Here is a 113,675-nt window from a genome sequence, read left to right on the forward strand (position 1 = left end):
GCCAAAAGGGGTTGCAAGAAATTTCAAAAATGCCATTGACGTTGGCACTTATAGGCTTCGGTTGGGTAAAAGCTGGTGCCAAAAGGGGTTTTAGGCCTCGGGTGTTAGGGAACCGGGGCCAAAAGGGGTTATATGCCTCGGTTCTAAATTGAACCGAGGCCATATAGTTTAATTAGGGCACAAAAACGCAAACCCCTCTACTTCTTCCTCGCGCGCCGCTGCAATTCTTCTTCACCGCACCTCTGCCTTTCTCTCTTCTTCACCGCACCTCTGCCTTTCTCTCTTCTCTCTCTTCTCTCTTCTTCACTCGACAGATCTGCCGCCACCATGGCCTCCTCTTCGACGCCGTCCCATCGCACCAGGGCCACCGTCTCCACAAGCCGTCGCCGGTGGCTCTTCTTGCAAGGTCGTGACAAGCTCTCGCCGGTGGCTCTTCTTCGCTCGACAGATCTGCCGCCACCACGGCCTCTTCGACGCCGTCCCATCGCACCAGGCACCATCGATGCTTCCTTCTCAAGACGGCCTCGACGCCGACGCGATGAAGCTCCTACCGTTCATCCTGCACCAGCGCGCGACGGCGGAAGAGTCAGAGTGTTGGATCTGCCTCGGCGCGTTCGTCGACGGCGTGAAGCTGAAGGTTCTCCCTGGATGCGAATACAACTTCCAAAAAGCGAGTGCGTTGAGCGTGAAGGTAGTCGTGAGACGCCGGCCACAACGGCAGCGGCGGTTGTGGATGGGTACTGAATTGGTTTTGCTGTTCAGAATGTGAGAACATTAATACTACCTAAGTGAATTTGGTGGCTCGTGGAGAAGAGAATCTTCCAAATCCTCTCTTGAGTTTGATAAAAAAGAAATACAATAACAAAGGCTTAGAATTTGGGTCTGATATTCGTATAAAATGGAGGCTTCTGAACTGGAAAGTGGGTGAATCTGAAGAGAATGGGTTTGTTGATGATGGATGGTTGCTGATGGGTACTGACGGGGTATATGGCCTCGGTTCTTACCATAACCGAGGCCAAAGGCTCTGCGAAAGTTGAACCTATGGCTCCGGTCCCTCTGCAACCGAGGCAGAAAAGTGTTTTTACGCCTCGGGTGATAACCGAGGCCAAAAGGCACCCCCTTTTGGCCTCGCCCTAATATGCCTCGGTTCTAAAACCGAGGCAGAATGACAAAAATAACCGGGGCCAAAAGCCCTTATTACACTGGTGACCCTATGTTACTGATAACTTTTAGTGACATTTTTATATATCAATTGAGACATTTATAAAATTGTTACTAAATAGCTTTAGTAACATTTAATTAATGAAAATGTAACATTTTTTTATGAAAAAGTAACATTATAAAAATGTTACTACATATCTTTAGTAATTTTTTTTTTTAAATAGAGACATTTTTAAATTGTTACTAAACAATTTTAGTGATTTTTTTTATAAAGGCAACATTATAAAAATGTTATTAATAACTATTTTGTAACATTAACCGTAAAACTCATAATTAATATTAAAATATTGCACACCAACATTTACATTGCATGCTTCTTTATTGTAATGTTGTCATAAAAAAGAAACCCACAAAATCAACTATTTTATTTTAATAACACAACAACAAAATCAACTATAGTTATGCAATATTTAAGATGACACAACCTAGTTGGTAATGACTTCAAAAATGCTCCATGCATGGGTCTCAAGGGAATCCATGAGGTTGACACAAGAGTCTTAACAAAGGAAGTTCTTGGCCAAAAAGAAAATTCAAAATAGGCTTATAATATCAATGTAACATAGAAATCAAGAAAAAATGAATAGGCTTATAATATCAATGTAATAGAGAAATAAAAAAAATGAACAGAGTTCCTCTAAGGAGTTCCTCTGAGGCACATAAAGTTTGGTTCCTCTAGTTTTCTTTCCTATAAGATTAGAGAAACAAAGAAAAAGTTAGACAGAATTTTGCAAAGTAAAGCTAATTCAAATAACAGAAAAAGACAAATAAATAGCACCATACATACCCTTTTAGTCAAATCTTCCGATTCTGAACCACCACAACCACTCCCACACCCCTTCCATAAACCTGAAAAGACTACCATCATATTAGTACCCTAAGAAGCTTAATTTAAACACCCTTCCTTTGTTCTTAAGTATCCTCACTTCACAAACACATAAATATATACACAGAACCAATCATTAAAGATGTAACGCTTTTAGAGAAAAAAAATAGCATATTTGCATAAAAAACTACCCAAAGGTAATGAATGTGTCAAGTTTTAAAATGCATTAATTGGATGAGAGTGAAGATTGCCGTGGGAGTGAAATGTAGAAATGGAATGCAGAGATTGAGAATTGGAATCCATCATATGACAGCAGCTAACCAACACATGGTAGCAAAAGAATACTCAGTCAAATTCTCACCAAGTGGATTCAACGCAAAGATTATATCAGTGGAATGCAGAATGCAAGGTAGATGCAGAATGCTAAGCCTTTTCTTCCACTCCTCGGGTGGAGGCAAGTCCCCGGTAAAGGGAGTTGCTGGCTCTCCCCCTCAAAAATGTTACAATATTATTGTTAATATTAAATATAACGTTTGTAAGAAAATGTTAATATAGAATGTATTTAGTAACATTTTTAGTAAATGTAACTGAACAAATATTACTAAAACTACTAAACCTGTAGTGTATTATAATTGTGAGATCCATTGTCATTATTAAAGGTGCTTTGGAATTTACCAGAATCTGTGATAAATTTTTGAATTTTCACTACAGTCAACATAAATTTTAAATTCATGAAATATTATTGGAGGCCAATATTTAAGGTTTTTTTTTTTTTTTTTTCATTTTCATATCACATACTCTGTAAATGATGCTTATGGAAATCATATGTTATATGATTTCCCCCTTGATCATTTAATGATATTTTTCATGAATTTTTTTTTTCTCTCGATCATCAATGTATTGGCTCATAGATATTCATGATAAAGAAATTCTAACTTTTTCCGCAATGCTAATATCACCAACGTTGGATATATATATATATATATATATATATATATATATATATATATATATATATATATATATATATATATATATATGTATATATATATACATATATATATATATATATATGTATATATATATATATATATATATATATATATATATTGTAGGGGTCAAGTCATAATTAGGAATATCAAAAAAATCTGTATCCGCGGGTATCCGCGGATAAAACCCGTAACGGGTAGGAAACAAATATTAAAAATGGATACCCGCTACCTGCGGGTACGGGTATTTTTGACACCCGCATGTTAACGGGGCGGGTACGGGTATCATAGTATCCGTACCCGTGGATACCCGTACCCGCTAAACTTTAATTCACAAAAGTACCCTAATATATATATATATATATATATATATATATATATATATATATATATATATATATATATATATATATATATATATAAGTAAAAAAACATTCTGGCCTAATTTTTTCTAAGTTGCACATCTTGTCTTCTGTCTTCATTCTTCAAACTTCAAGTATTGGTACGCTGTCTTCTTCCAAGTACACCCCTTGACATTCTTCTCTTTCCAGTATTTGAAATTGGACATATACATCAAATCTTATATAGACAATGACGTTTATGGTATGTTTATTGTCAAATGATGGAATTAAAATAAGAATACTTGGCATATGGCAATTGAGGTTTATTACTTGTTTATTTTTTAGGAATCAATTGGAGAAAGTAGACTTTTTGATCAAAACACTAATTAAAGAATTTTCATTGTGTTGAACGTCATTTTATATCTACTTTTATAGTTTTTTGGATTTGTATGAACTTGAGTTTATTTGAACTTTATTTAAAATTTATGACAGTGATGTATTTTATTTTATTTTATTTGAATTTATGATTAAATATTTGTTTTTTAAATAATTTTGTAAATACCCGCGGATACCCGTGAATACTTGCGGATATGAAAAAAATAAGCGGATACCCGCATAACAGATACCCAATGGATATGGGTATGGGGCGGATATTTATCCAGCGGGTAAGGTACGGGGGAGCTACTACCCGTACCCTACCCGCCCCGTTCACATCCCTAGTCATAATATAGCTTAGGTTTTAAGGCTTTAGGAACATCTAAATTAATGATATAATACACAAATAAATATTGTTTGTTTAAGAGAAAACAAATGTTTTAGAGTTAAAATGAATTATTGAGAATGCAGATCAAAGCATGGCTGATCTACCTTGTCTCTTAGGATTTTATTAATGACAAAATCCACACTCCAAAAGGCAGCTATAGTACCTTAATCTCTTATAGGAAGCTAATACCATTCATATTCTTATTGTGCAAAAGATAATAACGAGCATACTCTTAACTCTTAGGGTCAGTCACTTAGATGGCACTTCAAACTTTTGAAAATATAAAAATTGCATTAACATTTATATATGTTTTTGTTGCTTAGCACTATCTCGAACATGCCTGAATGAAATTATTTGTTTCAATTAACATTGGTCTTGATTCTTTTCAAAGACACAATTGATCTCCCGAGTTTAACTGTGGGACTTCACCAATGAGATTTGATTTCTTATCTTGATTCAGTCATTTGTCTATGGTAATTCACTTCATAGTTATTTTTTTCTTGACAATTTCTAAATTTCTAAGTGTATATTAGTTATTAAACTTCTTTTATTTAAGTTCCAATTTCTCCATTTTTAGCTCGTGCTTTGGTACTGAGGCCATAAGCTATTGAATGTGATGACAAGGCAGAAATAAAGATGGTAGATGAAGCAAGTATGTCATGAAGCTCATTTCTAGAAGAGTTAGTGATGACAAGGCTAACAGAAGTGAAGGAAGGGTATGGTTTTTCCTTTTCACCCTTTATCCCTCTCTTTTGATGACATCAAATATTCTATAAACATTCTACATGTACTTTATTTTAGTTTCTTGTACTATGTTACTATTTTAGTTTGAGTTTGATTCTTTTAGTTTAATGTTTGGATTAGTTCCAGTATATATTTTGCTTCTTCAATCAATTTATCTCACCAACAATAATAATTTTAGCTAACCTGAAAAACAATTCCAATGACATTTCTAAGGTAATATTTCATATCTAAATTCTCCTGAGTTATGATAAAGTAAAATGTTGTGTAGGATTTACCTGAATCCAGATTAGCAATAACTATATCTTCTCCAAATTTTCGTTTCCACCAAGCGGATTCTGCAAGAATTCCTCCATATTTTTCACAAGCAAAAGAGAGTCCCATGATTTGGTAGTGTGCAATTTATCACTCTATTATCTATTGCCAGCTTTTTTATGTATATGTCCTGTATTATCTTCATTCCAATTATTTTATGTGGCCTTTGTATTTCTCAACTCAAATGCATGCTCAAGGTCTTGAATCTCCCTTTGTCATCCTCTATGGTTCTTCTTGCGTAATATTTATGTTATGTGGTGTTGTGTTTCTTTCGAATTCAAGGCCAGTTATTTCATCAAATTGTCCACCTGTTATGCGAGCTTTTGTTGAGCAATGTTGGGAGGATATGTGGCAAACAGAAGGTATCATTTTTTTTATCATTGATATAATCTTTTTTTATTTCTAAATTGATTTTGGATCAAGATTGAAAATTAAATTCCAACGTATTAGTGTTAAGAGTTGCACAACTCACATCTATACTAAGAACCTATTTTCAAACTGTTTAAAATATTGATTTTGTTCAATATTGGGTACTGGGAAGGTGGTTTTGATCATGTAACACCAAAATATTAGTGATTATTGAGCATTCTATGAATTCTAACTTTAAATAAATATATATATATATATATATATATATATATATATATATATATATGGAAGAACTCAAACAGAGTTGTCTATAAATTAGGGATTGAATTGATAATATTTATAAAACACATATATTAGTGAGATGAGGGGGTTGGAATTAAAATTGGTGTAAGCATGGCTGAATGAAGTGGTCCAATGCAATGAGGTTATTTTATAAGGATGTGGAAGTGGAACGAGAGAAAAGTACAGAGTTGGGAAGACATCATATCCCTGCCACTCCAATCTTAGCAATACATGTTTCTTTTTCTTTTCTCCTCCTCAAATTTTAGAAAACATTTTGTAACAATTTTAAAATGTTATTAAAAAGACATTTTTAAACATTTTTTAATTGTTATAAAATAAGATAATTAGTAACATTTTTTTAAATGTTAATAAATATATAGGTAAAAATTTTAAAGTATTACAAAACATTAAATTCGAAATATTTTTCTAATGTCAGTAAAGATAGTAATTGGTGACATTTTTAAAAATTATGTTAATAATACATAAAAATGTTGTTAAAACTTTTTGGTAAAATTTAATATACACAACATGTGTATAAATGTTGCCTTTGCAAAGAGTAACATTTTTTTAGGTTTTAACAACATTTTTTAATTTTTATTAAAACTAATATATCTAGTAGTAGTGATATTAAGATTTCAGTGGCTTTTATAGTAGGTATTGAACATGTTTAGTAGGGAGCAATTTATCTTTCCAGCTTCCTCATTTGAAACTATCAACATGCATATTCAAGACTATGGATAAATAATGACAAAGTTATACCTTAAACACTGTGTCGTCCACTTCCACATAAATATCTTCAAACTTCTGGAACATGTTACCTAAAATATAACTAGAGTTGTCCCTATATGTCCAATATAAGAGAGGAGACAAAATTGAACCTGAAGGCGGTTCTACTTTATTATCTACAAACAAATAACAGAAGAAACCAAAAAATAACTAAACAGTTAACCAAGTGGTGAAACTACATAAAAACATAATTAACCATAAGCTAGTTCAGTTACCCTTTCTATTCAAATATGTTAGCATAAATGAGGTCACTAAAATTTAACTATCTTATACATATTTAGGATGAATCCCAAACCACAACTTAAAATAAAGTTCTTTCCTTTTGTAACAGTGTGTGAAATTGAAAAGTTAGGGACTCTAGGACTAACTCAACTTATTTTAGTATACAACAAAGAACTATATTCACCATTGTGTTGAAAATCACGAACAATTGCTCCTGATCCTCATAAACCATTAACAATTGAGTTGTGGTTCAACGAATCAATAATAATCAGACTTCCCTGTGAAAGAAAATTATTACAACTAAGTGTTTTAAGGAATTCTTGAAAATAAGCTTTTGAATTTTGATGCTTTAGGATATGAATGATCTTTGTTGTTCTTAAAAGTGTGCAACCATTAATTATATATAGAGATAAAAGGCTATGAGAGAAACCAATTGATAAAGATAATGATATGTGAATTGTTTTATTTTCCATGTTTTTCATCCTTGTATAATCTTAGAAAAGCTGGAAATTCTGATATATTAACAAAGGATGATATTAGAAACTACAACATATAAACATATATACTACAGTAAGTTAAATTTTACAGAAAACTAAATCAAAGGAAGAGAATTATGCAACATAAGTAGAAATTATGCCGCAATAATGGCAGAATTCGCTTACATCCAACCCGAGAGATTTGGTTTCTCCGTCCAAGCCCAAATACTGAGAGCACGTGTCCCACTCTCCACAACTGTCATTGAAAACACTCCTTCGAAACACACAAAAAGAAAAAATCTTTAGAAGAAACATTCAATTTGGCAAAGGAAAATCACAAAGACAACATTTGCAACACTAGGTAACCTTTGCAACAGAAATCTTGAGCAATTGTTCAATAACCATGTTATCAAAGAGGTTGTCATCAACGACAAGAATTAATGTGAAGCATTGAGAAGTTCATATATTAGGGAAACAGACATAAATTTTCAAAAAGACAAATTAAATAAAGCATGTACCGAGAATTAGATTCACAATGATGATGTTTGATCGAGACTAAGAGTAAAATCTTCACACAAAGAGGCAGATGTTAGATGGAGCAAGGGGGCCATTTTCTTTTGTTATTGAAGAAAAAAAGTTAGACAAAAACTCATTATTTTTCACAGGTCTTCAATAAACAATCTAATATATGATGTAGCTTGATTCACCCCTGGCCCTTAATTGTATCATATATTATGTAGCTTGATGCTTGTGGTTGGCATGTATAGACTATTATTAGATTCCCTTAGTGAATGAAAGAAACTACAAAAGAAAAGAGGTTGTGAATTATGTAGGAAAAATAACAGAGTAGTATGACTTATCCGAACTGTTTCTTCCGAACTATTTCTTCCAAAAGATTATTATATCTTCTATTAGCAGTAATGCTTATCCGAACTGTTTCTTCCAAAAGGTTTAAGTACTTACATTTGGAAAGTAGTAGCATCCCCTATACATGATACTATGACTTTGCAGAGATTGTCTATTTTAATAAGATAGTGAACCTAAGGTTATAAATGAGTTGGTGATTGCTGTAATTTCAGGCAAACAGAAAAATATCTTGGCCCCCAAACTTTAAATGAAAAAGTAGAATAACAATCAACATGAGTATGGGATGCAAATATGGTTAATACAATTTATTTAGTTTGATTTACATTAAGCTTCAACCAGGATACTTCATCAAGTATGGTCTTTTTCACTTCATCAGTGATATCACTTTTTTGGTCACTGATTCTTTGACTTCTTTTAGTTTTGTTTAGGCTAATCTTTTGTAGATTTGATGATATTCCTTCTTAGGAAAAATCCTCTATCATATTAGGAGTATCATAGGTAATCTACTTTACATATGATAAGTTAACATCATCATATCATCATTATATCAATTAGTGTTTATTCCAAACTTTAAAATGATATTAGTAGAGAAGTAGAATTTAAGTATCTCACAAAACTATTTAGAGAAAATAGTTTTCATGGAGTTGGTTTCTATAAATGAATTATAAGCTTAAATCCAAATTTTCAAAATCATTTGTCAGACTTATATGGAATTTAAAAGCGAATATAAAAGTGTCACAATTCCAATAGATGTAAGTTATCTTAATTGTATGTATTATTCATTTGTAGTAGGATTTTGTTGACTAATTTTATTTTATTTTTCTTTGTTGTAGTATTTTCCTAGTTGCAGATGTCAACAATATTCTGACAATCAAATCATTGAAGTCAGGGAAGATTGGTGTTTTTATCTCATTAGTAAATGTTTATAGGTTAGTTGTATAATTCCTTATATAACAAAATAGGGAAGGTTAGGAACAATGTTTTGTCTAAAGTGTTTTGGCTCCACAGTCTAGCAAAAATGGAACATGATGGATGAGTACTACAAATATTAGTTTTTTTTGCTGATTTCTTTCATGTAATATTATACTTTTTTAAAAATATATAAACATCATTAAGTTTTTTGTGTAACTGTGTAAGAATTTCAATGCCCTTTCATTTCAGTTTTGCTTGATTTCAAGTTCAAAGTTTTTATACAGGCATGTGAGTCGAAGAATAGAATGAACAAAAAATTAAATAAATTATAATAAAAAATAATCAAACCAATACACATCGCTTGTTTTAAAAAATGTTATCTATTGATGAATTGAAAAAGTGTTGTCCATTAATGAAAAATAGACAATGTTTGTTTGAACAAGCGCTATCTGTTAATGAATTGAAAAAGCGCTACCTATTGATGAAAAACTACTCTCATATATCGCCCTTATTCAGTCAAGTGTTGTCTATGAGAGCTTTGATAGACAGCATTTTGTAAAGAAAGTGCTATCTATTAAAAAATATATAGATAACGCTTGTTTAGACAAGCGTTATCTATCAAGTGTCATTAGACAACACTTTTTTACAAGCGCTGTCTATTAATAGATACAGCTCCAATAGATAGCGCCTAAAAAGCGCTATCTATTAAGAAAAAAAATGCTGTCTATTGCCAAATTTGGCGTAGTGTCATCCTTGTATAATCTTAGAAAAGCTGGAAATTCTGATATATTAACAAAGGATGATAGTAGAAACTACAACATATAAACATATATACTACAGTAAGTTAAATTTTACAGAAAACTAAATCAAAGGAAGAGAATTATGCAACATAAGTAGAAATTATGCCGCAATAATGGCAGAATTCGCTTACATCCAACCCGAGAGATTTGGTTTCTCCGTCCAAGCCCAAATACTGAGAGCACGTGTCCCACTCTCCACAACTGTCATTGAAAACACTCCTTTGAAACACACAAAAAGAAAAAATCTTTAGAAGAAACATTCAATTTGGCAAAGGAAAATCACAAAGACAACATTTGCAACACTAGGTAACCTTTGCAACAGAAATCTTGAGCAATTATTCAATAACCATGTTATCAAAGAGGTTGTCATCAACGACAAGAATTAATGTGAAGCATTGAGAAGTTCATATATTAGGGAAACAGACATAAATTTTCAAAAAGACAAATTAAATAAAGCATGTACCGAGAATTAGATTCACAATGATGATGTTTGATCGAGACTAAGAGTAAAATCTTCACACAAAGAGGCAGATGTTAGATGGAGCAAGGGGGTCATTTTCTTTTGTTATTGAAGAAAAAAAGTTAGACAAAAACTCATTATTTTTCTCCTTTATTTTTCATATCTTCTCTTCTATTTTTAAAGAAAAATAAAAGGTAATTATCTTCTACTGATAGTGAAATATTTGTTTAATATTTAGCACTATTTTTATCTCATGACCATTTTGTATATTCACTTTTTATGAGTATAGAAGAAAAAGTAATGTATTATCTTATTTTTCATAGTCGGTTTTTAATTACGATTTGATTATCATAATTTTTTTAGTTATTTTGTCTCTAAATTTTTGAATAGATTATGATAAAGTATTTTTTTTAGTCTTAAACTTCTCTTTTGAATAGGTATATTGATGAAAAATAAAAGAATAAATTCATTTTTTAAAATTGATAAAACAAAAACTACAAGGGGTGAAGATGAAAACAGGATAATATAGTTGTTTATCACATAAAAACGAAATGAAAACTTGTGAGGACTTTTGAATCAATATATGCACGTTAATAATAAGAAAGATGAATATTTTACTGATAATATAGTTATTTACATCATAGCTGAAAAACTTAATTAAGATTTAGTTATTATGAGTTAAAAAAAATATGAAAAAACGATCGATGGTCATGTTGGCGCGACGCCTCTCTTACTCCTGGTGTGCATAGTGGAGGTTGAATATGATGGAAGAAACCCTTGTATATAGAGAGGACGGTGCTCGGTCTCGCTTCAACGTGACACTGAAGGGAAGAAATTTTTTGTGAAATTGAAATTCGGATTTATGAATATAGAGCTTGAGGTGTTTTGGCAAGGAGAAGGAACAGAAAATTTTCTTTCTTAAATGAAACGACACTGCAAAAGAAAAACGAAGTAAACAACTAACAAAACAAAAAAGAAAACAAAAGGTTAAATTAATTTTAAGATTTAGTAACATTTATATTTATATGAAAAATGTTAAGATAGTAGGAAGAAATTTATCTATTGTAACATTTTAAACAAACGTAATTAAGAAAATGTTGGTGAAAGCGGGTGTACTGAATTGAATGAACATATTTAAATATCATCTTAATTACATTATTTCCGCTCGTCCTCTTTGTCTTGGTAATAATAAAATTATTATTGTATAATCCATTTAAAGGGACAACTTCTTCTACTTATGTATTAAACAAGATTATCTACTAATTCCACGTATAAGTTAGAGTTTGTAATTAAAAAGAATATTCCTTATTTAGTTTGTTTTAGAAGATATAAAGTGTTCATGATTGTAATTACAAGAAATACAATGTTTTAAGTTAAATTGTCATTTCTTCTATTTTAGAAATCTTGGACCTCCATACACTTCGCTATGTTAAGTCACACTCCAATAAGGAAAACCTGAAATACCCTCTCTTTGATTGTATATTTGTTTAGTTTTATTCATAATATAACTTATATTTTTTTAATTTTATATTTATGATAGTCCATACATTATTTTTGAATGTTAAGATTTGTATTATTAATAATTGTTTATGCAATTGTACATTGTTCGTATTCATCTTTCCTGAATGATAACATTAGTGGATATTGGAAAAATTTCGTCTGAGGATTGATATGTAGAGAGAGATTGAAAAGATTGAATAACAAGTTAAATATTTCAAATAAGATTTTGTGCCACATTGGTTTAAGGTAATAACTAACTAATATAGAAACTAGACAAGGAGAAAGCGATAATGAAATTATTTTAAACCTTTTTTATGATGGTTCTGTTCTAACTGAGACTGTGAAAGAATTTTCTTATGTTGATTATTTCAGAAAAAGTTATTAAGTTGTCATAATGTATAAAAATTCTATACAAGACAAAGTCTAAACTAATTACCAGCTAAAAATATTATACGCATTTTGTAATCTATTACAGTTGTACTTGCCTAAATGTTTTTCTTCTGGATTTGTAAAACATTATAATTGGACGTATATATCAAATGAATATTCATTTATAAGAGTTAATTTTAAAATAATTAAAGAAAATTAAAATAATTAATGCTGTAAGATCATGACTATATTGTACAAATATAGTTGAAAAGGGAAAATTAAAAAAATTACGTGCTTCGTACATAACTGAAAACTGTAATCAATCTTATAAAAATAAATGAAAATAATGATATATTTAAAATGTACATAGAACAAATAGAATAAACGTAAATAACAAAAAAATAAAATTAAACTTTGTTTCATTTTTTAGTCTTAAACAAAGGGATGAGGCTACGGTGCTTATTAAATTGAAACAAAAACAGAGACTTTCTAGCAGATAACAAAGCAAAACACATAACAGAATATCGAATCGCGGCAATCTTTATTTCATAATGCAGTATTTCTTTTCGAGGACTTAATTATTATTATTATTATTATATGCTGCTAAAAGGTAAAAGAATTGACAAAAGCAACCACCAGAAAGCAAATACAATAAATAGATCAAATAAAACCAAGGAAACACGATGCAAGGAGCGAGAAACAGGATAACAAACATGGATTTCTTAACTGTAAGCTATACAAATGAATTCCACTCACGGACATAAGGATTAATTCCATAACTCAAGGGATCGTGCAGTTCTGAAAGAGGATAAATCACTTACAAGTTTTTTATAAATCTAATTGGGGAATTTTTCTTTGACGGAGACTCCTTTTCTAAGTCATTTGATTCACCACATATAAGATACACAATTGTTCTCCTCACTACCAATCCATCACCAAAAATCACGAAAATCTCAACCTTGTCTCCTGATCCTAAATTTGATATTATACCCTCCCAATCTTTGTCGTTAAAGGAAATTATCGTGGCATGGTTGTGTATATGCAATGTGCACTTTGTATAATTAACAATTAAGACACTTGTAAGACCTTCGGTTGCCACAATTTCAGGGGTTGATAAATAAACTATGCACAAAGCCATTCCCTTTATGTCACCATTCCGAGGCACAGTGAAAGAAACAGAATATCCCTCACCCATATGGGCCAAACAATTAGGATCATTGTCACCAGGAAGAGAAACATCACAAGATTCACTTCCTGCAATTACCTGTATCATGAGATAAATAAGGACATGTTTAGTTAAACAAAAACAAATACATGATTAAACAAATCTGGTTAATAGTTTTGTTCAGTTAATATCACCATTTCTATATGGATTTAGAATGCGGTTCTGTTTTTGAGTCTCTTAGTGTATATTTCTACAATCACTAGGAATAAAACAATCATAAAGCTAGTAAAGCAAGAAAGTGGAAATTAACAATTTGTTAGTGCTTAGCACAAGCATAATTTTAGAAGACGTTGTGTTGGTGTAGAGGTGCAGGATGCTAGAAGTTTAGAAATGTAGCTTCTATTACATACTTCATTAGGATTTTTGTGTTCTCTTAATTAATAGCTACAATGGTGGTGATAATGAACAGAGGGAAAGTTAGAGAAGAACCTCGGAAATGCTATCGCTGAAAGCATCCAAGAATTCTTTGCATCTTCCAACACCGATCAAAGAAGACCTGAAGTGTTGCTTTGAAGTGTCTGATTCTGTAATATATACACCATATTCGACCAAAATATCTTGTACTTGCTTAGATAGTTGAAACTCGGTCTCACATTGCAACAAAACACTTCGAAGATTGACAAAGATCCTACGTAATGGCGCAATATCATCCCAACTATTAAGTTCCATATCCATGCAAAAGGAATGATTATAAGATAGGGGGGTCATTGATGGCAACTTCCAAGACCGAATGATAAAATGAAAAAGATTATGTGATAATCCCTCAAATCCTCGTAGAGATAAATATCCAATACTTTTTGAGCTTTCAATTGAAAAAGGAACTTGTTTCACAACTGTATTTTCAGTAATTAGAGTTATCAAGGATTCCATTTGCACTATATCTTTTTCCATTAGGTGAATCCCGGAACAACCAGAAAGAATGAGTGTTTTTAAAGATTTCAACATATATATCTCTCTGGGAAGATTGTTTATCTTTGTACAGTCCTTCAAATTTAGAAGTGTAAGATTGCAGAGACCTCCAATAGATGGGTGCACTTCGCACAATCTTGGGCAATCTTTGAGAATGAGGTGTTCAAGACCTGGTAGTCTCGAAAAGTCAGGGGTTTCTGTCAAGTACTTGGAGTGACTAAGATTAAGGACTTTTAGTGATGCCAAAACCTTCAAGAAGATAGTTTTTTGGAAAATGTTAGAAAAGAAAGTGACGGAATAAAATAGTTGTAAGTGGAAACAAATACTATATTTATTTTGGGCAGAGGTTCAAAATAAAATGTCAAGTTATAAAACCTGGGGTTTTTTCCAGACGAGTCGAGGAAGACTGTGTTTTAAATCAATGGCTATTGCATCATGTAGAAATCCAATAGGTAGGTCTTTTGAAGAAAACTTTGCCAACCTAATCCATCCCAGTTCCTTAGAGCGGTACTCACAATGTCCACCGAGTTTCCTCCTTCCTATTGCGTCTCTTACCTCTAAATAATCACGTTCGAAGAAATCTCTTATAGTTAGAGACCATTTCGGAGGGAATCTCTGAATGACTTTTTTTTCCTGTGATGAAAATAGCTAAAAAACAAATATATTGCACATGAGAAAGCAAACACTTTTAGACAGAAGTTTAAAAACAATAGATAAAGAATGTTCTTACAATATGCTCTAACAGTACATAATCTTCATCCTTATCAAACCATAGTCGACTGGTCTTCTTAGGTTCCTTTCCTGAAGTAATTTCGCCAATAATTTCTCTTCCCATTTCTCTTAGCAAAGGATGCAATCCAAACTTGTTGTTCTTTTTAACTATTATGAGTCTACGTTCTATGAGAATTCTTATTCCACTTTCAGCGTTTACTCCACAACCATTTAGGATCTTTGTAACATAGACTCTATCTTTACCGACAAAGAAACAACATATATCAAGGAATAAATTTCTTTCAATTTCATTAGGTAAACCGTCGAAACTCAGTTTCAATATCTGTAGAACTTCGTGCTGGGGAACACGTTCTAATCTTGACAATACGTTATTCCATTCTTCTTTAGTCTTTTCATATAAAAAAGATCCAATGACTTCAAGAGATAGTGGTAGGCCTCCACAATAATCAACAACCATTTTTGCGAGGAAATGACATTCCTCTTTTGGTTTTGGTTCTCTAAATGCGTGCCAACTAAGAAGCTCAAGGGACTCGTTTGGGTTCATTAAGTTTATCTGAAAAATAGAATAAGGATATCTTATGAGCGGTGGGTTTTGATTTGTTGTTGTAATGATTATTACAGTTCCTTCACGGAGATGTGACCTTACAATCATTTCTAAATAATAAGAAAACCTCACATCGTCGAGTACAATGAGCACCCTTTTCCCGTAAATTATTTTCGGAATCAAACTTCTTCCCATCTCATTGTTACAAAGTTGTTTTTGTTCAATATCTTCAATGAAAAATTTCTGTGTGAATGTATCATGAATTTGATTATAAATGGCTTTAGCAAGTGTGGTTTTACCTGACCCTCCCTTTCCACATATCGCTATCGTACAAACTTTCGTGGATTCTTTTTTTATAATTTGAATCACTTCTTCCATACGGGATTGTAATCCAACTGGAAATTTAGTAGCAGACAAGACCGCTAAATTAAGAACGCTCTTAACAATTTTGTCCGCTACTTCAGCATCACTCCTTCAAGTTCAATAGAAATTATAAAAGAAGTCATGTACAACAAAAATTAAAATAGAAGCTTAAAATATGGTTTTTGAGTGAGCGGGTGATTTACCTGTAATTACTCTCATCCCATCCAAAAAAATCTGCAGTTTTGCTGAGAGCGTGTTTCCACCTGGACATGCCATGCTTCAGTTGTTGTGCTGAAAATGATTGTTGTGCAGTTGCTTTGAGGGTTTTTCCAAAATCACCCTTTTGAAGACGAACATCAGATGGCTGAAGTTCGTAATATACGGGCAAAACATGTCGGGAATAAGTTTGGTGCCACTCAATGATTTGATGAAGCTGATGAAGACACCAAGCAGATTGAGAATAGGTTTTGGTGAAAACAACAATTGCTACCCGACAAAGATTGAGAATAGGCTGTTGGATGTCCATGTCGTTGACTGCATTCTGGTGGTGAAGGAAGGTGGTGAGTCCAGCAGCAGAGAGAACAGAATCGAGATGAGAAACAAATTTCCTGTGGATGTCTTCTCCATTGAAGTTAATCAGCACATCATACATCTGTGGGATTTTGGAAGTTGAAGAGGTGAATTCCATGGGAGAAACTGGTGACGTTATGAAGTGTTTGCAGAGAAAGCAATAATGCAACACAGTGAGAGATGATCTCTTTACAGACACAAAACCATTCAAAGTAGCAAAAGATTAATATTTGTTTATAGCCGTGGAAGCGCGTTAAGACCATTACAGAACACTTTTTACTTTGGCCATTTAAGAAATTAGACCTACACACACTTTGTCCACACAAAAGAAACATTACACTGATTAACTATGAAAACTTTTCTAGTTAGGTTCCGTTTTTTGAAAATTACATATTAACTTTACTTTTTATTTTAAAATCAATATATGATTTCTCTTTTTATCCTAGCCACGTATCTATTTAAATTTTAAAGAATAACAAATACATATTCTTTTCACATTAACGCATATCTAATGAAGACTTTCTAATAATGAAAAAAATAGAAAGTATAAATGTATAATTTAGAGAATCGTCATTATAACTGAATTTGATTTGTGTGTAAAATAAATAAAATAAAAGAATTAGATATCGCTTTATTAAAAGTTTAGTATCATTTATTAAAAATACAAAAGAGATGACTGTCATCCTTTTATTAAAAAAGCAAAGTAATTTTAGTTTCCCCTTTTATGGAAATACAAAACTAGATCACACGAATTTATGTAACATTATTTAATATCATTTTGTAGTTATTATTACAGAAACATTTCCTTTTTCCATTATATTTATTTTGAAACCTAGCTTGCTGGTCTATGTCTACATTTAATAATTTTATCAACTTTTTATTTAATAATGTAACTTTTGCGAAAGTTTTTTTCCTTAGGATTAAACCAAAGCAATTATAGTGAAAATTTTAGGCTACATCTCAGATGCATCTTGTACACGTAACGATTGACTTACTCCTTACCCTTTCTCTGGCTACCTATTTTGATATGTAGACATATAATACAAAACACTTGAATATTAGCATATTAGGACAAAAGTTGAATATACTACTACAGGTATTTTTGTATTCTTAACCAGTCAAAATTAGAATATCACACATATGATATATATTGGCATTCAATTCAATGGAACAATTATTAGCTAATGAAATATCAAAATCCAACCCGCAAACGTCGAACTCGCGGTTTAAAATATGCATATTTTGACATCAAAATTCAAGAAGATGATTCATTTATTTGGAGAATTTGAAATTCTTTGTAATGAAATATTTTGTTTGGATAGACCAATTAAAAATAATTTAAAATACATGCATTTTTTTGAAGTATTTCAATTAGATAAATTATAAGAAATTCAAATACAATAAAAAAAGGTGGAATTTGAAATTCTCCTCACTCAACCTCACACTTTGACCTCAACCCCAAACGGACTCGGCAAACCCGACAATCATGACAGGCTGGGCTAGCCAGACACTCCAGACAGATCAAATCGACCTGATAAAACAAACTGGTCGAGCAGGCCCGACGACTCAGAAGGGTCGAGCGGACCCAATGACCCAGACGGACCGGGGTGACCTGATGACACATACGGGTCGAGCGGGCTTGACAACTCAAACAGGTCAGCGTGTCCGATGGATCAAGACGGACGGGTGAGCCTGGTTACCCACACGGGTTTGGCGGGCCAGACGACCTAGAGGTGTTGGGCGAGCCTGACGACCTCGACGTGTCAGGCGGGCCTAACGACCCAGACGTGTCGGGTAGGCCCAACAACCCCACTGACCCGTTGACCTGACAAGCTTGACCAACCCGATGACCTAGTCGAACCTAACCAACCCGACAACCTAGATGGGCTCGATCGGTCTAATGACCCGGGCGATACCGACCGGCACAACGGCGGGCTCGATGATCTAGTGGGTCCAAGCCAGGCCAACGACCTAGACAGGTTCGATCGTGCTGGGTCAACAAACTTGACAGGCATGATAGGCCTGTATAGGCCATCAAGCTGATCATGCTTATCTAGATTGTCAAGCCGAACCAACCTAGCCTGTCTGGGTTTCTCGACCCGGCTGAGTTGTCTGAACTAACAATTCACATCTAATACTATATACAATTCTGAACTAACAAATGACAACTTCTTCAATATTTTAATATTTCTGAACTACTTCCATTCAAATTTTACTTTCTAAAAGAAGAAAATATGGTTATGTGTCAATCTATCAGAATTTTGAAGATTAAAAATTAATTCAAAAAAATCACTCTCACACAATTTTTTTCTGACCTCTTCACCTTCTTCTCTCTCTTTCTCACTCACACACATTCAAACCTCTTCAGCTTCTTCTCTCTCTTTCTCACTAACACATAACACCATGGCCTTCGACAATTCTTTCGGTTATTCTCTCTCATTCTCAGTCGCACACAACTAGGGATGGCAACGGGGCGGGGCGGGGACGGGTTTCGCTATCCCATACCCATCCCCGCATAAAAAATTCATCCCCATCCCCATACCCAAACCCAACGGGTATCAAACTTTTTTTCCATCCCCATCCCCACCGGGTAATGGGTATAATCTCGTACCCATACCCGTACCCGTGTTCTAACTACTTCAATATTAATTTTTATAAATGAAAAAAAATTACGGTAAAGAAAACATAATATTATGAAATATTCAATATTAGGAGGATTTTCTTCGATTCCAAATACCTTAAAATAAATTATAATTGTTTACATTTTATATTAGAATACCAAATAAAATTTCATGTGAACCAAAACATTTATTAAATTTGCAAACTACAACATTGATGAACTTAGTTGATAAAATTAAAAAATATTTCAAAAAAATATAAAAGGAAAACAAATATTCAAATTAAAATATATTTTAAATGTTTGTTTACTTCAATTTTTTAAATTCTAATGAATCTCTTTTTTATACACTAATAAAAGTTATAATATATCACTTGATCAAAATGACACAAAAAACAAATAATAAAAGGAAAACAAATATTCAAATTAAAATATATTTTAAATATTTGTTTACTTCAATTTTTTAAATTATAATGAATCTCTTTTTTATACACTAATAAAAAGTTATAATACATCACTTGATCAAAATGACACAAAGAACAAATAATAAACATAATAATAAAATTTTGACATAGATTTTGTATCTTTTGAACTTCAATATATGTTGGATAGTGACAAAAAAATATTCATAGAAATTACATTAAATTTTTATATTGTAGTAAATAAAAGTTATTTATACAATTAAAGTGAAAAAAATTACAGTATGATTAATAGTGAGTTATAAAATAACAAATAATTAGATAAAATATATCGAAATATTATTCTACATGATGAAAATAAACAATAAATAAAAATATTAAAAAACTAACAAATGTGTGTTTTAGAAATAATTTGAGAGACTATCGAAAGAAATCGCACAAAGGAAATCAAATGTATAATTAAGGTATGATAAAATGAAAAAGAACTTAGAGAACTAATTATTAAATTATGTTTGAAGTGGTTAAAAATAAATAGAAATATCATTAGTGACCAAAAAATTTGTCATTAAATTACAAATAAATTAGTAATTAAATTGGTCACTAAATCAAGTACCGATTCGATCATTGAATCAGTCACTAATTTAGACAATAAATCAACTACTACCACCAAAATAGTGACTGATATGGGTTACTGACTAAATCAGTCACCATTTCATATTTTTCTTGTAGTGAATTATCATATACTATTCCTAAATATCATTATATATATATATATATGTATATATATATATATATATATATATATATATATATATATATATATATATATATATATAATTTTAACCACTTCAAACAGAATTTAAAGTGAAAAAATTACATTATGATTAATAATGAGTTATAAAATAAAAAATAATTAGATAGAATATATCGAAATATTATTCTACATGATGAAAATAAAAACAATAAATAAAAATATTAAAAAACTAACAAATGTGTGTTTTAGAAATAATTTGAGAGACTATCGAAAAAAAATCACAAAGGAAATCAAATGTATAACTAAGGTATGATAAGAAGAAAGATATCTTAGAGAACTAAGAAAACTTTTCAAATATCAACATATATACTTAATGGTTGAAAAATAGCGAAAATTATTTTAATGAAACAAAAGAGTTCTTCAAATTAAACAAAAATTAATAATAATAATAAGTAAAGAATTTTTTTTACATTACCTTAAATTGAGAGTATAAACATTCTCATGTGAAAGGAAAATTTATAATAAATAAAAATATTAAAAAATAATATAAATATTCAAATGTGAGGCATAATTTTTTTTTATTAACATACATCATTTTAACATAATTACATAAAGGTTATGATAAGATAAAAAATATATTGGAGATGAGAATGAGTTTAATGACAAATGAAATAATTAAAAGAAATAAAAAATAGAGAAAAAAAATATATATATATATATAGGGGTTACTTGATTAATTGTGAATATTTTAATAATTTAAACGAGAATGAAGATATGGCGGGGACGGGTATTATGGCGGGTATATGTACATCCCCATACCCATCCCCATACCCAACTGAAAAAGTTGAGGATTCCCCACACCCATACCCATACCCAGTCAATGCGGGGATTCCCCGTCAAAACGGGGACGGGTTCGGGCAATACCCACGGAGACGGGTTTATTTGCCATCTCTACACACAACACCATGGCATCTAGAAAATCTTCAGCTTCATCTCCCTCTTTCTCACTTACAGATTTCACCATGGCGAACACAATCTCTTCAGCTTCATCTTTCTCTTTCCCACTCAAACATTTAGATCTTTTAATATTTTTTTCTTTTTTCCAATTCTTCTTCTCAATATTTTTCACTAACATCTTCACATCTCTACTTATTTTTGTTTTCAATTTTTTTCAGATGAATGAAATGATTAGAAGATGGGTCACGACAAAGATTTGATTTTTTTTGGTTGCAGAATGAATGTGGTATGTGAAGTTCATCTTTTAACAAGCTTTCGGTAATTTTCAGGTTTGTTAAGCAAACAGTTCATCTTCTTCCTTTATTTTCTTTTATCTAAGTGCTTTTTGCATTGATGCTAACCTTTTTTTGTTTAAATGCCTGAAATGAAGAGGTCAAAGACATGCAGGAGTCTTAAAGAGCAAAAAACTCAAACTCTTTTTGGTTGCAAAATTAAGTGGTATGTAAAGTTCATACTTTTACCCAGATTTCGGTTTTTTTCAGCTTCCTCAAGCAAACAGTTAATCTTCTTCTTTTATTATTTTTTAGCTAAGTGTTTTTTGCGTTGATGCTAACCTTTTTTTGTTTAAATGCTTGAAAGAAAGAGGTCGGACATAAAAGAGTCTTAAAGAGCAAAAAACTTGAACTATTTTTGGTTGCATAATTTAAGTGGAATGTAAAGTTCATATTTTTACCCAGATTTCGGTTTTTTTCATACTTCTCAAGCAAATAGTCATCTTTTGCTTATATTTTCTTTTATCGAAGTGTTTTTTGTGTTGATGCTAACTTTTTTTTGTTTAAATGCTTGAAATGAAGAGGTCAAAGACATGAAAGAGTCTTAAAGAGCAAAAAACTTGAACTCTTTTTGGTTGCAAAATTTACGTGTTATGTAAAGTTCATATTTTTACCCAAATTTCAGTTTTTTTTAGACATGTCAAAGTGAGCTAACCCGGCTCACACGGGTTGGCTCACCACGAGCCGGGTTCAAAATGAGTGAACCCAACCCGGCTCACTTTCTGGTGAGCCAGAAATTTTGTAACCCGGCTCAACCCACCACGGGTTGGTGGGTTAAGTGGGTTGGCTCACCAACCCACCTAAAAAAATTATTATTATTTTTTTTATTATTCAAATATTTAAATAAATTTTTAAGTAACCCATGAGATGACAATCATAGTAAAATCAAGAACCAATGTTTTGATCATGCTCACCACCAATATATGAAGAATTATTTCCAAGAAAGTATCCATTAGTCTAAGAAAGCATGACTAATATTACAAATTTTCTGTCATGCTATTCAACAAAATATAAATAAAAATAACTATACATTTTTTTCATGCTAATTTAGAAAAAATTGTTTATAAGACGGTTACTTGAGCAATTTTACTATAAAAATTATAGTTAAAGATTAAAGTATCAACATATATATAACTTGACAATCAAATTAATTAAACATTCAAATAATTCAAATATAATTAAGCAACATTCTAGCATTTAAAAATATGAAATTGTGAACAAATATAATTGGAGTAGTAAATAATTTTAAAAAAAATTAAAAGTATATTTAAAAAAAAAAAAAAAATTGTAAAAAAATGTTGGTGGGTTAAGGTGCCAACCCACCTTCAACCCGGCTCGAACCCGTTTAACCCGTGGGTTAAGTGAGCCGGGTTGAGTTCAACCCACTTTTGAAAAAGTTAAATTTTTCTCAACCCAACCCGGCTCGAACCCGTGGTGAGCCGGGTTGGCTCACAGGTTGAAACCCATTTTGACATCTCTAGTTTTTTTCAGCTTTCTCAAGCAAACAGTTCATTTTATTCTTTTATTTTCTTTTATCTAAGTGTTTTTTGCGTTGATGCTAACTTTTTTTTATTTAAATGCTTGAAATGAAGAGATCAAAGACATGCAAGAGTCTTAAAGAGCAAAAAACATGAATTCTTTTTGGTTGCAGAATTTACGTGTTATGTAAAGTTCATATTTTTACCCAAATTTCAGTTTTTTTTAGACATGTCAAAGTGAGCCAACCCGGCTCACACGGGTTGGCTCACCACGAGCCGGGTTGCAAAATTTAACTGGTATGTAAAGTTCATATTTTTATCTAGATTTTGTATTTTTCATATTTCTCAAGCAAATAGTCATTTTATTCTTTTATTTTCTTTTATCGAAGTGTTTTCTGCGTTGATACTAACTTTTTTTTTTTGTTTAAATGCTTGAAATGAAGAGGTGAAAGACATGCAAGAGTCTGAAAGAGCTAAAAACATGAACTCTTTTTGGTTGCAGAATGAAAGTGGTATGTGAAGTTCATCTTTTAACAAGCTTTCGGTTATTTTCAGCTTTCTTAAGCAACCATTTCATCTTCTTCTTATATTTTCTTTTATTTAAGTGTTTTTTGCGGATGCTAACTTTTTTTTTTAAATGCTTAAAATGAAGAGGTCAAAGACATACAGGTGTCTTAAAGAGCAAAAAACTCGAACTCTTTTTGGTTGCAGTATTAAGTGAATGTAAATTTCATATATTTACCTAGCTTTCGGAATTTTACAGCTTTCTCAAGCAAACAGTTCATCTTCTTCTTTTATTTTCTTTTATCTAAGTCTTTTTTGAGTTGATGCTAACTTTTTTTTTGTTTAAATGCTTGAAATAAAGAGATCAAAGACATGAAGGAGTCTTAAAGAACAAAAAACATGAACTCTTTTTGGTTGCAGAATTTAACTGGTATGTAAAGTTCATATTTTTATCTAGATTTTGTTTTTTTCATATTTCTCAAGCAAATAGTCATCTTCTTCGTATATTTTCTTTTATCGAAGTGTTTTTTGTGTTGATGCTAACTTTCTTTTTGTTTAAATGCTTGAAATGAAGAGGTTAAAGACATGCAAGAGTCTTAAAGAGCAAAAAACTTGAACTCTTTTTGGTTGCAGAATTTAAGTGGTGTGTAAAGTTCATAATTTTACCCAGAATTCAGTTTTTTTCAGCTTTCTCAAGCAAACAGTTCATTTTATTCTTTTATTTTCCTTTATCTAAGTGTTTTTTGCGTTGATGCTAACCTTCTTTTTGTTTAAATGCTTGAAATGAATAGATCAAAAACATGCAAGAGTCTTAAAGAGCAAAAAACTTGAACTCTTTTTGGTTGCAGAATTTAAGTGGTATGTAAGGTTAGTATTTTTATCTAGATTTCGTTTTTTTCATCTTTCTCAAGCAAACAGTCATCTTCTTCTTATATTTTCTTTTATCGAAGTGTTTTCTGTGTTGATGCTAACTTTTTTTTAAATGCCTTAAATGAAGAGGTGAAAGACATGCAAGAGTCTTAAAGAGAAAAAAACTTGCACTCTTTGTGGTTGCAAAATTTAAGTGGTATGTAAAGTTCATATATTTACCCAGATTTCGGTTTTTTTCAGCTTTTTCAAGCAAACAGTTCATTTTATTCTTTTATTTTCTTTTTTCTAAGTGTTTTTTGCGTTGATGTTAGCCTTTTTTTGTTTAAATGCTTGAAATGAATAGATCAAAGACATGCAAGAGTCTTAAAGAGCAAAAAACTTGAACTTTTTTTGGTTGCAGAATTTAAGTGGTATGTAAGGTTAATATTTTTATCTAGATTTCATTTTTTCATCTTTCTCAAGCAAACAATCATCTTCTTCTTATATTTTCTTTTATCGAAGTGTTTTTGTGTTGATGCTAACTTTTTTTTGTTTAAATGCCTGAAATGAAGAGGTTAAAGACATGCAAGAGTCTTAAAGAGCAAAAAACTTGAACTCTTTTTGGTTGCAAAATTTAAGTGGTATGTAAAGTTCATATTTTTACCCAGATTTCGGTTTTTTTTGACTTTTTCAAGCAAACAGTTCGTTTTATTCTTTTACTTTCTTTTGTGTAAGTGTTTTTTGCATTGATGCTAACTGTTTTTTTGTTGAAATGTTTGAAATGAAGAGATCAAAGACATGCAAGAGTCTTAAAGAGCAAAAAACTTGAACTCTTTTTGGCTGCAGAATTTAGGTGGTATGTAATGTTCATATTTTTATCTAGGTTTTGTTTTTTTCATCTTTCTCAAGCAAACAGTAATCTTCTTCTTATATTTTCTTTTATCGAAGTGTTTTTTGTGTTGATGCTAACTTTTGTTGTTTAAATGCCTGAAATGAAGAGGTTAAAGACATGCAAGAGTCTTAAAGATGAAAAAACTTGAACTCTTTTTGGTTGCAAAATTTAAGTGGTATGTAAAGTTCATATTTTTACCCAGATTTCGGTTTTTTTCAGCTCTTTCAAGCAAATGGTTCATCTTTTTAACTAGATTTCGGTTTTTTTCAGCTTTCCTAAGCAAATAGCTCATTTTATTCTTTTATTTTCCTTTATCTAAGTGTTTTTTGCATTCATGCTAACTTTTTTTTGTTTAAATGGTTGAAATGAAGAGATGAAAGACATGCAAGAGTCTTAATGAACAAAAAACTTGAACTCTTTTTCATTGCAAAATTTAGCCGATATGTAAAGTTCATCTTTTTATCTAGATTTTGTTTTTTTCATCTTTCTCAAGCAAATAATCATCTTCTTCTTATATTTTCTTTTATCGAAGTGTTTTTTGTATTGATGCTAACTTTTTTTTGTTTAAATGCTTGAAATGAAGAGGCGAAAGACATGCAAGAGTCTTAAAGAGCAAAAGACTTGAAGTCTTTTTGGTTGCAGAATTTAAGTGGTATATAAAGTTTATATTTTTACCCAGATTTCGATTTTTTTTAGCTTTCTCAAGCAAACAGTTCATTTTATTCTTTTATTTTCTTTTATCTCTGTGTTTTTTTTTGTTGATGCTAACCTTCTATTGTTTAAATGATTGAAATGAAGAGACCAAAGACATGCAAGAGTCTTAAAGACCAAATACTTGAACTCTTTTTGGTTGCAGAATTTAAGTGGTATGTAAAGTTCATATTTTTATCTAGATTTCGGTTTTTTTCAGTTTTTTCAAGCAAACAGTTCATTTTATTTTTTTATTTTCTTTTATCTAAGTGTTTTTTGCGTTGATGCTATTGTTTTTTTATTTAAATGCCTTAAATGAAGAGATCAAAGACATGCAAGAGTATTAAAGAGCAAAAAACTTGAACTCTTTTTGGTTGCAGAATTTAAGTGGTATGTAAAGTTCATTTTTATATAGATTTCGTTTTTTTCATCATTCTCAAGCAAACAATCATCTTCTTCTTGTATTTTCTTTTATCGAAGTGTTTTTTGTGTTGATGCCAACTTTTTTTTGTTTAAATGCTTGAAATGAAGAGGTTAAAGACATGCAAGAGTCTTAATGAGCAAAAAACTTGAACTCTTTTTGGTTTCAAAATTTAAGTGGTACGTAAAGTTCATATTTTTACCCAGATTTCGATTTTTTTCAGCTTTCTCAAGAAAACAGTTCATTTTTTTTTTATTTTCTTTTATCTAAGTGTTTTTTGCGTTCATGCTAACTTTTTTTTTTTGTTTAAATGCTTAAAATGAAGAGGCCAAAGACATGCATGAGTCTTAAAGAGCAAAAAAACTCGAACACTTTTTGGTTGCAAAATTAAGTGGTATGTAAAGTTCATTTATTTACCCAGTTTTCGTATTTTTTCAGCTTTCTCAAGCAAACAGTTCTTCTTCTTCTTTTATTTTCTTTTATCTAAGTGCTTTTTGCGTTGATGCTAACCTTTTGTTGTTTAAATGCTTGAAATGAAGAGGTCAAAGACATGCAGGAGTCTTAAAGAGCAAAAACCTCGAACACTTTTTGGTTGCAAAATTAAGTGGTATGTAAAGTTCATATTTTTACCCACATTTCGGTTTTTTTCACCTTTCTCAAGCAAACAATTAATCTTCTTCTTTTATTTTCCTTTATCTAAGTGTTTTTTGCGTTGATGGTAACCTTTTTTTGTTCAAATGTTGAAAGAAAGAGGTCAAAGACATGAAAGACTCTTAAAGAGCAAAAAACTTGAACTATTTTTGGTTGCAGAATTTAAGTGGTATGGAAAGTTCATATCTTTACCCAAATTTCAGTTTTTTTTCAGCTTTCTCAAGCAAATAGTTCCTTTTATTCTTTTATTTTCTTTTATCTAAGTGGTTTTTGCGTTGATACTAACTTTTTTTTGTTTAAATGCTTGAAATGAAGAGATCAAAGACGTGCACGAGTCTTAAAAAGCAAAAAACATGAACCCTTTTTGGTTGCAGAATTTAACTGGCAAATAAAGTTCATATTTTTATCTAGATTTTGTTTTTTTCATCTTTCTCAAGCAAATAGTCATGTTCTTCTTGTGTTGATGCTACCTTTTTTGTTTAAATGCTTGAAATGAAGAGGTTGAAGACATGCAAGAGTCTTAAAGAGCAAAAAACTTGAAATCTTTTTTGTTGCAGAATTTATGTGATAAATAAAGTTCATATTTTTACACAGATTTCGGTGTTTTTCAGCTTTTTCAAGCAAACAGTTCATTTTATTCTTTTATTTTGTTTTATCTAAGTGTTTTTTGCGTTGATGCTAACCTTTTTTTTTGTTTAAATGCTTGAAATGAAGAGATCAAAGACATGCAAGAGTCTTAAAGAGCAAAAAACTTGAACTCTTTTTGGTTGCAGAATTTAACTTGTATGTAAAGTTCTTATTTTTATCTAGATTTCGTTTTTTTCATCTTTCTAAACCAAACAGTCATCTTCTTCTTATGTTTTCTTTTATCGAAGTGTTTTTTTTTGTTGATGCTAACTTTTTTGTGTGTAAATGCTTGAAATGAAGATGTGAAAGACATGCAAGAGTCTTAAATAGCAAAAAACTTGAACTCTTTTTGGTTGCAGAATTTAAATGGTGTGTAAAGTTCATATTTTTACCCAGATTTGGGTTTTTTCAGCTTTCTCAAGAAAACATTTCATTTTATTCTTTTATTTTCTTTTATCTCAGTGTTTTTTGCGTTAATGTAACCTTTTTTTGTTTAAATGCTTGAAATGAAGAGGTCAAAGAATTGCAAGAGTCTTAAAGAGCAAAAAAGTTGAACTCTTTTTGGTTACAGAATTTAAGTGGTATGTAAAGTTCATATTTTTATCTATATTTCGTTTTTTTCATCTTTCTTAAGCAAACAGTCATCTTCTTCTTATATTTTGTTTTATCGAAGTGTTTTTTTGTGTTGATGCTAACTTTTTTTTGTTTAAATGCTTGAAATGAAGAGGTTAAAGACATGCAAGAGTCTTAAAGAGCAAAAAACATGAACTCTTTTTGGTTGCAGAATTTAAGTGGTATGTAAAGTTCATATTTTTACCCAGATTTCGATTTTTTACAGCTTTCCTAAGCAAATAGTTCATATTATTCTTTTATTTTCTTTTATCTAAGTGTTTTTTGCGTTGACGCTAACCGTTGTTTTGTTTAAGTGCTTGAAATGAAGAGATCAAAGACATGCACGAGTCTTAAAAACCAAAAAACATGAACTCTTTTTGGTTGCAGAATTTAATTGGTAAGTAAAGTTCATATTTTTATCTAGATTTTGTTTTTTTCATCTTTCTCAAGCAAATAGTCATGTTCTTCTTATATTTTCTTTTATCGAAGTGTTTTTTGTGTTGATGCTACCTTTTTTGTTTAAATGCTTGAAATGAAGAGGTTGAAGACATGCAAGAGTCTTAAAGAGCAAAAAAACTTGAAATCTTTTTTCTTGCAAAATTTAAGTGATAAATAAAGTTCATATTTTTACACAGATTTCGGTGTTTTTCAGCTTTTTCAAGCAAACAGTTCATTTTATTCTTTTATTTTGTTTTATCTAAGTGTTTTTTGCGTTGATGCTAACCTTTTTTTTTTTTTGTTTAAATGCTTGAAATGAAGAGATCAAAGACATGCAAGAGTTTTAAAGAACAAAACACTTGAACTCTTTTTGGTTGCAGAATTTAAGTTGTATGTAAAGTTCTTATTTTTATCTAGATTTCGTTTTTTTCATCTTTCCAAACCAAACAGTCATCTCCTTCTTATGTTTTCTTTTATCGAAGTGTTTTTTTTGTTGATGCTAACTTTTTTTTGTGTAAATGCATGAAATGAAGATGTGAAAGACATGCAAGAGTCTTAAAGAGCAAAAAACTTGAACTCTTTTTGGTTGCAGAATTTAAGTGGTATGTAAACTTCATATTTTTACCCAGATTTGGGTTTTTTCAGCTTTCTCAAGCAAACATTTCATTTTATTCTTTTATTTTCTTTTATCTCAGTGTTTTTTGCGTTAATGTAACCTTTTTTTGTTTAAATGCTTGAAATGAAGAGGTCAAAGAATTGCAAGAGTCTTAAAGAGCAAAAAACTTGAACTCTTTTTGGTTGCAGAATTTAAGTGGTATGTAAAGTTCATATTTTTATCTATATTTCGTTTTTTTCATCTTTCTCAAGCAAACAGTCATCTTCTTCTTATAATTTGTTTTATCGAAGTGTTTTTTGTGTTGATGCTAACTTTTTTTGTTTAAATGCTTGAAATGAAGAGGTTAAAGACATGCAAGAGTCTTAAAGAGCAAAAAACATGAACTCTTTTTGGTTGCAGAATTTAAGTGGTATGTAAAGTTCATATTTTTACCCAGATTTCGATTTTTTACAACTTTCCTAAGCAAATAGTTCTTATATTTTGTTTTTTTACCCATAATTGACTTATTCTTAATTTCCAAGCAAATTTGTGCGGTTTGCTAAAGAAAAAGAATGGAAACCAAGGAAGAAAGGCTAGAAGATTGGTAGACTTACTTATATTCCTCCTGGCTCTAGAGACCTTTATTATTTGAGGATATTACTGGCCATTCAAAAAGGTTGTATTGATTATGACAACATAAAGACCATTGATGGTAAATTTTTTTAACCTACCAAGAAGCTTGCTATGCTTTGGGATTGTTGGCTAACGACAAAGAATATATTGATGCAATCAAAGAAGCAAGTGAATTTGCTTTTGGCTATCAACTTAGAAGATTATTTGTTACTTTGTTGTTGATGAATACAATTTCTAAACCTGATGTAGTTTGGAATTCTACTTGGAGTGTCTTATGTGATGGAATTTTGTACCAAAAAAGAAAGGAGATGAACTTACCAGGTATTGTATATTGTCATTTCTTTAAATGAATAGAAATATAATTTCTGATTGCATTAACTTTTTGATGCAATTATTCAAATTGAAGATGTTGAGTTACAGAAAATTTGTCTACTTCAAATATAAGAAATGCTAATGTCACACTAGTGCAGGGAAGGGAAATGACAGTGGTTATTTCTAGCTTTTGGCTTCGGGTCCGCAACCGAGGCATATACGGCCGAGGTAAAAAGGTAGTTCTTTATGCCTCGGTTACAAACCCGAGGCATATTTAATATTTACTACCTCGGGTCTATTTTAACCGCGGTAGAAAGGTACATTTACTGCCTCGGGTTTTTCTCAACCGAGGCATATAATTATTTAAAAAAAAAATTGAATTCTCTTCTGCCCCACTAGCCTGCATCTAAAAAAAAAAACACAAACAAAAGATCAATTCACCAAAAGTCCAAAACCACGTAGCACACCCTCAAACTCCAAAACACAAGAAATTAAGTTTCATTCTATGATTCCGCGTACCTGCCCTCTGTGTGCCTTCTCAGCTTCCTTCACAAAAGGCCTTGATGACAAACTCCTTGCAGAATCGTGTGTCTCAACTGTGCCCCCAGCAACAACTTTTTAGCGTAGGGCTTAAAATGAAACCCACCCTCCACGCAATTATCCTCTAAATTGAAGTTCAACTCATCCGTAAGCGCGGTAGACTAATCACCCGCATCTAAGTAATAATCCAAACAAGACCCCAACACATTCCTCACAAACCCATGAAACAACCCACTAGTCCCACCCCTAATACTTCTCACAGAGGTAGAACTAATGGAACCTTTGCTGCTACCACTACACGAAACAGGGCCATGAAAAACAGACACGAGACTATGATCCCTCTTCCACGAAGACCTACCAAAATTGATCGGAGAATACGAGAAGGAACTGCCCAATCTCGTTGCGGTGAAGTGGCAGCACAGTGGTGCTGGCGGAATGGCGCAAAAATGGTGTTGCCGAAACGGCGCAGCAGCGGTACTGGTAGAATGGCACAGCAGCAACGCTGGTGGAATGACGCAGCAGCGGTGGCCACGAAACCACCTCCTCCACGGTGCAGCGGTGGTGAAGCCGAAACAAACGGTTGGGGCGCAGTGGAAGAAGAAGAAATAATTTGGATACTGCGTGGGAATGCTCGGAGAAGAAGAATGGAAGAAGATGTTTTGTGCGACTGCGAAAGGATTTGGGTTTTTTTTAACCCTAGGAAGCCATACTGCCTCGGTTAATTCGAAACCGAGGCATATTCTGTCAGTGAATTAAAAAAAATACAACCAAGAAACTGCATCGGGTAATAAAAACCTGAAGCAAGAAAGGTATTAGGTCTCGGTTCTGTAGTAACCGAGGCATAAAAGTAGTAAAAAAATTTCAAATTTTCTGGACAGGAATTTGTAAAATTTTTTGAGCTATATGCCTCGGTTAGTATGACAATCGAGGCATAAAAGGTGCCTTTTATTACAAAAATGCCACCGCGTTTTTATATGCAGCGGGTGCGCAGGAACCGAGGCGTATACTACGATGTAGAAACTCTAAAATGCACTAGTGTCAAATGGTAGATGTTTGAAAGATTATCCTTCATTATCTCAACTTGATATTTCAGACCTACATACATTCTAGAATAGATTTATTGTTGATGAGCTGCAATGTAATAAAGAAGATGTGGCCAAAGAACATGACATTTTGTTTAAAGCACTTAATGATGAACAAGTTCATGTATACGAGGATATCATGACAGCAGTTCTTTCAAAAGAGGGAGGATTCTTCTTTTTATATGGCTATGGTGGTACACGAAAAACTTTTATGTGGAAGACATTATCAGCTGCTCTATGAAGCAAGGGCATGATTGTTTTGAACGTAGCATCAAGTGGAATTGCTTCTTTACTACTTCGTGATGGAAAAACAACACACTCTAGAGCAATCAACTATTCTGAGTTATGGAAGTGTTGTCAAGTGCTCAAACTCTCAAAGAACATGAGATTAAGTACTACAACAGATACTCAAACAACCAATGATATCAAAGAATTTGCTTATTAGATATTGAAGATTGGAGACGGAGACACGAATTTAAATGAGAATGGTGTGTGGATGGTTGAGATTCCAAAACAGCTGCTGATTGTTATAGTCATCGAGTATATATATGAAATTAATCTTACATATTTAAGGTATTTGATACCAATTTTAATCCAAAACCTTAAGACAATGGTGATATGAGTCTTTACTTTTGTATAATATTTAACTTGTCTATTTTATCCAATATGAGACTTTGACTCACACTTAAACTACTACTACCAATTACATGCTTAAAACTCGGTTTCACATTGCATCAAAATACTTTGAATATCTGCACAGCTGCTAAATGGCTCAAAATCGTCCCAACTATTATCTTCCATATCCATGCAAAACGAATGTTATGACAGGTTATTCATTGTGGTATTAAATTAACAATATTTGGATCGTTCTCAACAGACTTTTATAAACATGAGCTTAATAATGAATCTGTATCCTCTATAATCTTGGTTTAGTCGTCTCCTAATGCTATTACCGACTTTAAGTTTGTATTGATGCATAGTTGCTATGTTAATAATGTTAAATCTATATCAAGATGGTCCCAGTACTAATCGGAGACGGTCTTTAGATGTCGTAGCCAGCTATCCCTGAACTGAATCTAAGTTATACGTTTCGATATCTATTTTTTAGCCACATATTAGTAATAGGTAATCAGAAAAAGGAATCAAAAGCTTGAAAAAAATGCTAATAAAATATGATCCAATTGAACCCCTAAAATATAGAATCCAATTTTTTATCTGTTACAATTGACTAAATAAATAAAATACATTTTCACTTTAAATTATAAATTGTAAATATTAAAATATTTACCAACAGCTTGTTTAAATAATTATATCGTCTTCAGAAACTGTTCCTGTACACGGGATTTTATTACAAAACTAATGAGAAAAATAATAATAATTTTTAATATTATTATTATTATTATTATTATAATAAACCAAGAGAAAGAAAGTAACGAAACATTAAAATGTGTTAATTGAATTCAATAAAGGGATAAAACACATTTTATGTTGAACCAAACAGAAACTAATAGGCAACAAATCATAAACACTTAAGAAAAAGATACCAAAGAGCAACTGTGTTTACATGTTGATGTAGTACTAATCATACCAAAAAGGGAAAACAATTTACAAAAATAACAACGAGAAAGGAGATACAATAAACAACTCAATGACAATAAGGTATAATGTGAGTGTAATAAATAGTTTGTAAAGAAAAATTATACTCTACAGTTGTTAAGTAATTTTGGCTTAGGGAAACATATTGAATTGGAAGCTAGAATTATATATAGGCTTTGTTGTTTTAGAAATAATAAGAAGTGTTTTAGTTTATCCTCTACAATCTCTTTAGGGTTGTGGGTGAGTGTGTCTGAATATAAATCCATGAGAGGGATTGTTAGGTGCAAAGTTGGGTGAGAGAGAAACAGAGTAAAATAAATATTGAATTCTTAACTATAAACTACTACCTAAAAGACTCAAGAAGACGATGCAAAGAACTAAACAAGAACAATAAGAACAATAACTCACAGAATTTGTTCCATACACATTACCATTTACTTAATGAATTTATTCAAAGCATTTTCCTTTGGGTCAGTGCAAGGTCCCATTTCCAAGCCTTTGTTGGTTCACCATATATTAAGATAGATAGCTGTGTTCTTGACCACCAATCCATGACCAAAGCTCACAAAAAACTCCACCTTATCTCCTGATCCTAAATTTGATATTATACCCTCCCAATCTTTATCGTTAAAGGAAATTATTGTGCCATGATTGTGTATCTGCAATGTGCATTTTGTGTAATTAACAACCAAGACACTTTGAAGACATTCATTTGCCATGATTTCAGGGGCTGATAAATAAACAACACACAAAACCATTCCCTTTAAGTCATCATCTTCGGGCACAGTGAAAGAAACAGAATGTCCCTCACCCATATAGGCTAACCAGTTAGGATGGTTGTCATGTGGAAGACAAACATCACAAGACTCACTGCTTTCCAATCCCTGTATCAGCATATCAAAGACTTAGTCATGTATATAATTTTTCCAGTTAAATGATCACCTAAAATGATTATTTTATCATTCAAAATTACAAATATGGGCCTTTTTCTTCAAGTTTCAATGTATTCACGGAATCAGTCACCTCAATAGTCTTCGATGCTACGAGATGAATATTTATTATCCCAACCATTCTTTTTCGTCCCAATCTCGAAGCCATGGATACAGAAAATAGGCTTTTGAATCAAATTACAATAACAAATCAAATTTAAGCAAATTGTTGTTCAGCATTTCTGTTTAAGTATTATAGCTCTTTCAACTTTCTTTTGTAGTATACTTTTATGATCAAGGGGAATCTAACAAACATGATTAAAGTCTAGCATGATCATTTGGCTTAATGATCATTAAAGTTAGTTATTTTTAAATGAAGCATTGCTACTATAGAAACGACAGGTGCAAAATGGTGAGTTTTGTAGTTTCTTTTAGATACTGTATTAGGATCACTTCATATTTGTTGGAAAAAACTCACGCACACCAGAAGGATATGCAATGTAACTCACTGTGGTAGTTTTCATTGATGGAGAATGGGCTATTATATAGCCAATTACAAACCAAATATTAACAAACCAAACTAAATCTTAATTTAATCTAATCTTATCTAATATCCCATATTATCAAACTAAATCTTAGATACTCCAACTAACTAAAATAACAACTAACTTAAATCTAATTAACTAAATATAAAATACCCTATCACTTTGCTAAATAAAAATAACTCCATAATCTAAAACATAATCTAAATATTATCTAACAAAATTAAAAATTATCTAACAAAATTAAAGATTATCCAACAAAACTCCCCCATAATCTTAAATTTTTTCTTCTCTCATCCCGAACAATCTTCTATTTCCATAGCTGACTTTCTTTTCTCTTTAACCGACTTGATCTTCTCTTTGTCTGACTTGATCTTCTCTTTGGTCGACTTCATCTTAACCTTGATTGAATTACCCTTTGTTGGGTTCTTTATGGTCTTTGTGGCCGACTTGCCATTAACCGGGATCCTCTGAATAGGCCGAACTCTCCCTAAGAGATTAGACAATTCCCACGCCTTCTTGACACCAAACTCATCATCCATTCCAAGTCGCCACTTCTCATCTTGGTTCTCCTATACTACTCTACCATCTTTCTCGGCACGCAAGTGCTCTTGCAAACTTAACACTTCTTATTCGTCTTCTTTAAGATCCGAGCTATCCACACTCCACACCGAGCTATATGAGCTCTCTAGACGCTCTACCGAGCTATTAAGGCTTCCTACTAAGCTTTCTAAGATGTTCACTTGCTCCCTTGAACGATTTGTGCACTCCACTTGCTCCACTGACTTAATTAAGCAATTCAGACTTCCCACCAAGCTAACTAAGTTGGCTTGATGTTTCACCGAGCTCTCCACATACTCCGCCGAGCTCTCCAAGTCCCTTTTCAGGCTGTCTAAGATCTCCAGAGTCTTTGCTAAGCTTTCCGAGCTATTCGTATGTCTTGACGACCTCTCCATGCTAGTAGACTGATTTATGACACTCAACCTTCTTACTAACTTCTCCACTTGTTTGTGCTCGTCCCCCGAGCTACATCCCATCATCAATAACACTGCTTCTTCTTCAACTTCTTCAGCAAGATCGATTGTCTCTTCTCTTTCAGATCGTACTACTTTAATTTGCTTACTAGTCTTTTTCTTCACCATGCCGTTCTGAACAAATCCCACACCGTTCCTAACAGATCCTCACCAGTGCAGTAAGGGCTTTTTGCCCCGGTTATTTTCCGCATTTTGCCTCGGGTCTGGAACCGAGGCATATTGGGGTGAGGCCAAAAGGTAACCTTTTGGCCTCGGTTATCACCCGAAGCCATAGACCCAGTTTTATGCCTCGGTTGTTTTGAAACCGATGCCATATACACAGCTTTCTGCCTCGGGTCAGTTAGGACCGAGGCCATAGGTAATAAATATTTTTTTTTAATTCAAACTTTTGCAGGCCACCATGCCAGACTGAACCTCACCCTTTTACTCGCTCATGGCTGCTGCAGAGTTATCACAGCACATAACCAAAGAAGCAAGCACCCATATCACAGCTCAACGTGATGAAGCTTTGATTGCTTTAATGCACTTATATACGGTGCTTCCAAATGCACACTTTTCCAATCACAGAATAGTTATAAATAAACGGCATACGAGAAAGGGTTTTTGATTTTCAAAACAATTCCAATTGATAGGATAGGATACTCATTTGGGTCGCCTTAATCATTTTGGGCAACACCACAAAGTCATCTTATGTGAAACCAAAATTCTTCATTATGTCAAACGGATTCACAAGCGTAAAATAACCGAGAGACGAACTTAATTCTGTAGCTTGACTTGTTGATCCAGGAGTTCAAATCAACAAAGGAAGAAAAAAGCCCATCCTTAATCCATTATTGCAATAAGTGAGACCAATCATTGTGCCCTTGGGGTTTTTGATAGCACTAATGCGAACCCAAAACGCGAGCCTATCCTGCGACTGGCACCACGAGCCAACACAAACCAAATGCCACCGCAGCTTTCACTGGCGACGAACCAGCACCGCAAGGCTGTCGCGAACCAAATCTTCACCTAAATCGCGAGGCTATTGCAAACCAGGACGACGCTCGCGAAGCCACCCTCACGAGAGAGCAAGTCCTCCCCAGCAGTTCCACCGCCTTGACGCACCATCACCGGACCTGCAAAAAAAACCATAACCAGAACCACATATCTGCAAGCCACCCTAACACTGTTGGTATACGAAACGCAGGCCACCGCGATAAAGACCCAAAACCAGATCGGGCAACTGGCACCACCACCTTTGTGAGCACAGGGAAACGGCTGCAGCAGGCCACCACCTCCATCTCCGCCGGTGCCGCCATTCTAACCTGTGATGCTGTCGCCTGCCTCTCAGAAACGTTCCCGTTGGAGGTCTCCGCGACTTTTTCTCCCTTCATCTCCGTCGGTGCCGCCATTCCAACCTGCGATGCTGCCGCCTGCCTCTCCTTCGCCGCCAAGCACGGCCTCGGCATGTGCGCCATCGCGTTGGAAGTCATCGACACGGAAGTCGACGCGGCGGTGGGGCTCGGGCGCCGGTGACAGCGTGTGGAAGATTTTGGGGAAGGCTCGTGCTCGTAGAGAGAGAGAGGCGCTGGTGGTGCGGGGCGAAAGAAGGGTTCGCGAATTTTGAACCCTAAATAAAGAGTATGGCTTCGGTTGTTAGAGGAACCGAAGCCATTGACCCCCTTTTGGCACCGGGTCTCATTGGACTGAGGCCTATACCCCTGACTTCCAGCAATTTTTTGGCTTCGGGTCCTATTGGACCGAGGCCTATACCCCTCTTTGGCACCGGTTTTGAGCGAACCGGGGCCTATACCCCTATTTGGCTTCGGGTATTTGGAGAACCGAGGCCTAAAACTTGACTCTAATAACAAAAATGTCACCGCGCCATTATATGCTTCGGTTTTTGGTCAACCGAGGCATATAAGGCGAGGTAAAATGGGAATTCTGCACTAGTGCCTGCACCGCCTTCACTGTCCACACGTTTCAAACACCTTTTCTGCAGGATGCTCAACTCCAATTTGTACATCCAATTTTTCTTCTTTTGTACCCGGGCTGCTAGTCGACCGTGCTTGTCCTTCAAGTAGAGTACCTGGTTCTTTATCAAAATCGAGATTCCTTTCTCCACTATCTAACCTATGCTAAAAATATTACCTTCAGCTCAGGAACATAGTAGATATCCCTGATTTCTCCAACCCGTCCATCCTTCTGCATGTGTCAGATTGTTCCGCACCCTTTTATCACCTTCTTGGAATCATCTCCACATGACACTACTCCGACATCTGGATGAGTTCGCTGAAGAAACTCTCATCTCCACACATGTGATTGCTCGCTCCTATGTCCAGATACCATACCGAGTTTAAATAACCCAAACTAAGCTCGTCACCTGATCTCCTTTCCTTCACATGGCCTGAACGCCACTCAGCTTCCGATTTACCACTCTTGAGTTTGGTATCGAAATTTTGCATCATCATTAGAATCCTTATCTCCTCCTCGTCGTCTTCCTTTGTGAGAAGATATTTCTCCTTTCTTTTTTCGATTGACAATATTTTTCTATATGGCCGACCTTGCCATAGTTGTAGCAACTTGCCAATCTGCATTCTCTTGTGTAATGATCGTACTTGCCACACCTAAAACATTCCACTTTTGACTTGGACCAATCTCCTTGGTCCTTTTCTTGACCACGACCATGCCAATTCTGTTGCCTGGTTTGATCCGTGCTCCCTTCAACATCACCTCTTTCACGTCTACCTCGACCTCTGCCACCTCTTCCTATACCACCTCGTCCTCTACCACCAGGACCTCGACTCTAACTATTCCGAGTTTCATTCAAATCAAGTTGCGCTTGTAGTGCTTGATCACGCAGTTCGTGCTTCTTTCCTCTCCTTTATTCATGGACCTCTAATGACCTAGCAAGTTCTTCCATTGACAGAACTGACAGGTCCTTCGACTCCTCGATGGCACATACGATGCTCTCAAAATCATTTGTCAATGACCTCAAGATTTTCTCCACAACCCGGCTTGCTGACATTGGCTCTCCATTCCTGCCGAGTTGGTTGGCTACCTTCTCTACCCGAGTTATGTACTTGGTTACCTGCTCTTTATCTTCCATCTTCAGCCCTTCAAACTCTCCTCTAAGAGCTTGAAGCCAGACTTGTCTGACCTGGTCATTCCCTCTGTATGCAACCTCCAAAATATCCCATGCTTCCTTTGAGGATGCAACATTTGCAATCTTCTTGAAGCCTCACTCATCCACATCATTGTAGAAAAAATACAAAGCTGACTTGTCTTTCACTCGCGTCTTCTTTAATGCGATAATCTGGGCCACCGTCTGATTTGCGTCCTCCGCGGGTTCTTCGTATCCGCTCTCCACTATATCCCAAATGTCTTGGGATCCCAGAAGGGTTTTCATCTGCAGACACCAATTATCATAATTGGTTTTCTTCGTTAATTGTGGCACCGTCATACCATTCACAACTTTTGCCATCTCTCCTCTTTTTTTTTTCTTCCAAAGCACTCAAGCGCACACTTTTTTTTCTCACTGTTTCACTCTCTCTTCCTTTTTTTTTTCGCACTGTCTCTCCATTTTCTTTTCACTCGGTACTCAGAGCATAAAGCTCTGATACCACTTTGTTGGAAAAAACTCACGCATACTAGAAGAATATTCAATGTAACTCACTGTGGTAGTTTTCATTGATGGAGAATGGACTATTATATAGCCAATTACAAAACAAATATTAACAAACCAAACCAAATCTTAATTTAATCTAATCTTATCTAATATTCAATATTATCAAACTAAATCTTAGATATTCCACCTAACTAAAATAACAACTAACTTAAATTTAATTCACTAAATATACCCCATCACTTTGCTGAATAAAAACAACTTTATAATCTAAAACATAATCTAAATATTATCTAACAAAATTAAAGATTATCCAACAATATTGTCTTAACTAATACTTATAAGTGAATGTTGAAAGTATGGACACAAAGGTAAGAAGTAGAGAAGTAACCTCAGAAATGCTATCTCTAAGAGAGTTGAGAAATTGATTGTATCTTCGAACAGCAATCAAAGAAAACCTCAATTGATGATTTGAAATTCTTGGCTCTGTAAAATTTACACTGTATTCGACAACAATTTTTTTGACTTGCTCGGATAGTTGAAACATTGTGTCACATTGAAGCAAAACACTTCGAATATTTGCAAGGCTGCTACACAATGGTGCAAAGTCACGCCAATTATGCGTATCCATGCAAAACGGACTAAAATAAGATTGGTGATTCATTGTTGATGACATCCAAGATCGAATGATTGAGGGAAAAATATTAGGTGGAAATCCTTCAAATCCACGCAGGGATATATATCCAATGCTTTTTGAGTTTACAATTGAACAGGGCACTTGTTTCACAGTTATATTTTCAGTAACCAGAGTTATCAAGGATTCCATCTGCAGTATATCTTCTTCTAATATGTGAATCTTGAAACAACCAGAGAGGATGAAAGTTGTTAAAGATTTCAACTTATATATCTCTCTGGGGAGACTACTTAGACTTGTGCAGTCCTTCAAATTTATCAGTTGAATATTATAGAGATCTCCAATGGATGGATGAACCTTGCACAAACTTGGACAATCTTTAAGAATTAGCCGTTGAAGACTTGGTAGTGTTGAAAAGTCAGGTGTTTCTCTCAAGTATTTGGAGTGACTAAGATTAAGGAATTTTAACCACTTTAAAACCTACAAATATAGTTTTTTTCAGAAGGGAAGAAATTAAAAAATAAATGCAATAGTTATAAATTGAATAATTATACTATTTTTATTTTAATTAACCTATGAGTTTTTTATTAAAAAAAAGAAAAAAAAAAAAAAGAGCATGTAACAAATACCTTGGGTTGTTGCCAGACGGGTTGAAGATGACTATGTTTGAAATCAATTGCAATTACATTTTTCATGTAAAAGTTGTTTGGAATGTATTTAGAAGGAAACCCTTTCCAACAAATCCATCTCAGTTGTTTAGAAAGGTACCTATAATTTCCAGTAAGTCGTACATGATCCAGTTCTAATATCCTTAATCTCTTCATTTCCTTAAAAGCATGACATTCGAAGAAATCTTGGCTGATTGAAGGCAGTTTCAAGGACAATCCTTCGATAGCTTTTGTCCCCTTTGATGAAAGAGAAAAGAGATGCAATTAGGAAAGATCGCAATATCTATTGATTATTAGTACTAAATCCTGAGTCTAACAAATTAAGGACACATGCATTGCACTAACAAAGGAAAAACTTTCATTATAACGAATGTTCTTACAGTATTTTTTTCAAGTATATCTTTTAGATCTTCATGAAACCATAATCGACTCCTTCCCCCGAGTTCTGTTGGGCTTCTTTGACGAATGATTTCTCTTCCCATGTCTCGTATCAAAGGATGCATTTCAAGTTTGTTGTTCCGTTTAACTCTTATAAGAGCCCGCTCTATGAGAACTTTTATTCCCATATCAGCACGTAGTCCACAGGCATTTAGAATTTCTGTAACATAGCCTCTCTCTTTACCAATAAAGAAGCAACATACATCAAGAAATATATCCTTTTCCATTTCATTATATAAGCCGTCAAAACTTATTTTCAATTTCTCTTGAAATTGATCAATGGGAATTAGGTTTAGTTTTGACGGTATGCTTTCCCACTCTTTTTTTCTCCTACCACATAAAAAGGAACCAAGGACCTTAAGAGCTAGTGGAAGTCCTCCACAATAAGCTACTACGTTTCTTGCAAGTTCATTCAATTCTTTTCTTGGTTTTGCTGCTACAAAGGCATGCCAACTCAAAAGCTCAAGGGAATCATTTTCGTTCATACCTTCCATTTTGTAAATATAATTAACTTTAAGTCGATTCAGTAGGTGAACATCTCTGGTTGTGATGATTATCACAGTTCCTCGACCGAACCATTCACGATTCAGGCATAGGTTTTCTAATTGCCCAAACTCATTCACATCATCAACCACAATGAGCAACTTTTTTCGAGAAAGTCTATTCTGGATCATAGTTCTTCCCATCCCAACGCTTTCCACCTCCAACTTGGATTTTAGGACATCATAAAGAAGATTTTCTTGCAAATGAACGTAGCTTCTGTTTACTCTAGAACAAGCTTCTCTAATATTTTCACTAAAACTCTTGCCAATGAATGTACGATAAATTCGATTGTAGATGGCTTTGGCTAAGGTAGTTTTACCCGATCCTCCCATTCCCCATATCCCAATCATACACAATTTAGTGGAATGTTTTTCAATACATCCAATCACCTTTTCCACGTGTGACTCTAATCCAACAGGAAATAGGGTAGTAGACAACTCTGCATAGTCCAACAATGTCTTAACGCGTCTAACGGTTATTTCCACAAGTTGAGCATCATGCCTTCAAGATGAAAGATACATGTATTATGAATAACAAACCACAACCTTAACGTATGCTTCATTGAGCCTCAAAGAGAAAGTACAAAGGATTCATTTAGTTACCTGAAATCTCTGACATCCAAACCAGTGATACTAGCAACTGTTGTGAGCGAACGGGTCCAGCTGGACAAAGCATGTTCCACTTGTTCTCCTGAATAACTTTTGTGTGCAGTTTCTTCCAACGATTTTCCAAAATCATCCTTCTGATCACGTACATCCAATGGGTCAATCTCGTAAAATATGGGCAAAATAGTTTGGCCAAAAGTTTGGTGGCATGCAATGATTTTTTCAAGCTCAAGAAGACAGTTGGTCGATTCAGCGTACGTTTTGGAGAAAACAATTATTGCAATCTTACAGCCTGCTATTGCTCGCATGTGTTCTTCCAGCTTCATTCCCTCTTGCAAATTCTCCTCGTTAATCAAAGTTTTGACTTGAGCTTCTAAAAAGGCAGAATGGAGATGAGAAACAAACTTTCTACTGATGTTTTCTCCCGAATGGTTGATGAACACGTCGTATATGAAATGGGGTTCTGATTTTAGGAAGGATGAAGATGATGATGATGAAGATGAAGAAGAAGCAGATGTGAACTCCATCGAAAGGAATTGAAGTTAACTTTTCAAAGATAAAGCAATAATGTTAAAGATAGTAGAATAACAGTTGCTTATGGTTCTATATATTTTGCGCCAACATTTTAAATTACTTGACGAATTCAAAGTTTCTATAAAACAGTTAATAAAAAATGTTGAAATAGGATAAACCTTCAAATTTTCTTTTTTAAAAACGACAAATAGTTGGTGCAAAGATAGATCTATTATATATAAGCAATTCCTAGTGGCAAAAGAAAACCATTATTTTGGGAAAGATCCCAATCACTCTTTGTTTGAAGAATTCCATGACTTATACTTCATTTTTCTCTGCGACTTTCGCGTTGAGTTTTTAGAAAGCCAATTTCAAGGATTGCAATTATTCACTTTGGATTTCAAAACATTTTCAAATAACTATTTTTTATTAAAAAAAGTATGATATTCTATCAAAATTAATAAAAAGATTTGGAAAATGGACCATGAAATGGTATTAATTAAGATTTTAAAGAAAACCAACGGATGTTGTGTGGAATTCGTATTTTTCTCTTTATTTTTTCATACTATCTCAAAAAGGATGGCACCGTTGAAAATTGGTTTATTGACTAAAGTGTTTGGCTCAAAATAAAATATATTTCCAGAAGACATATTATAAGCTTAATGGAAGGTTTATCTCAGGTTTTTGAGGTCATTTTCCGTATAATTTTTGTTTATACGTTTCTTCTGATGCAATGACAAGGAGTTTATAATTTTTTAATTACGTGGAAAGCTGCCTCTGTTAGATAAAAAACTGGTACCCCAAAATCCATTTTAAAGCCATCAATTCTCCATCGTTAATCATGATTACAATTAATGAATATTTGACAGAGGTACTGAAATCTAGTGCTAAACAAAAAATGTATAAATCAAGCAGCATAATACAACACATAATTATTGAGAAACAGAGGAGCAGATTGAGCATCAAGGATTATAAGTTTAGAAACAAAATTTAATCAAAATAAATGGAGCAAAATCTATAATGAGTGAGAAAAATTATAAATTCTGATCATAAAAGTTTTGCGTTTGTTAAAATTATTATTTCTTCATTGATCTTTGCACAAGGAATATGGGAAATCTTAGGTCAACTCCCTCCTTTCCTTTCATAATTCTCTTATAAAAAAGGACATTCACTGATGCTAAGTAATAAAACCTCACTCGGTTCGGCTGCGAGGAAGAGGAAGAACAATCGGGGAGAACAAAAACACCAAAACATTAAAACTTAATACACTGCTTTAAGCTAGAAGGTGTGTATGCTAAGGATTCCTAGCTTGCAAACGTACATTCTCAAGGAACTGCTGTGATCAAGGGATGTTGTGAAGACATCATCAGGTTGATCAATATACTGTATAGAAAGAAGATGGATCAAATTACTTTTCAATTTTTCACGGACCACATAACATTCAATGTTAATGGAAGGTAGCATTTGTTGTAATATATATGCCTAATAGCTTGACTATCACATTAAAGACTTGCAGGAGAAACACGAGTGATGTGGAGATCTTGAAGAAGAAAATTTGGCCATTGAATTATGTACTCAGCCTCAGAGGATGAGCACGAAACAGTGACATGTTTCCTTGTCTTCCACACAAATGAGAGAGGGTCCAACAAAAATGTAAAATCAAGTGGTGTATATATGTTGAACTTGAAGCGAAGCTTCAAAGTCTCAAGTTCCAAGTGAAGATGTTTCGATAATGATTAAAGATGTTCAAGACGTTGAAGATGTGTCTCTTGTTATTGGGAAAAACGCGTTATTAATTAATACAACCTATGTTAATAAGAGAACATGTTTCTTGATAGCAAAACTAAGTTTAAAATATTTTTTAGTGATTTTAATTGCATTGAATTTTCAATTTTCGATTAAACTGATCTTGAGGTTCTAAGAACAAAATAATCGATTATTTAGAAAGATAACCAATTACACCAAAGAGCATTTTAAGTTACATTGACCGCCTCCTTCAACTTGGCCATCTCCTTCTTCTCTTGAATTTTTTCTCAGATTCCAAACATTGTGATTTCCAATCCTTTAACTTTTTAACATCCTCTTCCAGTTTCTTCTTTTCTCCGACCATGCAGCTTGACCATTATTGACTATATATTTGTACGATTTATTGTCATTTTTTTGTTATTAATTATATTTATCGTCGTTAGTTATAAGTAATGTTATTAATGTTTGTCATTTTCACTTTAAAATAAGAAGATGTCTACTAATGAAGGCCCTCACAAAGAAGTTAGCTAGTGGGGAGAGGAGACCAGTGAATGTCATGTCCATATTGGTAGGGCAATTGGCCTAATGTAGAACTTTAGCACCTATCTTGGTATAAAGGCTTGTGAGAAGATTTCTTTATTGACTCCATCTTGGGATCATGTTACCAAGCAAAAGAGAAACATCATCTGAAAAAATATTTTGGTAAGACACTGTGAATGTCTTTAAAACTTAACTTGAAATATGAGGCGATGCACTAATATATATATATATATATATATATATATATATATATATATATATATATATATATATATATATATATATATATATATATATATATATTTTGTCCTTATATATGAAGATGGTTTTTGATATCCCTAAGGTGAGAACGCTAAAGTCAAAGATTTTGTCTTTGGTTGCCACCAAATGATGTCAATTTAAATCAAAATTTACAAAAGTGTATGATATGGTGCTAGAAAAGGGGAAAGTCCTTGCCCCAAGTATACTTGCATGGATGAAGAAACTTGGCAATAATTTGTACTGACTCGAAAAACTGAAAATGGGAGGTTAGTATCATCACTTATATCTATTTTATTACATTTAATGTTAAATACTAAGTAAATTTCATTCAAATGTTTATAGGGTGTTCGAAGAAAAGCACAAGACATACAAGTACATAATGAGACTCCGCACTTACTTTCTCGTGTTGGTTATCATAAGCTAGAACATAAGATGACTAGCGAAAAGATTAAGGCATGTTCTACTTATAGCAATAATGGTGGTAGTGCAGATTCAATTGAAACTCCAAGCCCACCATCGAGGCATGAGAAATGGAAACAAGTCGGTCTAACAAGATCGGAAGCATGGACTTTTGATGAATCACAGTGAGTTGTAGAGCGGATTGTAAGTAATCTTTTAATTATAAACCTTTTATTGTGTATAAAGTGTTCTAATTATATATGTTTCATTGTTGTAGGATTTAGTTGAGCAGAAGACCAAGGGTAGTTTCAATCCTCATGGTCGAGATCATATTCTTAATACTGCTCTTGGATGACCTGAACACCCTGGACGTGTTGATATTGTTGGATATGGTGTGGGGATCCAAAGTTACTTTGGAAGGTCATCGCACTGCCAATCTTAGTCGTCATTTAATGTGAATACGGAGGAAACCTTGCAAAAAATGAAAGTTGACTTGGTAGAGCAACTACGAGAGGAGATGAGACAAGAACGGGAGTAGATCAAGCAAGAGCGCCAGGAGATGAGATTAGAGCTTCAAACGATGATGGAAACATTTTACAAGTGGCTAGATAACCTAATACTTTCCAAAAAGCTCCCCACTGTAGTACAACCTAACCTTTCTCCCGATGTTGTCAGAGTCAACACTAAAGGTCGTTGTTCAACTGTAGTTGAAGTAGAGGGTGGCATTGACTTCGGTTCCCAATGTGAGTTGCAGTTCCTAAAACAACATCATCTTGGTGTTGTTCTGTATTTCGAAAATGTAATCTTGGTAGATTTTGTAAAACTTTTGAAATAGTGCAAAGTCGGGGTCATGTTCCTTGACTAACTAGATGTAGCTCAAATTTGAGTGAATTACTATAAAAATTGTTTGCACGTGTTTGATCTTTCTCTCTGTGGTTGTTATTTGATAAAAGTTTCAAGAAATATGGTTTTAGGAATCTTTGTATGATATTCGTGTGATTTGATATAATCAAAAGTTATAACTTTTTTTGTATTACTGATTTGAATAAATCTTGATGAGTTGCTAAAATTGTTTTTGAGTTTATAACCAATTTCATTTTTTTGCATAATTTCTCAGTAGTTTAATATGTTCTTTTAGTGTTTTAATCTGTTAAACAAGTACTGATTTATCTGGTTGACTCTCTATATAATTAAATCACCCTATTAACTTTGTTTCCAATCGATTGAAAATGCATATCTATTATAAGATTGGCAAGTGTACAAAATAGTAGAAGTAATAAAGAGGACACATCTAGATATCGTATCCCACAGGGACTAATGTGGTCTAAATTAATTGGTTAGTTACTGATAAAGAGTGAGAATAATGATTTTTTGTGGTATAAAGGACAAATATAAATTTAGAATTAAATGTAAAGAATAAACATAAATTGGCACAATGGAAACAAATAGTTTGATTTAGAAAAATTTAGGATAAAACTTCACCGGGATAGGGTTTCATGATTTCGTGCAAAGTAAAAACAACAAACAATATGTTTCTATTTCCGTCTCTCACATTCACACCACTACTTAACAAGCCGTAATGTCTTAGTGACAAGTTTAAACTTTAATAAGAACCCTAATATTTTAGACCTTTCCTTATTAAAAGTTTGCACCGAGCCTTTAGTCGGATATTAATAATGACCAATGATGTACTCTATGTCTATATGCACAATCAATTAATTATCTATTCTAATCTAGGTTCTAATATCGTGTCCAATTATTAGACACCCACAAATATGCACCATATATCTAGAACATGCAATTAGAGATCATAATCTGGGTTTCAAAACTATCTTTCATATCAGTATGGACTCCAATTTGCAAAATTCATAGACTTTGCAGTAAAATTAAGAATAAAACATAAGAGATTATGGAAAAGAATTATATTAAATGCATAATTCACAGAGAATTAAGAATACATTATACCCAACCCTTGTGAATGAGGGAGTTAGCTAGACTGATGTTGAAATTGAATGTTTTCATCCTTCAGATTGTGTTTTTGACCTACGCCATACCCTCAATTTATAGACTTTCATAATTGGTCTAGGCCTACAATTTAGACTTGATTTGGTAATTGGATAAATTGTAAGAGATAATCCTTGATATATATTCCTCAATTATTCTGACTTGTAATTTGAGTAACCAACTTTGTGGATATCTAATGTTGATAATCTTTGACTATTCAATATTTCACTCATTTTGTTGATAATCTTCCAAAATCTCTAACATTTCCCTTTATTTGCATAATATAATCCACACATTTATCTTTCCACTTTTATTTAATAAATATCAAAATATTAAATAAAACCCATAACTAAAATAATGGAAAGATATAAAAATAAATAAAATAAAAATATGATAATGCAAATTATCAATGTTCCAGAAGTAATTGTATAGAGTTCTTGGTCTTTCTGATTCAATCAAAAGGCTTTTTACAAGATAAAAATGAACTAAAGTTTTTGAAAAGGCCAATTCAACCTTGTCTCCCACTCTAGGCTAATTACTTCTATTATTACTTATAGTAGGTAGCCGTGTTATTTCTCAATTGTGGTCACATATGTGATGGTTAAGAACTACAAACCCTTAGTGGTCCAAAAACCTTTATTGATGCAAAGTTAGTAAAAATTGTAGGAAAATTAATAAGTTGCTCGTCACTTAATTGTTTGTGCATTGGTTATGTATCAGACTTGGTAGAACTTTTTTTGTTTGCAAAGCAGTGACCCAATGGAAGTAGTTAACCTTGTTATTTCTCATATGTAGTCACATATGTGCCGATGAAGAACTACAAACCCTTAGTGGTAAAAAAAAACTTTAATGGATGCAAAGTTAGTAAAAATTGTACAAAAAATAATAAGTTGTTCGCCACTTAATTGTGTTTCATGCATTAGTTATGTATCCGACCAGGTAGGACTTCTATTTTTGCAAACCACTAATCCAATAGTTAACCTTGTTATTTCTTAGATTTGGTCATATATGTGATGGTTAAGAACTACAAACCCTTGGTTAAAAAACCTTTACTAGATGCAAGTTAGTTAAAATAGTACAAAAATTATTAAGTTGCTCGCCACTTAATTGTGTTATGTGCACCAATTATATATCAGACCTATTAAGACTTATTTTTTTGCAAACAGGTAACGCAATGGAAGTAATGAACCTTGTCATTTGTTGATTGTAGTCACATACGTGATGGTTAAGAACTACAAACCCTTGTTGGTGCACAAAAGCTTTACTAGATGCAAGTTAGTAAAAAATGTGCTCGCCACTTAATTGTGTTTTGTATACCAATTTATTACTTTTTGTTATTTGTTTTTGAGGCAAGGTCTTTATGAAGTAAAGAGAACTTGAGTATGTTATTTGTTTCTTGAAAGGCTTGAATGAAAATTATAATAACGTGAAAAATCAATATGGATCCACTCCCTAATATATATAAGGTTTTCCCTTTAATCATGCAACAAGGAAAACAAACTCTCAAAAAAACAGGAACCGCTTAAACAAATGGTTAACCTTTGTACAAAAACAAAAAAACCCTTTTGAAGGGTTGTGTTCCAATAAAGACCATGATTAATTCCATAACTCAAGGGGTCCTTAGCTCTGGCTCATTTTCTGTTCTCAAAGCAGAACGTGCACTTACCAGAAGTGAGACATTAACATTTTCTTAATGAATTTATTTAACGTATTTTCCTTTGGCTCAGGACAATGCTCCATTTCGAAGTCATTTAATTCAGCATATATAAGATAGACACTTGTGCTCTTGATCATCAATCCATGACCAAAAGTCACAAAAATCTCCACCTTGTCACCAGATCCTAAATTTGACATTATGCAATCCCAATCTTCATCGTTAAAGGACATTGTTGAGCCATGGTTGTGCATTTGCAATGTACACTTTGTGTAATTAACGATTAAGACAGCAGTAAGTTCAGGTTCAATGATTTTGGAGGTTGATAAATAAACAACACACAAAGTCATTCCCTTCATGACACGATCCTGAGGCAAAGTAAAAGAAACAGAATGTCCCTCACCCATATGGGTCAACCAATAAGGATCATTGTCACCTGGGAGAGAAACATCACCTGACTTATTGTTTGTCAATACCTGTGCCATGAGATGAAAAGCTTAGTTATTTATGTAATTTTTACTATTCAAATTGTCTTCTGCAATCATTATATTACCATTAATATTATGAATTGAGAATATAATATCAAACAACAATGTAACACATAATTAATACATATTAATGGTAATGAATAAAAAAATTGTGTGTTATAAGTTAGACAAAAAATTAAATAATAATACGACTGATATGTGAAAATATTTGAAAAGAAATTTAATGTAAAATTAAAAATTAGTAATATGAATGTAAAACATTTAGATTTATTTATAAACAAATTATTTAAGAAAATATTAAAAAAGTCTAGAATTTTTTCAAAAAATATATAAATTTAAAATAAAGTAAAATATAAAAATTTTAATAGAATTTTAGAAAAAAATTATAATACAAAAGGCAAAAAATTAAAAAATTTAAATTTAAATTCACATTCAGATTAGATAATTATTTGTTGAAGTTATTAGTTATTTGAATTAAACTTAATAATTAGAAAAATAAATTACTTTGTAATTTATTTTTCAAAATAAATTACTAACTTATTCACAAAACTAAAATTTTATTACTAAGTAATTTATTTTATTTTTATTAATAATTAGAAAAAATTATTACGTAAATCTTTTTACAAAATAAATATACATTTATCAAAATTTATTTTACAAAAAAATATAATTACAATATTTTATTACTATAATTTTTCTACCATAATTACAAAATATTTAAATTATCTTATTTATAATAATCAATCCTCAAAGTTTTTATTCCAAATTAATTTATAAATACTAGATTAAATATATTTTTAATTTATATTCACATGAGTTTATAAAAAATTGATAAATTTTAAATAAAGTAATTTATTATAAATAAATTTATAAATCTAAAACATTAGAAACAAATGTCAGTAATAATTCGTTTTTCAACAAACAGATTTTCAGCATCAAATAAAAGAAATTGTAATTGAACAAAAAAAAGAGTTTAGTTTGGGGGAAAAAAATTCCTGGTAGTCTATTCACATCAATAAAGCTCAAAAGTGCTCAAAAATGGTAAATATAGTTCATCCCATATCCTTAGAGATTTAGAATGCATTTCAACTTTCATCTCTTTCAGTTTATAATTCTACAATCATTTGGAAGGAAGCAATCATGAAGCAAGTAAAGAAAGGAAGTAGTAGTTAGTGTAAGTATAATCACTAGGTTAGTTGATTACAAAAACCAGATAGAAGCGAAGGGTTTTAACAGTTCATATATTGTAGTTTCATTTTATTTTATGTTCTTTTAATTAATAACTAAATTAATGGTAAAGGACTAAAGAAATAAGAGAGCTAGAGAAGAACCTTAGATATGCTCTCGTTCATAGTATTGAAGAATTCACCATGTCTTCCGAAACCAATCAAAGATAACCTGAAGTGATGCTTTGAAATTCCTGATTCTGAAATATTTACAACATATTCGACCAGAGTAGATTTTACTTGTTTAGATAGTGGAAATTCGGAGTCACATTGCACCACAACACTTCGAAGATTTGGAAGGGTGTTAAATAGTGGCATAATATCATCCCCACTACTATGCTCCTTATCCATGCAAAACGAATGAATATAAGATAGGGGATTCATCGTTGGCGACATCCAACAACGAATGATAGAAGGAAAAAGATAATGTGACAATCCCTCAAATCGATGTAGGGATATATATCCAATGCTTTTTGAGCATACAATGGAAAAAGGCACTTGTTTCACAACTGTATTTTCAGCAATTAGAGTTATCAAGGATTCCATTTGCCCTATATCTTTCTCCATTAGGCCTAGCTTTGAACAACCAGAGAGAATGAGAGTTTTCAAAGATTTCAACTTATATATCTCTCTTGGGAGATTGCTTAGACTTGTACAATCCTTCAAATTTAGAAGTGTAAGATTGTATAGACATCCAACAGATTGGTGAACTTCGCGCAATCTTGGACAATCTTTGAGAATGAGCTGTTCAAGACTGGGTAGTGTCGAAAAGTCAGGGGTTTTTGTCAAGTATATTGAGTGACTGAGGTTGAGGACTTTTAGCGACTCCAAAACCTTCAAGAGGATGATTTTTCGATAAAATATTAGAAAAGAAAATGATGAAATAAAATAAATAAGTGGAAACAAGTTTTAAAAGAAAATGGCGCGTAAAAAAAACCTGAGGTTGTTTCCATAGGAATCGAAGAAGATTGTATTTTAAATCAATAGCTATGGCATCATGCAGATAAAAGTCGTTAGGTAGGTATTCTGATGGAAACCCTTGCCAACTTATCCATGTTAGTTTCTTAGGATGGTACTCAGAAGCTCCAAGGAGTTCAAGCAGTCTTGATGGGTCTCTTACCTTTAAAGGGTGACGTTCGAAGAAATCTCCTGTGCCACGCAATCTATGAATGATTTTTGTCTGTTGTGATGAAAAGAGCTATGAAAAACAAATATATTGCTCGTGAGAAAGCAAGCACTTCCAAAAGAAGTTTCAAACCATAGAATAAGAATGTTCTTACAGTATTCTCTAACAGTTTACGAGTTTCGTTTCTTGAAATATCAGAAATAATTTCTCTTCCCATATCTCGTAGCAGAGGATGCACTCCAAATTTGTTGTTCTTTTTAACTTTGATGAGGTTACGCTCTATGAGAACTTTTATTCCACTATCAGCGTCTACTCCACAGCCATTTAGGATCTTCCTAACATAAGATCTGCCTTTACCAACAAAGAAACAACATATATCAAGGAATAGATCTCTTTCCATTTGATTAGGCAAACCTTCAAAGCTTATTTTCAATATCTGTAGAACTTTATGTTGAGGAGCATTATCTAATTTCAACAATACTGTATTCCATTCTTCTTCCGTCCTTTCATATAAATATGTTCCAACGACTTCAAGAGCCAGAGGTAGTCCTCCACAGTAAGCAACAAGTCTTTTTGCAAGCGAATAGTATTCCTCTTTTGGTTTTGCTTCCCTAAATGCATGCCAACTAAGAAGCTCAATTGACTTTTTTGGGTTCCCTAGCTTTATTCGAAAAATAGAATCAACTTGAAGTTTCTTCAGTAAGTCTTCATTTCTAGTTGTCATTATTATTACACTTCCTTCACCCAAAAGTGCACTACATTCCGATATGTATAGTGAAATATCGTCTTTCACATTGTCTAGTACAATGAGCATCTTTTTCCCATAAAGTCTTTCCTGAATCATTCTTCTTCCCATCTCAATGCAATGTATCTTCAAATTTGTTTTTAGGACATCCGAAAAAAGTTGTTTTTGTATATAATAATCCCTTTTTGTTACGCTAACTTCTGAAATATCTTCAATAAAACTTTGGTGCGTAAATGTACTATGAATTTGATTATAGATGGCTGTGGCAAGAGTGGTTTTACCCGATCCTCCCACTCCGCATATCCCTATCCTACAAACTTCCGCGGATTTATCTTTTATAATTTGAATCACATCTTCCACGTAGGATTGTAATCCAACTGGAAATTTAGTAGCCGACAAGACTGGTAAATTAAGAATGCTCTTTACAATTTTGTCCACTAGTTCAGCATCACTCCTTCAAGTTCAATATGGCAATTATAGAAGTCACGTATTACCAAAATTAAAGTACAAGCTTAAACTATGTTTATTGAGTGAGTGAGTGATATACCTGTAATTGCTTTCATCCCATCCAAAGAAATTTGCAGTCTTGGTGAGAGCGTGACTCCACATGCACATGCCATGCTCCAGTTGTTTGTCTGAGAAAGTTTGGTGTGCAGTAGCTTTAAAGGCTGTACCAAAATTACCCTTCTGAAGACGTACGTCAGATGGTTGAATTTCGTAATACACCGGAAGAACATGTCGGGAATAAGTTTCTTGCCATTGAATGATTTGTTGAAGTTGATGAAGACACCAAGCAGATTGAGAATAAGATTTGGTGAAAACAACAATTACTACCCGACAGAGATCGAGAATAGGTTCTTGGATCTGCATTTCCTTCACTGCATTCTCCTCATGAAGGAAAGTGGTGAATCCAACAGCAGAGAGGGCGGAATCGAGATGAGAAACAAATTTCCTGCGGATATCTTCTCCATCGAAGTGGATGAGCACATCGTACTTCCGTTGGAGGTTGGATGATGAAGACGCGAATTCCATGGAAGGAACTGATGAAGTCACTAAGTTTTAGATGAGAAAGCAATAATGCAACACAGTCAGCTACATGATCTTTACATACCCATCAGACAACCTTTTTTACTTTAGCCATTTGATAAATAGACCACAGTGCTGGAAGCGCGTTTGGACCACCATCACACAAGCTTTTTTACTTTAGCATTACTGGACCAATTAACACCCACTTTGAATCATAGAAAAGAAAATATTACACTAATATCTAGAAAAAATTTCGAATTAAAATGTATTTTTAAAATGACAAAAACTTTTCTTTTTCTTTTTCTTTTTTAGAAACACCTCTCTTTTTATATTATGCACATATATATCATTTTGTTGTAATTATTAGACAAACATTCTTCTCTTTTTCATTTATATCGACTTTGAATTCTAGTTTGGTTAGTGTATCTAAACTCGTGAAATGTTATCTAGTTTTGAGCAAGTTAATCAGTTCTTGGTTAACTAATTTAATGATTTCATCTGTATCAAATTACTCACGATAATACCGAAGCAATTAGTGAAACATTTATACTGCATCTCACATGCATGCACTCACGCTAACTTCATCTATTTTAAACCCTAGTTGGAGTCAAATATTTATTTCCTAACTTTATCTATTTTTATTTTTATCCGTCTAATTTTGTTCTTATTGTTATGTCCCTGTAGTTTTAAAAATGTTTTTTACTTTCTGCTAAAACTGTTGAGGTGACAGACGATGATAATATAAAATTAATATGGTTAGATTTAAAATAAAAATTGACATATTTACATAAATTAAAGCAAAAGTGGAATATTTGCGAGCACCAAAATAATTTTTTATTACTTTGATCCACATCTTATAAATTATTTTGGATGGGATATCAATTTTTTTAATAAAGACCTTCAAATATGGAAAATTCGACTGTGTCAGCCTAGACTAATATTTGGTAGAATTTGCACATGTCAACATTTACCAAATGTGGTCGGATTCGATTTAGTCGGCCTCGATTAAAATTCAACTATGTTGAACCTGATCAAAATTTGGCTAAGTTGGTTCCGACCGAAATTCGATCAAATTTAACAAGTCAACTCAATCAATATTTGGTCAAGTTCGATCAAGTTAGTCTGTCAAAATTTGGTTGAATTCGACTTAGTTGGTCCTAATCAAAATTTGTTTGAGATGACGAGTTTGGACCGAAGGTTGATACAGGATGACTGGAGCATAGGGTCGAGATTGGTTAGACTAAGTCGAGGATCGAGATGTATTGGGTCAGGCGACGACACAATTTTTACAAAATTAAATTTTAATTGCTTTCATTAAAAAAATGAATTTTGGATTGAAAACTTGATCCAAATATTTAGATCTAAATTTGATTCAAATATTTCGATTTGAATTTGAAAAAAATCAAAACAAATTCTGTTACAAAAAAGGATTTGGATCCAAAATCCACTCAAGTTATTTAGATCTAGATTGGATCTTTAAAAATCCAATTCATGTCCAACCCTAGCTTTAAGCATGTCAAGAAGACATTATATTATAAGAGAAAGAAACAATGTTTTATTTCGGGAGATATGGGTTTTAACTGAGCGTGTTTTTTAGTTTAATGTGATTATGATGTCTGAAACTTGCTTTTCAATTAATATTGAAGTAAAAATTGTCAAACAGTATAACAAGACGTGTTGGACAGTGATAAACAAAATTGACAATTGTAAGACACTAAAATTTTTTAATTAATTATAATTACAAAAATTATCAGTTATGAGCGCATCATACTTTCGTGGGAGTATATGGAAGTTGAAGAGGCGAATTCCATGGAAGGAATTGGTGTCGCCATGAAGTGTTAGAAGAGAAAGCAATAATGCACCACAGTGAGAGAGATGATCTCTGTGGAGACACAACCATTCAAAATAGCTAAAGACAATACCTTTTTTATATCAGTGGAAACCAGTTAAGACCATCACCAAACACCTTTTACTTTAGCCATATAAGAAAGTAGATCAACATCCACTTTGAACCACAGAAAAAAAAATTAAATAATAAGTATGAAAACTTTTGGCTTAAATACATTTTTCGTAGTGTTTGTTGCGGATAGTCCTCATTTTGACAGAATGTTTAAAATGATCCTCATTTTTACCGAATGTTTAAAATGGTCCTCATTTTCGCAATCCGTGTTTTATTTGGTCCTTTTCTATGACGTGTGACGCCGTTTAAATCAGCAACGGAGTATTGTATAAGTGGCTTTGTTTGTATTACGTTGCATTGGGATGTGTTATGTCTACTGCACAGATGTAGTAATTTAGAAACCATGCAGAAAAGGACCAAATAAAACACCAATTGCGAAAATGAGGACTATTTTAAACATTAGGTGAAAATGAGAACCATTTTAAACATTCTATCAAGATGAGAACTATCCGCAACAAACACTATGAAAATATGAGGACAGAAAAAAAAAAAAGGTATTTAAGCCAATTTTTTTTTTTGTTATACTGTGTTTTTCTAAAATTCACATATTACCTTTACTTTTTATCTTAAAAGCTTTGTATCATCTCTCTTCCCTTTAAATGAATAATAAATACATTTTATTTTCACATTAAAGTATATCTAAAGTAACCATTGATACAATTTATAGAAACGTAACTATATAGCTAAATTTATTTGTGATAAAGATGTTAAAAGATGTTCAAATAATAATTTCTTATGGGCTTACATCTCATCTAACACTCTGATAAGTTTCAGGATAGAAAACTATATATTTTGCATCAAGGTTTTAAATTACTTGAGGAATTCAAAGTTTTCATAAAACAAGAAATGCTAATAAAAAAGTTCAAATACGATAGAACCTTCAATTATATATATTTTTTATTAAAAACAACAAATAGTTGGTTAAAAGAAAGACTCAAATATATATATATATATATATATATATATATATATATATATATATATATATATATATATATATATCCTCACGAAAAAAAAACAAGAATTTTTAAATTTAAAATATTTTTTTATTAAAAGGAAACCCCCAAAACTCGATGAATTGAGCGAAAACAAAAAAGATTCAACAATTTGGAAGAATAATTCAATGATTTCTGAAGCAACCATTTCAATTCAATCGATAAAGTCGACAAATTTTTCATTGAAAAAAAAATCTATAAAGGATCTCAATACTAAAAGAAAAGTAGTTATTAAAAAAATAGAAAAAAAAAAAAAAATATATATATATATATATATATATATATATATATATATATATATATATATATATATATATATATATATAAGCAATTCCTAGACTATAAACATATAATTGCCAATGTTCAGTGCATATTTCCTTTTTTATAGCATACAATATTTATAAGGAATTGCAACATTCTATATAAATAGACTTGGATATATATAATTAAAGCTATATCAAGTCCATATCTATGCAAATGATTAATAATTGTTATTAAGTACAAAAGGATAATATCTGTAAATATTATGCAAGAAACCGTCTTATTTCTCAAAACCTACATAAATAGAACAAAGTTGTTACATGATCAATTCAAAGAAAGAATTACAAGGAATACAATACTTTTTTTTTTCATTTGTAGAAGTCTCAAACCTCTATACATTCAGTCACGCTCCTATAAAGAAACCTAAAATTTATCCCCTCTTTGATTGTATATTTCAATAGTTTTATTCATTATATAACTTATAGATTTAGTAATTTTATTTATGATAGTCCATACCTTGTTTTTGAATGTTAGGATTTGCATTGTTAATAATTTGTTTATGCACATGTACATTGTTTATATCTTCCTCGAATGATATAATATATAGAATTAAAGTTTGTTTCATTTAGTATTAAATAGAAGAATGAGGCTACGGTACTTACTGCATATAAACAGAAACTGAGACTTTCTAGCACACAACAAAGCGAAACACGTAACAGAATAGCGAACCACAGCTATCTGTATTTTATAATGCAGAATTTTTTACCACGATTTCTGAATCAAATATTATAAGCCAAAAGGTAAAAGAAATAACAAAATCAAAAACGAGAAAGCAAATACAATAAAAAGCTCAAATAAAGCCAAAGAAGCACAAAGCGAGGAGCGAGAAACAGGGTGAAATAAACAAGAAAAACAAGAAATGGATGAGAAAAAATAAATTGCAATCAAGAACATCATGATAAAGGGATCTTTCTGTTCTCAAAGAAGATAATGACTTACCAGAACTCACATTACAAATTTCTGTATAAATCTAACCAGGCTCCTTTTCTAAGTCATTTGATTCACCACATATCAGATAGACTACTGTTCTCTTGACTACCAATCCATCACAAAAAATCACAAAAATCTCTACTCTGTCTCCTGATCCTAAATTTGATATTATACCTTGCCAGTCTATATCATTAAAGGAAATTATCGTGCCATGATAATGTATCTGCAATGTACACTTTGTATAATTAACAATTAAGACACTTCTAAGACACTCAGTTGTCAAAATTTCAGGGTTTGGTGAATAAATGGCACACAGTGCCATTCCCTTCAAGACGTGATCTTTAGGCAAAGTGAAAGAAACAGAATGTCCCTCACCCATATGGACCAGCCAATAAGGATCATTGCCACCTGGCAGAAAAACATCACAAGACTCACTGCTTGCAAGTCCCTGTATCGTGAGACAAATAAGGGCATGTTTAGTTAAACAAAAATGTAGTACATGATCAAAACAAATGTGGTTAGCAGTTTTGTTGTGTATATTGTTGGTTAATAAGGATTTAGAATGCATTTTTGTTTTTGTCTCTTTCAGTTTATATTTCTAGATCATTGGAAATAAAAGAATCATGAAACTAGTAAAGCAGGAAAGCTGAAATCAATTTGCTAGTACTTTGACGTGGCTCCACGTAACAAAAGATCATGATTATGAAGTTGCACAAAATTAACCTATGAAAGGTAGATTGAAGTAAATGTTGAGAATCCAAATTAGGGCTAAGGGTAGAGTAGTATTTTCAGGTTGTTAAGATATCTCATTGATTTGTTTTTCCATATTTCGATGTTACCCTTCTGGACTTTTGTGCTATACGTATGTTAGTCTCTGTGGGAAATAAGAGAAGAGAACTATCCAACCCTTCATTTAATATAGGCATTATAAGGATAATCAATTGGTTAGTTTATTACTAAAGTTTGATATGTTTAGATGAAGTTGTGTGGCTGTAGAAGCGAAAGGTGCAAAGAGTTTAGAATTGTAGTTTCTATTAGATTAGACACTTGATTAGGATTATTTCGTGTTCTCTTAATTAATAGCGAAAATGATGCTGAAGGTAATGAACAAGGGAAAAGCTATAAAAGAACCTCAGAAGTGCCATCGCTGAAAGCATTAAAGAATTCTTTGCAGCTTCCAACACCAATCAAACAATATCTGAAGTGTGGCTTTGAAGTTCCTATTTCTGTAATATTCCCACGATATTCAACCAGAATAGTTTTCACTTGCTTAGATAGTTGAAACTCGGTGTCACATTGCACCAAAACACTTCGAAGATTTCCAAGGCTGCTAAGCAATGGTGTAATGTCATCCCAACTTTTAACTTCCACATCCATGCAAAACGAAGGATTATAAGATAGGGAATTCATTGACGGTGACATCCAAGACTGAATGATAAAAGGAAAAAGATTATGTGATAATCCCTCAAATCCTCGTAGGGATATATATCCAATTCCTTTTGAGCTTACAATTGAAAAAGGAACTTGTTTCACAACTGTATTTTCCGCGATTAGAGTTATCAAGGATTCCATTTGCACTATATCTTTTTCCAACAAGTTAATCTTGGAACAACCAGAAAGAATGAGAGTTTTTAAAGATTTCAACATATATATCTCTCTGGGGAGATTGCTTAAACTTGTACAGTCCTTCAAATTTAGCAGTGTAAGATTACATAGACATCCAATAGACCGGTGCACTTCACGCAATCTTGGGCAATCTTTGAGAATGAGATGTTCAAGATTTTGTAGTCCGGAAAAGTCAGGGGTTTTTCTCAAGTACTTAGAGTGACTAAGATTAAGGACTTTTAGAAACGCCAAAACCTTCAAGGAGATAAGAAAATGATGAAATAAAATAGTTATAAGTGGAAACAAAAACTATATTTATTTTGTGTTGAGTTTCAAAAGAAAATGACACGTAATAAAAACCTGGGGTTGTTTCCAGATGATTCCAAGAAGACTGCGTTTTAAATCAACCACTATTGCATCATGCAGATAAAAGTCGTTACATAGGTATTCTGAAGAAAAGCATTGCAAACTGATACATCTCAGTTTCTTAGAGAGGTACTTAGAATATCCAGTCTGTGATGAAAAGAGACAAGAAAAACATATATATCATACATGAGAAAGGAAACCATTTCAATAGAAGTTTCAAAACCACAGATAAAAAAATGTTCTTACGGTATACTTTGACGGTGCATGTTTCATATCATCATCAAGCCACAACCATCTGTTCTTCCTAGGTTCCTTTCTTGAAATATCATCAATAATTTCTCTTCCCATATCTCGTACCAAAGGATGAATTCCAAATTTATTGTTTCTTTTCACTTTTATGAGGCTACGCTCTAAGAGAACTCTTATTCCACAATCAGCGTCTATTCCACAGCCATTTAGGATCTTCGTTACATAAGCTCTGCCTTTACCAACAAAGAAACAACATATATCAAGGAATAAATCTTTTTCCGTTTGATCACGTAAACCATCGAAGCTTATTTTCAAAATCGGTAGAATTTCAAACTGGGGAACTTCGATTAATTTTAACAATACTCTATGCCATTCTATTTTCGTCCTTTCATATAAATAACTTCCAATGACTTCAAGAGAGAGAGGATTTCCTTCACAATAAGCAACTACACTTTTTGCAAGGAAATGGTATTCTTCTTTTGGTTTTGCTTCTCTAAATGCGTGCCAACTAAAAAGCTCAAGGGACTCGTTTGAGTTCAATAGATTCTTCCCAAAAACAGCATCAACTCCATGTTTCCTCAGTATGTCTTTATATCTTGTTGTAAGGATTATTACAGATCCTCCACCGAGCGATGCACGACATATCCTTAAGTCTAATAATGGATAATGCTCATCGATCATATCGTCAAGTACAATGAGCACTCTTTTCCCATAAAGTCTTTCTCGAATCATACTTCTTCCCATCTCAACGCTATGTATATTTATCTTTGTTTTCAGGATATCTGAAAGAAGTCGTTTTTGTAAATTAAGATGCCTTCTTTGACTAAAATCTGAAATATTCTCGATGAAGCTTTTCTCCGTGAATGTACCATGAATTTGATTATAAATGGCTTTTGCAAGAGTAGTTTTGCCCGATCCTCTCATTCCCCATATCCCTATGATACAAACTTTCCTGGGATTACTTTTGATGGTTCGAATCACATCTTTCACCTGGGACTCTAGTCCAACTGGAAATTCAGTAGCAGACAAGATTGGTAAATTAAGAACGCTCTTAACAATTCTGTCCACTAGTTCAGCATCACTCCTTCAAGTTAAATAGCAAATATAGAAGAAGTCATGTATTGCCAAATTAAAGTACAAGCTCAAAATATGGTTGATTGAGTGAGTGAGTGATTTACCTGTAATTGCTATCATCCCATCCAAAGAAATTTGCAACTTTGGTGAGTGCGCGGCTCCACCTGCACATGCCATGTTCCAGTTCTTGTCCTGAGAATGTTTGGTGTGCAGTTGCTTTGAAGGCTTTACCAAAATGACCTTTCTGAAGACGAACATCAGATGGCTGAATTTCGTAATATACCGGCAGAACATGTCTGGAATAAGTTTCATGCCATTGAATGATTTGTTGAAGTTGATGAAGACACCAAGCAGATTCAGAATAGGTTTTGGTGAAAACAACAATTGCTACACGACAGAAGTCGAGAATAGGTTCTTGGATCTTCATTCCCTTCACTGCATTCTCCTGATGAAGGAAAGTGGTGAGTCCAACAGCAGAGAGGGTGAAATCGAGATGAGAAACAAATTTTCTGCGGATATCTTCTCCATCGAAGTGGATGAGCACATCGTACTTCCGTTGGAGGTTGGATGATGAAGACGCGAATTCCATGGAAGGAACTGATGAAGTCACTAGTTTTAGAAGAGAAACCAATAATGCAATACTGTCAGATGCATGATCTTTACATACCCATCACACAACCTTTTTTACTTTACCCATTTGAAAAATAGACCACAGTGGTGGAAGCGCGTTTAGACCACCATCACAGAACCTTTTTTACTTTAGCATCATTAGACCAATTAACACTCACTATGAATCATGGAAAAGAAAATATTACACTAATCAATTCTTGGTTAACTAATTTAATGATTTGATCTGTAACAAAATTACTCACGATAACACCGAAGCAATTAGAGAAAATTTTTTACTACATCTCATATGCACTTTGCACTCATTACGATTACGCTAACTTCGTCTATTTTTAAACCCTAGTTGGAGTCAAATATTTATTTCATAACTTTATCTATTTTTATTTTTTATCCGTCTAATTTTGTTCTTATTTTTATGTCCCTGAAGTTTTAAAAATGTTTTTACTTTCTAGTAAAATTGTTGAAGTGACAAACGATGATAATATATAAAAAAAATATGGTTAGATTTAAAATGAAAATTGACATATTTATATAAATTAAAGCAAAAGTGAGCCCTAAAATAAAAAAAAAAAAAAAAAAAACTGGACTAGAAGAAAAAAACTATGATGATTACTTAAAAAAATATCATACACTTTCATCCTATCTTTACATTTTTATTTTCTTTTTCTTCTATCTGCTTTTATCGTACTTTTTTTTCTTAAAGTTTCTAATTGGTTCTGACCAGACGAGAGAAAATCTTGTATTGAAATTGGGAGATTATGTGAAAAATGAAGACTTGTCAAAAGAATTGTTTGATCTATGGTTGCTTTAAGCGACACGTGTTTATACACAACCACATAGGCCAAAGTAGGAAAAGACAAAAAAATCCACTTTTCTCAATCTAATTATTTTTCTTTGGTCCGATCCATTTAAAATTTATTTATTAAAATTTTATTCCACAAATCAATTTTAATGGATCTGAATTTTAATTTAATCTATATTTTGTAATTCTTTTAGATTGAATATTCATTATTTGAATCTAGATTTTTAAATATGAAAAATTTCAATATCCAATCCAAATTTTAAATATAAATTTTTAGTTGGGTCGGAGTGAACGTCGAGATGGGATGATCCAGAACAAAGGTTATGACAGGTCGACTCGGATCAAAGGTCAAGATGATCAATTCGGTCCCGACTGAAACTTGGTCGAATTCGGTTGAGTCATTCACAACACAAATTCATTCGAGTCAGCATCGGCCGAATTCGACCGAGTCAGCACTAATCCCATTCGCCTGAGTCAGCATCGACCCAAATTCTGCCAAGTCGATCCCTGTCGACATTTGGTCGAGTTGGTAACAATCAAAATTTGGGCAAATTTGATTAACTCGCTTATGACGAAAATTTGGAGCAATACCAAGTCATTCCCGATTGAAATTCAGTTGCATTCAACCCGGTCATTCTTGACCGAAATTTGGGAGAATTCAATCGAGTTAGCAATCGCAAAAATTCGGCCGACTTCACCTAAGTCGACCTCAGGCAAAATTCGGCTATGTCAACCACGAATTTGACTAAGCCAAGCAATTGAAAGTCGACCAAATTTGATTGTGTCATACACAACTAATATTTGGTCGAATTCGGCCAAGTCGGTCATTACTTTTTAGGTCGTGTTCGATAAACTCAGCCTCGGTTGAAATTCGGCTAATTCGAGTCTGGCTAAATTTTGTCTGAGTCAACTCAGCCCATATTTGGACATATTGGACCAAGTCGATTCTTGTCGAAATTTTTTCGAATTCGACTCAATCAACCCTAGCTGAAATTTGGTCGAGACAACGAGTTTGGACCGAAAGTCGAGTCGGGTTGACCGAAGCCTAGGTCAAGACCGATTGGACCACATCAAGGATCGAGATGGTTGAGTTGGGTTGTCAACACAAGTTTAAAAAAATTGAATTTTAATTTCTTTTATAATAAAAGTGAATTTTATATTGAAAACTTGATCCAAATATTTGGATCTAGATTTAAAATTTGATTCAAATCTTTGGATCCAGATTTTAAGAAAATCAAAACTAAATTTTTTGCAAAAATGAATTTGGATCCAAAATCTGATCTAGTTATTTGGATCTAGATTGGATCTGGATTGGATCATTAAAAATCCAATCCATGCCCACCCCTAGAATAAAGCATGACAAGAAGACATTATGAGAGAAAGAAACAGTGTTTTATTTATAGTAGAGATGTGGGTGTTAAGTGAGAGTGTTTTCTACCTTAATGTGATTATGAACATGTTTAAGTGAGAATACAGGCACCATAAAAATTGCTTATTAGGGTGGGCTAAAAATTAGGGATGACAAACAAAATAGGACGAGACAAATTTTACTATCTCATATCCATCCTAAAAAAAAAAACATCATTATCTTCTGCCATACCCATAATGAACAAGTATAACAACTTTATCTCATCCCCATCCGCATCATGAGTATATATTCTTACTCATATTCATATCCACTTTTTTATTATTTCAATATCAATTAATTAACTTTTATAAAAAAGTTACAAAATTATGACAAAGGAAACATAATATTATCAAATATTCAATATCAAAAGGACATATTCTAGTTTTTTTAAGAGTTAAATATCTTTTTGGTCCCTAAAATTTTAGTTAAAATTAGAATTGGTCCATCTTTGAAACTTTTGACATATTTAGTCCTTTATCTTTAGAAATGTGTAAGTTTAGTTTTTTAATCAAATTTTGTTAAGTTTATTTGGCATTACATACGCATGTTTCTTAGATAACATTATAGTGAAAATATGTCAAACAGTGTAATTCAAATATTATCATGAAACATTTGGAAAGTGATAAACAAGATTCATGACAACTGTAAGACCCTACAAAATTTAATTCAGTATAATTATGAAAATTATCAGTTATGTTTTGATTATAATTTTTAGAAGGAGTAAAATGACCAAAAAGATATATAATTAACTTTGTGAGAGTACTTGAGTAAAAAAGATTAATAAATTTGGGTTTGAAAAATAAATTTTCTACAATATGTTCTCCATTAAAGTTGATGAGCACATCATACTTTCGAGGGAGTTTGGAAGTTGAAGATGTTGAGAATATTACTTAATATCTTTTTTATTTAAATTAGTTTTTAAGAAATATTTTAGTTTTAAATATATGTTTCAGTTTTAGGAAATTAGTTATTAGTTTAGATTAGGAGTGAGATATTCTAAATATTTTATACTTAATATTTTGTTATATTTTGCTCTATATATAGGGTATATCAATAAAATAGAAAGATATGTTTCTCCGTATAACATATCACATATATCTCTCATATTATCAAAAAACCCCAAAAAAAAATCTCAACAAGTGGTATCAGAGCCGATGGTTAAAATTGACTCAGACGAGTGCAGTATGGTCCTAGTATCGAAAGTCTTCCTAGTAAGGGTTCCAGGTAAGCGTGTCCCATTAAGAAGAACGACGGTACAGAAAAGGGCATAAAAGAAGTACTCGTGGTTGGGAATGCTTCCGCTAGAGGAGGAGTGTATCAATGTGGTTGAAGGGACTCACCCTTGAGGGGGAGATTGTTAGGAATCCAAGTGTGAGTCTAAGTCCCACATTGACTAGAAATAAAAAATTAGAGCACTATATAAAGATAAAGACTCATAAACCCATGGTCTTAAGGTTTTGGGTTGAGAGTGGTGTCAATGCCTTATGTGGTTGAACTCAGGTCTCATTAGTGTTTGTTCTCCCCAGTAATACCCCCTCCTTATAAACCCAACACAAGAGGCGAATTCCATAGAAGGAATTGGTGAATCCATGATGTGTTAGAAGATAAAGCAGTAATGCAACACAGTGAAAGAGATGATCTTTGTAGAGACACGACCATTCAAAGTAGCTAAAGACAATAACTTTTTTATGTTAGTGGAAACCAGTTAAGACCATCACTGAACACCTTTTACTTTAGCCATTCAAGAATTCAGACCAACATCCACATTGAACCATAGAAAAAAAATTAAAATAATAAGTATGAAAACCTTTATAGTTATATTGTGTTTTCTAAAATTCTCATATCACCTTTACTTTTTATGTTAAAAGATTTCTGTTATCTCTCTTTTTGTTAGGGATATTTGTCCCTTTAAATGAATAACAAATATATTTTCTTTTCACATTAATGTATATCTAAAGTGATCATTGATACAATTTATAAAAACGTAACTGTACGTAAATTTATTTTTAAAATAAGATAAAATCAGTAGATATGGTTTTATTAAAATTTAGGAAGTTTAGTATCATTAATTAAAAACACAAAAGAGATGAGTCGCATTCATTTTATTAAAAACGAAAATTTTAAATGTAATTTTTTCTCTTTTCTGAAATACAAAACTATATGATCCGCAGTTTTATAAAAGTATTTCAATATTATTTTGTTGTAATTATTACACAATCATTTTCCTTTTTTTTCATTTATATTGATTTTCAATTCTAGTTTGCTGGTCTATGTCTCATTTTGACAATTTAATCAATTGTTTGTTTAATAAATGTAATCTACATTTAGCGGTAAAAAATCTCTTGTGATGACAATAAAGTAATCAGTGGAAATTTAATGCTACATCTAGGAATGTCCAAAGCGGGTAAGTTATCAGTAGTAGTTCCTCTGTATTTTATTTATTGGATAAATATATGTTTTGTACCTATATCCATATCTATGCAGGTACTTATGTGGGTACTCGCATACTTTTTAAATATTTATGATTACCTGCGAGTATTTACAAAAATAAAATTTTAATATTTAACAACATATTTTAACGATACATTCAAATAATAATACAATGCATAACATTCATAGATCTCAAACAAAGTCTAAATAACTCATTTAAATAGTGTTGAATGACAATGTACAAAGAAATAGAGGTTTTTTAAAACAATTAATAAAAAATAAAACATTTAAAAATCATTGTGTTAATATTTTAATCATATTTTTTTAATTTTTTTAATTTAAATTTGAGTATAGCAGGTACTGTTAAGAATCCAAGTGTGAGTCTAAGTCCCACATTGACTAGAATTGAGAAAATAGAGCACTATATAAGAATAAAGATCCATAAACCTATCGCCTTAAGGTTTTGGGTTGAGAGTGGTGTCCCCCTCTGTAAAACCTGACAGGTACAGGTATTACGGATATAGATATTATAATACTCGTACCTATTCCGTTAACATCCAGATATAACATATCCATATCCGTTACCCACATCCATAAAAATTTTTTAACATCTCTAACTACATCTCACATGCGTCAAGAACTCGTGACGATTGAGTTTGTAGTTCGAACCCTTTTTCTGGTACTTATTTGATATGTAGGTTAATGAAAAAGATGACACAAAAAGACTCGAGTGTTAGCGTATTTTAGGACGAAAATTAAATACACTTTTTTTCTATTGTTTACCAGTCAAAGTTGGAATATCACGCATATGATATATATTAAAACTGAATAGAATAAATTACATGATGGATTATCAGAATAAACTTCAATATAGTTGGATAATATTACAAATAAATAGCTACACATTATCTTAAGTTTTATCTAGCATGTTAAAAGAGACAAAAGGTTTAAAAGATTGGAATTTGACACCTATATAATGGTGATGAATTTTGGATATTGGTTTTATCTTTACAAATATCTACATTTTGTTTTCTATCCCTATGAAATATAATTTCTTTATGTTAATATTAATATATATTACTTTCAAGTTTTCTCGTTATTTCTCCCCTTCTTTTCATTTCTCTCTTCGAAGGCAATGGCTACTGCTTGAGTGTTGTGGACGTTTTGAAAACAACTTTTGTGGTCTAAATATAGGTAGTTGTGGATTTTTTGTGGTGGTGGAAATTCTTTTTTATTACATCGATGTTTTTTGGGTTTAAGTGCGTCATTGAGGTAAATGCTATTGAAATTGAAATCGTGCTTGTTTTTGACAATCTTACTCATTGTCATGAATATCTCCACCAACTTCGTTTTTCAAAATTTTTGTTTCACTGGTGCAAAAATCGTTACTAAAATAGGACCACCGTTAAAAAAAGACACGGTGACGATAATGTAATTATAGCAAAGTTTTTAAAACGGTTAATTAGGGAATCATCATTAAAAATGCTACCAAAACATACGACGAGGATTATATTCATGAAAAGACTTACAAACAACGACGATTACATGACAAACACACAAGATGGTTTTATGGTCAACCGTTAACATAATTTGGTTAAAAATACTATATTTATTATTTTTTAAATTTGGAGACAAAAATATATTAAAATTTCTAATAATAACGAATTTTAATTTCACATTAAAGTTTAGAGACTAAAAACATATTCATTTTATTTTTTTCACTTTCCTACTCATGTTGTGCTTTTGTTTTTCGGGAAACTTCTTCCTCTTCTTATTTCCCATTTTCTCTCCCTGCACGTCGCCCCTACAAGCCCATCGTATGTTGCACCTTCAAGTTTGATAATCATTGTATCACTAAGGCTCTCGAGTTGTCTTGCCACCAAGGTTGTGGCTTTTCGATGAGGGCTCATTTCGCATTTGCATGGAGTGTGGTTTCCTCCCACACCAATCTTTGTGCCATCGCCATTTCACAGTTTTGTCCTAAAAGGCTCATCAAAGAGTGGAAGAAGAAAGAAGTATTTAAACTACCTTTAGTCTCAACTCCTAAGTGATGTGAGACTATTGATGATTCATCTTAGATCCTAATTACCAACTCCACGGTAGGCGTTAATGTTCGTGCGAGTGATATCATTACAGTCAACCACCCATCATCTGAGATATTGTTTGCTTTGGAGCTTGTGTTCCGTCACAGTGTTGTCCTTAAAAGGTGTCTTGTAGTGTAAAAGGAATAAAGTTGTCTTAAGCGTTGACTCCAAAATGATGTGAGACTATTGGGCGTACTGGAACATAAGACTCTAGACAAGGTCATGAGGGAATGAGGGTTCATCCCCAATGGAGGGCTTAAGGGAACCGATGATTCGTCTTTAAGGAAGAAGGAGTATTTAAAGTCTCTTTGGAGTGGTAGGAACATAAGTCCCCCTAGTCGAGGTCTAAGAGGAATGACTGTTCATCATCATTGGAGGACTTAAGGGACTGATGATTCATCTTAGAATCTCGTTATCGGCCCCACAGTGGATGTCAATGTTCTGATTCGAAGTCAATCGACTGTCATTGTTAGGATCAATCACTAAGAATCCGAGCTACTATCTACTTTGTAGCCTATTTTCTGGCACAATTTTGTTCTTAAAAAAAACTATGAAAGGAATGGAGGGGTGAATTGCCAAACATTTCGCATATTCCATGTGTTAAAATCAATAAAGTAATAATTTGAACAATCGAAAAGAATTTATCAAGAATTTATAACTTGTCTTACTCGTGGTAAATCATCTTCCATTCACTTTAATTAATTATTGTTGAACTTAGGTGCCTTAATGTTCAAACTGCTTTTCCGTTACTTAATAATATTATGTGTTGTCTTATGCTGCTTGGTTTATACATTTATTGTTTAGGATTAAACTTCAATATCTTTGCATTATGTTATCATGTATTCATTAATTGTAATCATATGCTTGAAGATGGAGAGTTGTTGGATTTAAAATGGCTTTTGGGGTACCAGTTTGTCATCTAAAATAGGTAGCTTTTCACGTAATTAAGAAATGATGAAGTCAGTGCTTTACAAGAAACAAACAAAAAGTATATGAAAAATCCTAACTAACCTGAGATAAACCTTCCGGAAATAAATTTTTGCTTGAGCTAAGCAATTTAATCAATAAACAAAAGAAGGAGAAAACTATTCCGCATAATGTCTACTGTTTTTCTTTAAAATTTCAAATTAATAACATTTAATTTTATTGTTTTCTAAAATGATTTTAACAGCTTTGATGGAATATGATAATTTCTTACAATGTTAAAAAATCTTAATTGAATATCTTCAATTTCGTAAAAAAAAAAAATTGTAAATCAGCACAAAACCAACGGTCTATTCTACCAAAACACCATACAACTGGAAACCAACCCTCATATAAAACAAAAATTATCAGTATTTTCAACCTAAGAAAACAGAGCAAACAGAAAATATAAAGTATCCTTGTAATACTCGATTACAAGAGAACAGACCTAGAAAATTATCAGTATTTTCAACCTAAGACAACATACCACTACCAATCAAAAACATAACTAGAGATACTTTCGGAATCATCTAAACTTCCTGTCCAAGCACTATTTGCAAATGCTTGTAGATCTTCACTTTCGTCCTTTAAAATTTATAAATCATAATTAGATATGCCTCTTACGTTCATAATACTCGATTTGCTACAATAATGATGTTAACCAGAACAATGACTCTGTCTGGTCTAGTGGCGTGAAAGATACAATAAAATTCCAATTAATCTTCTATAAACAGAAGCACCTATTTTATCACTAGGATAACATGTAACATTTAAATTTTCTCAAGGAACCTGAAGTATTTTCAATAACTAGATAATCATTAACATACAATGACACAATAAGTTGCACTTCACTGCATAATCTTCTTACATAGGTAGCTTTGTTTCACTTCGTTTAAATACCTAAGGTAAAAGATAATTGTCAATTCTACTATATCAGCCTCTTGGTGCCTATGTAAATATATATGGAGCTTTTTAAAGCTTGTAGACTTTGATTTCACTATCTGAAACAACAAATCCCTATCCTTTGTCTCTTCTTCATTGTGATCTTCTCTGAGCCATTATTGTGTTGTGTGGTAATGGAGTTGGATTACTTCCATCTTCCACCACATCCCCTAAAATTTGAGCTCTCAAGTAAGTTTTCACTTTTATAGCCCAATAGTCATAATTTTACAGAACATGTGAAAAACAGAGAAGAGAGTTTTTGGTTTTGGTTCACAAGTAATAAAGAAGGAGAAAAACTCATTTCATTACTTAGTGTAATAGGTGATAGGTAATATATATTACAAAAGGATTTAAGTCAGCAAAAACGTAAGGACTAACAAATTCACATAAATTAAGATTATCACAAATTTCAACTCAACAAAACCTAAGAAAAATAAAATGTAATATGACCTTAAAATATATAGAAAAATCTCAATTACTAACAGGAAGAGAAAAAAAGTATGTTTCAAAATCATATAAAGAATGTTCTTACAATATTCTTTGTCAGTACTACATCTTTTACATCATCCTGAAACCATAATCGACTTCTTTTCCTCTGTTGCTTTGGCCATCTTTGACGGATAATGTCTCTGCCCATGTCACGTAACAAAGAATGCATTTCAAGGGTGTTTTTCCTTTCACACTGTATCTTTGTGACATAGTCTCTCTCTTTACCAATACACACATCAAGAAATATATCCTTTTCCCTGTCACCGTCAAATTAAACTTATTTTCAAATTCTCTTGAAGTATACCAGTGGGAATTAATTTTAGGTTTGAGAATACACAATCCCACTTTTCCATTGTTCTAACACATAAAAAGGAACCAAGGAACTTAAGAGCTAGTGATAGCCCTCCACGATAAACAACTATGTTTCTTGCAAGTTCATTCAGTTCTTTTCTTGGTTATGCTTATCTGAAGACATGAGAACTGAAAAGTTAAAAGGGAATTATTTTCGTTCATAACATTCATTTTATAAACATAATCAACTTTGAGTCGCTTCAGTATTTGAACATCTCTAGTTGTAATGATAATTACAGTTCCTTGACCGAACCATTTACGATTCCGGTATAGGCTTTCTAGTTGGCCAAACTCAGTCACACCATCAAACACAATGAGCAACTTCCTTCGAAAAAGTTCAGTCTTCTCCATAATAACTCTTCGCCTCCGAATGCTTTCAATCTCGAACTTGTCTTTTAGGACATCATTAACAAATTCTTTCAAATCAACATCCCTTCTATCTACTCGATCCCAAACTCCTTTAATATATTCAAAATAATTCTTACCAATGAATCGACGATAAATTCGATTATAGATGACTTTGGCTAAGATAGTTTTACCCGATCCTTCCTTTCCCCATATCCCTATCATGAACACTTTGGTGGAATGATTTTCAATACATTTAATCACCTTTTTTACGTGGGACTCTAATTCAACAGGAAAAGGAAAAACAGACAAGTCCTCATAGTCCAGCAAAGACTGAACGCGTCTAACAGTTACCTCCACAAGTTCAGCATCATGCCTTCAAGATGAGTGGTAATGTATTACAAAATTAAATAAAAACCTTAATATATGCTTCATTCAGTCTCAAACGAAAGAAAGTAGGAAGATTCGTTTGTTTACCTGAAATTTCTACCATACAAACCATGGATGATACCTGCAGCTTTGTTTAGAGCACGCCTCCACCTTGACAACACTTGCTTCAGTTGTTCACCTGAATAGCTTTTGCGTGCAGTTTCTTCCATCGCTTTTCCAAAATCATTCCGATCATGATCACGTACATACCGTGGTCCATTGTCGTAAAATACGGGCAAAACTATTTGCCCAAAAGTTTCGAGGCATTCAATAATTTTTTCTAGCTCAAGAAGACAACAGGCCGATTCAGTGTATGTTTTGGAGAAAACGATTATTGCAATCTTAGTGCCTCCTATTGCTCGCATGTGCTCTTCCAGCTCCAGTCCCTTCGGCAGACTCTCGTCGCTAATAAAAGTTTTGACTTGAGCTTGTAAAAGGGCATAAGTGAGATGAGAAGCGAACTTTCTACCGATGTCTTCTCCCCCGAAGTTGATGAATGCATCGTATATGAAACGGGGTTCTGATTTTATGAAGGATGAGGATGATGATGATGATGAAGAAGCGAACTCCATCCAAAAGAATTGAAGTCAACTCTTCAAAGGTACAACGATAATCATAAAAGATGTTAAAATCACATTTCATTCACTTGTCATCTCTTCTAAGAGTCTGGTAAGGAATTTCAGGATTAAAAACCTATATATTTTGCATCAGAATTTAAAATTACTTGACGAATTCAAAGTTTTCCTTAAACAAATAATGCTAATAAAAAAGACTTGAAATATGACAGAACCTTCAATATTTTATTAAGAACGTAAAATAGTAGGTGAGAAGATAGTTGACTGTATAATACATAAGCAATTCTTAATGATAAAAGAAACCGTTAGTTCTGGAAAGATCCCAATCACTCTATGTATTAAATTCCATAAACGTGTTATAGTTTTCCTCCTCAACCCCGCTCACTGTGCTTCTTTTTTTGCTTCATTTGTTTTGCCATCACCTTAAGGCTTTAGAAAGACACTCTTAAGGACCGCAATCATTCACTTTGGTTTAATAACTTTTTATTAAAAACTTTTTGATATTCAATTAATATTTTTAAACATAACCTTGTTTTTAAATACGAAATTTTCAATTTTAAAGTATATTATATTTGAATGGATCCAATTTCAAATTATTTCTTTTTTAAATGTTTGATTCTAGCTTTTCTCTTCTTGCTGCAGTGAATCTCTCGCACAGTTCCACCTGGTTTCATGGAGAAAATCCCAGCCCAAGGGTTCTGCTCGAGCCTCTGCCAAACCCCGTAATTTTCACTTGGATTTAAACCATCCTAAGAATTTTCATTCCGAATTAAGTCATCCCAAGATTTTCCGTGCATCCCGCATCAATGCTAATTAATGCCTGTGTATAATCACCACATACCTTGCATAAATATTAGTCAATGCTTGCACATAAACACCGTACACCCTTCGTTGGAACCATTCCGCAACCACAACGCAAAACCACAGAACATTGCGAAAAGCACATAACTGTCCGCACTTCGTATCCACCATGTCGTTTGACTCCCTCGCCGGAGACGCAACACCTGTCAGTGTAGCACCTCCATTGACTCTCCACGCACATGCTGCAAACCGCTGCAGATCCAACTCGACTCACAGTCCTTGCACCTCCATGAACCTAGTTGTAGATTCACCGCGTCAATACAACATTGACAATAAAGCTTCCATCAAATTTCTCATTGCAACTTCAGTAACAAAGGATGATTCTCTAACAACAAAGAATTAATCATTTCTGATGTGGAAGATCAGACTACGCTGCAACCACAAAGTATACTAAGAAAACGTGGAAACTCCAAAATCGGAGAAAAACCACAACCACCAAAGGGTAACAATATGTGAAAATTTATACAACACATACACTACCCTCCCATGCCCTTTGACCCCAAGTACACCCACACTCTCCAAAGCAAGAATTAACACCAAACCTCACAACACTCTACTACAAGAATACAAAAAAAGAAAAGTCAAATACAAGCTTAAAGTGTATTTGACTGGGAAGGAACATCATAAACTTAGAGCAAGGAACATCATAGACTTAGAGCAAGGAACATCATAGACTTAGAGCCCATTATATAGTCACTAACACCCATCCCCTTGATTATTCTAGAGGATGTGAGACTTTTCAAAACATGTTATTAAAATTTGTTAAAATTAATAAATATTTAATAACACAATGCAAAGAGACCGAACATTATTGTTAAAGAATGAATGTATAAACCAAGCAGCACAATACAAAACATCATGGAGAAATAGAGGAGCAGTCTGAACATTAACTAGCTCAAGTTTCAAAAGCAAAATTTCATTAAATAAATAGAACATGATTATCATGAGTAAGACAAGTTATAAATTCTGATTTACTCTTGGACGTTGTTCTCATTATTTCTTCTTTATTGACCTTTACACAAGGAATATGGGAAATCCTTGGCCAAGTCATCCCCCGTTCCATTCATAGCTCTCTTGTAACAGACGATATTCACTTATGCTAATTACTGAAAGAGAAAGAGGGATCAATTATGGCAACAACTTAAGGTTCAGACAGTTTGCAATCTCTAGATTTTCAAGAGTGATGACATGTATAAGTTCCACACCATTCAAACAGTTGGAAGCAATTGCTTTTGCATCAAGGCATATGCGAGAACGTCTCCTCCAATTTTCAATGCTCAAACCTTTAATCTACCCTTTTTCTTTCTTGCAACAAAGGAAGTCAAAGTTTTGAGACATTTTAAATTACATTTGTGGCCATTCTTCTTCAACTTGGCTCCACTTAGATCCATGTGATGCAGATTAATCACTTTGTCTATGTCATGAGGCAATTCAAGTAGGTATGAACAACATGATAGCAGCAAGGTTTGGACATTGTACAGCTGGTATCATGTCGTACAATGTCCCGTGAGGTAACCTCTTGATTTTAGTGTAAGAGCTTTTAAAGAGAATCAGACAACTGGTTGATATTCTCGTGGTGTGACAAAGATACAACTGTGGCATTTTCAGTTACCTTAACTAACTGTGCCACATACTAATTTGATACTATTTTCCAAGATCTCACACTATGTATTACATAGAGAACAAACTCATGAGTGGGGTTTTTGGGTAATCATGATGACTGAGTGAAACTAATTCGATTACAATTTTGTTACGTATCAGGTACAATATTGGATGTGGAGGAAAAAACACTTCATGTAGTAGTCATATAAGGCAGGAGGAAAAAAAACAAGCATGTATTAATCTCCAAGACTATTCTGTTTTTCCTTTCACACAGTCTATTTTATTGTGGCATCGTATAAGGAATAGTAAACTAATCATCAAAAATGGACTTTGTATATAAAACATTAACAAAATGAAGATACAAAGTTAACTTTTATAGGTAAGGCTAAAAGGCTTTTCCTTGGATAGAGTTACAAAATCAAAGACAGTGAGCGAGTCAGAATGGAGGAAAACTCATCTCATAATTGAGTGTTGTGGGTAATATATATTACAAAAGGATGTAAATTAGCACAAAATAAGGACCAACAGTATATTCTACAAAAACACCATACAACCACAAACCAACCCTGATGTAAAAACAAAATTATCCGTATTTTCAACCTAAGAAAACAGAGCAAACAGAAAATATAAAGTATCCTTGTAATACTCGATTACAAGAGAACAGACCTAGAAAATTATCAGTATTTTCAACCTAAGAGAACATACCACTACCAATCAAAAACATAACCAGAGATACTTTTGGAATCATCTAAACTTCCTGTCCAAGCACTATTTGCAAATGCTTGTAGATCTTCACTTTCGTCCTTTAAAATTTGTAAATCATAATTAGATATGCCTCTTGCGTTCATAATACTCGATTTGCTACAATAATGATGTTAACCAGAACAATCACTCTGTCTGGTCTAGTGGCGTGAAAGATACAATAAAATTCCAATTAATCTTCTATAAACAGAAGCACCTATTTTTTCACTAGGATAACATGTCACATTAAAATTTTCTCAAGGAACCTGAAGTATTTTCAATAACTAGATAATCATTAACATACAATGACACAATAAGTTATACTTCACTGCATAATCTTCTTACATAGGTAGCTTTATTTCACTTCGTTTAAATACCTAAGGTAAAAGATAATTGTCAATTCTAATATATCAGGCTCTTGGTTCCTATGTAAATATATATGGAGCTTTTTAAAGCTTGTAGACTTTGATTTCACTATCTGAAATAACAAATCCCTATCCTTTGTCTCTTCTTCATTATGTGTTCTTCTTTGAGCTATTATTGTGTTGTGTGCTTATGGAGTTAGATTACTTCCATCTTCCACCACATCCCCTAAAATTTGAGCTCTCAAGCAAGTTTTCACTTTTGTAGGGTAGCCCACAAGTCATAATTTTCTCCTACAAACACTAAAGATGGATGAAGAAAGTTGTTGCTTGATGACATGCTCTCTTTTGAGCATTCCCTTTTTGGATTTGGATTATATGAAATTTTAACTAGTTTCCATTCCCTGTCACATGTCCTTAAAGATCAACTAAACTTTTGATTGAAGGTAACAAAATCAAACACAGTAAAAGAGAATGTGAAAAAACAGAGAAGAGAGCTGGTTTTGGATTCAGAAGTAATGAAGGAGAAAAACTCATTTCATTACTTTGTGTAATAGGTAAATAGATAATATATATTACAAAAGGATTTAAGTCAGCAAAAACGTAAGGACTAACAAATTCCCATAAATTAAGATTATCACAAATTTCAACTCAACAAAACCCAAGAAAAATAAAATGCAAATATGACCTTAAAATATATAGGAAAATCTCAATTACAAACAGGAAGAGACAAAAAGCAAGTTTCAAAATCATATAAGGAATGTTCTTTCAATATTCTTTGTCAGTACTACATCTTTAACATCATCCTGAAACCATAATCGACTTCTTTTCCTCTGTTGCTTTGGCCATCTCTTACGGATAATGTCTCTGCCCATGTCACGTAACAAAGAATGCATTTCAAGGGTTGTTCCTTTCAACTTGTATCTTTGTGACATAGTCTCTCTCTCTTTAACAATACACGCATCAAGAAGTATACCAGTGGGAATTAATTTTAGGTTTGAGAATACACAATCCCACTTTTCCATTGTTCTAACACATAAAAAGGAACCAAGGAACTTAAGAGCTACGGGTAGTCCTCCACGATAAACAACAATGTTTCTTGCAAGTTCCTTCAGTTCTTTTCTTGGTTTGCTTATCTGAAAGCATGAGAACTGAAAATTTAAAGGGAATCATTTTAGTTCATAACATTCATTTTATAAACATAATCAACTTTGAGTCGCTTCAGTATTCGAACATCTCTAGTTGTAATGATTATTAGAGTTCCTTGACCGAAACGTGTACGATTCCGGTATAGGTTTTTTAATTGGCCAAACACAGTCACATCATCAAACACAATGAGCAACTTCCTTCGAGAATGTTCATTGTAATCCATAATAACTCTTTCCATCACAGTTCTTTCAAACTCCAACTTGTCTTTTAGGACATCATTAACAAATTCTTTCAAATCAACATACCTTTTATCAACTGGATCCCAAACTCCTTTAATATAGTCAAAAAAATTCTTAGCAATGAATAAACGATAAATTCGATTATAGATGGCTTTGGCTATTGCTGTTTTACCCGATCCTTCCTTTCCACATATTCCTATCATAAACACTTTGGTGGAAATATTTTCAATACATCCAATCACCTTTTCCACGTGCGGCTCTAATTCAACAGGAAATGGGATAACAGACAAGTCTTGATAGCCCAGCAATGACTGAACGCGTCTAACAGTTACCGCCACAAGTTGAGCATCATGCCTTCAATATGAGTGGTAATGTATTACCAAAATTAAATCAAAACCTTAACACATGCTTCATTCAGTCTCAAACGAAAGAAAGTAGGAAGGATTCGTTTGTTTACCTGAACTCTCTAACATTCAAACCAGTGATACCTGCAGCTTTGTTTAGTGCACGCCTCCACCTCGACAACACTTGCTCCCGTTGTTCTCCTGAATAGCTTTTGTGTGCTGTTTCTTCCATCGCTTTTCCAAAATCATTCTTCTCATCACGTACATACAGTGGTTCATTCTCGTAAAATACGGGCAAAACTATTTGGCCAAAAGTTTCGAGGCATTCAATAATTTTTTCTAGCTCAAGAAGACAACAGGCAGATTCAGTGTATGTTTTGGAGAAAACGATTATTGCAATCTTAGTGCCTCCTATTGCTCGCATGTGCTCTTCCAGCTCCAGTTCCTTCGGCAGACTCTCCTGGCTAATAAAAGTTTTGACTTGCGCTTGTAAAAAGGCAGAATGGAGATGAGAAACGAACTTTCTACCGATGTCTTCTCCCCAAAAGTTGATGAATGCATCGTATATGAAATGGGGTTCTGATTTTATGAAGGATGAGGATGATGATGATGATGATGAAGAAGCGAACTCCATCAAAAGAATTGAAGTCAACTGTTCAAATGTACAACGATAATCATAAAAGATGTTAAAATCACAGTTCTTGCACTTGTCATCTCTTCTAAGAATCTGGTAAGGAATTTCAGGATTAAAAAACCATATATTTTGCATCAAAATTTAAAATTACTTGACGAATACAAAGTTGTCCGAAAACAAAGAACGCTAATAAAAAAGACTTGAAATATGATAGAACCTTGAATTTTTTATTAAGAACGTAAAACACTATGTGATTAAAGAAACCATTAGTTCTGGAAAGATACCAATCACTCTATGTATTAAATTCCATAAACGTGTTATGTAAGTGCATTCCTCCCTGAAAACCTGGATGATTAATTAGAAAACCCAAATACCTAGTCTTAGTTCCATGTACTGCTAATGGCCTTGTCTTTTTCTGAGGGCAGGCACACACTGCAATTTTACTTATGATTTCAATTCACCCCTTTGAGTCAATGCATGCTTAGCTGGAGTGTCAAAATTATATAATAATAATATGAATGCACTTACATAATTTAATAATATGATCCATCTTATTACCATGGCTACACATGTCGGTTTCTTCTTTTTTAGTTCTACTCTATCACTCTCTCCTTTTTCATTTCAATTTTCTCTCTTCTAATAAACCAAATAAACATCACAATATTTTATGTGTTTGTGACCCAAACAAACCCAGTTTTGGTCATATCCCTTATTATTCAATCATTATGGATTAAAGTTTAATGAGAACAAAAGCATGTTCCTTCCACCAGTCTGGAGCATTGGACCAATGACCTAGACGGGTTTGACTAGGCCATATTGACGAACTTGACGGCACAATCATACAGTATGGGCCGTCAGGCCTCTAGATCATCGGGCCACCCAGCCTGTCTGGGCTTCGTAGTCGGTCCAGCTAGGGTGGGTCGCCAGGTCTAACCAATTCGATTGCGTAGTTGGGTCTGCTCGACCCATCTGGGTTGTCGAGCATGTTTCCAAATTTATCATGAACTCGAGACATAATTAAGCGTAAAATAAATATTGTTAAAATTAAATTTTATCTCACAATAAATTCAATTTTTTTTCTAAATAACAAAATGAAATGTAAGGTATTTTAATTTCCTTATCCAAACAAGTTATTTAAAAATGAATGGAATTTAATTACAAGCAATTCAAATACAAAGCATTTCAATTTCTAAGCCTTGTTGAAATGCTCTATCCAAACACAAGGTAAAGTTTTAATTAGCCAATTCAACCCCCCTTCTTGGCATTTTAACCATTTCAAAACTAACATATTTAAGTTGAGCGTCAGAGTACTGCAGGTACCCCCACCCTCGGAGTTCACGCAACGAGCATATTCAGGGAGAGTTCAGAGAGGAGCAAAGGGAGAATTGACACAAAGTTCTTGAGATCGTCTGATTCCATACTAAAACAGTGTCGATTAGGTACATTTGTCTTTTTCTAAATCATTTTAATAGTTTCAATAGAATTTCTTTCTGTGTTTAAAAGTCTTAAAGGAATACAATAAATCTTTTAATAGAATAAAGTTATTTGAATTATTTTTGAAATTCAAAGTGAATAATTGCAGCCCTTAAAAGTATCTTAAATTCAAGGAGAAGGTGGCAGGAAACGAAATATGCACACTGAGGTGGGTCCAGGAGGAAAATATTGGTGGGTTTCGTAACGCATATCTACTTCTTTTATTAGCATTTTCTGTTTTATTTTAAATATACAGTCTTTTTATTCTGATGTTTCTTATGGGATGACATGTTAACATTAGTGCTTTATATTTGAAGAGTTGACTTCAAGTCCTTCGATGGAGTTCGCTTCTTCATCATCATCATCTTCATCCTTATTAAAATCAGAACCCCATTTCATATACGATGTGTTCATTAACTTTGGGGGAGAAGAAATCGGTAAAAAGTTCGTTTCTCATCTTCATTCTGTCCTTTTACAAGCTGAATTCGAAACTTTGATTAACGAGGAGAATGTTCAGGAGGGAATGAAGGTGGAAGAACATATGCGATCAATAGCAGGCTCTAAGATATCAATAATCATTTTCTCCAAAACATACACTGAATCTACTTGTTGTCTTCTTGAGCTCGAAAAAATCGTTGAATGCTACCAAACTTTTGGCCAAATAGTTCTGCCCGTATTTTACGAGATTGACCCATTGGATGTACATCATCAGAAGGGTGATTTTGGAAAAGCGTTGGAAGAAGCTGCACACAAAAGCTATTCAGGAGAACAAGTGGAACATGCGTTGTTCAGGTGGAGCCGTGCACTCGCCACAGCTGCAGGTATCACTTGTTGGGATGCCAGATATTTCAGGTAAACTAATGAATCCTTACTTTCATTCCTTTGAGACTGAATGAATCATATGTTAAGGTTGTGATAAAACGTTTCTATTCATCTTGAAGGCATGATGCTGAACTCGTGGAAGTAATTGTTAGCCGCGTTCAGACATTGTTGGACTATTCAGAATTGTCTATTACTCGATTTCCTGTAGGATTAGAGTCGCACATGGAAAAGCTGATTGGATGTATTGAAAACCATTCCGCTGAAGTCTGTATGATAGGGATATGGGGAACGGGAGGATCAGGTAAAACAACCATAGCCAAAGCCATCTACAATCGAATTTATCGTCAATTCATTGGTAAGAGTTTTATAGAAAATATTGCAGAAGTTCGGAATCGAGTATATAGAACGGACGTTGATTTGCAAAAAAATCTTATTTATGATGTCCTAAAATCCACGTTAAAGGTGGAAAGCCATGGGATGGGAAGAACTATGATCGAGACTGAACTTTCACTAAAAAAGTTGCTCATTGTGGTTGATGATGTAAATGAGTTTAGCCAATTAGAAAACCTATGCGGGAATCGTGAATGGTTCGGTCAAGGAAGTGTGATAATCATTACAGCTAGAGATGTTCGGCTGCTAAACCGACTCAAAGTAGATTATGTTTATAAAATGGATGGTATGAACGAAAATGATTCCTTTGAGCTTTTCAGTTGTCATGCCTTCGGTGAAGCAAAACCAAGAAAAGACGTGAAGGAACTTGCAAGAAACATAGTTGCTCAATGTGGAGGATTACCACTAGCTCTTCAGGTCCTTGGTTCCTTTTTATGTGACAGAACAATCGAAGAGTGGGAAAGTGTATTGTCAAAACTAAAAATAATTCCTACGGGTGTAGTTCAAAAAAAATTGAAAATAAGTTTTGACGGTTTAAGTGACATGGAACAGAATATATTTCTTGATGTATGTTTTTTCTTTATTGGTAGAGAGAGAGGCTATGTTACAGAAATGCTAAATAACTGGGAAGAGCATGCTGATATTGGAATAACAGTTCTCATAAAATGTGGCCTCATACAAGTTGACAGGAACAACAAACTTGAAATGCATCCTTTGTTACAGGACATGGGAAGAGAAATTATCCGTCAGAGATGGCCAAAAGAATCGGCGAAAAGAAGTCTATTATGGTTTCAGGGTGACGTAAAAGATGTATTGACAAAGAACATTGTAAGAACATTATATGATTTTCAAACTTCTCTGGAATGTGTTTCCTTTTTAAGTACAATGCTTGTGTTGTTAACTTGTGAGACTCAGTACTGAGTATCAATGATGAACACATATTTAAGGATTTATCAATTGTTTGTCTTTGCTATATTCATCGCAGGAGACAAGCTACCCAGGGGTTGTCTTAGAAACTGCATTCAACCAGCAGAGCTCACTTCAAACCTCATATGCTTTTGATGGAAATGAAGAGCTAACTTAGAAACGTTTTGAATAATATGGGACAGCTACATGATGAAGGTGGACAACATGTCAAACATTACAATTGTAAATAGAACTAAGCAAACCAAGGTGAAAAATGTCTTATGTAATTAGCACAAGTGAATATCCTCTGTTACAAGACAGCTATGAAATAAAGAACCCATATTCCTTGTGTAAAGGTCAATAAAGAACAAATAATGAGAACAACGTCCAAGAGTTAATCAGAATTTATAACTTGTCTTACTCATGATAAATCATGTTCTATTTATTTAATTAAATTTTGCTCTTGAAACTTGTGTAAGTTAATGTTCAGACTGCTCCTCTGTTTCTCAATAATATGTTTTGTATTGTGGTGCTTGGTTTATACATTCATTCTTTAACAATAATGTTCAGTTTCTTTGCATTGTGTTATTAAATATTTATTAATTTTAACAATTTTTATAGATGGAGAATTCATTGGTTTAAATGACTTTTAGGTTAGCAGTTGTTATCTAACAGAGGTAGTTTTTCACGTAATTAAAGAAAAAAAATGATAAACCCTTGTCACAGCATCACAAGAAACGTAAACAAAAATTAAATAAAAAATTACTTAATAAACCTGATATAAGGTTTCTATTAAAAAAATTAAGATGTCCCGTGGAAATATATTCTTACTTGTGCTATGCACTTTAATCAATTAAACCAATTTTCAGTGGTAGTCATCTTTCTTGTGTTAGAATGAAAAAAAAAAAAGAACAGAAAAACTATGAATTCCCCACATGTATTGTTTTTCTTTAAAATGTTATTTAAGTTTGTCCTTTTCTAAATATTTTTAATAGGTTTGGTAGAATATCATAATTTCTTTAAAAGTCTTAACTAAACACCATAAATATTTTAATAAAAAGAAGTGATTTGAAATTTTTCTTTGAAATCGAAAGTGAGTAATTGCAGCTCTTAAAGTGTTTTTGTAAAAATTTAACGTGAAGGTTGCAGAATAATTGCATACTGAGGTGGGTTCAGGAGGAAAAATATCAAACGTATATGCATTTAACATAGAGCGATTGCGGGTGGGTCATAATAATGCACTCGGAGACCACATACAGAACGTGTTAATCTTAACATTATTGCTTTACCTGCGAAGAGTTGACTTCAAGTTCATCGATGGAGTTCGCTTCTTCTTCTTCATCATCATCTTCGTCTTTATCTTTATCCTTCTTTAAATCAGCACCCCATTTCATATACGATGCATTCATCAATTTTGAAGGGAAAGACATCGGTAAAAGGTTCGTTTCTCATCTCCACTCTGCCCTTTTACAAGCTCAAGTCAAAACTTTGATTAGCGAAGAGAACTTGGAGGGAATGAAGCTGGAAGAACACAAGCGAGCAATAGCAGGTTCTAAGATCGTGTTAAATTACGAAAATGATGAAAAGGGTAAAATTGGATTTTCACAAATACACCAACTCAGCAGGGCAGACAATCAAATCATCCCACTCAGCTGCAGAATCTTTTCCAGTATCCATCGCTAACAACCTCAATAGATTATAGGCTGGCAATGTTACGATAGAGCATCATCTAGAATAGGATTTTACTGCACCCTTCTTTTATTATAAATAAAGGCAATTTTAATTGCCGTAACAGTTTTTCCTTCTGGAGATATCAATGAAATTCTATCTTTCATCTTTTTCTTTTAAATGTTTAAAATCTTAAGATGGTATCAGAGCCAGGTTGTAACTCTGATGGCCCAAGGTAGTGGTTCCGGTTCCAATACTGGTGGTAGTCAAATAGATCCATCACAAGATCCCACTAATCCCTATTATATTCATCCATGTGATGGCCCTTCCTCTGTTATTGTCACTCCCATGTTGAATGGTTCAAATTATCATGCGTGGGCACGAACCATGAAACGTGCTTTGGGTGCCAAAAATAAGTTTGAGTTTGTTGATGGGAGTATACCGATTCCCAGCACTTTTGATCCAAGTTATAAGAGTTGGAGTCGCTGCAACATGATTATTCACTTATGGATTATAAACTCCGTGATTGAGTCTCATTGGCCAGAGCATCATAGTTCTGGAAAATGCTATAGATATGTGGAATGATTTGAAAGAACGATTCTCTCAAGGAGACCTTATCAGAATATCTGAGCTGCAACAAGAAATTTACGGTCTAAATTTGAGTTCTCAGCTGCAGACAATCAAATCATCCCACTCAGCTGCAGAATCTTTTCCACTATCCACCGCTAACAACCTCAACAGATTATAGGCTGGCAATGTTACGATGGAGCATCATCTAGAATAGGATTTTACTGCACCCTTCTTTTATTATAAATAAAGGCAATTTTAATTGTTGTAACAGTTTTTCCTTCTGGAGATATCATTGAAATTCTATCTTTCATCTTTTTCTTCTAAATGTTTAAAATCTTAAGAGATCGCAATAATCGTTTTCACCAAAACATACACTAAATTTATCAACTGTCTTCTTGAGCTTGAAAAAATCATTGAATGCCACCAAACTTTTGGCCAAATAGTTGTGCCTGTATTTTACGATATTGAAGCATTCGATGTACGTCACCATAAAAATGATTTTGGAAAAGTGTTGGAAGAAACTGCACACAAAAGCTATTCAAGAGAACAAGTGGAACATGCGTTGTCCAGGTGGAGCGGTGCACTCACGAAAGCAGCAGATATCACTGGTTGTGATGTCAGAGATTTCAGGTAAACAAATGAATCCTTCCTGCTTTCTTTCATTTAAGAGTGAATGAAGCATATGCTAAGGTTGTGATTTATTTTGGTAACACATTATCATTCATCTTGAAGGCATGATGCTGAACATGTAGAGCGAATTGTTCTGAACATTCAGATATTACTGAACTATATAGACTTGTTTACTGCCCAATTTCCTGTTGGATTAGAGTCGCACGTGGAAAAGGTGATTGGATGTATTGAAAATAATTCCACCAAAGTGTGTATGATAGGGATATGGAGAATGGGAGGATCGGGTAAAACTACCTTAGGCAAAGCCATCTATAATTGAATTCATCGTCTATTCATCAGTAAGAGTTTTGTTGAAAATATTAGAGAAGTTTGGAATCAAACAAGGGATTTTGATTTGCTAAGTCATCTTTATCGTGACCTAACCATGTTCGTGTTGCAAAGCACCCGGAAGGGATGAATTAATATGGGGAATGAACTTTTTCGACGAAAGTTGCTCATTGTGCTTGATGATGTGAGTGAGTTTCCCCAGTTAGAAAACCTATATATGCGGGAGTCGTGAATTTTTCGTTCAAGGAACTGTAATAATCATTACAACTAGAGATCTTCAGGTACTGAACCAACTCAAAGTTAATTATGTTTATAAACTGGATGTTATGAACCAAAATGAAGCCCTTGAGCTTTTTAGTTGGTATCCGTTTGTGGAATTGTCATGCAGGGAGAATGGTTTTCTGCAAGTAATAAAACTACCGAATTTCCATCACATGAAGAGTTGTGTACATTCTCCTGTCCCAAACATAAAGCAAAATTACCTAGCAAAAATTTGTTGTTGAAACAAGTTTATGTTAATGTTCAGACTTCGTCTGTTTCTCAATACCGTGTTTTATTGCTGCTTGATTTATACATTCATTCTTTAACAATAGATTTCATTTTCTTTGCATTGTGTTATTAAATATTCATAATTTTAAAAATTCTTATAGACGGAGAATTCATTGGTTTAAAATGACTTTTAGGGTAGTAGTTTGTTATCTAATAGAGGTAGTTTTTCACGTAATTATAAATAAATCAGAAACCCCTGTCACAACATCATAAGAAACACTAAAAAAATGGTAAATAATCTGTGTCTCGCTGTCAACGTTCCTCTCAACACATCTCAGTCTTCATTGGGCCGTCCTCGTCCCCAGGTGCGTATTCCTCACAGCATCTCATTGCTTTATTGTTTTTGAAAAGGCAACACTTTGTTTTGCAGTTATGAAAAGTGCAGTTCTTGTTTGGCAAATTAAGTTCATTGTCTCACCATTTTAATTTAGGTGTTTGTCTTGGTTAATTTGTTTGAATTTAGGGTTTATGTTTTATTTTCCTCCCAAGTTGTAGTATATGACTCTAATTTAGAATTAGCTTTGGGTATGGCATCCCCTTCCTATCGTAGGATTGCTTCCTATCTTTAAAATGTAGTTTAAGAAAAAGTTAGGTTAGGTGCATTTTCTTTCTACTTTTGTTCAACTCACTTTTCTAGTCATATTATTTATCTGCAAGTACTCTGTTCAGTTCTTAGAAAATAAGAATGTTAGCGAGAGAAGAAGGCATAGAAATATCGGCAAACTTTAACGTTGAAAATCTATAACCATTTATGCCAACAAAGAACATTTTAATTCATTATTGTTACTGCAAGTGCTATATGAATGTTTTGCTTGCTTAAAATTTGCCATACACTAAAATCTCTAGTGTGAGTGTCGTATCTATCAAGTACAACACAGCCAGTAACCAATAATCATGTTATAAATTCTCTGCTCTATTCACAACCAAGGCCAACAGAACATAAAAATTAACGAAAAACAATACCATTTTGGAATGAAACATTATTGTTGGAGAAAACGCCAGCAGAGAGCCATTGGGGACTCAAATTATGGACCCTTGTGTAGTCTTTTGTAGCTTAAGATAGAAAAATTGTGCATAATGTAAGTTCCAATACAATTTACATAGCAAACACATGTCATACACAATTGATTCTTCTTGTGTAGAGAAACTGATTATTCATGTTGGAGAAGTTGCTCAATTTTGTTCTGTATCCTTGAGACTTTACTTTTGTTTAACACCTTTGGTGTATACTAAGCACCTCTGTTCAATTTGTCTTAAGCAATGGCAATGTAAAATATTTCTTTCATCAATAAGTCCCTAATATTTTTGTATGTAAAATAAAGTTTGAGGTTATATGTTCTTAATTTCTGTATGTTGAAGTGTTTATATTTCCTTAAACTGGCCTCTGAGTTGCCTTGGAGTAATATGTAGGTGGCAATTCCTTGATCTTTAACTGTCCATTAAGAGCGAATGGGCCTATTTTTTCATGGATGCCAAGGTTAAATCAAAGAAGCTGAAACCAGCGAGTAATTGAGGCTAAGGTTCTTTTTCATGTCCTTTGTTTCTCTTTGGTCTGATTTTGTTTTAGAGACATATCTGGTAACCTGCTTGAGTTCTTTTCTTCTCTCCGCATGAGGATAACAAATACCTAACAAATTTGGTAGTATAAACTATTATAGCTAGATTTTTGAGGTTATGTCGGTCTATATTAGAGAAGTGTAACAGCATTCAGTTATTCAACTGAATGCCCTGTTTCTTTCCTATTCTATTTTTCTGACAATAGGCTACAAAGCCTATATATATACTGTGTTTATACTCTTAGATATGCAAGTGAAATACTATACAATTCACAGTTTCATGTTTACTTTTTCTCCCTTATACTCTTTTCTAATAGTATAAAAGTTCAGGGAAGCGTTTCATATTTATTTAACGGTACTGCTTCAACTCACGCCTTTCCTAAACAACAAACCGTAAATCAGTGTAGCCTCTCCATTTGCTATCTATATCTGCATGTTTCTATGGCTTAGCCCTTCTCAAAGCGCTCATAGGTAACCCATCAACTACCATAATTATGGAAATATAGTTTTGTTTTTCTCTCTATCCTTCTTGATCTGACAAAAGTGAGGTGGGAGAAAATGTGTTTTGTCTTCAATACATAAAACACTATAAACTATGTTGCATTGTCACCTTCTTTCTGCATCTTTGTTTTTTATGTTATATCTTACAAAACACATAGAATTACTCATCACAAACGAGTGATTGTTAAGATCCGTATAATTTATACTTCTCAAGATTGACAAAACATGTGTTCATAAATATCTTGTTACCCATAAAATCAATCATATATGGTAAGTTTCCATTTGCTCATATTAACTTAAGCATTGCACTTAAATTTTATAAAGGACAAAGGTATTACATGATAAACTCAAATAAAGAATTACAAGAAATACAAAGCTTTTTGCTTGAATATCATTTTTTACATGATAAACTCAAATAGAGTTACGTGCCTTGTACGTAACTGAAAACTGTAATAAAACTTATAAATATAAATGATAAAAAATGATATATTTAAAACGTACATAAAATAAATAGAATCAGCGAAAATAACAAGAAATAAAATTAAACTTTGTTTCATTTAGCCTTAAACAAAGGGATGAGGCCACGGTGCTCACTATATTGAAACTAAAACAGAGACTTTCTAACTGATACCAAGGCAAAACACGTAACAGAAGATCGAATCGCAGATCTCTTTATTTCATAATGCAGGATTTTTTTGTATTTTTTTTTCGAGGATTTCTTAATGAAATGTTATATGCTATAAAAGGTAAAAGAATTGACAAAAGCAACAACCATAAAGCATATACAATAAACAGCTCAAATAAAATCAAGGAAGCACAATACGATGAGCGAGAAATAGGATGTAATAAACATGAATTTCTTAAATGTAACTATACTCAAAGAAACACAACGAAAGTATGAGACAATATATGACACTGAAGGACACAAGGATTCCATAATTCAAGGGATTCTGCTGTTCTCAAACAAGATAAAAAATGGCTCAAAAGTCACATTACAATTTTGAGAAATTACACTTAAGGGATACTTCTGTTCTCAAAAGTTTAAGAAAAACTAAATTACACGCAAAGACACAAGGATTAACTCCATAACTCAAGGGATCCTGCTGTTCTCAAAGAGGATAAATGACTTAAACTTTTTTTATAAATCTAACGTGGGAATTTTTCGTTGGCACAGGTTCCATTTCTAAGTCATTTGATTCAGCAAATATCAGATAGACAATTGTTCTCGTGACTACCAATCCATGACAAAAAATCAAGAAAATCTCCACCTTGTCTCCAGATCCTAAATTTGATATTATACCACGCCAATCTATATCGTTAAAGAAAATTGCCGTGCCATGGTTGTGTAGATGTAATGTGCACTTTGTGTAATTAACAATTAAGACACTTCTAAGACATTCACTTGCCACAATTTCAGGAATTGATAAATAAACAACACATAAAGTCAATCCATTCAGGACACGATTCTGAGGCACAATGAAAGACACAGAATGTCCCTCACCTGTATGGGCCAACCAATAAGGATCATTGTCACCCGGGAGAGAAGCATCACATGACTCAATGCTTGCAAATACCTGTATCATGAGATAAATAAGGGCTTATTTAGTTAAACAAAAATTAATACATGTTTAAAACAAATCTGGTGGTTAATAGTTTTGTTGAGTATATATGACCATCATTTCTTTAGGGATTCAGAATGCGGTTCTGTTTTTGTCGTTGGGAATAAAGCAATCATGAAGGTAGCAAAGCAAGAAAGTGGAAATCAATTTGCTAGAACTTAGTATAAGTATAATCACTTGGTTATTGAAATTAGATAATTTTAGATGAAGTTGTGCGTATGAAGAAGCGTTGGGTGCTAAAAGTTTGGTATTGTAGTTTATACTACATAATTTATAATTAGTATTGTTGTGTTCTGTTAATTTATAACTAAATTGATGGTGAAGGTAATGAACAAAGGGAAAGCTAGAGAAGAACCTGAGAAATGCTATTGCTGACAGCATTGAAGAAATATTTGCATCTTCCAACACCAATCAAAGAAGACTTGAAGTGCTGCTTTGAAGTTCCTGGTTTTGTACTATTTGCTCCATATTCAATCATAATAGTTTCTAGTTGCTTTGATAGTTGAAACTCAGTGTCACATTGCACCAAAACACTTCGAAGATTTGCAAGGCTGCTAAGCATTGGTGCAAAATCATCCCAACTATTATTTTCCATATCCATGCAAAACGAATGTTTATAAGATAGGGTATTCATTGTTGGTGACATCCAAAACCGAATGATAGAAGGAAAAAGATTATGTGATAATCCCTCAAGTCCACATAAGGATATATATCCAATGCTTTTTGAGGTTACAATTGAAAAAGGCACTTGTTTCGAAGCTGTATTTTCAGTAATTAGAATTACCAAGGATTTCATTTGTACTATATCTGTTTCCAATAGGTCAATCTTCGGACAACCAGAAAGAATGAGAGTTTTTAAAGACTTCAACATATATATCTCTCCAGGGAGATTGCGTAGACTTGTACAGTCCTTCAAATTTAGCAGTGTAAGATTGCAGAGACATCCAATAGATTTGTGCACTTCACGCAATCTTGGGCAATCTTTGAGAATGAGCTGTTCAAGACTTGGTAGTCTTGAAAAGTCAAGGACTTTTGTCAGGTACTTGGAGTGACTAAGATTAAGGACTTTTAGCGATGCCAAAACCTTCAAGAAGATAGTTTTTTGATAAAATATATTAGAAAACAAAATGATGAAATAAAATAGTTATAAGTGGAAACAAGTACTATATTTATCTTGAGCTGAGTTTGCAAAGAAAATGGCAAGTAATAAAAACCTGTGGTTTTTTACAGACAAGTCTAAGAAGACTGTGTTTTATATCAATCACTATGGCATCATGCAGATGAAGGTCGTTAGGTAGGTAATCTGAAGAAAACCCTTGCAAACTGATACATCCCAGTTTCTTGGAGAGGTACTCAGAATGTCCAGCGAGTTTCAGCATTCTTGATGTGTCTCTTACCTCTAAAGGGTAAGGTTTGAAGAAATCTCTTAATGTTTGCATGACTTTTGTGTGCTGTGATAAAAAAAAAGTTAAGAAAAAACAAATATATTGAACATGAGAAAGCAAACCCTACCAAAAGAAGTTTCAAAGCCGTAGATTAAGAATGTTCTTACATTATTCTTTGACAATGCATGTTTCATCCGCTCATCGTACCACCGCCGACAGTTCTCAGGTTCCTTTCCTGAAATTTCACGAACAATTTGTTGTCCCATATCTCGTAGCACAGAATGCATTCCAAATTTATTGTTCTTTTTTACTTTTATGAGGCTACGTTCTATGAGAACTCTTATTCCAGAATCCGCGTCTATTCCACAACCATTTAGGATCTTCGTAACATAAGCTCTGCTTTTACCAACAAAGAAGCAACATATATCAAGAAATAAATCTTTCTCCATTTGATTACGTAAACCATTGAAGCTTATTTTCAATATCGGTAGAACTTCAAGCTGGGGAATTCTCACTAATTTGGACAATACTGTATGCCATTCTTTTTTCGTCCTTTCATATAAATAACTTCCAAGGACTTCAAGGGCTAGAGGTAGTCCTCCACAATGAGTAACTATTGTTTTAGCAAGGTCATGGTATTCTTCTTTGGGTTTTGCTTCTTTAAATGCGTGCCAACTAAGAAGCTCGAGGGACTCATTTGGGTTCATTGGATTTATCCGAAAAACAGCATCAACTTGACTTGTCCTTAGTAGGTTTTCATATGTTGAAGTAATTATTATTACACTTCCTCTGCCTGACCATGCACGACATTCCCATAGGTCTGATAATTCATGATACTTATACTGATTTAGATCATCAAGTACAATGAGCATCCTCTTCCCATAAAGTCTTTCCCGAATCATAATTCTTCCCATCTCAACGTTCTGTATCTCAACCTTTATTTTCAGGATATCTAAAAGAAGTTTTTTTAGTAAATGAAGATGCCCTCTTGTTCGACTAACTTCTGGATTATCTTCAATGAAACTTTTCTCTATGAATCTATCATGAATTTGATTGTAAACGGCTTTGGCTACGGTGGTTTTACCAGATCCTTCCATTCCACTTATCCCTATCATACAAACTCCGGTGGATTCATTTTCGATAGTGCGAATCACTCTTTCCACGTAGGATTGTAATCCAACTGGAAATTCAGTAGCAGACAAGAGTGGTAAATTAAGAACGCCCTTAACAATTGTGTCCACTAGTTCCGCATCACTCCTTTAAGTTCAATAACAATTATTGAAAGAGTCATGTATTATCAAAATTAAAACACAAGCTTATAATATGCTTACAGAGTGAGTGAGTGATTTACCTGTAATTGCTCTCATCCCATCCATAGAAATGTGCAGCTTTGGTGAGTGCGTGGCTCCACCTGGACATGCCATGCTCCAGTTGTTGTTCTGAGAATGTTTGGTGTGCAGTTGCTTCGAAGGCTTTTCCAAAATCACCGTTCTGAAGACGCACATCAGATGGCTGAATTTCGTAATACACGGGCAGAACATGTCGGCAATAAGTTTGGTGCCATTGAATGATTTGTTGAAGCTGATGAAGACACCAAGCAGACTGAGAATAGGTTTTGGTGAAAACAACAATTGCTACTCTGCACAGATTCAGATTATGTTCTTCGATGTGCATTGGGTTCACTGCATTCTGGTGGAGAAGGAAAGTGGTGAATCCAACTGCAGAGAGAGCAGATTCGAGATGGGAAACAAATTTTCTGCGGATGTCTTCTCCAGTGAAGTGGATGAGCACATCGTACATATCTGGGAGTTTGGAAGTTGAAGACGCGAATTCCAAGGAAGTAAGTAATCGAAAGAGATGATCTGTATCGGACACAAAAGCGTTCGAAGTAGCCAGATCTTTAATATTTATTATTTTACTGTACTGGAAGCGCGTTAAGACTTTAGACACCAGACCCTTTGAACCACTGAAAAAATTATATTAAAATAATAAGTATTAAAACTTTGATAATTAAATTCTATTTTTTAAAATTCATATATTAACTTTTTTATTTACATATTAATTTTTAAAAGAATAAAAAATACATTTTCTTTTCACATTAAGTATATCTACAGAGGCTATATAATGAAAAGAAAAATCGAAAGTATATATACAATTTAGAGAAACGTAACTATTCCTGAATTTATTTTTAAAATAAAATAAAGTAGATACGGTTTTATTAAAATTTAGGAAGTTCAGTGTCATTTATTAAAAATACAAAAGAGATGAGTGTCATTCATTTTATTAAAAACGGAAAGTATATTTAATTTTCCTTTTATTTGAAATGCAAAAGTATGATACATAACATTATTTCAATACATTTTATTTTTATGTGACCTTAGGTATAAATTTATTATTAACATATCACTTTATAATTTTAACCAGATATGATTCTAGTTGTTCCTGCAGAGAACAAACAAGATAAGTTAGGTACAAGCATCACCTTACCCATGTAGTCCGCTATCTCCTCAGTTGGCCTCTTTTCGGTTGACACATGTCGGTTTGGACCTAGGAGGGGTTACCTGCAGAAGGGACTCCGAAGCTCAAGTGAGTCAAAACTCTCAAAAAGGTCAAATTTGTGATTAATGAATGCGTACCTTTAATTACTGGGGTCCACGCGTATTTATAGAGCATTAATTATGTCTGATTATCTCATGGGTTGGGCTGTGAGTGGGCCTAGGCCCTAACCCAGGCCCTTAAGACCTATTGAGCGCGGGGGCTTCCATTTTACTAAGTATATTGAAGTTATCGACCTCAACCGACTACTTCCCTTGACGGTTTGTGTTGCTCGTGTGTCGTCTTAGGTGGGTAGTTCCTCTAGACGTCTAGGTTACCAGTCTTGGCCGGTTACTCGAATGCCTTGGTATATGGTGATCGTTTTATCATTATTTTGTTAAGTTGGTTTGGTGTGGTACACCAGTCCCCAACCCTTGACCGACATAGGTGTCGGTTAAGGGTGATATGTGTTGATATGCTAGCGGAACCGGCTAGGTGTGATACACCAGTCCCCCAGCCTTTAAGTGTGATGAACAGTGTTAAGGCTAAAAGGTGGTAACCGTTTGAAGGTAGGTGAAGGGGTGTCAGGGGTCAAATCAGGAAGTTCTGGCGCCATCGTTTTTAAGAATCATGTATTTTGTAATGATGGTGTCGATTGGTATGAGTTGTTGTTTTGGCGGGAAGGGGTTTTCGTCGTTTGGGATTCTGGCCTATAAATACAGATTTCAAAACGAGTGAGGGGTTACTTGGTTCATTTGCCAGAGTTTTGTATTCAGATATCTTGTGTGCATTTTACTATCCGACTAGTTCCCAATTTTAGTCGACATCTTTCCGTAAACACGAAAAAGGTATGTCTAGTAGCGATAGTATATCGTTGTCCACATCTAGTAGTGAGAGTATGGGGTCGGAGAGGAGTAGAGATAGGCAAGTAGATGAAGAGGGTACTAGTTGTGGAGGTATGATAAGTGGGATTCCCATGGAGACAATGAGGGAGGTTCGAGAAGATCCCCCTGAAGAGTTGGCCGAAAGTGACTGGCCGGCCAAAGGCGGTTACGGGTGAGTGGCTGCCGATGTCCGTAATCAATCATCTTTGTTCCGATGGTCTCGTTTATTGAACTCCTGGCTGAACTGTACGCCTGTCATCTCGAATGGGGTAAGCGGTGATATCGTTTCCCTGGAGAGGGTTAGCACTGTTGACCGTGTATGTCACGGGCAGGAGGGGGCCGCGGAGAAGTTCTTCTATATGTACATGTGTCACTTTTCGCAGCTACATGTACGGCTACCGTTTGATGCTTTTACTATGGGTGTGTTGCGTGCATTGAACGTGGCACCTACACAGTTGCACCCGAATAGTTGGGCTTACTTGCAAGCCTTTCGCATCTTGTGCCAATCTTTATACTTGGAGCCTTCTCCTTACGCCTTCCTATACTTTTATGACACCAGACCCCGGCAGGCGACTACTTGGCTGTCTCTGATCAGTCGTCCTAGTATCAGCAGACTGGACGCATTCTTCCAGTCTTTCAAGCACTTCAATGACGGATACTTCAAAGTGGTGGTGAAGGGAGAAGGCAAGCCTTATTTCTTGAATGCAGATGGGAGTACAAAATTCCCATTTAGCTAGACGGTTACCCCTTCTCGGTATTAGGATATGGGGATGGATGAGTTATCGGCGGGGGATAAGGAGGTGGTGGAGATCCTAATGAAGTTTGTTGATAAGTTGCCCACTAAGGGCTTAGTTAGAGTTTATAATTCGGTGCATCCGATTATAGATATTGAAGGTATGTGTTTGTTACTTAAACTGTGTTAATGATTCTAAGTTGTTTTAATCCGGGGTTTAATATATTATTGTAGGGCACATGGCGCAATCTGGGAAGAAGAACTTGGCGCTCTTTCAGTCGCTGAGGAAGGAGATGGCCGCTAAGGCTAAGGCAGCGGGAAAAGTTGACATTCCCAATCTGCAAGAGTCTGTGGTAGAAGTACATGTTCATGGTGGGACGAAAAGGAAAGCCGAGTTGCCGCCTCGTCCCAGCAAGAGGAAGGACGTGAAGAAAGTGAGGGCGGTCTTGCTCGGGGCAGGGTCGGCCAGTGGGGCAGAGTCGGCTAGTGGGGAGAAAGGGCTGAAGTATGGTTTGATCGAGTTGCCGGAAGTATCTGTGAGGAAGGATATTGCGATCAACCTCCCAGATACCATTATAAATTCTATTGATAGTATGGAGGCTGATCATATTGTGAGGACGATGGTGGAGTTTGGAAGCAAAGCCTTGATACTAAGCCGCCGTGTGGGGTCATTATATCGAAGGGAGTTGAAGGAGGGAGGTCGGGAAAAGGTGGAGGAGTTACATGGAAAAGTCGACAAGTTTGAGGAAGAGAGGGCGGCGTGGAAGAAGGAAATGGAGGGTTGGGAGGAAGAGAGAAAAAGGTTGGCAACTTGGAGGGTTCGCTGTTTGGACACAGAGGGAAAGTTGAAGAAGAAAATAGAAGAGTTGGAGGAAGATTATAAGGAGTTAAAAGACAATTATGAAGGTGCTACAGGTGAGCTTGATGACTTGAAGAACTACATTATATACATTACTTTACATTGGTATATTCTTGCACTGTTGTTAAATGCGATTATGGTTCTGTATGTAATTGTGTATGATGGATTTTGATGATTTGTGCTGTATGTATGGCGCGTTCGATTGTATGTTAAGGGTGATCGACCCAGGTCGCTTACATGTGGTAAGGGTGGGGAACTTAAACGAATTAAGCACAAATTAAGGGTGTTCGACCCAGGCCGCTTACTTGTGGTAAGGGTGAGGAACTTAAACGAATTAAGTACAAGTTAAGGGTGTTCGACCCAGGCTGCTTAATTGTGGTAAGGGTGGGGAACTTAAACGAATATGAGAGTAAAAATGTAGAAAAGTTGTATAGTTGAGAACCCTTCATTTTATTTATTGAATATGGGGTGCCTCGTTAAAACCTCCTTGGCCAAAACCCTCCTTAGGGAAAAAAGACCAAGTGAGGAAAAAAAGTACACCCAGGGTTACAAGTATTGGTTCAACTACAGTATACACTCAGCTAAAGTAGAATTTGAGGTGAGATACATTCCAAGTGTTGGGAATCTCTTCCCCAGATAAGTGTTACAAGCGATAAGCTCTTCCTCCTGCGTCTTCGCGTATGCAGTATGGGCCGTCCCAATTGGCGAAGAACTTGCCATCCTTCTTTCTAGCACTGCTGGCCATTCTCCATACCAAGTCCCCGATGGTGAATGATCGCAGACATATGTTTGCGTTATACTTTCTGCCAGCTCTTCGTTTGGCAACTAAGTTTCGTATCTGGGCTTTTTCTTTGAGTTCGGGTAGGAGGTCGAGATGGGTGGCCATGTTTTGGTGGTTATGGGTTGGGTCGTACAGTTCTCGGTGCAGGGATGGTTCGACAATTTCAACTGGTATCATGGCGTCTGCACCGTAAACTAGGCTGAAAGGGGATTCGTTTGTTGCTGATTGAGGGGTGTACCTATAAGTCCATAGCACTTCTACTAACTCTTCGGGCCATCGGCCTTTGGCGCTATCTAATCATTTGCGCAGTTCCATTAGGATAACCTTGTTGGCCGCCTCTGCTTGTCCATTAGTTTATGGGTGTTCTACAGAACTTGTAATGTGTTTGATATCCAGGCCAGTGTAGAATTTGGCTAGCTCCTTATCTATAAATTGTCGGCCATTGTCGGTGATGATGGTGTGTGGGATGCCATATCTGCATACAATATCCTTCCAAACAAACTGCTGAACCTGCTGGGTCGTGATAGTGGTTAGTAGTTTGGCTTCTATCCATTTGGTGAAGTAGTCGACGGCTACAATCAAAAATTTCACTTGTCCCTTGCCGGGTGAGAAGGGGCCAAGGATGTCCATTCCCCATTTTGCGAAGGGCCATGAGGATATTATATGATGGAGTTGTTCTTGCTTCTGGTGGATGAGGTTGCCATGTTTTTGGCATGGTTTGCACTTTCTGACATAGTCCTAGCAGTCTGCTTCTATGGTCGGCTAGAAGTACCCGACTCTAAGAACTCTAGTGGCCATGGTGCGTGCATCGAAATGGTAGCCGCAAATGCCTTTGTGTAGCTCTTTAATAATATATTGTGCTTGTTCTACCGTGACACATTTGAGGAGGGGTTGGTCGTACCCGCGTTTGTAAAGGTCATCGCCTATCATGGTATACCTAGCGGCCTTAGCCAACCAAGTTTTGTCTGCATCCAGTGGAGGGTTGCCGATTTTTAGGTATTGGATATAGGGGGTGGTCCAGTTATGGTTTTGGGGGGAGCGATGCTGTCCGTTGAGGTGTGGGTTAGGTTTTGACAAGTATGTGTTATAGAGGGTGTAGATAGTGTTTGCTGCAACAGGGATCAGTGGCGGCTTTTTAATTTGGTGCTGGCTAATTTAGAGAGGATGTCAGCTCTGATGTTGTCAATTCTTGGGATGTGTTCAATGCAGACTCGCTCAAAAGCGGATTGAATGACTGTTCGGACCAGATGGTAATATTGTAGAAGGATGGGGTCTTTAATCTGGAATTCATCATTTAGGTGCCCTACAGTGAGTTTGGAGTCGGTTTTGCATGTTAGCGTCTTGACACCTACTTCGCGGGCAAGGGAAAGGCCAGCGAGGATAACTTCGTATTCGGCCTGGTTGTTTGACGTTTTGAAGGCAAAGTGCGATGAGGATGTCGTTGGGTCCTTCTAACACAATGCCAGCACCGACACCTTTTGGGTTTGAGGAACCGTCTACATGAAGTGTCCACTGGTCCTCTGTGGGTGTGTGCTGGAGGTCGTTGACAAAATCTAAGAGACATTGAGCTTTAATGGGGCCATGGGATTCGTAGCGAATGTTGAATTCTGACAACTCGACGGCCCAGGATGACATCCGTCTGGCTAGATCTGGTTTTTGCAAAATTTTTTGAATTGGGTAGTCGGTTTTGACGGTGATGCTGTGGTTTTGGAAGTATGAGCGTAAGCGGCGAGCTGCGTGGACTAAAGATAAGACCAATTTCTCCACCATTTGATATCTGGTTTCGGGATCCTGCAGCGTCCTGCTAACGAAGTAGACAGGATGCTGCGTGCCTTCTATTTCTTGGACAAGCGCGGCGCTGACGGTGTAGTCGGTGGCTGTGATGTATACGAGGAGGGGTTGGTGGGTGTCCGGCTTGTAGAGGATAGGTGGTGAGGTGAGGGTGGTTTTCAGTTTTTGAAAGATTTGTTCACAATCATCAGTCCACATGAACCGGGTGGATTTCTTTAGGAGTTGGGCTATGGGTTGGGTTTGTTCGGCCAGTTTGGGTAGGAAGCAAGAAATGGCTGTGAGGTGGCCTATGAGACGTTAGACCTCCTTGATGGTAGTGAGACTGCGCATCTCGATAATGGCCTTGCATTTTTCGGGATTGGCTTCTATGTCGCGCTGGGTTAACATAAAACCAAGGAATTTACCCCGGTCGACACCGAATACACACTTGTCTGGGTTGAGGCGGAGGTTGTACTGGTGTAGCGCTGAGAAGACTGTCGAGAGATCCTCGGCATGTTGGTGGTGGCTTGGGTACTTGACAACCATGTCGTCAACATATACTTCGACACATTGTCCCATTAGGTGACTAAAAACCTTGTCTATTAGCCGTTGGTAGGTCGTTCCGGCGTTCTTGAGACCAAAAGGCATAACTTTATAGAAGTAGTTGGCATCGTCCGTGATGAAGGCAATTTTGTTCATGTCAGATACGACCATGGTAATTTGGTTGTATCCGGAATATGCGTCCAAAAAACTAAGCACCTTATTCCCTGCCGCACCGTCAACAAGTCGATTGATATTGGGTAAGGGGTAGGCATCACGAGAGCAGGCCTTGTTCAGATCCGTGTAGTCTACACACATCCGCCATTTGCCATTGGCTTTCTTCACCATGACTACGTTAGAAAGCCAAGTGGTGTACTGAGCTTCTTCTATGAATCTTGCGTTCAGTAACTTGTCGGCTTCAGTCTTAGCTGCTAGTCGGCGCTCTTCGCCAAGTTTACATTTTTTCTGGGATACGTAGCGGGCTTCTTTGTAGATGGATAGCTTGTGGGATGCCACTAGAGGGTCCACCCCAGGTAGATCAGCGGCTGACCAGGCGAAAAGGTTTGTGTTGCTGGTGAGGATGGGTGTGATGATGACACGCTCGTTAGAGTTCAAACCAGTGCCTAGGTTGATAGAGTGACCGTTGGGAAGCTCTAGGGGGGAGGTCTCCTCAACTGGTTCTAGATGAACATCCTGGCCTACTCTAGGGTCTAGATCTTCGCCTGACAGGGCGATGCCGGATCCAGGAGGTCGCTCAATGTGGTTGGTTTGTTGAATTGGGAGTTGTGGGCGTAGACTGGCCATGTAGCATTCGCGTGCCAAGCGTTAGTCGCAGTGGATGGTGAGGATGTCACCGGAAGGGGAAGGGAACTTCATGGCCAAGTGAGGGGTGAAGACGACAGCGCCAAGGGTGTTGAGGAAAGGACGACCTAGGAGGACGTTGTAGGATGTTGGCGCGTCGACGATAAGAAAACGTATTGGAATGGTTTTGGTTTTGGTGCCATCGCGGAAAATGATGTGGAGGTCGATGTAACCGCGGGTGGATACTTGTTCGCCAGAAACACCATAGATTGGTTCGTCATACGGGACCATAGTTGTGTCCGGAAGTTGGAGTTTTTGGTATGTGGCCCAATTGAGGATGTCAACGGAGCCGCCTTGGTCAACAAGGACTTTCTTAACAGCGTAGTTTTCGATTTCAACAGTGATGACCATGGGGTCATCTTGTTGATGGTCGAGGCCATGAAAGTCGTCATCTGTGAAGATGATGGGAGGCATGCGGCGTCTGTGGTGGGAATGGTGATATGGTTGATGGATTGGATATGGCGGAGGTGTCTCTTTCTGGCAGAAGAAGTGGATCCTGTTGGGTATCAGAGTACTAGCACAAGTACTCACAACTAAAATACAAGATGAAAATAAAGGAACAAAAATAGATAATAGGCAACAAATATAATTTATTCAAGAAAAGGAAAAATTACATATCATTCTCTCTAATCTCAAGGAGAAAACAATGACAACCCCTCTCTTAGAAATAGAAAAAACTAATACAAGGAGAAACTAACCTTCTCTCTTAGAGGAGAAACTAATATTCTCTCTTAATTCTTCTCTCAAGCAAATAAAGTAAAAGGAATAAGATGAGAGAGACTTTGGATGATTTCCTAAGGAAACACTGGTCTTCTTTTATAACATTAAAAGTAAGCCCCAAAGTAAGTTCCTGTCGACGTGGGACTTCTTTTCTCACAATCTCCCACTTGAAGATTTTGATGAAATTAATCAAATCTTCACACCATGCTTTATTCTCCGCCTTCATGTTGCTTGTTCTTCTTATAGACTTCAGTAGGATCGAATCCACGTAGACTTCATTGACACATAATTCTGATCCTCCAAAACACAATGCAACACTCTTGTCAATACTTCACTGCTCTCCACCAAACTCGCCATGAACCTACTAACCACTCCCACTGCTTGTGCAATGTCTGGTCTTGTACACATCATAACATTCATAAGGCTGTCCACCACCGATGCACTCGGTACTCGAGACTTCTCCATCCTCTCTGCTTCACTGCTAGGACTCATACGTGAGGAACAATTGATAGAAAGTGGGGTAGAAATTGGCTTGCAATCTTGCATGTTGAAGCGCCGCAAGATTATCAGTAAGTATTTCTTCTGAGAAAGCCAAACCTTCCTATCTTTTTGTCTCGGTGAATTTGCATCCCTGAAATCCTTGTTTGCTGGCTCCAAGTCCTTCTTCTACTCCCTAGCCAATTGTGCCTTCAATTCTTGGATTTGAACTTTGTTGGGGCCTACCTCCAACATGTCATCCACATACAACATCAATGGTCTAAACACCCAGTCTGTTGTACAGAGGCTTATGAAGGAATCAAATCTCTGGTACGAACACCTGAGCGCCCTCTTTAAACCGTACTGAGATTTGTTCAACCATGCAAACCAAGTTTTCTTGTTCTTTAACGCCTTCTGGTTGGAGCATCATTTCATTTCTGCTTAACAATAACCTTGTGGGTAGTGGGACCCACAGGTGGTACCCCTTCACATTGTTAGCATAGCCCAAGCACTTAATTTTCCCCAGTTTCAAGCTTTACTCGTGCTTTGGATTCCTTGAACTGGTAATAACACATTTGACTTCCTCTTGATGTAGTACACCCACAATCTCCTGGAGTAAACTTTGATTCTCCTAGTGATAACTCTGGTGATTCCTTTACATCAAAATAAACCAAGTCTTCTTGTGTTTTCCTTTTTCTGGTAGTCAAACTAGCAATCTGCGATCTATGACTATGTTTGTTGGCTTACCACATAGTGCTCGCATAGAGGTAAAACAACCTTCTTGAGCCCGAGTAAGAGATTACGTTCCGCCTGGATTTGCAAATTTTGCTCTGACATATACCCAAGTTTACGATGTCACATCAACATCGCTTCTTCTTGACTTGTCGATGCAACCATTGTATTAGCTTCCTGCAACGTATCTCCCAAAAGCACATACACATCTGCCATGATCTTCTGAGCTTTCATGACTTACCAGATCTCTCCTCTTCTTCACAGAATATCTTCGTCCTCCAAGGTATTTGCCATACAACCTTGTGAGGTTGATGCCTCAAAGTTCTTTCCTCCATTCTTCAAATGCCAACAATCTTTCTTCACATGCATTCTTTTGCCACAATGGTAGCATTTGAGATGCTTCTTACTTTGATATCTATCATGAGACTGACTCCCACTAGATCCACGTTCTATTGATCTACCTTTCGTCATCACCAAAGCTTCTATTTGCCTTGCACTTTCCACCATTTTGTTCTTTCGCCTGGATTCTTCTTCAAGAACAGCTCCGGCAACATCCTCAAAGTGTAAGAGGTCAACAACGTTGTAATTTGTAATGTTGATGACAAGCTGATCATACGAATCAGATAAACTCTGTAGTAGAAGCTCTGCACGTTCATTTTCAATTATGTTGAAATCTGCCGCTGAAAGTTGGGCAAACAACGTATTTAGATTGTTTATGTGGTCTGTCACCGATGTGGACTCATTCATTCGAAGAGTATAGAGTTTTCTCTTCAAGAATATTCTTGTGTGAAGTGACTTAACCTCATACAGGCTTGTGAGAGTATCCCAAATCTCCTTCGCTGTAGTCTTCTCCGCAATGCTGGATAAAACCGCATCTGCCAATGCTAAGTGAAAATTTGCTATAGCATTGTTATCTATTTCCTTCCACTTTTTATCTGTAATGCCCACATGTTTTTCTTCAATTGCTTCTAGACAATTGTCCTTTCTCAAAATTGCCTTCATCTTCAGTTTCCACAATGAGAAATTTTTCCCATTGAACCTCTCTATCTCGTATCTTGTTGTCATGGCTTTAAAACCGACTTATGCACTTCTCACTATGAATAGTACTTTCTACTAGAACAATGGAGGCAGAACGTGAACCAGTGCACTAGGTAATTCCCAGGAAAGAGAGGTGGGTCACTAATGGACACGCTTAAGTACCAAGTCTTTCCTAGCCAGAATTTTCCTAGACATGCACTTTCACACTACCACACTTTATCCACTATCACAGTACTATTCTAATGACAATAGTAGCGGAATATAATCATACGAACCAACAGCTTTGATACCACTGTTGGGTATCAGAGTACTAGCACAAGTACTCACAACTAAAATACAAGATGAAAATAAAGGAACAAAAATAGATAATAGGCAACAAATATAATTTATTCAAGAAAAGGAAAAATTACATATCATTCTCTCTAATCTCAAGGAGAAAACATTGACAACCCCTCTCTTGGAAATAGAAAAAACTAATACAAGGAGAACCTTAAAGGAGAAACTAACCTTCTCTCTTAGAGGAGAAACTAATATTCTCTCTTAATTCTTCTCTCAAGCATATAAAGTAAAAGGAATAAGATGAGAGAGACTTTGGGATGATTTCCTAAGGAAACACTAGTCTTCTTTTATAACATTAAAAGTAAGCCCCAAAGTAAGTTCTCGTCGATGTGGGACTTCTTTTCTCACAATCCTCCACTAGCGAAGCCACCAGAGATGGTGTTGATGGTGCCACGTTGGGGAGGGTCGGCAGGTGTTAAGACTTTGGCAAGTGTACCAAGTCGCGCAAGTAGTAACCGGTAAGACCGGGATATCGTTTCCCAGGAGACTCGTGTATACTAAATATTTGCATAATTAGTGACTAATTTAAACTAATGAATAAATTCATAATTTGGATTTTTGTATGAAATTAAATTTTGCATAAATAATTAAAATTGAACTTTGGAAGTTATAGGCACTTAGTGAATGGAAAAGATTAGAAATGAAATGACTTTATATTGCCGGGGTTAGAATTCACCAACTATGCTCTCATGCAACTACAATTTAACATCCTCTTCATTAATATGCTAATGTCAACCCACAATTTTACTCAAACCCTAATTCCTTAATGGATTGACCCTAAATTTTCCTTTAAAAGTCAATTCCTTGAACTCTTAATAAGCAAATTTGCTTTATGCACTAAGGTTTAAGACAACCAATGGGTCAAGCCCCATTCCTAGGTACAAGCTTCATTGAGTTTTCTTATTCCAAATCTAGGTTTCAAAAGATATTTCCACACCCAATGAACCAAAAATCATGCAATAGATGGCTAAATCAATACAAGCATTAAGTGAAGAAACAAGAAGACTAGCAATTAATGAAAGAGTCATATATATAATCAAAACATCTGCATTTACACAAGAGTTTCGTGGCTACATCTAATCCCAACAAAAATGGGTTTAGCTCTCCATTGTCATGGAGAGCTCAAGCTTGCAAATGAAAGAAATGGAAGAGAAAGAGATACACAGAGGAAGATGGAGCTGTTCCCACAAGCCCTAGCACTCCTCCAAGCTCTCCAAATGTGTTCTTCGTGCCTCCAAAATGCCAAAGATCCCTTTCCCCTCGCGAAAACAGAAGAAAAAGAGCCAACTTGCCACATCAGCGAACACTGACACCTGGCGGAAGGGTCTCACCGCCAGGCGCTACCCAAAAAAACAGTGGCAAATCTTCCCGCTACCGCTCGATGGTGACCAAGTGTCGCCAGGCGGTGACCAGCAGTGGCGCCTGGCTGGCGCTTGTCTGGCGCCTGGCGCTGGTGGCCTTTTGCACCTGGCGTTGTCTATGTGTCGCCGGGCGCTTCCTGTTGATATTTTTGGTCTTGTCCTTGCTATTCCGGGTCACTCATTTGTCTGGACTTTTGGAGCAAAGCTTCCAATCTACAAAAAAGACACAAAAAATGGGGATTAGTGGTATATTTAGATCAATGTAACCCACAATATATTTAGGTTAAAAGCTTTGAAAGAGATGATTTTGCTAATGAAATATAGCTTGGATAATGGTAAAAATTAACATTATCAGCAGGGGTGATGTTGGTTCGGGCCGGTTCGGGATCTTGGTTGGTGGGTTGGGTGGGGCGTCTGTCATAACGGAAGTCGTGTGGAGGGCGTCTGTGGTCGGATCGAGGGGGTGGCGGGATCGAGAGGGATGGTCATCTTGACGGATGAAACGGCAAAAGTGACCAGCACGGACCAGTTCTTCTATTTTATCCTGGAGTGCTTTGCATTCTTCTGTAGTGTGGCCATGGTTGCGGTGGTAGCGGCAGTATTTGGTCATATCGGCGTTAGGAGGTGTAGTTGTTTTGCGTGGTGGAGGGATTAGGTCAGCCACTAGGGCCTCATCGAGGATGCGGGAGTGGGCTACGGTAAGAGGGGCATATCTGGTGAAGCGAGGTTGGCGGGACTGGCATGGGCGGGCATCAGGGCGGGGATGTTGCGGGGTAGGGTTGGCGGTGGTGGCTGCATAGTCATTGCAGAATTTGGTATGGAGGGTTTGCATCTCCTCCATGCGGACATAGTCGGCTGCACGCAATTTGAGTTCGTGCATAGAGGCAGGTGGGTGGAGGTAGACGTTGTTAGCGATGGGATCGGGTTGTAGGGTAAGTGCCATGCATTGGAGGATCATCTCCTGGTTGAGGTGTGGGGTGCGAAGAGCTGCCTTACTGAAGCGATCTATGAACACTCTGAGTGGTTCGCCTTGTTCCTGCCTAATGCCCAGGAGAGAGATTGTGGTAGTTTGGTGTGGACGGTTGCCAGCAAAATGGGTGGAGAACATGTGGGATAGAACGTCGAAGCTGTCGATGGAGTAAGGTGGAAGGGTTGTGAACCATTCCAGGGCAGGGCCCTTGAGGGTGGTGGGGAAGGCTTTGCAGAAGACTGTGTCTTGGGACGTGTACAAGGCGACATGGGTGATGTAGACTTTGAGGTGCTCGTCAGGGTCAGTTTCGTCAGTATAGCGGTCCAGGGTGAAGGGTTCCCACTGGGTAGGAAGAGGGGTGTTGGCGATAAAGTCGGTGAAGGGGTGACGGCGTCTGTGCTGGTGGGGGGGAGCAAATGGGGTGGGATGGGATGAGTGATCATAGCGGGGAAGGTGGAGGTAAGGTTGTGAGGGAGGATGTGGTTTGTTGGAGGGTATTGCGGGTTGTATTGTGGAACATGTGTGGTGTGTAGGGTGGTGGGTATGTTGTAGGGGATCTGGGTGGTAGGAAGGGTAGCGGCAGGGGTTGGGGCTACGGTATAGGGATGGGTGGAAGGAATGAGTGTTTGTTGGGTGGTGGTGAAGGTGTGAGGGGTGGGGTTGTATTCGCTTTCCTCCTCTATGGGCTGGAAGGCTGGGGACCTTGCAGCTTCAGAGGTTTCCTTGGCCTTTCCCTTCAGGGTGGGATCAGCTTCGATCTTTCGCCTAAGGCGAGAGTTCTCTTGTCGCAGCGCCTCCATCTCATCAGCACTGCGTTTCTTCAGGTCTGCCAACTCTTGTTGCATCTTCGCTTGGCCGTCTAGGATGGCGGCCAGGTCAAGGGTGATGCCAGCAGGTCCCGAGGGACCAGCATCCGCCTGCTTGTTCACTCCAGCTTTGTTACGGGTGGAAACCATCTTCGAAGAAAAACGGGTACTAAAGGTGTTCGTCTCGTGTCCCACGGTGGGTGCCAATTGTTCCTGCAGAGAACAAACAAGATAAGTTAGGCATAAGCGTCACCTTACCCATGTAGTCCGCTATCTCCTCAGTTAGCCTCTTCTCGGTTGACACATGTCAGTTTGGACCCAGGAGGGGTTACCTGCAGAAGGGACTCCGAAGCTCAAGTGAGTCAAAACTCTCAAAAAGGTCAAATCTGTGATTAATGAATGCGTACCTTTAATTACTGGGGTCCATGCGTATTTATAGAGCATTAATTATATCTGATTATCTCATGGGTCGGGCCTTGGCTTGGGCTCTGGCTTGGGCTATGAGTGGGCCTGGGCCCTAACCCAGGCCCTTAAGACCTATTGAGCGCGGGGGCTTCCATTTTACTAAGTATATTGAAGTTATCGGCCTCAACCGACTACTTCCCTTGACGGTTTGTGTTGCTCGTGTTCCGTTTTAGATAGGTAGTTCCTCTAGACGTCTAGGTTACCGGTCTTGACCGGTTACTCGAATGCCTTGGTATATGGTGATCATTTTATCATTATTTTGTTAAGTTGGCTTGGTGTGGTACACCAATCCCCCAGCCTTGACCGACATAGGTGTCGATTAAGGGTGATATGTGTTGATATGCTAGCGGAACCGGTTAGGTGTGATACACTAACTAAATAATATATATGTGACTCAAAAATTCTAATAGATGAAAATATAATTTAAATTTATATATTTAATTATTATTACTAATATAATAAAAATGAGTATAACTATAATGGAAATCATGCATATCTATAGGATTTTCATTTGTTCTCAACTCATTGAATTAAAACTAAAATTTCAGCCATCTTATTCTTTTCAATTTAGATAATTATATTATCAGTGAGAAATTCATCTTTTATTTTATTTTGCAATTCGTTTTGATAATTTTCTTTTAGTTGTTGAAACACTAAGTTTAAACTTATACAAACTAAGTGATCAATAAAGTAAAATTTCATTGACTTACATGTTCTTGCTAAAGATCAATCTTATTCAACCATAAATGATAAATTCTTGATTATGGATGATCAGGAGAACCAATAATCCTATTTAAATAAAAGTTTAAGACTTAGAAAATAAACTATTAAAACTAAAAACATGAAAAAAATATATAATAATTAACTTTTTCTCTCATGTTCAAAAAAAGAATTATTATAAAAAAAGCTTGTAAGATAAAAAAATATTATACTATAAAAATAATATATCACTATCAAATAAATAAAAGAATTACATTTTTTTTCTTTAAGAATGAAACATACATAAACACTAAGCCTGTGTTTGGATCCATGCAAGTGTTGTTCATGCGGATAGATGAGGGAGTCACTCTCGTTCGGATCAAACGAAATGCAATGATTTGGAAGCATGGAAAGAAGAAGATTTAAGTAGTTGCCATCTTCTCCGATATGGGAAGAAATTCGAAAAAATGTAATCTAAACATACACAATGACATAAACAACCTTACGAAAAAATAAAATATCATGACAAATGAATGAATAGAATTAATTATAACAATAATAATAATTATTATTCTTATAATAATATTAATAATTATAAATAATAATAATAATAATAATAGTAAAATAAATAATAATAATAATAATAATTATTATTATTATACTTAAATTAATATTACATTTATTATCAAGGGTAAAATGATAATTATTTAATTTTGTTTATTAAAATATCTTTTTAATCTATCATATTTAGATATGATAACGAGTTAGGTCGGACACGGATAATGCCTACCCGCAACTCAACTAACAAGAAAAAAATGCACTCGTTATCCATGCAGGTGCTCGTTTAAAAAATATTCGCGTGTATTTGAAAACCCGTAGGTATCCATGGATATCCGCAAATATTTAAATAAATATATTTTATAAAATTTTAAAATTAAATTTAAATAAATACAAAAAAAATGTAAAATTAAATAAAAATTAAATTAACTTTAATATAATAAAATATAATTTTAATTTTAATTAAATTTAACTTAATAAAACATAATTTTAATTTTAATATTTTTACCATTTGTCCGTGGATAATGATAGTATCATCTTGTAGTCTGTCATAACACACACAAATATTTTTGTTATATTTGGTAATACTCATCACACCATACACAAATTTAGTAAAACAAGAAACAATCGGAGAGAAAAAAATCTTAATAATTTTATTTTTAATTATATTTAATTTTATATTTTAGTATTTACTAATATCAAATAATTTGCTTTAAAAAAGAAATAAAAATTCAATTAATTTAATTTTCAAATAACTATAATAAAAATAATTTAAAAAGTTTGGAGTAGGCAAGCCCTGCCACCGAAAACGTCTGCTACTGAGATAAACCTTCTAATAAAACTTCAACGTCTTCCGGAGATATATTTTTTCTAGAGCTGAGCACTTTAATCAATAAACCAAAGAATGAGAAAAACTATAAATTCCGCCTGATATCTACTGTTTTTATTTAAAATTTCAATTAAATTCTATTTACTTTTATTGTTTTCTAAAATGTTTTTAATAGTTTTGATATAATATCATAATTTCTTATGATGTTAAAAAATCTTAGTTGATTATGATCAATTCCGTAATAAGCAAAAAGGTTAAATCATTTTATTGGTCTTTATTTTTTGGGTTAATTATGTTTTTCGTCCCTAAAGTATTTGTAATTTTTTTTTTCGTCCCCCACCTAACGTTTGCTCTATTTTAGTCCTCCGCGTTTTGAATCTCATGGAATTCGTCCTCAATTTTAAACGTCGTTAGTTTTAATTGATACCTGGCTAACGAATGACCACGTCAGGATCCTGTTTTCAGCTGAGATGGATTATGGTTGGTTTTGCTTGCTTTTTATGTTTATTTGAAATGTAGGACTTCAAATGGGGTTCGTTGTTGCGTTTCATCATATGGGTAGGTTTGAAAGGAATAGGGGATTGAAATACATAGGTGGTGAAATCCATGTTGTGAAAGGGATTGATCCAGATTTTTTGTCATACTTTGAAGCTTTAGGCATCGTGAAGGAGTTTAAATACGCTGGAGAAGTTAAAGTTTGGTGGAAGGGTTCTAAACAGAAGTTACTAAACAATCTTCGGTTATTGAATGATGATCATGAAGCATTAGCGTTGGCTAAGTATGCAAAGGACAGGAAAGAAGAGGTTGATATATATGTTCAACATGTTCCTAGTCAGCCAGAAGTTGTACATTTTATTTGTGGTGGTGGATTAGAAGAAGAAGTGAGTCAGGCTAATGTTGTAGGTGAGGCAGAAATGGTGGCTGATAAGGATGTGTTGGATGAGGCACAAGTGGCGGGTGATGAGGATATGTTGGAAGAGGCAGAAGTGGTGGCTGATGAGGATGTGTTGGATTAGCTAGAAGTGGGGAGTGAGGAAGCTGTCGTGGGTGTGGCACAAGTTGGTGGTGAGGAAGCTATCGGGTGTAAGGCAAAAGTTGGTGGTGAGGAAGCTGTCAAGGGTGAGGCAGGAGTTGGTGGTGAGGAAGAAGTGGCAGTTGAGGATGTAATGTTGTATGAGGCAGAAGTAGTAGTTGAGGATGACAATGATGAATGTTCTTATGTAGAGAAATTAGATGATAGTGAGGAGGAAAGGGCGGCAGATGATGATGGTGGATTTAGGATGGACATTCAGCAACGTGTTAGAAATATTGGGTCTATTTTGGAAAGGTGGAAATCAATGAGAAAGAATTCAACCATAGTTAAGAGTAAAAGAGATGTTGGAGAAGGGTCATTTATGACTAATGCTGATATTGGAGTTGGATTCTGACATAGATAGTGATGAGTTGGGGACATTGAAAATCACCGTTGGGTTTTCATCTCAGATCAACAAAAGGTAAAATATTTACATGAACTGAAATTTTAGACTATGATAATTAATTGATACTATATTCTTATATAGAACTATTCATTTTTGCAGGGATTTATCACAGTATTTGATGACATCTTGAATGGGGTGGAGCATCGTTTCTGTTTGAGGTATCTGTATAGCAATTTCAAGAAGAAATTTGGTGGTGGGGTAGTTATCAGAGACCTTATGATGGGGGCAACAAAGGCAACTTTCTACGCAGGTTGGGAAAAAAAAGATGGGTGAGTTAAGAAACATCAACCCTGAATAATATAACTGGTTAATTGGCATTCCTAGAAGTTCATGGTGTAAGCATGCATTCAACATTTATCCTAGATGTGATGTTTTAATGATCAACTTGTCTCAGTCATTCAATAGTACTATCTTATTGGCTAAGGATAAACCAATCATTAGTATGATGGAATGGATTAGGTCTTACACAATGAGTAGATTTGCAACACTTAGAGAAAAATTAAATGCATATCCTGGTACTGTTATGCCTAAGCCACAAAAAAGACTTGATAGGGAATTGGAAAAAAGTGGGAATTGGCCTCCAGTTTGAGCAGGGGGTGCTAACTTTGAAGACCATGGAGAAGTTTGTGGTAGATCTAAGTAAGCATAGTTGCACTTGTTATTTTTGGGATTTAGTGGACATTCCTTGTAGACATGTTGTGGCAGCAATTAACTACAAAGTAGAAAACCCTGAAGCTTATGTCCATGCGTATTATAAAAGGGATGCTTATGAGGCTTGCTATAATCCAGAAATAACCCCAATCAATGGACAACAACTTTGGCCTAAAAGCAACCAACTTGAACTACTCCCACCCATATACAAAACACCACCTACCAGGCCAAAAAAACTAAGAAGAAGGGAAGCTGATGAGCATGTCAGTGATTCCAAACTTTCAAACAAAAATCTTATCATGAAGTGTAGCAGGTGTAAGCAGTTGGGACACAACATTGGGAGCTATAGAAAGGGAATCAGACATAGAAAGGTAAGAACACAAAGTGTACCTCTTATTCAAATTTTTTTTGTCGTTATAACAATACAAATCTTAATCTGTAAAACATACTCAATTCATAGGGACAAACACAAAGAACTCCAATTGTTAGTGGAGCTAGCAGCGCTGCAGGTCCATCTAACCAAAGCTGCAATAGTAGAAGAAGATCCACACCCAGGGTTGCTGCCAACATGAACCAAGGAGAAAGACCACCAGCAACACAAACCAGAAGCCTGGCTGCACAAGTCATAGGGTCTCAAGCAAGTACTAGAACTTATGCACAACCCACGTGAAATTGAAGGAGGAATCAAATTGTTTTTGTTGCTTTTAATGTTGACCGCTTTTTTGTAGTAGTGGGCATAGTGATAGTGGACAACTTTTTGGATTAAAGCAATAGTATAACTTATTGTATTTAGATTTATGGACCACTTGTATGGTGTGGAATACTTTATTCAGTATAATCTTAGGGACCACTTTGACGTTGCATTGAAACTTGTGTTTTGTGATAATGGATTACTTTTTTGTTCTGATAATTGATGACAAAAAGTCTATTTTTTTACATGTCTATGATCAAAAGGGAAAACTCAAAGAACCATTGGTGAGCAAAAGAAGAATAAAAAATGACTTATTAACCTCACAGGATAGCGCTTTTGTTCAGTAAAAATGAATTGATAAACTAAAGCAGAGTTTTTTTTATTTTAAAATGAATTCAATTGTAATCACATGACTATTTTTGGTAACCACCATAGACCTGAAATCTGAAATAAGTTCCATGATCTCTCCACTTTGCAAAGCACCATTAACAACAGACACAAATTAGAAAAATCAATGCCAAAATCACACACCTATCACCACCAGTAACACCATGCAATTAACAACACATTTGAACCTCTCATTTCATTCATTAAAAACATATTACAAATACATAACACTTCCCCACCAAAAGTTAGCTAAAACATACTTAACCATTAAACTTTCAGACATAAGCAATCACGACTAGATAGTACTTAGTAAAAAACTAATTACAATTGAACTTGAACAGCAACATAAAAACCAAGACAACTGATAATGTCCACGATAAAAGGAAAAAAAAATTGCAGAAATCTCCCAAACTTTTTCTCTTCTTACAATTTCGTCTTCAACTTCTCATTTTTCTTTATCAACTCTAATATAACTTTCCTCTTTTCCAAACACACTTTATCTTCTTCAGCTCTTATTCTACCGCTATCTTGAAATTCAGCTTCGTTCCCTTCAAATATAGATTCCTCTTCATTATCCCATTCAAAGAAATTACAATGAGAATTCGACGACAAAAAAAAAAAAAACCATGAGCACATGAAACGAAATCAAGTTCGCCCAATAAATATGAAATTTGACACTTATAGCCCAATTTCTACATCTCCAAAATAATCTCCCATTGTTTTTCACAGTTGTTGCCTTTAGGAACAATAATCTTTCCCCACACCCACACACTTTGGATGACATATCCGACGACGACGTACAACTTTGCGACATTTTAGGACCACTATTCTTCTGCATACAATGAATTCCTCTGCTCCCACTTTTCATCACCCTACAACGATGTTCAGACTTCAATTTTGGCTTGCAATGTTTACCCCGAACCAACCAACATGAA

At 34.5% G+C, this 113,675-nt stretch overlaps 8 protein-coding genes and 1 pseudogene across 13 annotated transcripts; 1 reads left to right on the plus strand and 8 right to left on the minus strand.

The window, feature by feature from the left end:
• Positions 1-12,924: 12,924 nt before the first annotated feature.
• Positions 12,925-16,790, minus strand: LOC114167069 (TMV resistance protein N-like). Its single transcript, XM_028051998.1, has 5 exons — positions 16,213-16,790; positions 15,101-16,118; positions 14,746-15,018; positions 13,891-14,619; positions 12,925-13,500 (listed from the first exon to the last, which is right to left on the minus strand). Exons 1-5 carry the CDS (start codon positions 16,695-16,697, stop codon positions 13,054-13,056), a joined length of 2,952 nt encoding a protein of 983 aa, XP_027907799.1. The 5' UTR covers positions 16,698-16,790; the 3' UTR covers positions 12,925-13,053.
• Positions 16,791-33,958: 17,168 nt separating this feature from the next.
• On the minus strand, positions 33,959-43,145 carry LOC114167060 (TMV resistance protein N-like). The gene is made up of 5 exons (XM_028051980.1): positions 42,573-43,145; positions 41,370-42,471; positions 40,951-41,226; positions 40,079-40,801; positions 33,959-34,462 (listed from the first exon to the last, which is right to left on the minus strand). Exons 1-5 carry the CDS (start codon positions 43,100-43,102, stop codon positions 34,085-34,087), a joined length of 3,009 nt encoding a protein of 1,002 aa, XP_027907781.1. The 5' UTR covers positions 43,103-43,145; the 3' UTR covers positions 33,959-34,084.
• A 6,394-nt stretch (positions 43,146-49,539) lies between these two features.
• On the minus strand, positions 49,540-54,379 carry LOC114167061 (TMV resistance protein N-like). Its single transcript, XM_028051981.1, has 5 exons — positions 53,825-54,379; positions 52,687-53,731; positions 52,344-52,604; positions 51,512-52,240; positions 49,540-50,168 (listed from the first exon to the last, which is right to left on the minus strand). Exons 1-5 carry the CDS (start codon positions 54,307-54,309, stop codon positions 49,701-49,703), a joined length of 2,988 nt encoding a protein of 995 aa, XP_027907782.1. The 5' UTR covers positions 54,310-54,379; the 3' UTR covers positions 49,540-49,700.
• A 4,051-nt stretch (positions 54,380-58,430) lies between these two features.
• Positions 58,431-62,449, minus strand: LOC114167062 (TMV resistance protein N-like). Of its 2 annotated transcripts, XM_028051982.1 has the most exons (5): positions 61,908-62,449; positions 60,727-61,813; positions 60,475-60,627; positions 59,641-60,369; positions 58,431-58,957 (listed from the first exon to the last, which is right to left on the minus strand). In XM_028051982.1, exons 1-5 carry the CDS (start codon positions 62,390-62,392, stop codon positions 58,550-58,552), a joined length of 2,862 nt encoding a protein of 953 aa, XP_027907783.1. In that variant the 5' UTR covers positions 62,393-62,449; the 3' UTR covers positions 58,431-58,549. The 2 variants fall into 2 exon arrangements, with proteins under 2 accessions (XP_027907783.1, XP_027907784.1); XM_028051983.1 differs by lacking the exon at positions 59,641-60,369.
• Positions 62,450-70,892: 8,443 nt separating this feature from the next.
• LOC114166790 (disease resistance protein TAO1-like) lies at positions 70,893-73,348 on the minus strand. 2 transcript variants are annotated; one of them, XR_003600021.1, is made up of 3 exons: positions 72,722-73,348; positions 71,592-72,620; positions 70,893-71,229 (listed from the first exon to the last, which is right to left on the minus strand). XR_003600021.1 is itself a non-coding variant. In XM_028051622.1 (2 exons), exons 1-2 carry the CDS (start codon positions 73,243-73,245, stop codon positions 71,984-71,986), a joined length of 1,161 nt encoding a protein of 386 aa, XP_027907423.1. In that variant the 5' UTR covers positions 73,246-73,348; the 3' UTR covers positions 71,535-71,983. The 2 variants fall into 2 exon arrangements, 1 of the variants encoding a protein (XP_027907423.1); XM_028051622.1 differs by lacking the exon at positions 70,893-71,229 and having other exon boundaries at positions 71,535-72,620.
• Positions 73,349-77,483: 4,135 nt separating this feature from the next.
• On the minus strand, positions 77,484-84,926 carry LOC114166789 (disease resistance protein TAO1-like). 3 transcript variants are annotated; one of them, XM_028051621.1, is made up of 4 exons: positions 84,061-84,926; positions 78,660-79,198; positions 78,445-78,556; positions 77,484-77,950 (listed from the first exon to the last, which is right to left on the minus strand). In XM_028051621.1, the coding sequence occupies exons 1-4, from the start codon at positions 84,199-84,201 to the stop codon at positions 77,564-77,566; spliced, it is 1,179 nt and encodes a 392-aa protein (XP_027907422.1). In that variant the 5' UTR covers positions 84,202-84,926; the 3' UTR covers positions 77,484-77,563. The 3 variants fall into 3 exon arrangements, with proteins under 3 accessions (XP_027907422.1, XP_027907421.1, XP_027907420.1); XM_028051620.1 differs by having other exon boundaries at positions 77,484-77,965; XM_028051619.1 differs by having other exon boundaries at positions 77,749-78,556; positions 84,061-84,924.
• LOC114166788 (TMV resistance protein N-like) lies at positions 80,917-83,175 on the plus strand. Of its 2 annotated transcripts, XM_028051618.1 has the most exons (4): positions 80,941-81,090; positions 81,171-81,505; positions 81,595-82,693; positions 82,851-83,175. In XM_028051618.1, exons 1-4 carry the CDS (start codon positions 81,058-81,060, stop codon positions 82,947-82,949), a joined length of 1,566 nt encoding a protein of 521 aa, XP_027907419.1. In that variant the 5' UTR covers positions 80,941-81,057; the 3' UTR covers positions 82,950-83,175. The 2 variants fall into 2 exon arrangements, with proteins under 2 accessions (XP_027907418.1, XP_027907419.1); XM_028051617.1 differs by having other exon boundaries at positions 80,917-81,505.
• A 2,905-nt stretch (positions 84,927-87,831) lies between the features above and the next one.
• On the minus strand, positions 87,832-94,727 carry LOC114165123 (TMV resistance protein N-like). Its single transcript, XM_028049790.1, has 6 exons — positions 94,672-94,727; positions 92,928-93,542; positions 91,744-92,833; positions 91,406-91,642; positions 90,547-91,275; positions 87,832-90,146 (listed from the first exon to the last, which is right to left on the minus strand). Exons 1-6 carry the CDS (start codon positions 94,725-94,727, stop codon positions 89,700-89,702), a joined length of 3,174 nt encoding a protein of 1,057 aa, XP_027905591.1. The 3' UTR covers positions 87,832-89,699.
• An 8,480-nt stretch (positions 94,728-103,207) lies between these two features.
• On the minus strand, positions 103,208-103,569 carry LOC114166127 (annotated as a pseudogene).
• Between the last annotated feature and the right edge of the window lie 10,106 nt (positions 103,570-113,675).

Source organism: Vigna unguiculata, chromosome 10 (assembly GCF_004118075.2).
Source record: "Vigna unguiculata cultivar IT97K-499-35 chromosome 10, ASM411807v1, whole genome shotgun sequence".
In the NCBI taxonomy this organism is placed as follows: Eukaryota; Viridiplantae; Streptophyta; class Magnoliopsida; order Fabales; family Fabaceae; genus Vigna; species Vigna unguiculata.

What these genes read in the sequence shown, in the direction of transcription:
- LOC114167069 (XM_028051998.1), bottom strand. Translation starts at nt 16,697, where the DNA reads ATGGAATTCACCTCTTCAACTTCCAAAATCCCACAGATGTATGATGTG. An exon ending in TGGGATGAGAGTAATTACAG is followed by an intron (nt 16,119 to 16,212) that starts GTAAATCACCCG and finishes TTGAACTTGAAG; the next exon opens with GAGTGATGCTGAAGTAGCGG. An exon ending in ATGTACTGTTAGAGCATATT is followed by an intron (nt 15,019 to 15,100) that starts GTAAGAACATTC and finishes TTTGTTTTTTAG; the next exon opens with CTATTTTCATCACAGGAAAA.
- LOC114167060 (XM_028051980.1), bottom strand. Translation starts at nt 43,102, where the DNA reads ATGGAGTTCACATCTGCTTCTTCTTCATCTTCATCATCATCATCTTCA. An exon ending in ATATACTTGAAAAAAATACT is followed by an intron (nt 41,227 to 41,369) that starts GTAAGAACATTC and finishes CTTTCATCAAAG; the next exon opens with GGGACAAAAGCTATCGAAGG. An exon ending in TTAGAGATAGCATTTCTGAG is followed by an intron (nt 34,463 to 40,078) that starts GTTACTTCTCTA and finishes ATGCTGATACAG; the next exon opens with GGATTGGAAAGCAGTGAGTC.
- LOC114167061 (XM_028051981.1), bottom strand. Translation starts at nt 54,309, where the DNA reads ATGGAATTCGCGTCTTCATCATCCAACCTCCAACGGAAGTACGATGTG. An exon ending in GTAAACTGTTAGAGAATACT is followed by an intron (nt 52,605 to 52,686) that starts GTAAGAACATTC and finishes TGTTTTTCATAG; the next exon opens with CTCTTTTCATCACAACAGAC. An exon ending in TCCTATGGAAACAACCTCAG is followed by an intron (nt 52,241 to 52,343) that starts GTTTTTTTTACG and finishes ATCCTCTTGAAG; the next exon opens with GTTTTGGAGTCGCTAAAAGT.
- LOC114167062 (XM_028051982.1), bottom strand. Translation starts at nt 62,392, where the DNA reads ATGGAATTCGCGTCTTCATCATCCAACCTCCAACGGAAGTACGATGTG. An exon ending in TGGGATGATAGCAATTACAG is followed by an intron (nt 61,814 to 61,907) that starts GTAAATCACTCA and finishes TTTAACTTGAAG; the next exon opens with GAGTGATGCTGAACTAGTGG. An exon ending in ATGCACCGTCAAAGTATACC is followed by an intron (nt 60,628 to 60,726) that starts GTAAGAACATTT and finishes TTTTCATCACAG; the next exon opens with ACTGGATATTCTAAGTACCT.
- LOC114166790 (XM_028051622.1), bottom strand. Translation starts at nt 73,245, where the DNA reads ATGGAGTTCGCTTCTTCATCATCATCATCATCCTCATCCTTCATAAAA. An exon ending in TTGTATGGTAGAAATTTCAG is followed by an intron (nt 72,621 to 72,721) that starts GTAAACAAACGA and finishes CTCATCTTGAAG; the next exon opens with GCATGATGCTGAACTTGTGG.
- LOC114166788 (XM_028051617.1), top strand. Translation starts at nt 80,991, where the DNA reads ATGGAGTTCGCTTCTTCATCATCATCATCTTCATCCTTATTAAAATCA. An exon ending in TGGGATGCCAGATATTTCAG is followed by an intron (nt 81,506 to 81,594) that starts GTAAACTAATGA and finishes TTCATCTTGAAG; the next exon opens with GCATGATGCTGAACTCGTGG. An exon ending in ATGTATTGACAAAGAACATT is followed by an intron (nt 82,694 to 82,850) that starts GTAAGAACATTA and finishes TATTCATCGCAG; the next exon opens with GAGACAAGCTACCCAGGGGT.
- LOC114166789 (XM_028051619.1), bottom strand. Translation starts at nt 84,201, where the DNA reads ATGTCTTTCCCTTCAAAATTGATGAATGCATCGTATATGAAATGGGGT. An exon ending in TTGAAGTCAACTCTTCGCAG is followed by an intron (nt 79,199 to 84,060) that starts GTAAAGCAATAA and finishes ACATTTGAACAG; the next exon opens with TTGACTTCAATTCTTTTGAT. An exon ending in TTGAATGTTAGAGAGTTCAG is followed by an intron (nt 78,557 to 78,659) that starts GTAAACAAACGA and finishes CTCATATTGAAG; the next exon opens with GCATGATGCTCAACTTGTGG.
- LOC114165123 (XM_028049790.1), bottom strand. Translation starts at nt 94,727, where the DNA reads ATGGCGCCAGAACTTCCTGATTTGACCCCTGACACCCCTTCACCTACC. An exon ending in TGGGATGAGAGCAATTACAG is followed by an intron (nt 92,834 to 92,927) that starts GTAAATCACTCA and finishes TTGAACTTAAAG; the next exon opens with GAGTGATGCGGAACTAGTGG. An exon ending in TTGTCTGTAAAAAACCACAG is followed by an intron (nt 91,276 to 91,405) that starts GTTTTTATTACT and finishes ATCTTCTTGAAG; the next exon opens with GTTTTGGCATCGCTAAAAGT.